Source organism: Stigmatopora nigra, chromosome 1, assembly GCF_051989575.1.
Source record: "Stigmatopora nigra isolate UIUO_SnigA chromosome 1, RoL_Snig_1.1, whole genome shotgun sequence".
Classification (NCBI taxonomy): Eukaryota; Metazoa; Chordata; class Actinopteri; order Syngnathiformes; family Syngnathidae; genus Stigmatopora; species Stigmatopora nigra.
In genome coordinates, this window is record NC_135508.1 from 22129640 (window position 1) to 22267995 (window position 138356).

At 39.1% G+C, this 138356-nt stretch overlaps 17 protein-coding genes and 1 long non-coding RNA gene across 26 annotated transcripts in view; 10 read left to right on the forward strand and 8 right to left on the reverse strand.

The window, feature by feature from the left end:
* The first annotated feature begins 8719 nt into the window (after positions 1-8719).
* Positions 8720-14494, forward strand: spsb1 (splA/ryanodine receptor domain and SOCS box containing 1). 2 transcript variants are annotated; one of them, XM_077727337.1, is made up of 3 exons: positions 8720-8933; positions 11898-12727; positions 13756-14494. In XM_077727337.1, the coding sequence occupies exons 2-3, from the start codon at positions 12034-12036 to the stop codon at positions 13881-13883; spliced, it is 822 nt and encodes a 273-aa protein (XP_077583463.1). In that variant the 5' UTR covers positions 8720-8933; positions 11898-12033; the 3' UTR covers positions 13884-14494. The 2 variants fall into 2 exon arrangements, with proteins under 2 accessions (XP_077583463.1, XP_077583472.1); XM_077727346.1 differs by having other exon boundaries at positions 11902-12727.
* Positions 14495-15902: 1408 nt separating this feature from the next.
* Positions 15903-24775, forward strand: slc25a33 (solute carrier family 25 member 33). Its single transcript, XM_077710247.1, has 7 exons — positions 15903-16155; positions 17843-18016; positions 20531-20608; positions 21417-21517; positions 22136-22202; positions 23053-23333; positions 24027-24775. Exons 1-7 carry the CDS (start codon positions 16115-16117, stop codon positions 24230-24232), a joined length of 948 nt encoding a protein of 315 aa, XP_077566373.1. The 5' UTR covers positions 15903-16114; the 3' UTR covers positions 24233-24775.
* An 832-nt stretch (positions 24776-25607) lies between these two features.
* On the forward strand, positions 25608-31105 carry LOC144182117 (antigen WC1.1). Its single transcript, XM_077710238.1, has 9 exons — positions 25608-25663; positions 25761-25848; positions 26499-26537; positions 26621-26929; positions 27310-27618; positions 28155-28469; positions 28943-29092; positions 29276-29347; positions 30012-31105. Exons 2-8 carry the CDS (start codon positions 25818-25820, stop codon positions 29317-29319), a joined length of 1197 nt encoding a protein of 398 aa, XP_077566364.1. The 5' UTR covers positions 25608-25663; positions 25761-25817; the 3' UTR covers positions 29320-29347; positions 30012-31105.
* Positions 31106-31410: 305 nt separating this feature from the next.
* Positions 31411-33992, reverse strand: LOC144182435 (uncharacterized). Of its 2 annotated transcripts, none has more exons than XM_077710267.1 (6): positions 33558-33992; positions 33363-33461; positions 32958-32989; positions 32822-32847; positions 32290-32346; positions 31411-32189 (listed from the first exon to the last, which is right to left on the reverse strand). In XM_077710267.1, the coding sequence occupies exons 1-6, from the start codon at positions 33637-33639 to the stop codon at positions 31976-31978; spliced, it is 510 nt and encodes a 169-aa protein (XP_077566393.1). In that variant the 5' UTR covers positions 33640-33992; the 3' UTR covers positions 31411-31975. The 2 variants fall into 2 exon arrangements, with proteins under 2 accessions (XP_077566393.1, XP_077566386.1); XM_077710260.1 differs by having other exon boundaries at positions 32290-32349; positions 33558-33989.
* A 630-nt stretch (positions 33993-34622) lies between these two features.
* On the reverse strand, positions 34623-37774 carry dnase1l1l (deoxyribonuclease I-like 1-like). Its single transcript, XM_077712503.1, has 8 exons — positions 37482-37774; positions 37230-37318; positions 36549-36635; positions 35923-36038; positions 35744-35856; positions 35491-35648; positions 35185-35281; positions 34623-34745 (listed from the first exon to the last, which is right to left on the reverse strand). The coding sequence occupies exons 1-8, from the start codon at positions 37620-37622 to the stop codon at positions 34665-34667; spliced, it is 882 nt and encodes a 293-aa protein (XP_077568629.1). The 5' UTR covers positions 37623-37774; the 3' UTR covers positions 34623-34664.
* LOC144193882 (uncharacterized) lies at positions 36696-41452 on the forward strand. The gene is made up of 3 exons (XR_013325784.1): positions 36696-37046; positions 40131-40321; positions 40948-41452. It is a non-coding gene; the product is annotated as an uncharacterized LOC144193882 (long non-coding RNA).
* traf3ip3 (TRAF3 interacting protein 3) lies at positions 38305-43007 on the reverse strand. Of its 2 annotated transcripts, XM_077712476.1 has the most exons (14): positions 42837-43007; positions 42266-42645; positions 41894-41972; positions 41757-41805; positions 41470-41497; positions 41369-41398; positions 41061-41156; positions 40125-40196; positions 39905-40033; positions 39368-39505; positions 39156-39303; positions 38965-39098; positions 38698-38814; positions 38305-38619 (listed from the first exon to the last, which is right to left on the reverse strand). In XM_077712476.1, the coding sequence occupies exons 2-14, from the start codon at positions 42605-42607 to the stop codon at positions 38407-38409; spliced, it is 1575 nt and encodes a 524-aa protein (XP_077568602.1). In that variant the 5' UTR covers positions 42608-42645; positions 42837-43007; the 3' UTR covers positions 38305-38406. The 2 variants fall into 2 exon arrangements, with proteins under 2 accessions (XP_077568602.1, XP_077568592.1); XM_077712466.1 differs by having other exon boundaries at positions 42266-43007.
* Positions 43008-43617: 610 nt separating this feature from the next.
* Positions 43618-46897, forward strand: atp5pb (ATP synthase peripheral stalk-membrane subunit b). Its single transcript, XM_077712491.1, has 7 exons — positions 43618-43772; positions 44475-44511; positions 44600-44745; positions 45433-45596; positions 45836-45961; positions 46418-46597; positions 46668-46897. Exons 1-7 carry the CDS (start codon positions 43745-43747, stop codon positions 46743-46745), a joined length of 759 nt encoding a protein of 252 aa, XP_077568617.1. The 5' UTR covers positions 43618-43744; the 3' UTR covers positions 46746-46897.
* Positions 46898-47335: 438 nt separating this feature from the next.
* Positions 47336-52506, forward strand: eps8l3b (EPS8 signaling adaptor L3b). The gene is made up of 17 exons (XM_077712453.1): positions 47336-47434; positions 47571-47651; positions 47778-47899; positions 48075-48139; positions 48217-48375; positions 48547-48696; positions 48928-49013; positions 49089-49269; positions 49477-49600; positions 49676-49746; positions 49811-49885; positions 50586-50731; positions 50920-51160; positions 51341-51442; positions 51514-51602; positions 51685-51817; positions 52270-52506. The coding sequence occupies exons 1-17, from the start codon at positions 47415-47417 to the stop codon at positions 52303-52305; spliced, it is 1881 nt and encodes a 626-aa protein (XP_077568579.1). The 5' UTR covers positions 47336-47414; the 3' UTR covers positions 52306-52506.
* Positions 52507-52528: 22 nt separating this feature from the next.
* LOC144193889 (glutathione S-transferase Mu 3-like) lies at positions 52529-55680 on the reverse strand. The gene is given in 10 exon segments (XM_077712522.1): positions 52529-52660; positions 53130-53223; positions 53225-53238; positions 53320-53415; positions 53496-53542; positions 53545-53592; positions 54116-54197; positions 54275-54339; positions 54406-54481; positions 55590-55680. Coding segments are annotated over 10 exon segments (651 nt in total). The 5' UTR covers positions 55623-55680; the 3' UTR covers positions 52529-52564.
* Positions 55681-56060: 380 nt separating this feature from the next.
* On the reverse strand, positions 56061-60571 carry kiaa2013 (KIAA2013 ortholog). Its single transcript, XM_077726479.1, has 2 exons — positions 59252-60571; positions 56061-57494 (listed from the first exon to the last, which is right to left on the reverse strand). The coding sequence occupies exons 1-2, from the start codon at positions 60210-60212 to the stop codon at positions 56635-56637; spliced, it is 1821 nt and encodes a 606-aa protein (XP_077582605.1). The 5' UTR covers positions 60213-60571; the 3' UTR covers positions 56061-56634.
* A 578-nt stretch (positions 60572-61149) lies between these two features.
* On the forward strand, positions 61150-79764 carry plod1a (procollagen-lysine, 2-oxoglutarate 5-dioxygenase 1a). Of its 2 annotated transcripts, none has more exons than XM_077720069.1 (19): positions 61150-61531; positions 64362-64453; positions 66051-66181; positions 66434-66597; positions 67842-67954; positions 68045-68108; positions 68492-68589; positions 68815-68916; positions 68980-69111; positions 69252-69373; positions 70340-70444; positions 72155-72280; positions 72360-72501; positions 72624-72737; positions 73852-73917; positions 74085-74189; positions 74307-74453; positions 76317-76442; positions 79175-79764. In XM_077720069.1, exons 1-19 carry the CDS (start codon positions 61444-61446, stop codon positions 79328-79330), a joined length of 2193 nt encoding a protein of 730 aa, XP_077576195.1. In that variant the 5' UTR covers positions 61150-61443; the 3' UTR covers positions 79331-79764. The 2 variants fall into 2 exon arrangements, with proteins under 2 accessions (XP_077576195.1, XP_077576184.1); XM_077720058.1 differs by lacking the exon at positions 76317-76442 and adding an exon at positions 76694-76819 and having other exon boundaries at positions 61230-61531.
* A 481-nt stretch (positions 79765-80245) lies between these two features.
* tpx2 (TPX2 microtubule nucleation factor) lies at positions 80246-89239 on the reverse strand. Of its 2 annotated transcripts, XM_077720081.1 has the most exons (16): positions 89140-89239; positions 88767-88921; positions 87753-87842; positions 87419-87502; positions 87258-87336; positions 85507-85566; positions 85318-85423; positions 85069-85237; positions 84859-84997; positions 82972-83185; positions 82813-82908; positions 82573-82744; positions 82347-82492; positions 81367-81478; positions 81125-81291; positions 80246-80423 (listed from the first exon to the last, which is right to left on the reverse strand). In XM_077720081.1, the coding sequence occupies exons 2-16, from the start codon at positions 88873-88875 to the stop codon at positions 80319-80321; spliced, it is 1848 nt and encodes a 615-aa protein (XP_077576207.1). In that variant the 5' UTR covers positions 88876-88921; positions 89140-89239; the 3' UTR covers positions 80246-80318. The 2 variants fall into 2 exon arrangements, with proteins under 2 accessions (XP_077576207.1, XP_077576215.1); XM_077720089.1 differs by lacking the exon at positions 87753-87842.
* Positions 89240-92145: 2906 nt separating this feature from the next.
* Positions 92146-97045, forward strand: LOC144194287 (rho-related GTP-binding protein RhoA-C-like). Its single transcript, XM_077713280.1, has 5 exons — positions 92146-92260; positions 93627-93782; positions 95835-95955; positions 96037-96167; positions 96300-97045. The coding sequence occupies exons 2-5, from the start codon at positions 93627-93629 to the stop codon at positions 96471-96473; spliced, it is 582 nt and encodes a 193-aa protein (XP_077569406.1). The 5' UTR covers positions 92146-92260; the 3' UTR covers positions 96474-97045.
* Positions 97046-99725: 2680 nt separating this feature from the next.
* Positions 99726-103411, reverse strand: tpk2 (thiamin pyrophosphokinase 2). Its single transcript, XM_077713151.1, has 8 exons — positions 103215-103411; positions 102908-103149; positions 101423-101486; positions 101220-101350; positions 100493-100611; positions 100189-100321; positions 100008-100104; positions 99726-99932 (listed from the first exon to the last, which is right to left on the reverse strand). Exons 1-8 carry the CDS (start codon positions 103282-103284, stop codon positions 99886-99888), a joined length of 903 nt encoding a protein of 300 aa, XP_077569277.1. The 5' UTR covers positions 103285-103411; the 3' UTR covers positions 99726-99885.
* A 247-nt stretch (positions 103412-103658) lies between these two features.
* gmeb2 (glucocorticoid modulatory element binding protein 2) lies at positions 103659-115100 on the forward strand. 3 transcript variants are annotated; one of them, XM_077729411.1, is made up of 11 exons: positions 103659-103912; positions 104685-104836; positions 106860-106942; positions 108217-108341; positions 108496-108599; positions 110164-110312; positions 111430-111492; positions 111583-111720; positions 111790-111912; positions 113047-113405; positions 113463-115100. In XM_077729411.1, the coding sequence occupies exons 2-11, from the start codon at positions 104694-104696 to the stop codon at positions 113661-113663; spliced, it is 1488 nt and encodes a 495-aa protein (XP_077585537.1). In that variant the 5' UTR covers positions 103659-103912; positions 104685-104693; the 3' UTR covers positions 113664-115100. The 3 variants fall into 3 exon arrangements, with proteins under 3 accessions (XP_077585537.1, XP_077585520.1, XP_077585529.1); XM_077729394.1 differs by having other exon boundaries at positions 113047-115100; XM_077729403.1 differs by having other exon boundaries at positions 111586-111720; positions 113047-115100.
* A 2780-nt stretch (positions 115101-117880) lies between these two features.
* On the reverse strand, positions 117881-119885 carry pdyn (prodynorphin). The gene is made up of 3 exons (XM_077724635.1): positions 119810-119885; positions 119587-119723; positions 117881-118553 (listed from the first exon to the last, which is right to left on the reverse strand). The coding sequence occupies exons 2-3, from the start codon at positions 119707-119709 to the stop codon at positions 118050-118052; spliced, it is 627 nt and encodes a 208-aa protein (XP_077580761.1). The 5' UTR covers positions 119710-119723; positions 119810-119885; the 3' UTR covers positions 117881-118049.
* Positions 119886-137349: 17464 nt separating this feature from the next.
* Positions 137350-138356, forward strand: part of stk35 (serine/threonine kinase 35) — a 13949-nt gene continuing 12942 nt past the window's right edge. Inside the window, exon 1 of one of the 2 annotated variants that reach the window (XM_077721913.1) lies at positions 137350-138273. In XM_077721913.1, the coding sequence (XP_077578039.1) occupies positions 137745-138273 (529 nt within the window). In that variant the 5' untranslated portion in view covers positions 137350-137744. The remainder of the gene's footprint in view (positions 138274-138356) is intronic. The other variant, XR_013327023.1, reaches the window with a different exon arrangement.

Below are 138356 nucleotides of genomic sequence, written 5' to 3' on the forward strand. Positions count from 1 at the left end.
TTTACTTCTTGTCATGATGTCAATGAATTGAGGCCAGCAAATGTTTTGTGTTGGGTTCAATTCCCATTTTGTTTTGCTAAAACCTTTTGACGGTGTGTTTTCAGCCAGTTGCAGCTGTACTTTATAATTATATATAGTATTTTTTTTTCCTTCCATTTTCTGTCTCGCTTTTGCTCCACCAGGGTGGCGGTTAAATAAGAAGTAAATAGTAAAAACTAAAATAACATTTGAGGTGAAGTCATAATTACAATATAACAATGCTGTTTTCGTGTCATAGTTTAACAATAAATTGTTGTTCTTAGCAACTAATACTTCCAGTTCAAATTAATTACCTTAATAACCTATTAAATCTAGACTAAGTCCGCACCCAAATGTATCACAAACAAAACACTAATTTTCAGACAAGAGCCCACAAGGATCATTACAGATATGGACAACACGCGTCTAAACGCGCTTTGTATGAGAGCTAACGATACCGTGGTGCTTTGCTCCTTTATAAAGCGAGAAAGGGTGAAGCCCGCTGATTGCTAGCAAAGTGTAGTGCAGGTAGAAGTGTATCACTAGGCAGAATCCAGCTCAGCAAAAACTCACCAGCTGCAATTGTGCTCCCCGTCCGATGGCCAAGTGCCGCTTCTTTATGCTTCTCCGCCACATCAGGCAGCAGACGGATGATCTTGCGCACTTTTCGCTCCTCGTGGTGCTTTGTCTTTTCCACGCTGACAAGAAAATGGAATAGATGCTGAGAAAAAGAAGGGAAAAAAAGGGTCCACAGATCACAGCTTTCCTTTATTAAACTCTGTCGGCCACTGCATTGCACTGAAATCATGACAGAATAGTGACTTGTTTTCACCTAGTTGCTTCTCAACTCGGGACAGTGTAAAATATTGACGAGCAAAGGGGCGGGGGTCTTTTTTGTTGGTATTATTTATTTAACTTAGTTGATGGGACCGCGTGGAGGAGGGGTGGGGGGCATGCAGACGGCTCGCAAGTTCAAAGCTTGCTGCATTGATTACATCATCGCAACTGGAGTGCTGGAATGGGACAATGCACCATCCCAAGGTGTGTGTGTGGGAGGGGGTGGGGGGTATCTAAATGAGCTCTTTTCTCCAAACTCAGGCAAGGTCCCACTTAGAGCGAGGAAACCCACCCAGGGATGTCCTGATGCTGATTTTATTATTAATATTTTTTCTTTCGATGTTTTTCCAAAGGTATTTTTTTCATCCAGTGAAATGCATGTTAGCATTAAATGGGCCAAAATATTTTTAGTTTTAAAGACAGCCCGGGTGGTAGTGCCGCAAGAAATGCTCTGAAAATACCTTTCTATCAAACACACGGCCAGTGGGCCGGAAGTGGCCCGCTACAGAGTCCACTCCGGCCCGTGGGGTTGTTCTGCCTGATCGTTCCTTTAATTGCAGCTAGTTAATAAAGAACCATAAACCAGCAGGAAGAAACCTGAAAATGCCCCTAAATCAGCAGGAATCAACTAGCGGACAAAAACTATCTCGGAAAGTCCCTCTTAATCAAGAGGAAATTATTCCAAATTTACCCGAAATGATCCGCAAGTACCCTAAAATGGAAGTGGGGGTGAAAAAGAAGTAATGCAAAATAAATTCAATGGCAATAATAGATTTCCAATTGACTTCAACTGGCTGTGGATGTTCATCTTTCCGTGCAATTGACACTGCTAGACGTCCAATCCATTGTGATTTGGAGTGGCGAATCAACATTTGTTGGAAAAGCTTGATAGAACTAAAAACACCATGCCACTTATTCCATATAGTGACTAAATGCGATACTAAGCCATATAGGGCGAGGGATACTGAGTCTCGGATCGGGACGTCACTAAAGCTACCTGCATTTTGTGACCTATCAAGTGTGTGTGTGTGTATGCGTGTCAGTACTGCAGGAAGTCAGCTGACGCTGTAGGGCATTGCAGGATTTGCTGCACTGCTGCTCTCCCTCCGCTCTTCGTCACTCAGGCAAATTGTTCGAGGAGGAGGGTGGTGACGATGAGTGCATGTGCTGCATACTTTTTGGGCAGGGGAGGGGCCAACCGGGGCTTGCAAAGCATGCTGGTAAGGCGCTATGTCGGGCTACTGTACCTCTGAGAGACACTAGAAAGTAAAGATGGATGGAAAGGAAAAGGGGGCGGGGGAGTGGTTTGCCAGAAGCATCAGGTGAGTGCGGCAGATTTGCTCGGCCGCCGTGCCTTCTGGGAGAACTGCAGATGTCCTGGACGTAGCGTTAAGACAATTGCTTGGGAAAGTTGGCTTTTCCTTCCTGGCACATGTCATCCTACTGCACCAAGCCGGAAGTGCAAAGAGCCGCCCGCTGACGCTTTCAAGGTCTTAGCACAGTTACCTGACGTGAACCCGGGGCCGAGTATACCGGCATGCGCAGCTGTCAGAGCATCCCCTTTTTTGAGTGGAATTGGCCATCTCCTGAAAAAATACCTTTTATATACCCGGACAGGGAAAAGTACCTCGAAATATTGCTGAACTTTAGCACCGCTGGAGCCTCACTCTCTTACCAGACTTTTGAAGCACACTTCTTCTAACATTTTTTAACCCACACGTCGAAATCTAAACCACCGAAAAGTACGCCATAAGTAAGTCGCGCTCCTAAAACGATTAACGACCACTTTTATGCAGAATACGCCGGTAGCCATGTGCTGAAACGTGAGTTCAGTCGGACGGGCGACTGCAGAGGAGGTGACGACGTGCAAGGCCGGAAAGTGACGGCATGCACGGAAGACCTACCTGCAGATGCGTATCGGTGGTCTGCATGGCCGGAGATGGAAAACTTGAGCGGGCGATCTTGTGCCTCGACGGCGCTGCAAAGTTGACTGCAGCATTACCTCCAGGATGAAATGACATTGTTTGCACTCTCTCTCTCCTCCTTCAGTGAGCACTCCCTCCCTTTCAGCCTCCTCTTTACCTCCCCCTCTTCCTCTCTCTCTCTCCTTTGCACGCTTGCTGGCAGTCTAAAGTGCACCGCTCAGCAGTGTTCCCCTACTGCCGCAGCAGATCCTGCATGAGCTCTGCGTATCGGAGCGGGATGGGACTTTTAAAGGGGACCGCAACCTCCAGGGTCAACCTTCTCCCTCTCTCTCTTTCTCTCTCACTCGCTCTCTGCAAGCCCCATTTTTTTGCACTCGTGGTCACTTGCAAAAAAACTGAATGATGCTCACCCAGAGCAGGCAACGCAGAATCTCACTATCCGCGATGTGTTCGGGAACCTTCGGTATCCTTGAAAGTCATGCTTGAAGAGATGTATTTTAACCACTAAGGCACGGTGAGACAAATATTCACGCAAAAAGAACGAGTAACGATGAGTTTAGTTTCAAATCGGAATTAAAATGAATAATTTGACTCTAGTGGACTTTAAAAAAAAAAATCCTGAAATAAGAATCAATTAGTTTGTATTGGGATTAAATGCCATTTTCAATACGTACTGCGTACCCTGTTCAGGTTCTGAGGTTAGCTTAAAGTCATGCTATTTTAAGTTAAAACTTAATTATAAATTTGAATGTAGTATTCATATTTTTAGAATGTTGTCTCAGGGAAAACTCACACAAGCGCGGAGAGAAGCTAGCTTTATTTTTTGAGGTTATGTGACTAGGAGTGAAAGGAATACTATGCTAATGCTATTGTTAATGTAACCCTTTTTCCTGCTATGATAGTATGAACACAATTTCTATTCCATTGTAATTTTACACCTTGTGAATGAAATAGAAAGATCTTTTTTTTAAATGTCTTTTTATTTTTGACAAATAACTACAGGCTGAGAGGAAATGTCCTTCTTTGTCATTGATTGGCGTGAGCCTGTCTCGTTCTGACTGATGTGTTCAATGTAGCTCGGTTTTCTCAGGTTTCTGCAGTACTACTATTTTTAAAGTGGGGAACGAACTGCAGCAAAGTGATGCGATCTTGCCTCCGTGCTGGGGAAAAAAAATCAAAAGATCATGGGAATTAGAAAAGAAAAGAGTTCATCTTCATTTCAACCCCTTTGAATGCCATCTTTTTTTTAACCTTTAGAATACGGTGCACCTATTTCGCATTGGTTATCTCAACTCTAATCTCCTTTAGTGGAATTTGTTTTCCTTGCGTAATTAAGGTTTTTCCACATTCCAAATTGTGCATGGTGTTAAACTCAGTTTGGTTGACGGGCCACATTAATGCCCACTTAAACTTATTGGCCTAAAAAGTTACCATTCTTGCTGCCATTGACGGCACTTGATATCCAATTCATTTTGAGTGGGAGGGGCCTATGAACGATCATTCGCACATTCCCAAATTAAGTGTGTTGGGTTCATTGAAAACTCTAAATCATGGGTGTCAAACTCTGTTTGCTATGTGAGCCACATTAATGTAGGTTAGACCAGATTATTTTTGCGAAAAAAGTTAACTTACTGGCCGCCATTGACCAGTCTGTACGTCCAATCCATTTTGACCATATGGATTGGACGTCTCACGTCGTCAATGGCACTGTATCCACAGCCAGTTGAAGTGAATTGGACGTCTATCTTTGTCAATAGCAGGCAATGAGTAAATTTGGTGCCCTTTTTTTTTACTTTTGGAAAATTTTGGATGATTTCCTATTGACTTCGAGGGACATTTGGGATGCGTCTTGTACGTTTGTCGGTTCGTGTTAATTCTTGGTTTCTTTGTGATTTGCCGATTACTTCCTGTTGGTTTTGGGGCTTTTCAAGGTTCTCTGTTAACTCATTGGCTGCCATTGAAGGCAGTGTTTTTACAGCAGGGGCTCATGAACGAATGCGATCGGGCATAGGCAATTGAGCAAAGTGCAGTAGCGCACACACTTGATCGCACAACTTGCAAACATCTGGTTTTGCGGCAAAAAAAGAAGAAAGGATTTAATTCTGAACGTACAGTACGAATGATCTCTCTTTGCGTTCTTCCGGCACGCTTCTTCCAGCAATGGGAAAATCCGTACGTATGAGCCATCGCTTTTTGCTGCAGCAGTGCAGCACTTTGTTCTTCTCACTGCAGGAGGACATGACTTTGAACAGCCCCAGGCCCGACTTGAGCTCGTTGAATATATGGAGCAAAAGAAAAAGAAGAAAAAAAAACAGAGAGGGGAAAAAAAACAATTTTCTTTGTTGTGACGTGCACTTGCATGCACTGTTACCAGCACCACAATTGCTGACTCATCACGATGAATCAAGCTCATTATTATTTTGGATCCATCTTATGCAACTTGACAGTTTTTAACACTTTCTAACCTTTGGTTAGCAAGAAAAAAAACTGCAGTACAGCAAATAACTAGTATGCATGTCAGGCTGTAGTGCTGCTGTAATGCATGAGCCTGCAGAGGTTTTTTTTTGTACACCTGCAGGAAAAATGCCTCCAACAGCAACCCTAACCGCCTCGCCTGCAGCATTTTTAGCAGTGACAGGAAAGAACCACAAGGAGAGGCTCGTCTGATTTTTCCAAATTTACATTTGAGTTTGTTGCATTGAAGGAAATTTCATTTGATTTGTTCTGGATTGATACCTTGGAAAAGAACTATTTTCGATCATCAATTTCCATCCGCTATGCATCTTGACATAATAGAAGCAGGAGAATATGCACATCCTTAACTCTTTGGCATCACGTTTCTGGGAGGAGTTATGCTTTTGAAAAATGACATTTTACTTGAAAGCAATATCCTGAGGATGTTAGTTAGCCTATTGGCCGAGACTGCAGCAAATGAGTAAAGGCAGCATTGCTTAAAAGCGAGCCAAGTGACTGACACGCCATGCAATCATTTACAGTAGCTGCATGCACTTTTCTAGCCGGGATGGGGTGCTTACAATCAATGTCGAGAGTGGATGCAGTGAGCATGTCTGCTCTACCCTCCTCCACTGCAGGAGGGCGCTGACTGAGATATTGCCCAGCTCAGCATATTGCTGCAGTCAAGCATTGGCTTTTTATTTTTTTTGGGTGGGAGGAAATCGGGTTTGAGGGTCATTCATTCGGGAGGCCCATTTGATCATTTGAAATGAGCTAATAGGTGCATTTTTCACATCCTGAAATCCATTCGAAAGGTTGGAGGTGTCTCATCTCATTTTCTGAACTGCTTTATCCTCGTGGGGGGTGCTGGAGCTTAACCCAGCTGAATCAGTGGCCAGCCAGTCACAGGACACATGGAGACAAACAACCATTTACGCTCACACTCATACCTAGGGGCAATTTAGAGTGTCCAATCAGCTTACCATGCACCTTTTGGGAATGTGGGAGGAAACTGGAGTACCCGGAGGGAACCCACGCAGGCCCGGGGAGAACATGCAAACTCCACATGGGTGAACCGACCTGGATTTGAACTCAGGTCCCCCACTGTGAGGCCGACACACTAACCACTCAGCCGACTCATATTGTTTTTATACACTGCCCACGAGGAATTGTGGCATTATCGCTACCTAGGGTTTCGGAGTGCGGAAGCAACACGTCACACATCAAGATTTCCATTCTTCCGCTTTCATTTTTTGGTGTTTTCAACCCAACAAACAAAAAACATTGACACCGTATAAACAATTTGGCTTGCTAGAAAAGATTTAGCATTTTGACCCCGTTACTGTTTTCACGCAAACGACTCCCTATTGTCGTCATTGTCCCAATGAGAGCTACCAACTCCTTCTGGAGATATAATTCACCTAACTACCATCATTAATTCTTAATGCTATAGCTTGAACCTTATTCAAATTTCCTAATTTGGCTTGGTTGTTGTTGTGTTTTTTTAATTTGGTCAAGTTTTGACCTTGGTAAATTGACCCAGTTATTTTAAAGTGCTTCATAAGAAGGTCATGTACAGTGTTTGTCATTCACCTGGGAAGCTCTATACTTCTCATTCACTGTTGATCCGTTTATCTATTCAGCACTTTAGCCGAGGCGCTCTTTTTTTCTTCTTCTTGCGGCCCTTCTCTGGTTGCCAAATTGCATTGCATAAAATGGCCCGTGGCTGACAGCCATCGCCAGCAGCAATGTGAGTGCGGACAAAATTCGGCCCCATTGATGCAGCACTTCTGCATTTGCGGTCGAGGTAGGGGGCTGACAACTCACTGCCCGGGACCACCCAGGAAACAATGGCAGAGTTAGTATTCAAATTGCCTGAACAAAGCACTTGAAAAATGAAAATGGCAGAAACTTCTGTCATTTTTTTATCTACAAAACACCAACACTCATAAACAATTCATAGTTCTTCAATTCAAAATCATTCATCTGGGAACACCCCCACCTCTTTTTTCAACCCCAAAGTCAGCAGATCTTTCAAATGACGTCAATACTAGGGATGTGCCGATTCTGACATTTTGAATTCCGATTCAATCAGATTTTTCGCAAGATGTTTCCCTAATGCCCTTATTTTAAAAATAAAATGAATATTGCAAGAATTAATGTTACCAGTAAATGATGAATAACAAGAAATGCTTTGTTTTCGATATTAAACGATGATCTATAACTGTTGTTAGTTTCCCTAGCCTAATTTTTGTCTAGTTAGTTTGCCCATTTACAGCAGCCGAAAATCACAATACATACTAGTATAAAAAACACACATTTACTATTGGGCCAGATTTGATCTTCTGAACAAATCCGATACTCCAAAAATAATCGTATTGATCGCCGATACCCATACCGAATACGAGATCGGGACATTACCAGTCAGAACTAGAATAATGTGCTTAGCTTGGTTGGATTTCTATAACCCAGATCACATTACAGTTTTCGCCACAAATTGTGTCTTCTATTTCAGATTCGTCAACAAAAATGTTTTGTGCCGTTATGAAGCGTTTTGTCACGTTTCCGTCCTTCGACACTGCGCTATACCTTACTAAAAGACACACTGGTGTGAAAGTAGGGATTTTATGTGAACAAATTTTATGTAGCTACAATTTAGGCCACTCCTAAAATGTAGAATTGACAGTGGAAGATAGCCTTGATCTTGGAGATTGAGACCACAATGACTTCAAATCATGATTGTACTCTGTCGCAATATGAGAGGGCAAGACACACTGGACTTCACTCCTACAGAATACACTAGATCAATTTGACACACGGGTGTTCACATAATAGGGACATAATTCCGGGTTATCGCTCACATAGCAGTCAAGACAAGTCAGCACATTTGTAGAATGACTATATATACCTTTTTCCTCCCCAGGATTCTCACTCACCTACCTTAATTATGTCACTGGTCTGACGGGAGCCAACACCATACACACACTCTCAGGCTTCCTCGCGATACCCCAACTCAGATTTTAGTTATGTTTATATGACCATCAACACTTTTGTCTGAACTTCCTCGCTGTTCTTTCTTGAATATCAAATGTTGATAAAGTTTGGTCCATTATACAAACAATCTTCGGTTTGGCGACCAACCGTTTTATTAAGATATTTGGATTTTTTTTCCTGTATTTGGCCATTATTATTCACAAATAAGAAATGACATGCAGTTCACAACTCCCTGCGTTAGTGGACGCTAAAATGCCAGTTCTGTAGTCTGAATTCTAATAACATGTTTCTGTAAGCAAGCACGGTTCGACATAAAATTTTTGTTACAACTAATCCAAACATTTCCTTCCAAAAACCAACCACCTTTTTGTCAAACGTTTCCCATATTTCACCACCCCCTCCACCGGAAATTAAACTAACTAATATTTAAAAATGAAATTAAAATGTTTTAAATGAAAGCAATTTTTAATTATATATATTTTAATGGTTTTCTTCTCCGCCCGACGCCATTTTGGCTCCTTTCACGTAGCGCCCTCTTGTGTCGCTGCCCCTGCATTGTCAGTGACGAGACCGGGCCGGGAGACGGGGAGGTCCTAATGAACACACAGCAGCTGGGAGCATTTCACCACGTGACCTGAGAAATGTTAGCTAGCAGCCGTCGTCACTTCACCTAATTTCAAGTCGCCCTGACTCGGATGGTCGAAGGTAAGCCGACACGGAAATCCATCTCCATAAACACCCGCTAGCTAACCGGGCACAGGGCAACTCGTCCGTTTTATCACTTATTTACTCAAGCCTTGTGTTAAAAAAAGGGTTTAAAAAGAAAGAAAACGCCTTTCAACAAAACAAGCCCTTTTGGCTGGTCGTCCGGTAGCTACTCAGACGTCTCGTTCTGTCACGTTCATGACCCATTATTTCGAAAACATCAATCCAGGGTCGACGATTTTGGTGTGTTTTCACGAGTTTTCTTTTAAATAGGGCTTTTGCTAATATGTTTTGCGGTGTGCGTGTGGCGAGAAGGCTTCACGAAGGTGTCTTGTCATTCGCCCACCATCATTGACTTAAGGCAGACAACCCATTTGAACATAAGCTCGTGTGTAGAAGAGTTTCAATAATACATTCATTTAGAGCTTTCATTCAAAGTGCTCTACCATGAACTAAAAACAACCACCACACAAAGGGTTTTAGAAATGTTAAAAGAAACCCTAAAGTGATGTAGGATTCAGGCAACATTGATTTAAAACATTGACATTTTTGGGGGGTGAATAAAAACACCAAATGAACAAAGCCAATGAAAACAAGACATGGATAAACAATGGCGGTTGCATCCTTCTTTCAAGCTAATCAACTGATTGAATCATGGGAAAATTCAGCAAACAAGTTAACACTTTAAAAATATGTGTGGTGATTTGCCTCGATACAGTTGACACAGCCTGAATAATTAACTATTTCAGTGTGATTGACAGTCCTAGACGCCCAGTCATGTGGCTATATCCATCCCATTTTTGTGAATTGAAATTGGTTTGTCAATCATCACGAATAAATGAATGCCTTCCCAGCCAACCCATTCAGGGCAAATGGATTGGACGCCCATGACTAACAATGCTAGCCGTGATGTCATATTGCTGATGTCATGTTAACAATGCTGCTGTGTTAACTACATCCTTGATAACATAAACGAGTGGTATGGAAGCCAGTGAGTTTTTGGGTGAAAACAACACTGGGGGAATCAATAATTTGATCACCTTTAGACTAAGTATATCTCGGCCTGGGATGTCATCGGTTGACATTTAAATTGGGACTCATGCTAAGGTGGGGCTTTTTGGTTTATTTTGCACTCACAAGGGCTGGGGAATGTGGTTTTACAAAGTCCAATCTATATGATTTTGTAATGGTTCCTCATCTTTATGGTATTATTTGAGATAGACATGGACTGAACATATTTAGACTCTTAGTCCAGCAGCTAATCACACTATTGGTTATGTAGGTGTTGAGAATAAAATAAGTCAGAATTTTGTTCCCTTGTAGCTCCTAAGGCTGTATATTTCGATTTAATGATTCACAAATGTAAATATTAGGGCCTTAATAAGAAAATCTGAGCAAATATTGTTTTGTGCATGGCATTTTTTTATTGTTTTATTTTTTAATACGATTTGTCGTTTCATTATTAGATTTGAATCATCAAATTTGCTGTCGGTGTAATTCAATATAGTATAGAGTGACATTTAAGCAAAACTAGCATTTTGTGTTGTTTTCTGTAAAAAAGTACATCATGGAAGCACAAAATAATTATGAATTACATTAAATTTCAATTTTTTTTTTGACTCGACGTCCCTTTTTTTCACCTATGTATCATGTCACTTGTTCAGGGCAAAAAAAGGAATTTCAGTCCGGAAAACCAGCCATTCTCCCATATGCGTATTTAGCAGTTTGCTAAAGACTGGCGTAGTAAAACTACAGAAGATTGGTAGTATTTGGCAGCTCTGCATTTGCCAATTCTGGACTAAGATGGCGGCAGTCAGCCATTGTCGTTATCTGTTCTTCTTCTGATCACAACAATCGATTCAACAACTATGAGCATCCTTCCAAGCAACCAACAGAAAGCACTAGAGCTCAAGTAGTAGAGCGCCTAGTTTGACAACCCAATTTCGCATGACTATAATAGACAAAAGGCCTACATTGTCATTGGTCTGTGGAAAATTCTCGCTTAACCATCCAGAAAAGTGTTTCTTTGGCCCAGCGATTCAATTCAGGTCTTTCCCTTGCATCTTAATCAGTCCCAAAGCGGCGCAGCAGCCCTGGAATGCAACCAGCGGAGGGCCGGCCGGGATGGCACCCCAAGACGACAAAACCTTTGGGCAGGCGTGCCGACGCGCTCGCGAACAGAGGGAGGATGAGTCGTAAGGAGAATGAAAAAGTTGTTTTTTGTTTTCTCGGGGGGCATATTCTCGTCTGTGTTCTCGCGGCGCCTTCCGAGCAGAGTTCAAATTTATTGCGAGTCCGGAGGGGGTGCAAATGAACATGTTTTAGGTGGTCTAAATGCTGGACAGGCATTCAAGAAGAGATTGTTTACGTTCTGATTCTGGCCACCCGCCGCTTGCTTTTTCATCCCCCCGTTTTCCGATCATTGAGGAGACATGACCCACTTAAATGGTTGTTTACTTGGATTAGAAGACGAGTTAAGGCTCTTCTCAATGAACTCTTGTCTACAATTCAATTAGAGGCCTTCCTCTTGGTACATTTGCCCCTTATGCCATCCTGCTGCCTAACACATCCAAAAATCATAAATGATCCATGTGTGTAAGTCTAAATGTGAGTCCGTTCCTGCTACCACAATCTTCATTTTTAAAGTCTTGTCAAAGTACTAATGCAAAATCATTTTTGACGTTGGCCAGGTCGCAATTATGGTTTCATTTGGGCTGCCAAAATGAATACACTAATCAATTGATGGCTTACATAATAATACGTGGTCAGCAGAGGACATGGGAGTGGCTTTCACATTTTTCTGAACTTACAAATTTTTTTTAAGTATAAATAAATTCCCGTGAAAAAAAATCTGCGAGGTAGTGAGGCCGTGATATTCGAGGGATTACTGTAGTCAATCTTGGAGCTAACTAAAGAGCCACCATTGTAGGCTAATGTTTTGACATCACTGTGCATTCTTCTCAGGTAGGCCGCACGTAAAAAGCTGCCTTTCGGATTGCATGAGCAGAGGACAAGACTTGCGCTCGACCACTCCCCCGCTGGACTTTGAGGAGGGCGGGAGGAGCTTAAAGACGAGGTCGCTGCCAGCATCGCACGTAGCATGGGGCAAAAAGTCCCAGGCGGCATCAAAACTATTGATATGCGGGATACGGCCTTCAGCCCCCTGAAGCTGGAGCTGCAGGCCTTGAACCACAGCAAGCCTTCTCGACTGGACCTGCTGCTGGACATGCCGCCCACCGGCGCCGACGTCCAGATCCAGCACTCGTGGAACAACGACGACCGCTCGCTCAACATCTTCGTCAAGGACGACAACAAGCTGGTCTTCCACAGGCACCCGGTGGCGCAGAGTACGGACGCCATCCGGGGCCGCGTGGGCTACACCAGGGGACTGCACGTGTGGGAAATCAGCTGGGCCATGCGGCAGAGGGGCACGCACGCCGTAGTCGGGGTGGCGACCGGTGACGCGCCGCTCCACTCGGTGGGCTACACGGCGCTGGTGGGCAGCAACAGCGAGTCCTGGGGTTGGGACCTGTGCCGGAGTAAACTCTACCACGACAGCAAGAACCATTCGGGGAAAACCTACCCGCCCTTCCTGGAGCCCGACGAGCCCTTCATCATACCGGACTCCCTCTTGGTGGTTCTGGACATGGACGAAGGAACTCTGGGCTACGTTGTGGACGGCCATTATCTGGGGGTGGCCTTCAGGGGACTCAAAGGCAGGAAGCTCTACCCGGTGGTCAGCGCCGTGTGGGGACACTGTGAAATACGAATCCGGTACATAAATGGACTCGACCGTAAGTATTGATTCGATTCGCCTCGTTGTGTTTGTGCAAACGATGGATTTCCAAAACATTTCTCTCTTAGCGAAGGTCACACGGACGATCTCGATGTTAAGGAGAGCAACAGCTGACACGCCACTCGTTTAAAAACAGACACATGACCGTGAATTGTGAGCAATATTTGAGGGGGAGTTTGCTGTTTAGCCACAAATTCTTGGAGCTTTGGAGGTCATCCCAGGAAAAACGAGAAAACAAAAAAAAAAAAATTTTAATTGGAGCAATAATAAAGTTGAGATAAAAATGTTCAAGAGCTCTTTATTGGAGCACTAATACGGTTGAGTTCAACTATGTACACACAATCCTTTAACTAAAATGTAGGAATAAGTTAGGTTTACTGTATTTTTCAGTCTACAAGCCACAATGATCTATTTATACACATTTGGTGGGGGGCTTTGAATTTAAGTCGCATTTTTTAGGGCATTTTTTTATTTGACCAGAAACCAAGAGAGGACCTCCATTTAAGTAACCTTAGTAAAATGGGCCTAGTAAATCAGGCCTAGCCAAACTATGAAAACAACTACGACTTATAGTCCAGCAAATACGCCAAGAATTTAGTAGCAGCGCCAATTCCCACTAAATTGGGATTTTGTACAGAAGCAAAAAGAATAGATTGATTTGCTGAAGATACGTCAGTCAAAAGAGACTTCTTGTGAAGCTCCTATGGGAAGGCAGCAGAGAGTCAAGCAGGGTCCACGACAACTTGATAATAGAATAACATACTTGAACTGTGTTGCCATTTTCCGGGCATTTCGTCACTAGGATCTCGTTCTCGTTTATTGGAACAGTACGTCATTTGCCCACCAAAGTGTTTTGTTTCGTAACCTGAAACGATTGCATTTGGAGGCATTTGTAAGTAGAGGCACTGCTGCAAATGTATTTAACATGTAATTGCTTCTAGTCGAAAAGGTACTCTTCAAAGCCCGATGCTTGTAATGTATGACGATCTATTTCTGTTTTTTCTGAAACGTCTCTTTCCTTCCCAGCCGAACCTCTGTCTCTGATGGACCTGTGTCGGCGCTCGGTTCGGGTGGCCTTGGGGAGAGAGCGTTTGGGTGAAATCCACAGACTACCCTTGCCGGCCTTCCTCAAGAACTACCTGCTCTACCAATGACGGCACCTTTTTAAAATTTGACAGCGGCACAAAGCCCCCTTCTCTCCTCCCTCACTTGTGCTTCTCTGGGATCTCTCTGTGGTTCAACTTGCTTGACGACATTTCTGAAGCCTGTAGGACTGACCTGGCCTCATTAATGTTTCAACAAGTACGTATGCATTTACCATAGCGGTTGGACTCATTTTCAAAGTTCTTATCTGATTTTAATGACTTGACGCTATTGTTCTCTTAGAAATAAAATCAGGAATCATTGAGCTCTATGCACACGCAGGCAAGTCGGTAGTAGTAGTCAGAAATCTCCACGTACAACTCAAGACTTGGTTTCGGTAAAATTTTAATCTCGTATCGACTTGAATTTAAAAAAAATAAACGGTCGACGTCCACAGGCAAATTGGACTTGTGCAATGGCCACGGGGTGGCAGTATTTACCCGTTAATGCAAGGAGAAGTGTTCATTCCAGTAAAAGTTGTCTTTTTAAACTAAAGTTGGTTTTAAATTGGCTCAGACAAACAAGATGTGGAGACTGCACTGTAGCGCAACGTCGACATCTAATAGGAGCTATTATGTCTGCGAAAGTCTTCTGAGGCGTCACTGGTCTGGCGTTGCATGTCTTTGCATTGTTTTTTTTTTTTTTTTTTTTTACCTTTTTATTTCTTAGTGAGTGCCATTTCTACTTGTTCCCACATCCACCGGTACAGGTCGGCACACAAACTTAAATAGTAGCTCGTTTACGTCTGGACGGAACTGGGACATCTTTTGCTCGGGCGGGGAAGGCAGACTTTGTTTTGCGCATCGACAAAACCTTGTATTTATAACACTGCGATGGACAAAGCAGGACGACAATCCACAACGATGTCACGCCAGTCCCGTGTGGCCGACATTGTCAAAGGCCACGTGGCGTACGATCGTATCGTTCTGGTATTTCTAGACATGAAGCTGGTTGATCACGACTCTACTTGCTACAAGCGGTCTGTTCCTTAATGCTTGCATTTCATTTGTATTTCTTGGTGTAGATTTATTTGTATGCATCGATTAAAGATTATTTCTTCTTGACCTGAGCACTTTTTTGAGAGTAAACCTGGCCTGTATCACATTTCCACTTTTACTCTAAATGTGGGAAAGAATGTTTTTCATGCCTTATCTCTTGTTATTTCCATTTCTTATCACAGCTGAACTGGGCTATAGCACCCTAATAGTAAACAGTTGGATGTGCTATTGCTGCCAAACCTTATGTAACTCAATAGGCATCATAATATGGGCTTGTTTTTGTCTCAAGTTTTGAACTTGACGTGTCCTCCAAATGTACTACTATACATGCAGGTTGTACAGAGTTGAATGGAGTCTGGGTGTCTGCCCGAGTATAAATGCTCTTAGATGGATAGGTGTTTGGACCCATTTTACAAGGCAGGGTGAATGGGAAAAAAGGTCTTTTACGTAGATCTAAATGGGAAAATTCAAAGTTTTTGGCTTCACAAATAGAGGCAAATTCAAACTAAGAAAGGGGAATCAGAGCTTTTTCTAATGGTCATTAAAACTAACCAGTCTAGCATGCAATTTGTCATGAGTGAGTTTCATGTATTAATTTTAGCAACTTTGTTTATGAATTTATTGACTTAAAAAAACAGGCAACTTTTGAGTGATTCAGGGCCATAACTATGGTTTTGATTATTCTAGATTGTTTTGTGGATTTTTTTCAACTTTTAATTTTAACATTTTATGCATATAACTGACAATATACGTCTATTTTTCTAAGCTAAAATAGCCACAAAGGCCCAGTTCAACTCGAGTTTAAAATAAATGTATTGAAAGGGAAAAATATTTCCTAGAAGATAGAACACAATTTGACCTGATGAACCTTTTGTCTTGCGAAACAACAAAGCAATTTAATGTAAACTTGCAAAGGCTTTGACCACTGACGGAAAAACAGAACATGACGTAGGTTGGGAGCACGTGTGCTCACGTCGTTGACGACGCCCTCCTCCATCCCACTGACGTCATCCTAGGCGACGCCTCCACGGCAGAAACTAGCGTCGGTCCGCCTCTGCCTGCCAACTCCGCCCAGCCGGCACGCTGAGACTCAGCAGTAGAACCTCCAAACACGTGAAAAAGCCCAGCGTTGGCCTCGGAGCGTCTAGCCACCGCCAGACAATTTACCAAAACCCGTTTTATCGGACAAATTACATAACTATGTTGGTTCATTGAAAATACGCGAGGCACAAAGGAGTAGGAAGATGGCCCAGAAAGACACGTTTCTGCATCTCTTCGCCGGAGGGTAAGTTGACGGGAAGCCGCTGCCTTCAACACAAAATGTCCAAGATAAACCTTTTATTCTTTGAATGTTCCAATAAAAGCACAGTCCAATTATGTGGGGGGATTTTAAGGCCATTCGCCGGTGGCGTGCTAACCTTTAGCACCAGCTAGCTTCTGTTAGCATTTCATCGCCCTTTTAAAATAAGAGCACATTTTTGCTCGTATTTCCGCTACATGATTATCCTCTTTAAACTAAACTTAATATTAATTGTCCCATGGCGACCTCCCACTCTTTAAATCTAGATAAATATAGACCAAGCCTTACATTCTCTTGGCTATTAGCCGGGTCACAAGTTTCGGACCGTGATAATATCGCGTTTTGGTCGTTAAAATGCCGCATAAACGAGCGCTGTCACGTTGAAACGAAGCTGGCGGATTGTTTTTGGCACGATGGCCGACGAGCTGCTCGGCTCGCTGCTCTTATGTAACGAGAGAAGCTGTTTGCCAAGATCCCTAACGTTAGGTTGGCCGGGGCCCTAAACGGAAGTTCCGCGGGTTCGTGTGACTTGTAGCATTACGAAAACAAAAGACGAAACGTCGCTTCGTAACACCGAAGCAACTCACGGCGACAAGCTGATGTAAAGGTCACGTTTTCACAACAGATGGTCCATCCAAATGACGCCATTTTACCCTTGAAGTGTCCGAGCAATTTGCCAGTGACATTAGACCACGCATAAGGTAGCAGCTCTGCTATTCCCATTATACTAAATGAATCCAGAGGGGAAACATGTTTACCAGTTATTATCGAGGCAAGGCAGATAATTGGCTTTTGAAAAAATGGCAAGGCACAACATGAAACAAAGCCACAAAATTGTTGGGGAGAGCAGGGTTTGTCGTCCCCTGGGTTGGTTTCTGGCTATACAAAATCTACACAATTGGCTTTACTATAGAGTCACATGTCACTTTGCGTTATAAGGTAGTTGGAATTTGTTTGGATTTCACATTCTAAAGTACTCACTGTGCTTTTGATGGGGTTTACCATAATAGAAATGTTACTCGTGATTGAATTGTCACCGGATATTTGTATAAACACTAACTGACCCCCAAAAGTGGCTAGATTTTTTTTTATCATTTAGCCACTTTGTCTGTTTAGTTTCACGGCCAGTGCTAACCTCGTTATATAATAATGTTATGCTTTTGGGAGGTTAATGTTACTTGTTTATAAAAAAAAACGACAACCGGTCACAGATGGGAATCTCATAAAATTATGGCAAAGAAGGTAATAAAACCTACATGTATAACTAAATTGTAATTTTTACATAGCATAAATCCTTTCAGCGTTGGGTAGCCGCAGGGTTAATCACTGCTAAATTGATTTATTTATGAAAGAGTGAAAAATGTGAACACAGTAATTTCTCAACTTGCAGAAGTAGTTGTGAACCACTTCCCAGGAAAGTGAATGTATTTCCTCCATCCTAAAATAAATGTCTCCAAAAAAGTAGGAATAAATGCAAAATTATTTGTTAGAAATTCACTAGAAAACCCCACGTTCCCGTGAAGTACACGGATATCTTGCGTAACAAAATACATTTGGCCCAGCGGCCTTGCAGCTGTAGAGTTTCCAAATTAGGAATGAATCCGATGTGTGAAATATTTCAAACATACCAACTAAGTACTGCACTTTTTTTTCATCCCGTATCCTTTTACAGATGCAGCGGCACTGTTGGAGCCATCGTTACATGCCCTTTGGAGGTGTTAAAGACACGACTGCAGTCCTCCGGTCTGGCCCTCCGGCCTGTTTTTCAGGTCCAGCTGGGCACCCTCAGTGGAACCGGGGTCATTCGACCAGGGACTGTTACGCCTGGGCTGGTGCAAGTCTTACGGTAAAATGTCATGTCAAGTGTTCTACATGTGGTGGGAACATTTTGTTCCAGCTGTTTGGGGTGTCGAACAATTTTCACTTATAGCAACCTATGGACTTTTCGAAGTTTCGTTACAGAGTGGAATATCGCAATATGTTCCAACATGCTTCTCTATTTTATATATGCAGTCCAGATCAGTGTTTCCCAAACACTGGTGTGCAGTGGGAAATTGCATAAAGTCGTACAATGTAATATTCAAAGAGGAAAAATGAATATGAACATGACGAGATCAACATTCATTATACCATGAGAAGATTCCAATTGTATAACGGTCATATTGATTGCTTATTTTTCCTCTAACATGAACCGGAAGTTGTTTGGTTCCTAGGGCATCAACCTTTGGTGACAGTTATATACTTATACAATTAAAAAAACATGACATTACTTGTTTTTGCAACACTCAAAATGATAGTTTTTCAGGGTCCGCAGACATCAACCTTTGGTGACATTAGTGTGAAAATTTTTAATTTGGATTAATGTTGGACGTTTATTTGATTCCTGCTGATAAAACGTTGATCAGAATGACTATTGTTAATGTAGGCGACATAGTCTTAAATTAAAAGATTTTCAGGTTGTGTTATCCCCTGAGATCTTTTCAATGCAAAACGTGTGTTGAGGGGGTTGACAAATACTGTTCTAAAATACGACAAGAAAAAAATTATCAGCCGGCCTACCAATGCGTGTCACTAATCTTGTTCAAGATTAAGTACACTGTGTCCTGCTCTTTCTCACTGTTCCTAAACAGTTGCACGCTTCGACACATGCCCAGTTTCCGTCAACTTTTTAAAAAAATATGAATATTAAACATAATTAATTAAAATCCACATTAATATTGAACATGGAAAACTGAAAATATTTTTAGATTTTACAAAATGCTTTTTGAACTAAAAACACAAAGAAAAAATGGATTCAAATAAAATGCAATTATTGATTTAAAAATGGGAAAATCAGGAAATAACTTTAACTTTTATGGATAACTTTATAACTTTATTCATCCCGTATTCGGGAAATTACATATATCAAATATATACATCTATAGTCTGGATTTGAATTGGATCCTAAATTTGAAAGTCGCACTCATGATTTACTTTTTGGGTCGTTTAAAATGATGACACTTTACACCTGTGCCCTAGAGGAAGACAGTCTTAAACTAGTTTGGTATGCCGTGTATGTAGACCTGATATCCTTTGGCCTTGGACATACAAACATACATTACTTTAAAGGCTTGGCTAGCCCGCATTGACGCAACTTCCTTGTGAACTAAAGTGGCATCTCATTTCTAATCTGGAGAGTATGTTATGACGCCACCCCCGTCTGTCCCTTGTAGCCCAAACAACATCTGGGAAGGCTTTCTAAAAGGTTTAAGTCTGTTTCTATGTATTGTTTATTTCGGGGATTTTTCTTGTGAAGTCAGGATACTCCATTGCAGTTAAAATAATCAACTAAAATGGCCATCCACCGTTAAAATCCAGGACTATCATCCAACTCCTTGCGTGACCCCACTAATGTGCTTCTATAACTACTGTCCCAAGTGCCTATAAACACCCTCCAAATGTGTATGAAAAGGCTTCCCAGAAGAGAGGAAGCTGTCACAACAGCAGAAGACAATGGGATGTCAATTTAAACCTTATGGATTATAAACCAGAATGCCGCGGCAACAGTGTGAATGGAGCACATTTGAGTGCCAGTTCAGGTGTCACATAGCCTTAACTCACATGTTTTTTAACCATTGCGTGCATACTGCAATGACACCTTTTTTTACAGTCTGTGTCCCAGATAACATATACAGTAAAGTAGTCTACCCATATGGCCATAAATAACAATTACCCTGTGAATTTGACCTCAAAACAATTTCACTAACTGTCAGTTTGACTTTAACAAGGTTGTTCATTAGGATTAGAGCAATTCAAAAACCAGCAGGAACTGACTAATGAACAATGTTCAATCTCTCGGCCCAGTCAAAATCGATTGGATGGCCAGCACTGTCACTGGTTGCAAGTCAGTTAGCATTTTAGGCCCAAAATAAATTAGTTTGCATTAATAAGGCCTGCGAAACAAAATTAGTTGGACACCTGTGCGCTAAAATAAGATGGGCTTTAAAAAAATGGCGCTTTTGAGTGTGTGGGCAACAGAAGCCAACACAGACTGTTTTGTCTCTGTTCCACATCAGACTTGCAATTCTCAAAGTACAGAAGGTCACATAACGCTAAACACGTTTTATGGGTGTTGTAGTGAGCTAGCCAATTGCCTGTGTCTGTGTGGGAGGGCTTTTGGTGGGTTGGTCTCTAGCGTGCACTTCTTATGTAACTATTGGAATCGTTTTAGCCGGGTTTATTTATATACACTTTATTAATAAAGCAGAGTTTGATTCCATAAATGAACGTTTGGCTGTTTGACTTATTTCACCCTTGATGAGAAAAATCTTTATTTCTCTTATATATATATATATATATATTTTTTTTTTTTAACTTTCAGGTCAATTCTGGAGAAAGAGGGACCACGATCTCTTTTCCGTGGTCTGGGGCCAAATCTTGTTGGCGTGGCTCCGTCAAGGTAAAGCAAAGGCAGCAGGAATTGACTACTGTTTTTTGTAGTTCTTTCCAACTTTACACAACCCCCTTCAGTGTACTTTTGTAACAAAAGTTATGTTGCAGTGAGTCTGCAATAAGAGCCATCTACGCTTGTTCATAAAGTTACTTTTTGAACTGACTCTTCAGTCAAATGAAATAGTTTTTACTCCTGATTATGCTGTTGAATTTTAGGTTTTAGAACATTTGGGTTGCAGGACAAAATCCCAAACAAATAAGGTTTCTGTTTTTATCGTTAGAATGGAATCAATTCACTGAAATTGCAGTGTTGTCATAATTGATTGACAGATAGTCTTCAAACTAATTGATTCCAGTAGAATTGGTATTGTCATCACTAGTGTGTCAAGCAGGTAACTTTTTCATTCTAATCCTGCTTGAATGCATTACAAACCACTGATTGGACTTTAAAACTTCTGGCTGAAGGCCTTCATGGTCTTTTTTGGCCCATGTGGTTAATAAATAGTCACGTCACGAGCTTTATTCAGTTGCGCCACCACCAACCACTATGACCCGTGAGGCAAGTTGGATGTTCTCCCATTCAGGCCAGCTCTCGTAACCACTGGGGCCGTTAGTGCTTATTCAGCCCGTTCTGGCGCAGTGACCGTGTGTTCCTGAAGCGAGGTGCACCCACACAGGTCAACCATTGAGAACAGCATGGCAGTTAGAAAACCACAATTGCAAATTTTACAGCCTGAGGGTGGGGTCACCTTGTGTTTTTAGTGTTTTTTTTTTCACTGTAGAATTTCAATTCTTTGTTCTCCTGTGTTTTTCAGAGCCATTTACTTTGCTGCGTATTCCAAATCCAAAGAGGTCTTCAATGGGTTGCTTGTTCCAAATAGTGGCGCTGTACACATGTCCTCTGCCGGTATTGCAGGTGAGCTGCCCTCATTAAAAAAACTCCAACATCCAGTAACAAATAAAATTTAATTTCCATATGAATGATTTATTAGAGTCCGAAAGGTCCGAAACTATTTTTGAAATATAACTTGACACCCTGTGATGCTTGTCTCTGTTGCGTGATGTGTTACTCCAAAAATGACCTTCAGAACGACGGTCCAGCGAAGCATTCAAAACATTTTGGCCACGGGAAGAGAATTGCGGCACGTTTTGTCTTCAAATAGCCTTGACATTGCCTAAAATTGACATCTGCATACCCCAAACATCTTCCAGCCAACTTTTTTATTCTAGTATTACATAATTCTATTTGATCTCTTTCACATTATGCAAAAAGAGCTCATAGGCCACCAAAATAAAACAACTTCCAGTCTACAGAACATAAAAATAAGCAACAACATGACTTTACTCTCTTTTTAATTCTGTGATATTGTCAAGTATGACTTAATTCTAGAAATATTACGATTTAAGTCTTTTTGCTGAACAGCTTTAAAATGTTGGGGATCTCTGTATTAGACTCCAAGTGCTCCAGTGTTATTTCCTTCCTTTCTGTAAATGATTGAAATCTGAGAATAATCTTGAGTTTGTCCTCCGTCAGCTTTCGCAACAAATTCCCTGATGAACCCCGTCTGGATGGTGAAAACCAGGATGCAGCTCGAAAAAAAGTGAGTTTGGCCCTAATTTCAAATGTTCTGTGTATTCTTGCGTCAAGGGCTTTCTTTACCCACCGTACAGAGTAGATTGCCACAATACGTCATAGGGCCGGCTGTTGGAATGCAACCAATACAAAAGAACGTGTGTTACGGGGTTGGTAAAAGAAAGATCGATGCTCAATCCATTTTGTCGTGGGAGAAGGGGACATTTACTTGCGTGGGGATAGTCCTTCATTCCCTCGCTGTCCTTGGGCCAGTCACGTCGTGACACTGAGCTTGTGATCTGTGTCTGTAAATACACAGTGCTGACGCACTGGTCCGTGTACACAGGAAGAGTCTATATTTACATGCACATTGTGGGTGGTGTGGAAGGTGGAAGATAGCCTTAAATTGTTGTCCGCTAAATAACCTCGCTCATCCGTGTCGAGGAAAAATAATGGAATCATTTCCTGCAAACGGCTAGCAAAGTTTGTTACTCATTCAACTGCTAAGTTAGACATTGAAAGCTATTTCCTTGTGATACCATGCTTACCAGCAACCAACAGCTTAATATTTGAAGGACAGGTTGCAAAACACACACACGTGGTATTTTGCAGCTTCTGATAGCCGCTATTTTACCCCCCCCCCCCCCCCCCCCCCCAACTCTAATTTTACAAAATTAATTAAAAACACTGTAGAAAAGTTTTTGTGGTTTAGAAAGAACCTCCTTCTAGTGCTAGCTAAAAGCCGGGTATTTTACATGTACATGTCTTTTACTGAGTCTATTTAACTTTCCCAATGTTTGCACAAACACACATTAGACAGTAAAAAAAAAATAGAGGAATTACAGATCTTTTTAAGTGGATTGTTTTTGACTTTTCAGAGCCCGGGGGGAGAAAAAGATGAACGCCCTGCAGTGTGCCCGCCACGTGTACAAAACGGAGGGCATCCGGGGCTTTTACCGCGGCCTGACCGCATCCTACGCTGGCATCTCCGAGACCATGATCTGCTTCCTCATCTACGAGACGCTCAAAAAGAGGCTCGCCGAAAACCAGCTGTCGTTGGCCAACAGCGAAAACGAGAAACGGGCATCTGACTTTCTGCGCTTGATGATGGCGGCTGCGTTTTCAAAAGGCTGCGCGTCCTGCATAGCGTACCCACACGGTAAGAACGTAGTCTAGATGCCTTGTTATAAAACTTCCCTCCTTACGCAGTTGTTTATTGGTCATCAACATTAGGACCCGTGTTCCGAAATAAAACAAAAAACTAGTCTACATTTATATTCCATATCGCACAGCGTTAGCATTGCTTCACTGAGGCTAAAAGTGAAAGGCAATGTACGAGCACATGTGGACTGCTTTAAACGCAATATTTGTGATTAAAGGGTCAAACTTGCCAGTTTACAGTATTTGAATGCAATGTGAAACATAGTTAAAATGCACTTTTTGTATAGCTTACGGTTGGCATCGTAGCTTGCACGTTTACAGTAAACTTTTTTAAGTAACAGGATTGTTCGACACAATGTCAAATGTTTATTATGACAAAAAATTAGTATAATTTTTTTTCTCTTTAAAACCTATTTTAGATTCTACTCTAAGGTAGCTTAATGGTATGTTATGCCTGTGCTTAAAAAAAAGTTTGTTTTATGTGAGAATGACCTTATATTGCGTTTGAGTGGATGGCTTATTAGAAAATATTGTCTCTTAATAGTTTTTTTTAATCAACATTAATATTGCGTATCTGCAATTTATAAAGTAATATAGCGCCATTCAAAAACTGTTTTGGCGACATTTTTATAACGTTTTTTTAAATTTTCTTTTACCATAATGACTTAGTCATGTTTTTTTTCCCCTGCAGAGGTCATTCGGACAAGACTGCGGGAGGAAGGCAGCAAGTACAAGTATTTCTTTCAGACCGGGAGGTTAATAGCTTTGGAGGAAGGTTATGCAGCTTTTTATAGAGGACTCATTCCACAGCTAATTAAACAAATCCCCAACACGGCCATCGTCCTTTCCACGTATGAACTCATTGTCCACCTCCTGGGAGACTCCAAGTCAAAATAATAACAAGAAAAATAATAAGAATGAAGGAGCTATCAGGCGGCTTGGGCTTTTTCTCGCCAGCAAAGCGATGTCGCATCACGGCTGGACACTAAGAAATTCCCAGCCCTTCACGCTATTACGGTGCCTGAAAGACTTCTATTTTGGAAATGAAGCCACCTGTTCTGTTTTCTAAAGAGCACATTTTACTGAAAATTTGTTCAGAGCTTAGAATAGAACAAGTTGCAAATCCTGTGGAGTTGAAAGAAAAAGAAAAACAAAAGAAGCCCATCTTTTCAGAGGACTTGTTAAGTTAACTAAATTATTTTGTTTTATTTTTTGGACTATTTTCTTTGTATGATCATTGATAACCTGCTTGACAGTTGGAGTTTTTTCTTCTTTTTTTTGAATGGAACTATTCAATTTTTAAGTGCTAATATTAGTGCTGTTGGTCACCGTTAATTTAACACTTGAATTTTGGAACAAATATGGTGTCCTTATCATCAAGTTGAATTTCAATTGGAAAAACTTGAGTTTTTTCTTGAATACACGCATAAAAAAAATTAACATGATTACTTCTTTTGTTCTGAAAAAAATCACTTTATATCTAGATATAAGGTTGATGCTAATTTGACCAACGAGTCAATAAATTGACGGGAATGTTTTTGAAGTGACTCAAATATGCCTTAAGGTTTAGTGACGTGAAAAATTGTTAAAGTTCACCAGACTTTTTTCCCCCTTTCCAAAATGCTAACGGTCATTCACATATTCTAGTAGATTATTTATAAAAAGTGGAAAGACTACGGTGAGCTAAAGTAATTGACCTTCATGGACGAAAAACACACGTTTCTGTGAGGACAGCGACCCCTTGAGGACAACAATGACAAAATATGGAAACAAGAATAGGAATGTGGCGATAATCCTGTTAAAATTGTTTTTAACCTTTATAAATGGTGACTTTTTGGTCATTTTAACAAAGGTACACAAAGGTATGCCATCCACATAAGGTGGACATCACATTTGGTTTATTTCTTAAATTGTGACAATTATATTATTAGTAATGAATCGCTAATTCAATACTCAAACAGCTCCCAGTATTATTTTTCAGTATATGCAAAACAAAATACTGTAATTTGGCACGATTTCATCTATTTATTTCAACGTATAGTATGTATAATTGGAAAACAGCCAATAGGCACTATTTAAGCGACTAGTTCCATCTAGTGTTAAAACAGTGCAAGTCTTGTATGCGGGATATATACAATCATATTTTATTCATATTGCTGTAGATCAGTAAAAAATCAAATAATACGCAGTTTTGACACTGCTAATTAAAATGTCAATTTTAACGTTAGAAATTTGCCTCTAACGATTGAATTAGTCTTCCCTAATGGTAAGCCTTCGTCGTTCCTCATTGGTTCCTCGACGTTTCTGTTACCGGAAGTATTTGTCGTGGTACGAAATGACATCCGTTTTGCACGTTTAGTTCAAGCTAAATGTTTGCTCGTTTTACCTGTCGCTAATGCTACACGTTTGTTGCGTCCTTCCAAAGCACGCCGGCCGGGCATCATTCCGAGCCCGCTTTTTGATGGGAGGGTGAGGGGAAACGATGCTGACATTCCTCCACATTCTGTTAACCGGTAAGCTAACTATGCTAATCACGTTTGACTATCGGCCACTTCTGTTTTGGCATCTTATTTTATGCATTAAAATCTGAACTCAGGATTGTCACCAAATTAAATGACCACCAGTACGGAAGGAAAAACGTCGTTATTAGGCACTGGGGCATCAACAAAAATAGAACTTTTTTTCACATTTTCCTTCATGTTATTCTCTAAGGCCCATGGAATCATAGATGGGACTTTTTATTTCATACATAAATTCCAAATAGAACTGAAGCTATAGTTTGACCCATTAACCCAATCATACAACCCATTTCCCCCCAATTCAAATTAATTTAAGTGTAGTAATTATTTTCTCATAAAAATCTTTTGTACTTAACTTGTATTTCACATTTGACCCGACTACTTTCCCTTTGACATACTTTAGGCACATTGTGCAACTCAATGTGGCAAACCGTGGCATCATTAGAGCGACATAATATATTTGAAGTATTAATTCATTCATCCTCACTTAGTCCCTTTTATTGAAACAAAACAAAACTTTTGCCTGTAAACGACCAACTTTCTGTAAATATAGTTCCAAACATGCCACAAGAAAAAAAATAAAAAATAAATGGATGAGAAAAATATCAATTTGCCGAATAATCGAGCTTCTCATTATGTCTCAGGTTTGTTAAGCGTTCTGCGGGACCGAGTCGCTGCCTTCGGTAAGCGGAAATATTCAGCAAAAGCGTACTGTTCTCCCCTGGTGCTTAGCGGCCTCCTCCTAACCATCATTTATGCTCCTCAGAAAGTGTCAAACTTGTGGATGGGGAGAACGAGTGTTCCGGTCGTGTGGAGATCCTCCGACATGACCAGTGGGGGACGGTTTGTGACCATGGCTGGGACCTGCGCGAAGCCGACGTGGTCTGCTCCGAGCTGGCCTGTGGCGTGGCCGAGTCGGCCCTACGCGGGTCGGCCTACGGGAAGGGCACCGGGGAGATCTGGCTGCGGCATGTTCAGTGCTCGGGACACGAGTCCAGCTTGACCCGCTGTGCCCTCGTCCTCCATAGTTATCCCCTTTGCACCCATGAAAATGACGCCGGGGTAAAATGCTCAGGTGAGATCGTCTGTTTTTGAAGTGCAAATCATTGTGTGTGCAGATTCACTGTATTTACTCGCATATAAGCCGCATTTGTCAGACAAGAAAATGATGACTGAATCGAGGGTACGGCTTATATGCACATAAAAAGACGACCTGCACAAAACTGCAGGGTGACAAAGATGAAACGCCATGGTGCAAGACAATTTGTCCAATACGGTTATTTATTTCCAAATAGAGAAAAGATAAACAGGTAAAACTCCAAACAAAAAATATTATCTATGAACGAAAATTCAAGGAAAAAAACGTATCCTGCACAAAACGTTAAAAAAAACTCACCTGTGCCTGTCAGCAATTTCAGCCTCATGTCACTGAAATGTAAAGCTTTGTGCTCCCAGGTCCTCTTTCCATGCCCATCCTGTCCCTGTTGTCCCCCTACAACGTCTTCTCTTCGGGAGAGGCGGTGCGCTTCAGCTGCAGCGTCCTGTCCATTTACAACGCCAAGGACTTCCACCTGTACAAGCACGGCGTGTCCACGCCATTTGTGACCAAGCGGGCCGAGACGCGGCAGTCGCGGATGGAGATGAGTCTGTCCGACGTGGAGACGTTCCACCAGGGCAGCTACAGCTGTCGCTACAAGGTCGGCGGGAGCTTGCCCTCGCAGCTCCTCAGCTCGCCACCAAGCAACTCGGTCAACATCACTGTTGGTGAGTCACTTTTGCCTCGAAATACTTCAATTACTGTAATTGTTTGACTATACAGTAATCCCTCGATTATCGTGGTTTATGTAGACCTGACCGCGATAAACGAAAAATCGCAAAGCAGTGTAATCCCTATTATAACTTGTTTTTTTCTTCAGTGCAGAGTCCTAGTAGCAAAAGTGGCTTGGGTTTACGAGATTTAGGATGGATTTTCACATTTTTATGAACTTTAAATATATATATTTTTAATCATTAATAGCAGAAAAATGGAAGTAGTGAATTCGCAAAAAGTGAAAATGCAATAATCCAGGGATTACAGTACAACTCTTTAAATGAGTTTATCAGGAGCAGACATCCAATCTACTTCAATTGACCTGGAAATCCTGCACTTTCAATGCCCTCCACTGAGTTTAAAAAGGTGTCCCTTTTTCACCAAATCTTTTGATTTCTAAAGCATTGTCCTATAAAAACATATTTTTGAACTGAATTTTTGTGAGAAACCAGGCTCGATAGACAAATATCCTGCTTTTTTGTGATCGCAGTGGACCTCCTGACCCCCCGCCACTGGTACAATACATCATCCGAGGCCCCGGCCGGTTACGTCATCAAGGGCCACAGTTTTAACATCACCTGCTCCACCCCGAAGCCGTACCCGGGGGCCTCCTTTCAGCTGCGACTCATTCGCCCCAACGGCACGGTGCGCCATTCTCTGGCGGCCCCCAACCCCTCCGCTACGTTTACCTTCACCGGCGCCCAGACCTCCAACGAGGGTTACTACTACTGTCTTTATCACGTCCAACTTGGGGGACGGACGTTTGTTTCCAGAGAAAGCCAGGCCCTGCCCATATCTATAAGAGGTAAAACTTTTTCAGGTGCTGGTTTATTTCCAGGCAAAGATCTGTATACTCACAAGGCTGGTCAACAAGCAAAATGCTTCCTGGATAAAAGGAGTGAGACACGACTACATTTTGATCGGTGAAATCGAAAAATGGGGTCGAAAGTGTCAAGTGGCTGTAGTTTTTATTTAGATATAGTATCTGATCAAAACTGTTAAAACAATAAGTACCGTTTTCAGTAAAAGTTGTTTTCAGTTGCTGTTCCAAAGAATAAATGAGGTCACGTATCTAATTGTGGTTAGACATAATCATAAAAGTGGCGTATACCGTCAAGCAGGTTGCGCATATATTGAATATATTTTGTTTTCCAATCCACATTAGAAGTAAGTTAGTAATCATTTTTTATCTGTGAATCAAATATTGCCCTATATTTTGTAGACCAGTGGATCACCAAATTGTGTTTTAATCTTGTATATAAATTTTGCCTCTTTCAGACCCGGAACCTGCTCTGAGTCCAGTTGTGATCAGCTGGCTCGTGTCTGGCCTTACATTTGTGGTAGCTGTCGTTATCATTCTCACTGTGGCCAAAGTGCTGTGCAACAAGGATAGGAAACCATCTGAGCTGGAGCGGGAGAGCAGATCCTGTAAGTCGCCGGGCCCTTCTCGCAACCATGGTTTATGCTTAAAAATTGTATTTCGTATTAACGTCTGACGCCGAAACATCAACGCTGTTAGTTTGGATGTTGCCGTATAACAAAAAAAAGTACACGGGTTCTGTAAAACATGGAGATGACATTGATTTATTCCCCCATGCCTTTGTTTTACAGGTGTGGAAAACACCTATGTTGCCTTATCGATCAACAAACTATGATGGCGGATGCAGCCAAACACATGGCTTGGTATGTATCTTCATCTATCTACAGTAATACCTTGACATACAAGCGCGCCAATATACAAGGAATTTGAGATAGGAGTAAAATTCTGAGCAAATGTTTGCCTTGAGACACATTTTGAGATACGAGCATTCAAGGCAGCCAGGTGGCTAGGACGCGAGAGCCTGCTTAGGATTTATTTCTCCTCTTTGCCTTGGTTATTGCACAAGAAGTTTTAAATTTAGTGTAGCGTAAGATTAAAACTTTTGTGTATAGAAATCTAAGTTCATTAAGTTAAATTTAAAGTTTGTTATGTTACTAGCGCATCTGTCAAGTCTCTTTCTCCCATCTGCGTTGTACTGAATTATGTCTCATTTTACATCATAACCACTAGTTATTTGTTACTCTGTTAGTAGATGGTGAAGTACAACCAATGGATATGTTTTTTCATTGTAATATAATGTTTTTCGGTGGATATTTTTCAGAGGGTAGGAACGAATTAATTTGCTTTTAGTTAATTTCTATGGGAAACATTGATTTGAGATACGGTTAAATCCTCTTACGAGCTCGGTCCCGGAACGCATTTAGCTTGCATCTCAAGGTATGACTGTACTTAATAATAGCATTTTTCTAATGTCAAACAAACGTTACGGAATATAATGGAGGATGCATTTTTGCTTTTTGTTCCTAGGAAGTGGACCGGGGACTGCAATTGTTGACGTTTAGATGGAAAGGCGTGGACTGGCAAAACCTGTCGGCCTGGTCGGCATTGCACCAAGACAACCACTTCTTCACAACTATGGATGGCACTTGGTTTCTCTACTGTGTTCTCATTTGAATATTTCTGTCAATCGCTTTATTGCCACTAAATATGCGAGCCATCATGTCTTTAAGGCCTCGAGGTTACGAATAGAAATGAACAAACGAAAGATGTTTGCCATTTTAACGCACCCAGGTGCACTTTTAGTGACACACTGGAGCAAGTGATTGCCACAAACTTTGAAACCGGGCATTTTTCAGGTTTCTTTACTTGATTGTATTGTGACATTATGTAGGTTTATTCTGTTCCGTAACAGTTTTAACTGTTTGGTATCGTCCTTTAACCACTTGGGTATCGTTTGGTTTGGATTCAAATTGGACAAAGGTAGTTTAATGTAAACTACCGCATGGGCTCTAATATAAGACGGTGTTTTATTTGCATTGAAATCAGGTTGAAAAGGTGTAGGTCGGCTTACATTTGGGGTCGAGAGATGATACCCATTCATAAACCTAGATGGCGCCATACATTTTTAAAGTGAAAGCTGAACACTGATGGTAAATGCAGTAATGTTGTTTTAACACAGTAAATTGGTTCATTTACATTTCAAAAAACAGAAGCCATTTATATATAAATGTGATTGCACTTTAGTTTATATATTTAAATGTTGATATTAAGATTTGCATGTTGAGAATGCGGAAAAATAACATGCTTATTCTCAAATTTGTTTAATGATCCCTTGTTTCATATGTATTGTCGTTATTTTCTATGTAAAAATTGGTCAAAGTTTTCAAAGTCTTTTTTCAAAATTGAGCCTCGAAAAAAAGGGGGGTCGTCTTATATTCAGGCCAATACTTTAGGTAGTATATGCTCATCCATTATACTGAATCCGATCACATAGTGCAAGAAGTCCTATTGTGACGAATGCTCGGTGTTCCAAAATTTTCATGTCACATAAAATGATGTTGATTATTAAGTTTGTCCACTAAGCAGAAAATAGTTGAGTTGCACAGGTGTTTAAAAAGGATGGGGGGCTTTCAGTAAAACGGCAAACAGGGTTTGGAATATTTTGTTTTTAAGCCTCGGCAGAATTGATGCTAGCTGAACGGATATAACTTTAGTAATTATGTATTGCACTAAGATTTGGAGCTGATACTTAAGAGGCATTCGAGAATTTTGACAAGCCCACCTGTACTAATGACAAACACTTAACTAGCGCACCTGCTTGCGACGGAAAAATTTGAGACGTTTTAACTTCTAGTCGTCGCTGACGCCGCGTGTGACGTTGAATGAAAATGCGAATGTTGATTTAAATATGTTCCTCATTCCAAACCAGTGTTTTTAACTTTTTTATTCATTCTGCCCAGAGCAAAACCTTGCGAATACAAAAATAACCGAGCCCAAAACAATCGTATGGTGAGCGGAGCTCTAGGAATAGAACTGTATGGAAGAGTGTTTGGGTAATTGAAGACAAAAAAGGGGGCCAGAATTTTGACTTTACTCTCAGAATTTTGATTTTATTCTAAATTTTGACTATTTCAGAATTTGGTCTTTATTCTCCTAATTTGGACTTCAAATTCATAATTTTGACTATTATAAGAATTTTGACTTTAATCTCAGAATTTTGATTTTATTTTCAGAATTTTGACTTTATCCTAAAAATATTTACTTTATTCTCAAAATTTTCACTTAAAGAAAAGAATCTGGCCACCATTTTGCCCCCCTTCAGTGGCCCGAGTCCTCTGTAAACTTAAATGACACTCTTTTTAGGGACAAATAGGGGGTGTTGCCTAAAACAATGTCATCTTATTAAACCACAGCCGATAAAATAAAACCTCTGATTAAAAATATTGAAGTAACACTATAAACTGGGTGATCTTCCTTCCACCCCGTTCAAATCATTCAATGCTCTTGGTGAAATCGTTTGTCTCCATGTTGGCAAAGACAAAGTAAAGGAAGACCAATGCCACTGCAAAGAACACCAACTGCATCCAGACTGGGATGAAGCGTGAGGACTGAGGTTGTTCTTTGGGAACATTTTGATATGACTTTGTGGACATTGCCCTCAAGCTGGCGCTCGTCTCCGGGGACGATGTGTTGTAGCTGTAGTGTCTGAGGACAAAGACAATTTTTAAAAAATGTTGTAGTAAATCACGCAAGATTAGCAGTATTTGACAGCTCTACTCGGCTACTTTTCATACAAAATACTCACACAGGTTGAAATTCCCTCTCATCAGTCCAACCTGGTCTTGCTCTCATGTAAGGCCTACTGCTGCACAAAGATAAAAGTGCACAAATGTGTAAATCCCAATAACAAAACGGCTCAAATGTGGAGTTAGTTATGTATCGGCATTAAATAAAAGCAAGATGAAATATTTATAGTTAAGAGAGATACCGGTAATATTTGATCGAGTGTGATGCGAATAGATTTTTTTTCCTCATGAAACAAGTTCCGGTATTGGTGACATTGCTGTTAAGGGTTTTTCCAATTTCGGTAAATTGTGATTTGTGTGAATTCATGTTTGAGGCTCAGAGTTTAAACAAAGTAAATTAAAAAAACTACCTTCAAAACATTTTTTATGCTCTAAATTAGTAAATTATTGGAGTAGAATCATATAAATTTCCCCCCAAAAAACTAACAGCAGCATAAATAAAATGTGGCCCAAAGTCTTGAAATATATGACATCAAATAAATATTTCAAATAAAAAGATTTAACAGGACAAAAATTTGCAATGTAACTTACTTGACTTCTTGCATTTCACTCCTAGCCTACAAAAAGACCAATTACGACAATGATCAAAAATGGACAAACAATGAAAATATCATAAAGCCAAGTGGGAAAATATTTTAAGGATAGGAAATGATCATGCCTTACTTACAGGTGTACTGTAGATATATGTAACTTCCTCCTCTGGAAAAAAAATACCCCATAGAACATTGTCATCCATGTAGTTTAATGGACAGTGAGTAGTTTTTGAGGTATTGTGTTCAAAAATTACCTGGGTAAATATCAAAAGTATTTCTCTTTGCAACTATTTAGCTTTTAATGCTGCATTCATTTTGTATATAAATGGTATAATTCTATTTGATATTAATTCTAATGTCATTAATTCAGCATTTATTCAAATTCTACTAATTTTTAATTGTTTGACAAATCCTGTCGTTGCATGATGGGAAATGTAGTTTTTAGGGCGACTGTTGCAGACTTCGATTTCGACCTCTTATACAAACCAACACCATAACAGTTGTTAAAACTTTCTAAATAATGTGTTGAATCGAATTACCCTCTCTGTAGTGGGTTTTGTCCGATTTTGTCTGCGAAGCTTTTTTCTCTTTGGCCATCGCTTCTCTTATTTTCTTTTCGTACAAACTTCGGGTGGAGTCTTTAGTAGAGAAAGAAGAACATCCCATATTATTAGCGCAGATATTGTGTGCAGAAAAAAAACGTACATATTTGGCAAGCCATATTCGCTGCTTACCCAGGACGGGGCCATGTTTTATCCCGTATTGATCCAGCAAATCCCGGATTTCATCCGGAGACTTTTCGCTTAGTCTATACATATTGCGTTTACAGACGACTCCAATGCGTTGTTTTTTAATATCTTGGTTGAAGTGTGGGTTGGCTCGGTTGATATAAATAAATCCGCATGACGGTGCGCTCGGAGTTTGGGGCGTTTCTTTTCAATCGTTGTTTCGATTCAAAATGCTTTTCTGGTTTCCATCCACTTTTCTTACCACTGATTGTCAGAATATTCGAATGGAACACCGGAGCAATTATGTTTTGGTTTCTCGGTGATTTGCGGATCTTTTCTGCATTAAAATGTGTCGTCGGGTGTTCATGTTTCATGCGCAAAACTTGTCCTGATAAGCAAAACAAGCGCACCCATCCCGCCGCTCCCGATATCTTCTTCGTCTTCTTCACAAATGACTGTCATTGTACAAAGCGCCATCATGTGGCCGCTGGTGGTATTTATCATTGCAACGTGACAGTCATTACGCAGGAATTTTGCAGGCTTTCCTCTCCTCGGGTCAGTTATTTTGGCGTTTAAATGCTTATCTTTTGTTTTAAATCACTGGTAGTTTAGGGCAGAATTGTATTAATATGTTGCTTTAGATTTAACGCTATGTGAGGATTGATTTTATGTGTTTATCTCTTTATTAGTCATTCATCGGAACGCTTATCCTCAACTAACCATATACAGGAGACGATGCTTCGATTCTGCCAGAGTAAAGAATTTTGTTCAGGTAAATTGCTCGTAAAATGTTATAGATACAAAATGCACGGAATAGCATTCCTCTCAGACCTATATTCTATAAAAGACTAATGAATAGTTGAATTAATAAAAGAAATACGCATTTGTTTCCTTAGTAAATGACACTCCACCTTGTCGCTTCGAATGCGTAAAGAGCTCCAAATTCCTCAAATACAACAGCAAATTATTATTTTTTAATTAAAAAATAGTAATCTGGTTAAAATAGTGGAAATTGAGTCAACATTCTCTATTGTGATTTGAAAATTTTAAATGGCTAAACAAAATAAAAAATAAAAGAATCAAAGTAGTGTATAAGTATATACAGCTCGTCGATTACAGCTCATTGCGCAGGTGATAGTGATGGTTTGGCTTCAGGTCAACTTCGACCGGGAAATGATCACTCACAGCCAGGGCCTACAGTTTTAGAAAAAGACAAATTAAATCATGTAAATTAGCTTCCAGTTATATCTATTAGCAGTTTTAGTCGTGCCATTTTAAAAAGTGGAATTCACATTCATATTCATCACAAAACAAAATGCTGTGATACTGTCCACCCAGTCATCCTATCATTTTCCATATAACTCAAATTAAAAAAAAAAAAAAAACATTTCAATGTGTGTCATCACAGGTTTTTAAAATCTGTTGATGAATTTTTATTGAAGAAGCTCAGTTTCAGTGATAATCTCCATCTACTGTTGAATCTGAGAAGTGCAACGCCATGTCGATTGGACTCAAGCTTCATGTATGCTCCGTATTCAACAATATTGTCATAATTTACTGATAAATATTAGGCCATGAGCCTCTCTTCTCTGTATTTTGGTACGTAACTGTGCGTTGTAAAAAGTTGCTTTACCTCATCCTCAGACAGACGAAAAGTTTCTTTAAAGTTGAACGGTCCAGCAGAGCTGGGCACTATTCCGGAAATCATCTCACGTCCGCGGACGATAATCCTGAATGGGTGTTTAAAAATAACAAACATTACGATACGACATCGTTGGGAAGGGTGGGGAAAACCTTCTCGGATGGAATACCATGCTCAGAAAGAGACGTGGATGGTGTTTCTGTGCCACCGACGGCCATAAACGTCCCATCCAATTCGGATGGATTGGACGCCAAGTCTACGGCGTTAACTGAGACACTGCACGCCACTCATTCCGACCTGTCGTAGGCGCACCGCGTCTTCTCCCTAACGGTCGTGTCCCGCTCGTCTCCTATCAGCCAACGAAATTTGCCGTCGCTCCTTAGGCGGACGGCTCGCCAGCCCTTGACGGTCACGTAGCCGCAGGCGGCGTTCAGGTCGCCCAATATCATTGCGTTCTGGGACCATGGAAAAATTGCAAAAAAGGAACATTTCCTGTTCAAGCACGTGAAGAAGAGACGCCAGACGGAAGGTCCGCTTTGGGAAACCTAACCTCAGTCTTCCACTTTTTGGAGATCTCTTTGAACACGACGTACAATTGGTCCATTTCCACCATGGCTCTTTTGGGGCTAGTGTGCTGGCCGATGAGGACCAGATCCTTCACGACTTGAAGAAAAAGGCACGGTCATGCCGTTGTAGCGTTTGACAAGCTCGCTAGCATCTTTAGCTTACGTGTGCTGGGCGAGTAGAAGCGAACAATAAAGGGTTCTCTGGAAAAGACTTGGGTGAAATTGGTTCCCTCCTCTTCTAGTTTTGGAAACTGCTCCTTCAACGACAGCACGTTGGTTCTGCGAAAATGACCAGATACCGTCATTTTCTCGCATATAAGCCGTATTTGACGTAAAAAAAAGTATGGCTGAATCAAGGGAAAGGCTTATATGCGCACAAGACTTAAACTGTTGCTATACACTTTTTCACCAGTAGATGTCGGCAAATTAACATTTACTATTTGTTGGTTATTTTCTGTTTTGCAGTAAGAAAACAACCATTACTGGACGAATGACTAACTTCCTTATGATATTGACTCTAATAATGTACTTTTGGTTCGTACAGTTTCTCCAAAATACCACGTGCAATGATTTTTCTTAAGATTATCTCTTCAAAGGAACATTTGTACTCCCTGTTAACACCATGAATATGGAGGTGAAAATTGTGAATCGGGGGCTGCTCATACGAGGGAAATGGTCAAATTCAATGATTTTAAGACCATTTTAAGGGTGTGGCTGATACGCGAGAAAATACAGTATATCACACGAGGCTGAACTTCCCATGATTGTATCGCGTGGAAACTCTTTTACCTGTAAAGGTAGACGTACTGTTCCTTGTAGCTCTTCTTTCCCAGCCTCTCGCTTTCCACATGGGAATATGAATTGGATTTGTCAAACCTGGAGGGAGGGGGGGGGGGGGGGAGACACATTCTTGACATATGCTTTTAAGTCTCTGAAGGATTGGACTGAACCAAAACAAAAATAATTTACGTAAAAAAGCACAATATAGTTTGAATTCCTTTTTTAAATATCCCAGCAAACCAGATTCACTTGTGTCTCTGACTCTTAAGAATATGACAAAGGTATGTTTTTTTGTCTGTTGAGTTTCATTCCTTTCACCATTCAAAGGTATTTAATGGAAAAATAGTTAATGTGTTGTGTAATAATAATAAAAGCCTCTATTTATTTTTCTGTCAGACCAAGTGGGAAGCTGAGTGGTGTTCATGATGCCAGCTAGCGTCCTGTCTTGAAGGCACCGGGCGGCCATTATTGCATGGCATACAACGCATCTTTTGTGTGAAGTGGCTGGTAAGTATTGTTTTTTTTTTTTTGTACCTTTTGTTTACAGCAAACTGAAAGTAATTTTTGATAGTTTGGGATCTGTTGAAACCTTTATTTTTTTTCTTCATACTTTCCGACATGCTTCTATGATGAAATTAGTTTGTAAAAACTCAGCCCCCTTAAATAAAAGCCCTTTCAATTTGGACCAACCTGTTAAGCTCTTTCACCAAGGCTTGTATCGCATGTCCTTTTGAGTCTCGAACTTCTTGAATGAGACACAGATCGCAGCGGGAAAGAATCTTGGGAAGGAAAAGCGACAAAATTTCAAGTCTTAGGAAGGGAAAGGGGTCAAATTTTGAGTTTCAGGAAGAAAAAGGGACAAAATTATAAGTAATGGGACGGAAAAAAGGGACAACATTTCAGGTGAACTTTGAGTAGGTTTCGCCGATCACATACGTGTACCTTGACTAGAATCCCCATAACTTTCTTGTTGTTGGCCTTGGATTCTCCAAAGCTCTGAACATTAAAAGCGCAGATCTTCACGGAAAAAGCTGCATTTAACACGCACAGTCCAATCGCGCAAAGCAGACCCGCGGTCCTCATTTGATAGCTGATTATTCCCTTTGAAACAAATTGGCAGTAATTTAGCACAATCTCCCGAACTCCACTTTGAGTATTTTGCGAGCAACGTGATGGGAAAGGTGGAGGTAGTAGTAGAGCGCACACACGCCCGTACCTCTGTCTGCCGCATGTGCTGTGTCAGTCCCAGATAAGAATAGAGCTTTATCTGGAACGCTTAAAAGCCATCAACACAATCAACAAAAGTCACGTGACCCCCTTTGGAGTGTGTTGGCGCTCTTTCTTTGAGTGGGAAATCGACAATTCTGCTTTTTTTAACAGGAGTTGACGTCCCAACTTGTCACACCATACTTGTCAAATTGTGTTTTTTCCCAAATGTTATAGGGTTTTTGATCATTTCAAATTATGTACGCTGTAAAACATTTGTATGGGATTTTGTATTGTTGTTTTTAAGTGCATGATGCCATGCATAAGCTGACACAATACATAAGTAACATAATAAATAACACATTTATTATAAGAGTATATTAAATGTATGAATGAGTCAAACTAAATTAAGATAAAATAGAATAAGACATTATCATTGTTTGTAATATTCCTATGACATGAAGCCTATCTCGGATAGAATTTTGGGCCACTACCTTAATGGCCATTTACAATGGATATAAGTTCATCATAATTTAGTGCAAATGAATGAAGAATAAAAACAAATTGAATTGTTTCATTGAAAATATTTTTATAGAGGTAATTGAAAAAATTATATAGATAATGAACACTAAAAATACATTTTAAAACCAAAGGACGACTCTCAAATGGGCCTAAAACAGAGCGAGTGTTGGGAGGAGGCCATTTGCATCCAAAAGTTCTCTATGCGTCGTCCTATGTCCAAGTAGAATTCCTCCAATTTCTCCCCAAAAAGTAGAAGGTGAGGCGTCCTCCACGTGGCCATCACGCCGACGCCCACAAATGTCAGAAAAAGGAGGAAAACGCGGAAACTCCATCGGGTGACGACGTCCCGTGTCTGGAAAAAGAGGGGGTTGCGTTTTTTTTCCTCGTTTCTTGCAAAAACTGACATCAATGGACATCGTCAGAGGCTCACCGATTTACGGGTGTGACGGGCGAGGGGCCCGAGCTCATCGTTGTATTGTGACAGTCGAGTCTGGCTGGACTGCAAGGCTTGTTCCATCAAGTGCAATTCAGTTTTCAGCATCTCACACTGTGGAATCATTTTACATTTTTTTTAAAAATGGCCATTTTTGGTTGGGAGCCACATGCGGCTCGAGAGCCACACGTTGGTTACCACTGTCGAAAGCCTCTGGAAACGTAGAACTGCCATCAAAAGCGACTGCGCTCTCATCCCATTCACCTCTTTCTCCTTCAAGCGTAGCTCCTCCCCAATGTGACTAGTCTCCTCCCCCTCGTTGCAGTCGCCCTTCACCATTGCATTGTCCTCCTCAGGTGCACACTGGACGCTGGCGTCCCGCCTCGTCACGACCGTGCCTATTGGAAAGCCGAAGCGTTTTGCCGTGACAAAATACAAATAAGTCAGCGTGCTACCTTTCTCCACGTCGCCGTGTCCCAAGAGCATATTTATTTCCTTTTGTTGGTATTCGTCCATCAAGTTCATTTTGCAACGCAGCTTGTTGTTCTCCCGCCGCAGCGATGTCAGCTCCTGACTCAGCGCCGCTTCTCTGGCCTTGGACAGCTGCGCACCGTTTGACAGCCGCTCGGTATTGGCGCTGTGGTTTCCCAGGTGTCCACGAACTCACCTCCAACTGCGTGTCCCGCTCTCGCGCTCGTCCACGGCTGGCGTCCAGCTCCTGACCAAGATTTTGACTCGTCAGCTTGAGCTCTTCATAAAGGCTCTGCAACCTCAAGACGTCCGTTTTTGCAGTAATCAGCGCTTCCTAAAGATGTGGAAAAAGTTCTTAATCAGTGTTGTCAAACATACGGCCCGTGGGGGTTTTCTGCCTGACTTTGTATCTTATTCATAATGTACATCTTGAATTATATTCTTTTATTTTTTAATTTTTTGTTAACACGGGTACTCCAAACTAGAATTGTTGCAGCCCGGGAGTTAACCAGGAACCATAAAATCCCCCCAATAACTAGCTGGGAGCACCCTATTTTCTTGCATAAACATCATATTTGTCACTCATAATGGGTACGGCTTATATGAGCATAAAAAAGACAAATGCACAAAATTGCAAGGTGACAAAGACGAAACGCCATAATGCGGCTGATACGCTCATTTATACCAAAATAGAGAAAAGCCCCTAAATATTGTACAAAGTATTTTGTCTGACCTTCAATGCTACATTTTTGGTGAGTTCTTCAGTTTTGTGTTGCTTGATCGTCTCACTCTTATCTTGAAATGCCAATGTTTGCGTCTTCATTTGCATCCCAAGTTTGCCGGACGCCTCCTTGGGAATTTTCTGCAAAGAGACATACGCTCGTTTGGACTGTGACATTTTGTTTTCAAATTGGGGAAGATTGCTTTGACTTGCCACTTTTTCTTTTCTTTACCTGTAGGGAAACTTGTAGTTGTGTCTCCAGAACCTTGATCTGGCTTCTCAGCGTATCTTCACTGCAGCGACTCTGCGGGTTTAAAAAGGAAATGCATTTCCGCCATTTACCCACAAAGGAATTCAGATGTGAAGTGAAGACAAGTTCAGACGAGATTGCCGACCAATGAAATTGAGGGGATGTTTTTCTTGTATAAGGTTTGTATTTTTCAGCCACTTTTGATCAGTACTTGTCGTCCTAACTTTGTTCCAAAAATTCACCCCATGCAGCCTCCTATTGGATTTGTCCTCTAGCGCCAATAATCTACTTTTTTATTAAAGTCATTAAATTCCAATGGTGAAATCAAAATAATATAAATCAAAATAAAATCCTTAAAATTCTAAATACAATAAAATGGTTATGCAGCACATTAATGGCCTGTAATCCCCTTTGCTCGATCAATCAAACGAATCACTCTGTAGCTTAATCCATTGCGTATTTTTCGGACTATAAGTCACAACAGCCAAAAAATACACGAAGAGAAAAAATATCCAAAAATCACATTTGATTATCAGACGCATTTTCTGGATTGCAATTTTCTTTATCAGACAATAAGAGCAAAGACACATTAAAGTAAAAATAAAATGAAGAACAACCGGCTAAATCGGCATCTGTTAAGAGAACTATAGCCTAAAAAAAAAAAAAAAAAAACAGGACAAACTATTTTTTTTTTAAAGGGTGCACCTTATAGTCCATAAAATACAGTAAATACTCAATCACCGCTGCCCTAGTGGAAAGGAAAACCAACTGTTCATTGGTATTTAACTCTGTTGCATTCCTAAAGCCCGCCCCTTCCTGCGTGAGATTGACAAGCGGTGCTGATCGGCAGGAAACCGCAGAGCTCATTGGCTCTTTTCAACTGCCCGACATGAATGTGATGAAGAAGAACGCACTTACTTTCCAGAGAGTACTCAAGGCCTTGTGCAGCTGTAAAAAACAGTCTTGCAACGCAGCCACTTTCTTGGTGATGGCCTCCTCCCGCCACAGGCCCTCCTTGATAGAGGAAGAGTGTGTCGGATTAAGTTCAAGTTATCATTCTAGCCCCCAAAATATCAAAAAATGTTAAAAAGTCCACGTCCACTTCTTCATGTTTTGTCCAATTAATTTTTTTCTGCTATTCTTATATTGCTGAAGCATGAATATTGACCCGACCCTATTGTCTTTTAACAAATAAATATAATGGACCAGAAAAAAGCTAGTCTCACCTGCATGTAGTCTTGTAACTGCACAATGTCCTGGAAAATACAAAGTAAACTATGATGGTACTTTTCATGAAATAAAATTCATTATTCATGAATGAACTCACCGATTCATCGACTGTCAAAAGGCCTGACCTGCAAAGGTCGTGGAAGGAATTAGAGAATTTTCATATAAAGTACTGCTCTACTTACAAAAAAAAATCCAAGTAGCAAAACAACAATTTCGTAAGTAGGGGCGCCACTGTAGACATATGAGTCTGCTCACCAGTATATATTTTTTTCTGGCATTGAAAGGTGAGCAAATATTTAAAATGGAAAATTATTTAATTTTATGTATTTATTTATTTTTAACCACTGACCTCTACAAGTTCTATAAAGAAAGATTGGCACTCACTCTGTCTGGACACCAACTTCACTCATCTTTAGTGTGGGAGTGGGAGCATCTTTGTAAAAATAAAGCAAACAAATAGGATTTAGTAACACGGATAAATTTGACAAATACTTGCATTTGCATAGAATTCGGACTCCCACCGAAGTTGACAGTGTCTGTTTCGTGCGTGTCGTTTTCACTTTCAATCACTTCCTCCTCTGCCATCATTTTCATCTTTACCTATGAAAACAATAAACACGTGACCACCTTAGTCTCCTACCATTTTGACTGGAAGGGGTGAACGTTCATTATCCTCTGCCAGTCAGAATGAATTGGACGTCTAACGCCGTCAATGGAAGCCGGGAGTTGACTATTTGGTAGCTAAAAATAAACCGAGCCAGCCCACATGAGATCTAAAGTTTGCATTAATTCGCCCGGCGTAGCGAACTAAGTTGGACACCCCCGGCATTGGGCGCAGCAAGTAGTACGTTTCTCACGCACCTGCCAAGTGATGAAAGGAGCACGACACTCACGTTGTGGCGGCCGTCAGTGGAGCTCGACCACGGAGGAGGAAAGGAGGCCGAGGGGCAGGCGGAGACGCGGAGAAGCCGAAAGCTTCCGCCCTCCGGGGGCAGTCGAGGAAGCCGAGGAAGCGGAGGCAGCGACCTCTTTTTACGAAACTCTTCTTGTCTCTTGTCGGCGAGCGCGCGTTTGAGCTGGGCCGTGTCGCAATCTCGAGCGTGGCTCCGGCATGACGTCACATTCGTGCGTCGTCGTAGCTGCTCATGTTTCTCTGCTCTCAGCTCCACTTTGCGATCAAAGTCGTTCCTCGCCGTTGGGGACGCTTGAAGACCTCGCAGGCTACGAACCTCCATCGCCCGGGTTAACGAAGCCGCACACAAAATCCCATTGTATATAAAGTTTACATGTTATTCACCAAGGTTTTCTTTTCGGTTGCAATCCCGAGTACGATGAGATTGACATCTGTTTTTTTTCTTTCGAAAACATGATTTAATACTTTAAACACATTTAGTTTACGTGAATGAACTGTGGACGAGCAAGTATAAACTTTTTGGGAAAGAATGAATTAAAAGACTTACGTACCCCAAGAAGACTCAGTGCCCCCCTTAACCTCTTACCCTCGGTTTTGTTTCTATCTTTCTTATTTAACGCTTTCTGCGGAGCATTTTTTTCAGGAAGTTAAGAGGACTATAACGTCATTTGTTCCTCTATCTCAAGAGCCACTTGTGTCAAATGGGTGCCTTACCCGGCCGGGTGGGCCCCAAGATTACAGACTGGCCAACGCCCTTGCCTTTGCGCTTCAGTATTTTGATAAAAACGATCTTACTTTTGTTAAATCTGAGTTTACATTTATAACCTATATTTTTGTTGTTGTTGTATATGTACAGTTTTAAGTTGTGATCGTCCCAAAAAGTACAAGAAAACTACATATGATTCACTTCTTGTGTCTTTTGTTTTTAATGGCAGGTGAAGAGTTAAGCGACTTCAGGTCACAATAGGTTAACAAAACAAACATCAAGACGATTCCGTGAGAAAATCCTTTCCTTTTTTCTCACATTTTGTAAAATCATTTTGTTTTATTTTAAATTATATGTTTATTATTACTCGTGTTATTTTTAAATGTGTGTTTATTTTTGCATTCTTTGCTTATTACTCTATGAATATTTGAAGTATCTTCCCCAAATAATTTCTTCAATTAATTAATTATTATTATTTATTTATTTTAGTTTTAAAGTGTTATTTGCCCCTCGAAAAATACAAAAAAAAGAAGGAAGAAGTCAGATTTGGACCGTGTTGACAATTTGTGAAGTCTACCACGTGATCAGTAGCCTCTAGCGGTCATTTTTAGTAACATTTCGACGATCTCGCGAGATCTCCTCGGTGACACTTCTCGCTTTGTCCGCCATACTTGCTGCTCTCTGCAGAAGGGCACGAAGAGACTGAAACACGGTGCCCGGTGTTGCAAACAACTGACCCACTAGTTATCCACAATGCTGTCCAGGCTCGTCATCGTTTCAGGTACGAACCCCTTGAGTTTATTCAAGTGACTTATATTTGCCATTTAACCACATTTTGACGAGAAACACAGATTGTGGAGAAAGCTGAAGGGTAAAGTGAAGGCCGCACGATCAATGGGTGACTGGCTAGTTGCTAATCTTCCAAGCAACCGATGACTACTTTTAAATATGTAAAACGCAATTGTGTGTTTTTTTTAATCACCGAAGACATTTAATAAATGAATTACATTGTACGAGTCTCGCTGCCATGATAGTTGGTAGTTCCGTAATGTTATTGTAAAAGTCACCTTGTTGACAGGTTAGCATAGGGCAGGGGGAGAAAACCTATGGCTTGGGAGCCATATGTGGCTCTTCGCTAAACTGTGAGGTGAGGTAAAATATGGACTAGTATCTAGATATTTCAAGAAAAATTGCAATGACAAGAATGGAATAGAGTAAATGAAAATCAATATTTGGCAGGGAGTGCACATTCTGTCAATTTGAAATGGACACAAAATTGACGAGGTAATGCTTAATCTCAGAAGTCAATTGTAACATAGCAGTTTAGAACTTAAACATTTTAATATCAAGGTGCACGAAGCACAAAAACGACTGCAGTATAATTTAATATAATCGAACTAGGTTGACACATTCAAGATGGCGGACACCGACCTTGGCCTCTAATTTCTTAATTTTATCTAAATTCTTCTTTTTGTGTTTGCAGCAAATGCGCTGAAAAGCAGCGGCCCCCTTGGAGCTGGGTATGTGCTGGAAAATAACATGTCGTACACATTGTTTTCCCTTTGGTTCAATTCTACTTGTATTTCTTCATTTGCCTTCCCATTGCAGCTTGGTCCAAGCGCCACGTGCCCTGCACACGTCATCTCAGAGTCTGGCCCCGGTACCCACTCTGCCAGAAAAGGGGGGCAAAGTCCGTCATGGCATCATTCCAGAGGAGCTCTTTCAGCTCTTGTACCCCAAAACCGGAGTGACGGGTGGGTCAATTGTTTTCACCCAGAAGCTTTTGCAGACGTCCTCGTGAACACAATTATTTACAGAACACAATTTGTTTTTCTGTGCCGTCCATTTGCATATCAGTAAGTTTTAGACATTTTGCAAAGGCGTAAAAAAATCCAAATGGAATGTTTATAGTTACATTACATTACATTTCAAGCATGCATTGATGCGAGTTCAAAGCCCAAAATAGGCCTGAACAGTCTCGTTCTAAACATGACATTGCGATACCTGCACGCCGCAGGACGCATGATACTTTTATTATTATAAGAGGTCATTGTTTGGGGGACAAATAGGATCTTTTAATAGCACTTTAAGCCGTATCTCTCTGCTGACACCAACTTCCTTGAGGCTGCCTTAAGTGATTTGACAGTTGCTTGTCAAGTGATACATTGATCTTGGACACTTCAAACGTATGCCACAACCATATAATTCAATTCAGACGTGTTGATTGAACAGAGCTCCCACGATCCCCGCCCGCATCTTATTTTTCACACCGACCTTCGGTTGCCAAAAGAGAAGAATGCAGATCCGGAACATATTTTGGGTCCGGTAACATAAAAATAAACAATGCAACGACTCTGGTATCTTCTTTTTACAATTGCAATCAAGCGGAACATTATAATGGACGGCTGATGAAAGGAATGAAGCCTACTTTTTCCTTTCAGGACCCTACATGCTCGGCACCGGACTCCTGGTCTATCTCCTCTCCAAGGAAGTCTACGTCATCAACCACGAGACCATTGCTGCTTCCACCATCGGCGCAATCATCATCTATGGCATTAAGAAATTTGGGCCCAGCGTCGCCGCTTTTGCCGACAAACTCAATGAGGTCGGTGTGCCTCGAGTTCAATCCAAAGTTATGCCAGTGTTTCTATTTAAATTTTCACTCAACCGGGAGTTCTTCGTAAATCTGAATGTGAACGTTTGATGTGAATTTTATTCTCCAAGCTGTGCACAAAACACTAATTAATTAAGCAGTTGTGCGTTCAACAGATTAGAGCAGGTCGAATGAAGTTGACGTTAAATGGTTACGATGCTATCAAGTTTTATTCAAGGTTTGCCTTTCAGGACAAAGTGGCCAAAGCTCAGGAAGTCAAGGACTTGGCCATGTCCAGCCTGACTCAGGCCGTCGAGGACGAGAAGAAAGAACAGTGGCGAGTCGAGGGCCGATCTATGCTCTTTGACGCAAAGAGGGTAAGTTGAAGTATTAAGGTGGTCGTAAAATACAGTGGTACCTCGAGTTAAGAGCAATTTGAGATACGAGTAAAATTTCAGGGTTTTTTTTTCACGTTAGTCAGTGCGAATGGCATCTATACTTCTCGTTGGCAAGTGGTCCTGTGTTATCCTACTGTGAGGACATTTGTTTGCATCATTTTGGGAATATTTTTAATGAATACAAAATCAAACAACCCTCGAGAGGTTGCATCTAAAAGTCACGGTGGAGGCGGGGCAAATAGAGCCTACCTGGTCAGGAGAACAAAGGTATCGAAATTTAAAACAAAATTATAATTTGGTTTAGTGTAAGGTTAGATGAAACTTATTTTTGAGTGTCTGCATTGTAATTCAAGTTTATTGAAATCTCTTTGTTATGTTACGAGCGCGTTGCCGTGCTAAAAGTCCATCCGAGTTTTTGTCTGTCTGTCCACTCAGAACAACGTCGCCATGCTGTTGGAGACCAACTACCGAGAGAGGCTACACATGGTGACCAATGAGGTTAAGAGGCGCCTGGACTATCAGATAGGCCTGCAAGACCTACAACGCCGCATGGCCCAGGAGCACATGGTCAACTGGGTGGAGAAGAGCGTGGTGGGCAGCATCACCCCTCAGCAGGTAGCTCGGAACTTATCACCTGGATCGTTGGAGACCGCCGCCGCTGACGTGTTTGTTGCTTTCTTTGCAGGAGAAGGAGAGTATTGCCAAGTGCATCACAGACCTGAAAGCTCTGGCTCAAGCCACTCAGACTAAAGCGACCGCCTAAACGCTGGGTTTTAATCGCGAGACGGGCATTTTTTTTCTTTTTCAGAGTCAACAATTTGCCCCGTATAGTCGTCTCTGTCACTCTTATGGGTGTGTATAGTATTTCCACATCAGCCGATGGTCAAATAAATGCTTGTCTTTGATCAACTGCAACGGTCTGATTGCTTTTGTTTTTGTTCACCATTTTTACGACCTCGTTGGGTTTACACTTTCCACTTCACTGTATAGTCGCAGCATGATGAGTGTTTTCTCAAGGCTGGCCCAAAGGCCGTGAACCTTTTTTCAAGGAAATGACAGCCCTCGAAAACCTTTGGACTCGTCACAAACGCGTCTAATAGCCATCCACCCGGGACCAGGGCCCAGCCCGATGATCTTTGATCGCAACACCCCTGGAAGCAGGAAGTTACGGGAAAAGTCAATCTTCGCTAGGAGAGGACATTGTGTTCTTTACTATGGAATAATGTCCAGCGCAGAAAACCAGACAGGTAATTATAAACAGCTTTGGCCATGTAATTGACAGCCATGTTTGTAATTAGTCTAATTTACAACCCTCTGGTTCAATAAGTAGTGAACCCAGAGTAGAGATTTTATTGTGTACAATAGTACTTTGACACCCATTTTAATTTTGTAATCTATGTCGATTTAAGCATGTTACCGTACATATTTATGGATGACTAAGCATAAATCAATGTATGCTATCATGTGACTTTGTAAATTAGGTGGTTGTGTTATATATTTTCCTTTGTTCTATCATTTCCAAGAATGTGAATTGTCATAGCGAAAAGTTTGACGCACCTTAATCTTGACCAATTGTGCTCATTTCCAGGTTTACGGTGATTTTTACTCAAGACCTCATACAGAGATTGAAAATGTTGGGAAATTCTCGTCCCTTTTCTTACTCTCCACGGTGAGTTTTCTTTTTCCGCAAGATATATTTTTCTTTCAAAGATGAAATGACCCAAAGAAGCTAAACAGTACTCAACCATTAATACGGCTACACTTGTAGTGTATTAATCCGATTTTTGTGTTTCAGGGGTTTCCCACCAGAAGAATTTCCTCAGTCCAGGTGGACTTTCCAAAAAGATGATTCCAGGAGGTCCTCGCCTCAGAACTCTCAGAGAAGCGTGCCCAGACCGACTGCTAAATCCATATACAGTAAGACGACATGTGACGGAACCAACTTGTAATATATAGAAACAAAACTTGAAATCCAATGACACAAAGTGCCAAATTTTCAACATTTGATTCCGTATAGAACAGATGACATGTCACAAGAAATCAACCAGGATTTTGCTTTATCTTCTTTCATTTTTTTTGCGTCTGTGTCCAGTACAAAGAAAGGAGTACTCTGAGACGCTGAGCAGGCAGTCTGACAATATTAACGTCAGAGTGGAGGTACATTGAAAATGATATCGCATATGGAGTTAGTCAGTAGTCCTCCGCCTCACCTTCCTCCCACTTCCACTACTCAGCACGTACTTACCTGCGAGCTGGACGGCCAACAACTGACCGCAGCGGACGACTGCGTGACCAAGCTCAAGAAGTTGAACGGCCAAGGTCGGCTGTGGTGCCAGCTGATGATCATGGAGGTCCAAGGGGCCTACCTGCTGCTCCGTGACACCGAGAACAAAGTTAGTCACTCTCCCGTCCATTTTTGTGCCAGAAATGTTTCACAGTGGTGGAGCTCATTGGCCTTTTTCCTGACCATTTTTCAGAATATTATCTTGCTGATCTAAACTAACCTTAACTAGCGCTGATCGCCCATCTGGTGGCGCCATTGCCACGGTTCTCTTGTCTTACAGGCTGAACTGGAGGCACTCCAGCTGATTAACATCCAACAAACCAAAGCTGTGTTGGACAGTTGCGCTTACAACTCATTGTTGCTGGTCATCGTCAGGCAACGTGGCAAGCGCTTCCCCCAGGTTTTTATTTTCCAGTGTGAGGAGATGGGGGTAAGTTATGGTCCTACATAACCCACCAGCTCATGGCCACTCTTAGCAATTTCCCATTTAAAAATCATTGGGTGTGTGAATAAGCAACTTCATTTCGATGGATCATAAAAGGATGAACAGAGTCATCATTTCGAATTGAAACTGGTTTTATTGGCCTTACCAAAGAATCCAAATAAATCGATACAGAAAACAACCGGTATTTTTTTTAACATTTATTCTTGGTTTAAACAGGCAGACCTTCTCAAAAGCGACCTAGATAAATGTATCCAACGGGGAGGCGGTCTTGTGGAACCACGCAGGGAGCAGGTGATCAATAGGTACGTTTGCCTCCCCACCACACCAGAAAACAAGTGCAAATGAAATAACTTTTCCTCCTTTGTCTTTTTTTCAAGGGCTCGCCTTGATAACGTTATTGGCCTACAAACTGAAGTCGGTGGTCCGCAAGTGAGAAACATACCTCCTCCTCCTGGTTTTCACGCCCCGCGAGATGACGGAAGTCACGGCCAGCGTGATCCGAGCGGACCCCGCAGGAGCCACGAGCTCGCCGAACTGACTGATGTTGAGAGGAACACGGTGGGTGTCAAAATTTGCCTTGGACAACTAGATCTCCTTTTTATTTTTGACCCAAAAAAGTTCACTCACTTAATGCCAGTTTGTCTGGAAAGGGAAATGGTCCCAGTCAAAATGGATTGCGCTTTGACACCCCCGATTTCCATGAATGTCCAAATTTCCTCTGCATTTGGAAATAGTGTTTGAGCGCCTTGCCATTCCTTCCGACAGGAGATCTTAAACCACATTTTGAATGATCTGGAGGTGTTCCTGGGCAAAGTGTTGACTCCGCCCACGGAGACCACCCCACTGGTCAACGAAAGCAAAAAGAAAAAGAAAAAAAACAAGAGTGCAGGTGAAGTCCCTCAGTTGGATGTTGACGTTTTGGACTTTGCGTGCACGTGACTTGACTTGTTTTTTCGTCTTGCAGTTGTCAGTCTGCCACCTGCTCAGGAATGTATCTCTTGTATTCAAAAGATTAAATATGGATTCAATCTGCTGGTAAGTGAGCACATTTCCGTCACGGCACGCAAACGGCTCTGACCGTGACGCCCGGGGAAAACAGGGTCAGCTGGATGGCTTGCTGGTCAACACCAGTGCTTCGGACTATGTCCACTACCTCTTCAACAGTTTGGCCACCGTGAGTACGCTCTAATCTCCCAGATCTGAAAGCCACACTAATGTCAACAATGAACCCTTTGGCTGCCTGATGCTCTGAGAATTAATGGCATTTCACTTCTCGTATAGGAAGGTGCTGTTTTCATCATTTTGTGATGTTGTGGAAAGCATTTCCCATCCAAATATACCGACATTAGCTTTCTGAAACAGTTAAAATCATAAATTGGGGTTTTATTACTAGCTCTTGTAACTATGGAAACAGTTAGTTTACAAAGCATAATCTTTCAAATCTTCTTGTATGTTAAAACATGCACTTAAGTATTTCTACAATCCCCCCCCCCCCCAAAAAAAAATAAATAAATAACATAATAATACCATTAGACAGTTTCCCTCTGTCCTTGCTTCTGATTGGTTAATATTAAATAGCCTTAATTAAACGTTACTCAGACTCTGTGCTTATTTCAAAGTATATACAAGTAAGGAATGGTAATACTTTAATAGACTGAAATGTACTTTATTTCAATGTTGTTTTTTTAAATCATAAAATAGTACTGTTATGCTATCAAAACATGTTTGCTTAGCGTTGTTAATGCTGCAAACTGAGTAACAATAAAAAAAAATGACCCACTGAAGAGGTGCTCCTTACTTGTTTTTGTTATTTCATTTCATTGCACTGACCGTTGTTTAAAATTGTATATATTTTTTTCTGCCTTGTGGCGCAGATCTTGCCTCACTACCATGCCGACCTGCCCTCCAGCGTGCTCTCCCCTTTGCCCACGGAGGCGTCCTTACGGCTGCTCAAGCAAACGGTTAGCCCGGAGGAGGACCGCCTCTGGCGCTCTCTCGGAAACAGCTGGAACATTCCCAGGTAACGGCACAACAGATGCGCAAAGACCCTATTTTCCACACTCTAAGTCACAATTTGTGCAAAGAACACAATAGAATTATAGCACCCAATGAGAGCTGAATGCATTGACGATGACTTTTGAAATGAATTGGGAGTGAATTGGTAGATTAGCCAATGGAAAGTTTGAAGCGGTTTTCTATGGCTTTCAGATCTCGATGGCCCGATGATGACGTCCCGCCTTACGTGCCCGAATTCTACGACGGGTGGAGGCTGCCGCCGCCCAGCCCCGTCCGACTCCCTCCTCCGAACAACTCGGTGAGCAGGAGTGGCAGCCGGCGCTTCCCGAACGACGAGCGCTCCGAGGAAGGTGGCGACAACATGCGTGTCATGCACGACTTTGTGGCTCGCAACAACCGAGAACTCAGTATCATGAAGGGTGAAGTAGTTGAGGTGAGATGCAAATTTACTGCAACATTTTTGAATAAAAAAACTTATTTATTGGAGTATTGGAGTAAAGGGTTCGATCCCCAATGGGTTTCAACCTTCTGGTATGAAGTTAGATGCAGTAACCCGAAACAGTCCCTTGTATCTCCTTAAAAGCACACTTTGTGTCTTGCACTGGTTTTCTAGGTGGTTCAAAGGTCCAAACAATGGTGGCTTGTGCGCAACAACGTCGGGGTGGAAGGGAATGTTCCTCAGTATGTTCTGGAGCCCCTGAGGAGCGAACGTAGGGTACGTTGATAACGAATTGATTTCTAATTTATGTATACGTCATTCATTGCCTTATATTCCCGTGGCCGTAGAGTCTGCCTCGGATCCCTCCGACGCTTGACACGGCGTCTTCGCCCCCGGACGTCAGAGTGTGGTTGCACTACAAAGGCTTCTCCAAAATGTCAGTTGAGGTTTTCGGAAGGGGCTTCTAGTTTCCTACATTTTCTTCACGACGATGATGCGACATTTCCCATTTTGAGCAGAACCGTGGCCAGTCTCGGGGTGCTGAATGGGGACATGCTGCTTCAGATGAGCAAGGAGGACATGAGGAGCGTGTGCCCAGAAGAAGGAGCCAAGGTCTTCTTCCATCTTCAGGCCGTTAAATCGGCAATTGCGGTAAGTGGCGTGCGGACATCCAGGTGAGTCCACTATTGGACGACTTGCTTCAAATATTTTCAATATTTATTTTATATTATTTTTACTTTACTCTTAATATTTCATTTATGCATGATTTATTTTTCTTCAGTGGCCCTAATAATACTTAACATGCATGTATATATAATCAAAAAGGGCCTTTATGTACATAAATGTGTCCCATTAATTAGCAGTAATTGCTTTCTACTAGTACAAATTTGCAACCCAGTTACTGTGATTTTACCCTCAAAAATCTCCTTTATGGACGCTGGGTTAACCATTGATAGTCATTATAAAGATAGGACATCCACTAAATATAGTGGTCAATAGTGTATGGCATATTGTTGATAAAAATGGAGAAACTTACTTTTCAAGAATTTTGAAGCCCAACTGTCTTCCATTATGAAAGTGACCCATAATTTTTTTCCACATAGCTTGCCAGCGAACCATCCTACGACATCCGCTACTAATGACCTCCACCGATCGACGTGGGAATTGGGGGCCTTTGGTGTCCTTGCGTCCCTTTGTGGAACGCCATTTCTTCACAAGTAGGCCAAAAGCCAACCACCCACCCATATTTATTAAGCCTAAAAACGGAAATCTTTTGTCCAATGACCCAAATCGATAGCTGAAACAATGTACGTGAAATTAATAAAGTTGAAAAAACTTTATTTGAACTGTGCAAGTGCTCGTTTTTAAAGGTTTTTAGAGACATAGTCGAGAAGAACCTTACTCCTTCTTGTTGCCCCATTTGGCCATCTTGTTGTTGACAGGTGACTTCATGAATCGGTTCGATTTCATGTAGGCCACAATCTTCTCCAGCGCCTGCAGTGCAGATAAATGATCATTTGCTAGATTCGAGAAAAGATTGCTGGAAAAATACCACATTTTCTCGCATATAAGCCATATTTGTAAAATGATGAATCAACGGTAAGGCTTATATGTACACAAGATTTACAGCGTTGCTACTTTTTCACCAGTAAATGTCAGCAAATTACCATTAAATATTTGTTGGTTATTTTCTGTTTTGCAGTAAGAAAACATCCATAAATGGATGAATTACTAACTTATGGTATGTATAGACCCTAATAATGTGCTTTTGATTCATACAGTATCGCAGAAATACCACCTGCACAGATTCTTCTTAAGATTGTCTATTTCAAAGTAACACATTTGTACTCCCTATTAAATCCACATGGAAGTGAAAGATGTGTATCAGAGAGGCTTATACGTGCGAAATTGTAAAATGCAACGATTTTAAAGCAATTTTAAGGCAAAAACGGCAAATACCTACCTCAAATCTAGCCAAAAGGTCTTGGAGATTCTTAAAAGCATCCAGGCATCTGGGATCAAACATCCGGTGTTGGTCCAACAACTCGTACATGATGGTCCACAAAAGTAATCTGTCATAACGCAAAGAGCCGGTTTTAGCGTGGTCACCTTCGACTTTAGCCCGCCTGTTGAGCAGTAGATAAAACGGTCACCTTGTCGCCAGCGAACCACTTGTGGCCACCCAAGAACTTGGAGAACTGTGTGAGGACACCCGGCAGTGCTTGCAGGTAACCCGGCTTCATGGCTTTCTGGAACGTCAGAAAGAAGGGTTTGGAGGGGGTGGGATTTGGCCCATGGCAGAGGGGGGGATTGTCTCGGGGATACTCACCAAATCGGTGTAACACATTCTCACAAAGCCGTTGCGAAAGTCCATGTCTGGTTCTCCATGATGTCCACACGAATCTTCTCATCCTCGCTCTCACCACCTGGCCATGGAATTTAAAAGCGCACATTTAACAAAAGTTGGTAAAATATCGATCGGATTGTGTTTGTGGACGATAAGCGGTCAGCAAGAATCTGAGAATTTAGTTCTCGTCTAAAATGTACTATAAAGTGGATGGCTTTCAGCCTTGGTAGAAAGGGTCCCTTCTGCCGTCTGGCGGACAAACACTGGTATTACATCTATAACGACCCACAGAGGGAACTATTCCAGTGGCGTAGGGCATTTTCGCACGCTTTATTAAAATACATTTATTGATAACTTCCTTAATTCCTCTCATTTTCGTGTCTCATACAAAATGAACTTGGAGGTGAAAATTGTGAATGAGGGGGGGCTTATATGCGAGAAATTGTAAAATTTAACAATTAAGGCAATTTCAAGGCTGCGGCTTATATGTGAGAAAATATGGTGCATAGATTTCACTCCCAAAGTAGACGCTGCCCTCTAGTGGCCAATTAAACAACCTCCAATTGTGACTTGATTGACATTCGAGAACACGGCAAACTTACATAAATTGTGCCTTCGGGCGATGTATCTCATGATGGCGTTGCTCTGCACGATCTTCCTGTTTCCGTCCTCCAAGTATGGTAACTGCAATCAAACATCCACCATACATTGTAGACGTTCAGGAACGCTTTGAATCAACGGACCGGCCATTTGGCACTCACGTTGGGAAAGTCCATTCCCAGTTTCTGCTTCTCATTAAACCAGCAGCTTTTGTCGTAGTCGGGAGCTGCGTGTGTGGAAAGAGGGCGGATGGTTGGATAAACCTGGATTTCTTGGGGGTGGGGGACTTTACCTTCACCGCAGGAATAGAATTTGTCCTCATATTCTGTCCCGGTGTACTCCAGCAAGAGACGGATAGGCTGGGCCAGCTGGAAAGCAACCACAAGGAAAGAGATTGTTTTATTTGCTGGCGGACAAGGCTCACTGGCTTTTTTTTTGTCTGAGATATCTCAGAATCTTGTCACGGGGGCAGATCTTGTGACGGAGGATGCTGGGAAATATTCAGGGGGATTTCTAACATTTAAAAAATAGTCCTTTGTTTCCATTCACAATTGGACTTAAAACAGTACTAATCCTCATTTGTAAATCTCAAAATTGTCCATTGCAAATATTTACTGTTTTATTTAATTTTAGTAAATATTGTCAAACTTTCACAGTGATTTTGAACGACAAATATGTATTTTGGACGTATAGTAATGAATATTTGCTTAATTATTGTTGGTTACAATAAAAGTCATTAGTTTTCACCTTTTTTTCAGGAGGAACTACATCTCCCATGATCCATAATGGCAAAACAGCAATAATTCCACAACACGGTATGGACGTATTTCTTTTTCTGGCTATCAGGTTGAAAATCTGATTTTAAATATTCTGGATTTGCATGTTTAAAGAGGTTGTCATTTGGGCTGGACTGCCATTTTGATCTGGCAACCCGGATCTCATTGTTCCTAATGAATGGCACATGTGACCTAGAAAGTTGATTTAAAAAATCAAAGTGGTGTTAAATTAAAATAACCATTTAAACACGCGCATTCTCTAAATGTAAAAAGATTCGGAGAATACTGCTACTCTTTAATTTAATAATCCGAGAATTGTGTTGAATGTATTGCAATCACACGGGTCGTGTTTTCATAACACCTGTTCTTGCTCTAAAACGAATGCCTAGCCATGAATCACTATTTTTGACCACGTGTGAACCAAATTGTCATTCTTCACTAACAAAAGCTCAACGCTTGAAATATTATACGCATTCCGACCCAGCTTTGTTGTGTGCAGACTTTCCTAATAGATAACGCGAGTTAGCTAACGCATTAGCCTGAATTCTGCACACTTTATTCCAATTCTTCCCATTTTCAGATTAAAATGAGCGTTACATAAGAACGATAAGGGAAAATAGCCAAAAAGAAAACAAGTCATTCTTAGATGGGGAAACAGACAAATGTGTGTGTGTGCGTGTGTTTATATTGCACAACTCACCCCACGAATGTCCCAGTAAGCTAGTTTCATCATCTTTAAGTTTTTTAAGGAAGTTTTGTCGCGTCCACACTGTAGTCGTTTTCAAACACTTGGTGTGCGACAGCCAGTAAGGGGATGTCTTGGTGGGCGGGGTTAAAGCTAAGGGGGCGGTCCCGATGGACAAAAACTGCAATGACAGTCGATGGCCACAACGAGGCGCGTTTTATCATCCTGCAATTGTGCAAGCATTTGCCCTCTTACTGAGCTTTTTATATACGCGTATATTGTATAACATGTAGTAATATTGAGATTCGATTTGGATTAAGTTCATTTCTATGGGAAAATTTGATTTAATATACCAGTAAATTGATATAAAAGCCATGTACCGGAACGCATTAAGTATCTCAAAGTATTATTGTTCTTTGAGATGAAATGGAAAACTGCTGATTTGTGAAGCTTCCCAGGTATAACACCAGAATAAGAGACAAGCAGGCAATTTCTTGTTAATTTAATCGAATGATTCATTAGAAAACATCAACACACAGCAAAGAAAGAAATGTCAAACGTGGCAAGGTGTCAGCGGGTGGGCATCGATTTTAAGAGGGTATATCCATTTGGATCCATTTTACATCGACAAACATGAACGTATATGGTTCTGGCATCATGAAGGGCAGTTTGGGATCATTTTGGATTTTTTTGTTAACATATCCAGGATTGTTGTCCATGGCAACCACATTTTCACATTCCTGAATTGAAACAAAGTGCATTTTAAGTTGATTTAAGTAACAATTTCAATCAAATTTTACAGTGCACTCCTTTAACTCATCGGCTGCCTCTGACAATGCCGCCCGTCCAATTTATCAATTGGCCCCCATTGAAACCTAATCCTTTTCGACTTGACCCCCAATCAAATTGGATTGGACACGCAGCATTGTCGGTGGCGCTCGACGGGTTTCGACGTATGAAATCGAGCCCCGTGAGAAGCAGACCGCTAAAAACGCGGTCCACCGACACACAAAATTAAAATAATCATTTTGCAATCATTTCAAGTGGAAGAGGTACAATGTTACACCTTGCTCCGGAAGAGGGGCTTGGCGGTGGGGCCACAGTACTCATTATAAATGAGCTTGAAGAGGAAAAGGTGAAAGAGGGTGATGAGCGAAGCCACGCTGAACCAAAAGAGGAAGGGCAGGCCCGGGTACCTGTTGGCCATATGTTCCTGATGGTCCAGGATAGCCTTGAGATGCAGCGTGTGGCGCAAGTCCTGCAGGTGGCGCAAGTCGGTGGAGAAGTAGAGCAGTGGGGTGATGGGCTGGGTCACCATAACGGGGAAAGTGTGACCTTTGACCTCCGACGTCAGCTCCACGGGTTCGTTGAGGCAACCGGCCTCGCAGGCGTAAAGCTTGACGGGCTTCTCTTGGGGTTTGACCAAGACGTGGAGGAAAGGTTTCCCCTCAGGGTCGGGCAACACGGCCAAGTTGATGAGGTCTCGGTTGTAGCGGATACCCCTCAGGGCGTAGCTGTTGTGTAGCACATCCGGGTCAGCCTGGAACTGAAGGTGGTTCTCGGTGAACTGGAGCCCGCCGAAGCTAAGCACCATGCCCTGCATGGCTCCATGGGCGCCGGCTGCCACCAGGGCTTTGCAACCTCGTTTCTGCAGGGTCAGAGTCCAGAGCGTGACCAGCTGCAGGATCTGCGCAGTGCTGATCAGCTGCTCAGGCCAGAGGTTCTCGGCGTGCATGGTGGCGTGGCCGCTGAAGCAGTGGTCGGCGTAGTTGAGGCTGGATTCCAGGCGGGCGCGCTCCTCGTTGCTCAGCCGACGCTCCAGTTGGGGGGCCCTCGAGCAGGACAGGATGTAGTAGAGGGTGGCGTTGACCGTTCGGCTCGACGGCGTGTTGGTGTCGGTGATCTTTTTCATCTCCACGCCTGCACGGAGAAAGCAAGAGGGGAGTTTTCAAGAGACTGACTTGATTTATGGACCGGGGGTCTTCAACTTAATTTCACAAGCACTATTGAACAAGCTAGCTTAGGCTAATGTCCCTTTTTTAGCATTATTTCTTTTTTATTATCTACAGTAATACCTCGCCATTTCGCGCTTCAACTTTCAAGGCTTCATTACATCCCAGATATTTTTCCTGGGGATTTTTTTGTACAGAAAAACGTGAAAATCCACGCTGAAACTCATAACTAGAACCCACTCTTGGTACTAGGACTCAGCACTGAAGAAAAAAACGTTTTCTTTTCTTTCTTTTATTTATTCATTTATTTTAAATAGCTAAGACCCTACTTCACTGCTTTTCGTTTATCGTGGCCATGTCTGGTCCACATTAACCGTGATAATCGAGGTATTACTGCATTACATTATTGCATAGTGTATTCATCCACTGAAGTTGAATTTTTCAGAGACCTAAAACTATTTCATGAAGTATTTTCTTTTTTTTATTAATGTTTTAAATAGAAAAAAACATTCATTTAAAAAAAGTTTCCGTAATTAATTTTTTGATATAAAAAATAATATTACATTTTTGCAGGATTAAAAAAAAATCATTCATCTAATTTTTCATTGAAATTTTAGGGAGGATCATGAAGTCGAAGCAAATGATTAACTTTCACGGGCCAGGAAAAAATATGTGGTAGGCCAGATTTGGCCCATGGGCCTCGAGTTTGACACTTTCGAAGACAAAAACTATGGAAGTTGAGGTTATGTACTCAGGTCCCCATGTCTTGGGGTTTCGGTCTTTTGGAACAAGTTTGTATTATGAAACTGAAGAGGTGATGACCTTTTGGGGTAGGAAGGTCAAAAAGGTTAGAAAACAAAAAAACTCAACTTGTTCATCAATTTGGATGACTTTTTTCTATATTTTCTTTAATATTTGAAACTTTTCTTGCGGAATAGTTGCCACCCACACTCATTCAGTCTTTCTCACGCGACGCCAGATAAACGGAAGCTCGGATTACCTGATTTAGACAACCCGCTATTGTTCCACCAGAAAACTGGTCAACTGGAAAAAGTGTTTTAAAAAAGCATGCGAGTCATAATGCTTCTTTCCCTTTATAAACAGCGAAGGAAAAAAGTGCTCACAAAAGAAGTAACAGACAGTAATACCTGGATTTTGATTTGTGTGCCTAGGTGGTGAATTAGAATATATAAAAACATGTCGTACCATTGTTATATCCTATTTTTAGGTGTTTTTTGTGGGTGGGAACGAATTCATTTGTATTTAGTTATATAAATTGATTTGAGATACGAGTAAATTGACATGAGCTCGGTCCCGGAACCCATTACGCTCGTATCTCAAGGTATTACGTATGAAAATGCATACAATGCGTAAAAAATTGCTTGCTTTTTGGCAAAGAAATATCATTTAACTTAATTAGTGCCATCAGCACTATAATATTATCCTAACATAGTTTAAAAATACATTATTGAACACTACTGTTGATATTTCACTAATGAGTATAGTGGAACAGCCTTATAGGCCTCTGTAACCAGATAACTGGGGTGAGATTAATCACCATACAACACAAACCTATGGTGCCTGGTAAATACAAAGCCACAAGATGTTTGTTTTTTTTGTATTTTTTTTCTGTAAAAAAAAGTGTAGGTTTCCAAAGAATCAGTATTTTATCGTTGGTGAATTGCAATAGCAAAGAGTTAACATCACGTGCTTGAAGAAGGTTACCTGAAGTGAAAAGATCCATCCAGGCCTTCTGGTGGTCAACGATCAGATCATCCATATTTGTCTTCAGGAGCTCCCCGAGCTCTTTTCTAGCTGATTCCCGGAGTCGGGCAAACGTCTCATCCAGCTTGGACGGTTCAATGGGCTCTGAAGTCCTCACTACAGATAGTATATTGTCCGTGTACTCTGTTTTTGGAAAAACCTGGATCCTATTGTTGAGCTTTTTGGTGACTACCACCAACAGCACCATGAGGTTCTTCTCTAATTGGACTGTCCCTGAGGAGAGCATGATTTCCCTCTCCTCCAATTTGTCCAAACTGGTGGAGAATTTGCGGAAGTTTAGAGGATTGTAGGAAATCTCGATGCTGGCCGACTTGTCGGAAGGGTTTTTTACGTGGATCCTCTGAAGGTAAACGTTGTGTCGACTCCGGTGGGCGACAAACTCCTCTCTGATGGTGACGCATTCCCGGGCTGACTGCACGGACACAGGGGAGGCGCATCGGACCGACAACACGGATCCTTTTCGGAACCACATCATGGACGCCCGCGCTTCTGTCTTCTCCCCTTCCAAATGGACACCCACAATAGGGGCGTATTCAGTCTGATGGACCGGAGCCGAACCTGGCTGTGAAGATGATGCCACCCAGAGTTTGTTAGAATTAGTGTCAATTAAAATATGGCCATTACCAGATACGAAGGGCGTGTCTCGCATTTCCAGAGCTGTATGAACCCTGTATAAACCCTCCCCACGGTCCATAATCGACTTCCATCTGTGAATTTCCGCCTGTAGGCAAAGTCCAGCCAAACCGCCCGGCACGGACGAGCCCCCAAAGATCCTCCAGCTCCGCTCTGGTCCAAGATACCAGTAAAAAATAAGGAATATGAGTAGTCCGATGAGAAGTCTTCTCGCCCAGCTGCTTGATAACAAGCCGGGCAGCCCCTTCAGTCGTTGTTGTAGCCACATTATTTGCTTTTAAGGTACCGAAAGCTCGAATCCTTGGGCGTCACGAGTTTATCCAGTTAAAAAGTCAATAAGCAACTGCATGTTACCGAGTGCCTTCGCTGATCTCAGGCTGGCTATATTAGCTCGACTACGTACCAAGGAGTAGAAAGGAAAGGCGACGACACTCCGTCGTTTTTCTTGCTTTCATATTCTTTCACAAAACGATACATGACACTCACAAAGTATCAGGGAGATCCAAGACAATACGTTCGATTTGACGTGTCAAATGGAGCAAATGTTGATAAATGCCACCAGCAAACCCCAACGTTTCCGGTTTTTGAAACTGTCGCAAAACCAAGAGCCGTAAAGGGGACCGGAAAGTCGTAATTTAAATTGAATTGAATGCTTGATTGTCATGATACAATTACGTACTACTATATCATGAGATTTAAAGCCCCACCACAACAACAAACAAACAGACAAATAAACAATAACCATTAAATAAATAATACATAAATAATAAATAAATAATAAATAAATGAGAGAGTAGTCAACAATTTAAATAAGTGGGGAAGTGTACAAATAACAACAATAAACAAACGAACAGATAAATAATCAATAAATAATAATACATAATGAATAAATAAGTAGTAAATAAATAAGCAGTCAACATAATAAATGGGTGACCCGGCGGATGAGTGGTTAGCGCGTTGGCCTCACAGTGGGAGACCGGAGTTCAAATCCAAGTTGGTCCACCTGTGTGGAGTTTGCATGATCTCTTGTGTGAGTTTTCTCCGGGTACTCTAGTTTGTTCCCACATTCCAAAAACATGCATACTAGGTACGAAATTGGTTGTCCGTCTCCTCGTGCCCTGCGATTGGCTGGCCACCGATTCAGGGCATCCTTCGCCTCTCGCCAGTCAGCTTGGATAGGCTCCAGCACCCTCCAGTGACCCTAATGAGGATAAAGCGGTTCGGAAAATGAGATAAGACAAGATCTATGGATAATCGTGGTACCGCCATATTGCGAGCTAATCGTTATCGTCTTCCTTTTATCGCAAATCGTATCATATCGGGAGGTACGCTTAGTAGGTTCCCACCCCTATTACGAGAGGGAGGAGGGAGAGAGCGAGCAAGGAAGAAAAGAAGGGGGCTTCTTCTTTTACGTTGCCGGGTCAGCAAGGAAAGTTATTCCGCACTCCCTTCCAGTCCTTTCCTTTTCCCACTCCAGCCTTCATTAAAAGATTGTCGCCATGGAACTTTGGACGGCAATGTTCCCCGTCCTTTTCTTGTGCACACTCCTTCCTTGGAGCAACTGTGAAGAGCAGCAACCCCCCGAAGGTAAGGCGACTGGCTTCCCCGTCTTAATTATATACTTCTAAATGTGTAGTAATGTTTACGGCGTCGCACGTTCTACCAAATGTCAGTGAACGCACCACGTGAAACTTTATTATCCCCATCAAAGCATTGCTGGCTTCGCCGTGTTTTCCTACTGGTTTGACTGATCCAAGGACAAGTAAATGCAGGATTTCGTAGCAGAAGGAAAGGAGGGCGTATTCTGTTTGTGGGGGACCCTCGCGAACCCTAAATTTAGAAGAAAATCACTGAGTTCAGACTCTGCAGCTGACGTGGACACGGCTCGTCTTGTTGGTCTCCGCCTCCGTTGCATAGAATAGAATAATGTCACTAACACTGGGAAGGAAGAATGTTCTAGTGATGTAAAAACAAGAACCGTCTTGCATTACAATTGAAGTCATGGTTAACCCTTGAAGGGCAAGGCAATATTTTGAGTCATTTTTGTAAAAGTCCAATCCCAAAGACCTGTTGTCCACAGACAAGTTTGGCGTTTAGTTTGGCCCAGATGACCCAAAATGTAACACGCAGCTCTCGAGCCGCATACGGCGCCTGGCCAAAAATGAAAGCGGCTTTTTGCTTCATATAATATTTGTTTGGTATATACTGTGGCTCTTTGCCTCGTTTCATGTTTCTCTTATTTAAATTCTCTCTTAAAGCACTCTCAATTTCATCAGGGCCCATTAAAAACAAGTGAAAAGCAATGGGAAGAAAGTGTTATGGTGAATAATGTTTGTATTTGTGTTTGTATTTGTGTGTGTACGTGTGTGTGTGTGTGTGTGTGTGTGTGTGTGTGTGTGTGTGTGTGTGTGTGTGTGTGTGTGTGTGTGTGTATGTGTGTGTGTATGTGTGTCTGTCTGTCTGTCTGTTTTGGCGGGTCACTACGTGGTGTGTCTCTTTGATTCACAGTTTAAAATTGTTGCTATTTGTGTGTAACTTACTCGCCACTCCTGTTTAATGATGTTATCATAGTTTATGGTTAATCATTATTTTCAAATATATTTGAAATAAATATAGAATTATAAATGAATAATGTTTGAAAAACACTGTTAAAATGAATCAAAACATAAATATGGATATGGAGACCAGTCAAGGGTGTAGTCCACCTTTTACCCATCATCAGATTGGGCTAGGTTCCAGCACCTTGCAACTATGACAAGTGGTATTGAAAATAAATGTAATAGCATTTTTGCACTTTTGTCTTTATATGTGAGATATTTCAAAATAAAATACATTTAAAAAGAATATCTATTTTGACTGTGAATGCTGGCATTGATCATACACAAGCACGTCTAGCCCCGTCAATGGCAGCCAATGATTTAAATGAGTGCCCGATCATGATCTGATTACACAGCCTACATAGTAGTTGAAATCACAAGTATTCAATCCTCATTGAAAAGTGCATTGGCATCTAAAAAAATGGGTCCAAACCTCACTTTTACCACAGCACGTTCTATTTGGAGATCAGTAAAGGAGGATTGTCCTATTTTTGGGGTAAAGTTTTTGCCTAAATCTCAACCGATCTAGAAGGACAAGAAAAGTAACATGGACTATCCAAAAGCTTCCGAGGCCACAAAAGTATGGGGTTTGTTTACTGTGGCATTCTAAAAAATGAAACTAATGGATTATGGTCAAGAAGTAAGGCGAGGCTCAGTGAAGCAATGCACCAGATAACTGTATTACACTCAGAATCTTGTGCAAGAGTGTTGTCACTATTAAATAGTTTTTAAATTGATTACTTTGTTCATTGTCTCACTGAGTGACTAATTGGCTGCCAGTAGCGGCACTAGATGTCTAAACTATTGGATTGGTCGTCTAGTACTGGCAATGACATTGAAAGATGAGCATTCACAGGCAGTCCTCTCAGTGTAAATGAATTAGAAATGAATCGGCGTCCATGAGGTGACATGTCAATGAGTGCTCTTAACGTATTCATTACCAAGTCTCATGTTCGTTGATCACCACATTTACTCGAATATAAGCCACCCCCACGTATGAGCTGCACCATTAAGTGGTAAGGTACCAATGAGATTTTCCCATCTCTCATCACATCTCATTTTCTGAACCGCTTTATCCTCATGAGGGAAGCGGGGGGTGCTGGAGCCTATTTCAGATGACTCCGGGCCAGAGGCGGGGGACAACACCCTGAATCAATGGATAACCATGCACATTCACAGCCTTACCTAGGTGCAATTTAGAGTTTCCAATCAGCCTACAATGCATGTTTTTTTTGGAATGTGAGAGGAAACCGGAGTGCTTGGAGGAAACCCACGCAGGCCCAGGGAGAACATGTAAACTCCACTCACATGGACATGACCGTATTTGGGAGGCCGGCGCACTAACCACTCGTGCCACCAGACCACCCAATTTATACATATAAAATAAATATTTCATAATTTTTGGCAGTACAGTGGATGAGTGTTGATGCGTTGGCCTCACAGTTCTGAGATCGATGGTTCAATCCCGGGTTCTGACTTGTGGGAATTTCGCATCTTCTCCACGGGCTTGTGCCAGTTTTCCGTGTGCTTCGGTTTCCTCCCACATTCCACTGCCTCACAGCTCTGGGGTCCTAGATTTGAACCCAGGATCCCAGAGCTGTGAGGCCGACACGCTAACCGCTCGCTCCAGCGGGCTGCTCGACATGATATTTTCTGCACACAAAAATGAAAGCTGTCAAACTGTAAACTATAAGACTTTATTTTCAAATTGTTGCTCTCCCATTCAATTCATTGTCTACTGTAACTATATGTTGAAAGTGTGCAGAAACTTTCTAAGTGCCAAGACTTTAAACAAATTCCTCTTCAATGTTCTTTTCCAGATAAACTCTTAGTGGTGACCGTGGCAACTAAAGAGACTGATGGCTTCAAACGTTTTATGAGATCAGCAAAACATTTCAATTACACTGTAAAGGTAAGAAACACCAAATATTCTACTACTGTCCTATATTTTGTTCAGAAGTGTGGTGGCCTTGTGATGCTGAAAATTGAGAGTACTAATTTTTGTAGACCACTTTCCTCTTTGGTATTCGCATGCTCTCCCCTTTTTTACTGGTTATGTTCTGTAATTACAGTAAATAAATGAAATACTGATGCTACAGTATGCGACTTTCATGTCTTTATCTGTTTTGTTGAGACTGATATTCCCAATCGTCTTGAATGCATCATTCACTAGGTGGTTTGTTTACTCATAAAAGTTGCAATTGGTGCTGAATTAATGGCCACAGAACAACAAAGCAAAAGCACGAAGTACAAAGCAAAGCAAAGTAAATGGGATCATTAAGAATCACCAAATCAAATCATTAAAAGCAGAAAAGCAGCAGAAACACAAAACGAGCAAGAGTGGACGGAGCTACCGCTACCGGCTGCCACTTGAGCGGGGCTATCTTTGTTGCGGTAGCAAAAACGGATACAGACTCAATAAAAAGACATTTTAAAGTTGGATAAAACTGGAACCACACACAGGAAGTCTTCCACAAGATGGGAAACTTCTGCAGACTAGGACCGAGGTAGAGAATATGCAAAGTCACTCTTCCAAGCTTATCCGCACAATAGTCCGGAGCTGAAGAATCAACCGTAGCAGAGTAGAACCCCCTCGACTCTGTGTCTGGCCTGGTAAGCACCAACAACTCTTCCATCTTATCCCATGATGGAATGGTTGGTCTGAAGCGTCACTTCTTCTACCGGCACTTTTATCCCACTCCCAATTTCCAGCGGTATTGAGGTGTTGCTCCTTCTGCTGTGTATTGTAACGGCTAGTCCCATGGTTATGACAGCGTAGGCATGGCTGAATGGTTCCAAAAAAGACGTAGCAGAAAGAAGCCAGGCTAACAGAACAAAGAAAGTTGTAAAAACATTAAAGTAAAAAGTATAAAGTACAAAATAAAATAAAAAGCAATGTATTAAGAAATATAAAAAATAAATTTAAAATGAATTAAATAAAAATAAATACAATTAAAAATATAAACATTGGTGTATCGTTGCAGATTGAAGTATGGTATCGTTAAAACCCTAGTAATTAAAAAAAATGCTACACTTGCACAAATCACCTACTATATAATGTAGATTTGAGATGAAAATATTCATATCTAAGGAATCAAATTCAGCATTTATTTCTATTTTACATTAGAATATATTCAACTTCGTTGTCCTCAGCCATAGATAAATACAGAAACACATCTAATCAGAAGGGCAAAAATTACCAAAATGTATACAAATAGATGCTGTAGAGTGAGTTTATGTAACAGTAATATTCAGAAATATGCAAATGTACTACTATCAGCCTAAAGGTATGTATGAAAAAAATACTACATACATGCTATGAACAATATTGCAGGTGACTTAACAGTAGTGTAGAGAAAGGGTAGAACTATGCTATGAACAATATACTAAACGGATTAACAGAAATGAAAGAAAATCTGTTGAACTCCTATATTAATCATGATTTCAACATTCATAGACAAAAACAATCTCCTCGTTGCAGGAGTTGAACATTATCTTGGTGTTTTCAGGTTCTCGGTCGTGGTGAAAAATGGAAAGGAGGTGACTACTTGTCGCCTGGGGGAGGTCAGAAAGTACGAATCCTGAAGGAAGCGCTGGAGAAAATGAAGGATGAAGATAAAATCATTCTTTTTATTGACAGGTACCATGTCTTTGTATCCATAATTCATGTTTTTTCCATGGATCATATTAACAGCTTCTTTTGCAATTCAATTGAGATTTAGTTGAATTACAGTTTTGTGCTCTATTCCATTCTGTTTGTGTTGTTGTCAGGGTAGCCTCAGTGGAGGAGAAATTTTTTATCCAAAAACATATTTTTGGGGTGTGTTGAATGCTGGCTTGCACCGCTGATGTGTCAGTATTATTTTATATCTTTCCTTCATGTGTTCCACAGCTATGATGTTATCTTCGCATCAAGCCCTAAAGAGCTACTTAAGAAGTTTATGCAAGCCAAACACAAGGTGGTCTTCTCCTCTGAGACATTGATATGGCCCGACAGACATTTGGAAGACAAACATCCACATGTACGAGAGGGCAACAGGTTCCTTGGATCAGGGGGTAAGTTGTGTATTTCTACATTAGACAGTTGAAATTGTTATAAAATTGTAATACAGAATTTATAGATTTCCACTCATGGGAAAATATTTTCAGATTATTATTCATGACATAGGTAAAAGATAAGGAGATTGTTATTTATCCTTTATCAAGCACTTGTTTAAGATTTCAGTAGAAACGTTACAACAAGCACCATATTTACTCTCATATAAGCCGCCCCATGTATAAGCCGCACCCTGAAAATTGGCGCATAAGCAATTTTCATCTCCATGTTCATGGTTTTAATAGGGTGTACAAATGTGTTACTTTGAAGGGAAAATCTTAACGAAAATCATCATAATTGGTATTTCTGAGATACTGTATGAATCAAAAGCACATTATTAGGTTCAATATCATAAGGAAGTTAATATGCCTGTCTATGTAAATGCAAAATATCACATTTTTCAATTTGAAAAAGAAATAAGTCTATTTTGATGAGAAGGTGATGCTTTCTAGTTTAAAAAAATAACAATTTTCTCACCAGAACTTTTAAGATGTTGGTGTAGCCATATTGCTTCTAATGTCAAAATATCTGAATTCCTTCGATGGTTCATATTACTCCAAAAGTTTTCATTTTCGGTCAAGAAATACAACGAAAAAAAAATCTAAGTGCAATTTTGTTTTATTTCAAAATCATGGCTACTCACGTCTGGCCAGTCAGAGCGCGTTTAATTAGGTTCAGATGGCAGTGCCCAAGGTATGATGACTGCCCGGGACCTAGGCAGTGTGGTTTCTCACGTTTAATGCAAGATACGTACCTTTTTTCTTGAATTTCATTCATAGACGGCAAAATTATTTTGTTCAATTAATACATTTGTTTATCTTTTCTCTATATAGAAACAAATTTGCTTGCATCATGAGGCAACTGCGCCATTTTGTTGTGACGTCATCGTGTCACGGCGCTGTCAACTTGCAGTTTTTTGCATGTCGTGTTTTTATGCGCATATAAGCCGTACCCTCAATTCAGTAATCATTTTTTTTGTCCGATAAAACCGGCTTATATGCGTGTAAATATGGTAGTTGTCATGTGGTGCTTTCACAGATGGAAATAGGTTGCTCTTTGTAGAATAAAGACCGTTTTTTAAAGTCAGCAGAAAACCCCCCAAACCTGGCTTGGGTAATGATCCTCGGAAATTTCCAAGCTTGTTTGTATATTAGCGCACAGCATGCATGAGCGCCTGTTTTTCTACTTTTACTGCTTTCCTCAGGTTTTATTGGCCACCTTCCCAACATAAAGGAAATGGTTGCTGAGTGGGCAGGAAAAGACGGGGACAGTGATCAGCTGTTTTTCACCAAGATTTATATAAACCCTGAGAAAAGAGTAAGACCTGTTCTTCTATGGTACTTGTTTTTGGGTTGTTAATTTTGCCATTACATACATTTTCTGGGGGAATGAATGACTGTATTTCAGAAATCCGTAAACATCACCTTGGACAGCAAATGCAGATTGTTTCAGAACCTTCATGGAGCTCTTGGTGAGTAAAACGATAGTCCCTGCCATTGACTGCAAATGACGTCAAATCAGTTTTTTCCCACCAATTTAATTCTGACATTGGTTCAGATTCTGTATTTTTGCACATTATACTTTGGATCTCTTTTGTGTAGAATAGTTTGAAAAAAATGATGCAGCTGACTAAACAGGAACTGAGTGTTTAAACATGAGATGAACCCTGGAGCTTGTGCTCCAGTAAGGAATTTGTTAGTTCTACGTGAGACATGGGTGATAAAGCTCCCATAGTCTGCATCCAACTGAATCAAACTGAACTGCCACATCATAAACCCCTCCCCCCCAAAAACTAATTCAACTACAAATGCTCATTAATTAATGTTCTGACATTGTACTGTGTATGTCTTCCAGATGAAGTGGTGCTAAAATTTGAGGAGCGACATGTGAGAGCCAGAAATTTGCTGTATGATACTTTACCAGTTATCATTCACGGGAATGGTCCAAACAAGGTACTGTTGACATTCATGCAGTTTGGTTCTTTTATGACTTTATTTTAGGTCAACAGAAAAAAAGTGATCAAATCTGCCGGGTCAAAAATGTGCTAATATTTGGCCAGTTTCATTTCAATGATCATTTCAAAGATCGTATTTTGTCCTGACCCTGCCCATCTGTCAATTTTTTTAAAGTCAATGTAGCCCCCGGGCCGAAAAGTTTAAACTAACTTTGCTCAACAGCTTCAACTTAACTACCTTGGGAACTATATTCCAAACGCATGGACATTTGAGACGGGCTGCACAGTGTGTCAAGAGGACCTACGGCCACTCAAGAACCTTACGGTTGGTGATGTTTTTTCCCGACCACTATTCCCTCAAACTAATGCTTTCTATCCTCTCCATCAGGAAAGTGAATATCCTATGGTGGTGATTGGCATTTTCATTCAGCAGCCCACCCCATTCGTCACTGTATTTTTTGAACGCCTACTGAAGCTTCAGTACCCCAAAAATAGGCTCAAGCTCTTTATTTTCAACAAGGTAATAAGAACTGACGGCACTGTACAATCGGAAACATATTATCGTTTGATTCAAGGAAAAATAATAACTATTTGCACCCAACATGTACTCCTCCCACTCAATACTTCTACAGACATTTGTATTTTGTTTTTCTACCATAGGAACTTCATCATGAACGTGAGGTTAGTTCTTTCCTGCATGATCATGGAAGTCTTTATCTCGATGTCAAATTAGTTGGTCCTGAAGAGGAAATGGATGAAGCATCTGCACACAATATGGGCTTGTGAGTTGCCAAATTCTAATAAATTAATACCTTAATATACAAGTCTCTCAACATACGAGAAATTTGAGACACGAGGAAAATTCCGAGCCAATGTTTGCCTTGAGATACGAGACAAATACGAGCATAGCGGCACCTAAGTAGTCTTTTTCAAGCTGCACAGTGACATTCATGACAAGAGGGAGGGCTTTCTTTTAACCTAAGACCCAGACTCTTGCAAGGCATTTTTATTTTATATTTGATATTTAGGCTAATTGGGACCTGATGGGTGTAAAAACAAAGAATTATCTTTTTATTCATGATGTAGATTATGAGAGAAATGATGTCCACATCATAAGTGGACACCAGGCGCTTGTTGTGCAAAATTTAACGTTGTAGTCTTGTGAAGTCGTGGCTGGTTGGATAACTTTAAAAAACGAACTAGGGATACACTTGTTTGTGAGGCACGGGGAAGCAGCTAGTTTTGAGTGGAAAGCCGCGGCGGATACATTAACACCTCTACCTCGGTTATAGCACAACATTGTTACACCCAAGTTTGTGTACAGTAAGCAAAGTTAATTTAAGTTAAAGCTTATGTTATGTAGTGTCACAAAAGTGTAGCGAACCGAACGTGTCAAGTCTCTCACCCCCACCGTTATCTGCTACCGTCTGTCTCAAAGGTAAGAACTCTGTAACAATAATGTCGCATTTATTGCTGATCATAAACACTTGATAGGTATTCGATACTCTGTGAGCGTAGGTGGTGTATTAGAACTCGTAAAAACATGTATTTGCATTTCAGAAGGTGAGAACGAATTCATTTATATTTAATTATTTTGAATGGGAAAATTTGATTTGAGATAAGAGTAAATTGACATTCGGGTTCAGCCCCGGAACGCATTAAGCTCGTATTTCAACATATTACTGTACTTGTTAGATAATGCAAATTGAAACATTTCCCAACTTGTCTTTCTGCACTTTCTTTTTCAGTGATATGTGTAGGAAGCAGACGGACTGTGACTATTTCTTTAACTTGGATATTGAAGTTGTTTTGAAGAATGAAAACACACTCAAAATTCTCATTGAACAAAACCTGTAAGTATATTTATCAAGTTTCAGTAATGTTCATCTGTTCATGTGACGCAATACTGTTTTTATTAGCTTTGTTTGAAGATAGGCTTCAGAACACTATAGTGGGGCACAATTGGAAAATAATTTATAGTGTTTCAAAAACACGGATACTAGTGTCGGAAGGGATTATAGGCATTCAAATGTGGGGACCAGTATCACCTAGTATTGAAAAATGGACCGATACTGTGCCGTATATGTATACCTGTTAGGGTTGCATAGTTTTATGCTTTTTTCCCTCTGGTGTCCTGTCTGAGTGATTGCCCATTGTGTTCAGCTGTCGTTTCTCCGCCCCTGGTGTATTCCCTGCTTGCTCCCTCGTGTGTTTCCGGGGTGTTCCTAATTGTCTCGTCAACCCATGTCAGTCTATTTAAACCCCGCCGATTGTTGTCATTGGTTTGATTTTGTCATTTATTGCTAAGTCCTTGGGGTTTTTTTTGTTAAAAAAGTATTTAGAAGAGTTCATTTATTCATTGTCCCACAACCTAGGGAGGCACAAAGGTTCTTAGCACTGTCTGTAAAGCAATCACAGCATTTATTTTTAGCTCTGTGCATTCATTCATTACTAAAAGGAAATAATGTTTATGGTTTCAAAAACCTGGTATCAGTACTATACAGTACAGAACAACTCAGCCAGGTAGCGGACTCAATATTGGATGGCTATGATGGTATTGGTGCAAGACCGATGGTTTTTAGTCTGAGGGCTTTCTACTATTTAGTTGTGCTTAATCCAATAAGGTTTTCACCTTTACTCTCTGACATAATGTTATTCTTTCTTTACTTTCCTTAATTACGATCTCGTAACATTTGTACAAACATAGTACTAATGCCAAATAAACATTACTTTAATGCCTTTTCTGGCATATTTCATTGCACGACAATTCAGTCATACGTTTACTTACAAAATTATTGTTTTTTTTGTAACTTGTAGAGGTGTTCTTTATATGTAAATTCTCTAATTCGTTCCACGGTCTTCACACGACTACCAACTAAACCCTTTAAAATTGGTCAAAGTGTCCTAATTTTGTGTCAAAGATGTGAGGAAACACAAAAATGAGAGAACATTCAATGGAATTGATTTATTAATATCTTAAAATAAATAAAAACATGAAAATGTGCCCTGTGCTGCTGAAATATCCCTCTCTGTGGCCGTTATAGATGTAATACCCATATCTTCCCGCCTGATGGCAGTAAGAGCCTGTTCTATCAGGGCCGAAAGTCGTCCACTTTCTAGTACATTTTAGACTTTTACGTGTGCGTGTGCGTAAAAATATGTGCCACGTTGCTTTTGTAGTTATTAATTGCTTAATAAGGGGAATTAAAAATAAAATAACATAAAAGGAAATTCATTTACTTTTTGGGTGATTTTGTAACTTGGATCTTTTTCGTATCTCGAGTCACTCATTTGAATATCAAAAATTCATAACCTGAAACTTCCGTACCTAAAGGCATAGGTATAAGCATAAGTAGAGAAATGACTGTATTTTTTTTTAAGTACAGCGTTTTTCAATATCTTTAAGCAATAGGTGGAAACATTATATTGGGGAAAAAAAGATCACTTATGAATTCCACAATCACAATATAGTTACAAACAGCTGTCAGGCATGAAAAAAGGATGAATGTGTTTACCAGTGCTTCAGAATTGTTTGTAATAATACAACTTCAAATGCTGTTCAGGCCTATCGTAGCACCACTGTTGACACGGACTGGCCGACTGTGGAGTAATTTCTGGGGAGCCCTGAGTGCAGATGGCTACTACGCCAGGTCGGAGGATTACGTGGACCTCGTTCAAGGTCACAGAGTGTAAGATACTAAAATGTTGATGACAATTTTCAGATAACAGTGTTGATATATACAATTAATGGTCTCATGGTCTTCGCAGGGGAATATGGAATGTTCCTTATGTAACCAGCGTATACCTGATGAAGGCCAGCCTCCTTCGCTCGGAGCTTTCGGATGATGATCTGTTTCATTCAGAATCCTTGGACCCTGACATGACCTTTTGCAAACATGTTCGAAGCAAGGTATTTTTTTTTTATTTGGAATTTGTTTTTATGTCCTATTATTAACTCAAATTCAATATTTTAGGCCAGTTTTAGCATATCAACCGCATAAGACATAAAACATTGTAAAACTTGGTTCTCAGGGAGTCTTCATGTATGTAACCAACATGGAGACTTTTGGCCGCATCCTGTCAACAGAAAACTGTCAGACCAGTCATCTACATAATGATCTGTGGCAAATCTTTGAGAATCCTGAGGTGAGAATTAGGCATGTCTACAGTCCGATCACATGATTTGGATTTGGGCCCGGTTACGAGTTCAGGGTATTTGTAAAAGATTGCTTTTTAAAATACAGTGGTACCCTGACATACGAGCAATCCAATACGAGTAAAATTTTGAGTAAATATTTATCTTGACATATGAGACAAATTTTGATGTTCGAGGATAAAGCGGACACGAGAGGCTGCTCATAAGAACATCAAGAGCACTGTCTTTCCAGTCGCAACTCCCTTGTGTAATGTCTCTACGAGCACTGGGCGGAGCGTTTCATTTTTTTCAGTGTTTTTTCCATTAGTCAGTGCGAATGGCGTGTATACTACTTCTGGTTGGCAAGTGGTCGTGCGTTATCTTATATTGAGGACATTTGTGTGCATCATTTTCGGAATATTTTGAAGTGAATATAAAAGCGAACAACCCTCCGATAGGTTGCATCTGAAAGTCAGGGTGGAGGCGGGGCAAATAAAGCCAATCTGGGAGAAGAAAGGTATCAACATTTAAAAATAAAATAGAATGAGGTTTAGTGTAAGATTATATTAAACTTATTTTTGAGTGTGTCTGCATCGTAATCAAAGTTAATTTAAATTAGTTTATGTTATGTTACGACCACGTTGCCGTGCAAAAAGTATCTCCCCTCTTCTCTGTCCCTGTCTCTTCCCACCGCGAAATCTGTCTAATTTTAGTACTATTAAACACATTTTAGTACTCTTAAACCAATAGTTTTTTGTTACTTTGTGAATAGATGACAAATTAGAACAAATACAAATTTATTTCCAATCCAATATCTTGTTTTGGGTGTTTTTTCAGAGGGTTGGAACTAATTAATTTGTTTTTAGTTCATTTTCACGGGAAACGTTCATTTGAGTTACGAGTAAATGGATGAAACAAGCTCAGTCCCGGAATGCATGAAGCTTGTATCTCGAGGTACCACTGTATATTTATTTAATTTTATTTGTAAGTATGAACTGAATGACAGCACATTAGTTAACGCAAAGTGGTTGTGAAAATGTACCTCAAATGAAGAGATCCAACCAGGCCTTCCCACTTGAAATGCTTTGTGTAATAGAAATGGATTAAATAATGTTTTTATTTCAGGACTGGCAAGAGCGCTACATTCATGAGAACTACACGTACATTATGAAAGATAAACTCATTGAAACTGTGAGTTGTCAACAAACCCTCTCGTCTTCAGTTTACTGTGGATTATTACCTGTGAACTCAATTGGTGTCTTGACTTTAAACAATGTCCTATACAAGTCCTATATATTTGTGTTTGTCACATGCTAGCTCCAAAAAATAACTTTGCTTTGACCTTTTTTCGTCCTTAGCCTTGCCCTGATGTATACTGGTTTCCAATATTCAGCGATGTAGCTTGCAACCACTTGGTTGAAGAAATGGAAAACTTTGGAAAGTGGTCAGGAGGCGGTAATAAGGTATTATCACCATCTTGTATCTGATGCTAACATTTATTGTCATGGGTGATGATAATGAGTCAATCATCATTAATAACAGACTTGTTTTCTCTCTTTGATTATTTTGTGGACTGCCAGGACACCCGAATCCAGGGTGGCTATGAGAACGTCCCCACCATTGACATCCACATGAATCAAGTCAACTATGATAAGGAATGGCAACAGTTTTTACTGGAGTACATTGCGCCAATAACAGAGAAAATGTATCCTGGTTACTACACTAAGGTAAGACTTAGAATAGCTTCCTATGTACCGTATTCAGAAAGCTGTGACTGAAGCTCAAGATCAGATTCGAGGGTGGTGGTCAATAACTCAACTCAGTGTTGGTATTTATCTACACCACGAAGAAGAGGCAGATGAGAAAGACTGCTAAAGTATCAACCAATGTTTTAGTTCTGACAAAAACGTTTCTTTCTAACTCCTGAACTAAGATTTCAGGATTTAAAATATTAGGAGTGTTATGATGCAGTCAATGATGGTGAAGCGGTACAGTCGCTTGACTTTGGCACAGGCAACGTGGGATTGATTCCCATTCAGTGACGGTGAGATAATGAGTGAATGGTTGTCTGTCTCTGTGGTAGCCCTATCATTGACTGGTCATCAGTTTAGGGTCCTATGATTGACTGGTTTAGGGTCTAGTCTCTATTTCAATCAAAGGTTCTCTGGAATGGATTTGGCATCATTATGATATTCACCCATATTTTAGATTTAGTCTCAAAGATCTTAACAACACTGAAACACATTTGACATGTATGTGTGTGCCAACAGCCCTAAAACTTACTTGTACCTCAAATTTAGAAGGTGCTTTGAAATACGTACTACCGCATCTGACTTTTAAATCATAGCACACCATAATTTGGACACAATTTTTTTTTAAGTGACAGAATAGTCTTAATAATGAAACTAGATTCTAATTGTGTGGGGTATAACAAAGAGCCAAACTTGTTTTTATATATAAATTCCATAAGGGCAGTTACATTTGTGGTTAAAAGTTTACATACACTTGTGAAGGACATAATGTCATGGCTCTCTTGAGTTTCCAGTTATTTCTACAACTCTGATTTTTCTCTGATAGAGTGATTGGAACAGATACGTCTTTGTCACACAAAAAACATTCATGAAGTTTGGTTCTTTTATGACTTTATTATGGGTTAACAGAAAAAGTGATCCAATTTGCTTGGTCAAAAATATACATACACCAACACGAATTAGCAATTTTGGTGACTTAGAAAGTAGTGTCAGTGAAATCTTCATAGCATGGTCTGTTAACGTCTTGAGTGATTATGAGTGACTACAGCTGTTGACTTCTCTGCAGCCACGCTGCACACAACTACAGACAAAAGCCTTTAAAACTGGTCAAAGTGTCCCAATTTTATTTGAAAGATGTGATGAAACACAAAATGAGAGAAAATTATAAGGAAATGATTTATTAATGTCTTAAAAGACCTAAAGCAGAAGAAAATGGGCCTGTGCCGCTAAAATAGTTACCGTTATAATGGGAAATGTGATATCCGCGTTTGCCCGCCTGATGGGGGCAAGAGCTCTTTCTACCATGGCCGAAAGCTGCCCACTTTATAGTACTACATTTTAGACTTTTACATGTGTTAAAATGTGCTGTGTTGGATTTGTACAGTTTTATTAGCTTATTAAAGGGATTTGCAATCATTATTAAGGGGATAATTTAGCTGAGGTGGACAGGTATGTTAGAGAGAATCTTGAAACATGGATAGTGGTTGTTGTGAGACAGTCAATTGAATTGAATTGAATGCTTTTATTGTCATTATATGAGAGAACGAGAGCGATGAAATGAGCGCTTAGTAGAGGGCAGCAATGTTCTAAACTCCACAACAATATTTTCAAAATATAATTACGGATAAGGAAATTACTTTTTGTGGAATTTCATAACTTGGATCTTTTTCCTATATCAAGTCACTCATTTGTATAGTATAAAGAATTTCGTGACCTGAAAATTCGTAAGTAGAAGTATGACTGTAATCCCATGGGCCGTTTGGACCGTTTGTGTAAATTTCCAACTCGATTTACTACATATTGGCTGCCGTTGTGCTGACAAACCATGTCTTCTTCCAGTGTGCTACTCCTTTGAACTTCGTGGTGAGGTACAAACCCGACGAGCAGCCCCTGCTCGAGCCTCACCATGACGCCTCCACATTCACTATAAACATTGCGCTCAACAGTAAAGATGTTGACTACCAGGTAAATGCAGGTGGAGCCAGCAGATAATAGAGACTTCAGGAACTGACAATGCGGGTGACGTGCTCCGCTCTCTGCTTGTCCTTGTCCATCTGTGGGCTTGAATGCTGGATGCAGAAGCAGCCTTGAAGCTTGCCTTTCTCCAGCAAGTGTTTTGCACCAGCGTCCACACGACATCCCTTCACGCGGCCCCTTGAGCAATTTCTATGCGAATGCTTGCATGACCTTCCTCCTTTTCCTATGTGTGTTTGCAGGCTCATTTTGACTTGGCCTTTATAGTTAGATATAAGCCCGATGAGCAGCCCTATTTGAGGCCACATCACGACGCCTCCACATTCACTATAAACATAGCACTCAATCAGAGGGGGCCTGATTACCAGGTGAGTGGCATCAGTGCTTGGCACAAAGAGGACAGTAAATGAAAGTTAAAATGCCAAGATTAAAATAACATTTAGCCTGGGTGGCGAATAAATGGGAGCAAAAGATGTTTTTTAAGCTAACAATAAGGGTTTAAAATGGCTAGCCCAAGAATATATGACTTTACAGGAAAAATATGTGGGGGTTTTTTCTGGACACAATTATGAGGAATTGAATACAGACATGGTGGAACAGCACCACCTGGTGGTTGAGTTGTGGCGAATGTGACAGCCTACCCATGGGACAAGAAACCCTGTTTTCCCCTACTGTTTTCTAGCCATACATGCAGCAGCCACTTCTCGGCAGAACAAAACATAATTTCACAGTTAATAAAAGCATTGTGTGTAGCCAGTGTGATATTGGAAAAATGCACAACTGCTTTCAACATTTAATTTCAAACACCAAATGTCACCAAACTTTAGAATTGTGAGGCAAATGGCAACTGCAGAATATCTAAATGTTTTATTTGACATTTTATTGGTGCTGAGCAGTATGTAAAAAAACAATATGTTCTGATTTATATCATGATAATGCCACACTTTAGTATATTTTTCATTATGATTTTCATACTGCCTTCTTTGTTGTTGTGGCTAATTGTTGCCCAATAACACATTTTTGTTTGATGGTAATTTATCACTCTCCAGGTTTGACACTTTATTGATTTAAGTATAAACACTAAAGTTCAGTAGTGTGCTTTTATAGTATATTATCATTTGAGAAGGGTGATAAAAGAGGGAAGGTATGACAATACTTGATTTGTTTTTGCAATTTAAATGGTCTAATCATACAACATTGAACAAAAGGTTAATATTCTAATTTGAGTTCAACAAAACACACGTAAATATATATTGCAATTTTATTGTACCATGTTGTCAACCTCGGACAACAAAAACACTTTCGACAAACCTGCTATAGATTTGTATCCAATGAACAGACAACCAAGACAGTTTCCATTACACGAGGATTCTTTGGCTGGCATGTCAATCTACGTTCCTGGTATTTCATTTTTTTCCATTCCATTTTTTTTCCTCAAAAGTGCATTTGCAAGTTCTCGCATGAATGGTGTCATCATTGCATCCACCTCATTTCCCTGCATCTTCAATACACTGGGCTAAGGGGAAAATCACTATACAATTGTGGTGTACATATAATATATAAGCAGTGCATACTTTCTAATTTACACGTGCTATAATGGTTATTAATATGCATATATTTTTTCTTATTTATATATTTATATATATATATCTTTATATATATATATATGTATATATATATATATATATATATATATATATATATATATATATATATATATATATATATATATATATATATATATATATATATATATATATATATATATATATATATATATATATATATATATATATATATATATATATATATATATATGAATATGTATATATATATATATTTATATATATATATATATATATATATATATATATATATATATATATATATATATATATATATATATATATATATGAATATGTATATATATATATATATATATATATATATATATATATATATATATATATATATATATATATATATATATATATATATATATATATATATATATATATATATATATATATATATATGAATATGTATATATATATATTTATATATATATATATATATATATATATATATATATATATATATATATATATATATATGAATATGTATATATGTATATATATATATATATATATATATATATATATATATATATATATATATATATATATATATATATATATATATATATATATATATATATATATATATATATATATATATATATATATATATATATATATATATATATAGATATATATAGATATATAGATATATAGATATATAGATATATAGATATATAGATATATAGATATATAGATATATAGATATATAGATATATAGATATATAGATATATAGATATATAGATATATAGATATATATATATATATATATATATATATATATATATATATATATATATATATATATATATATATATATATATATATATATATATATATATATATATATATATATATATATATATATATATATATATATATATATATATATATATATATATATATATATATATATATATATATATATATATATATATATATATATATATATATATATATATATATATATATATATATATATATATATATATATAATTTTTTTTTAATTTTTTTATTTTTCTTATTGACAGAGTAACAAATTCCAAATCCTGGTAAATATTTAAATTTTTTTATTGTAATCTCAGGGTGGAGGATGCAGGTTCCTCCGCTATGATTGCTCTGTGGAGGCTCCCCGTAAAGGATGGGCCATCATGCACCCAGGCCGCCTCACCCACTACCACGAAGGACTGCCCACCACAGCTGGCGTTCGCTACATCGCAGTGTCCTTCGTGGACCCCTGATAATCAGCGTTGGTTAGACATTTATAAGAAAAATATTTTAGATGCATTTGCTTAAATTTTGTGCTCTTGACAGCAGAGGACATCCATTCTGTTTGATTTTGAAGACCTGGAAGCAAATGAGCGCATGTTTTGCTTCTGATTTCAAACGGATTGGACATCTATCTGCGTCAATGGAAGTCAAATGTTTAAGTGTGACAATAGGTGTTGACTAAACAAAAAGGGAACTGTCTGAATCTTAGATTGTACATATTCGAGCTTATGACCCACAGCTGAACTGTCAAACCAGTTACGTAAATATTTATTTTTTCTCCATATCCAGTGTGAATGTTTGCTCGGGAGTTTTCACAGTGGCAGCATAGAGGAACATGTCTTGACAACAATTGGCACAATGACTGTATAACAGATTGTATCAATAAAGCATCTGTCAACACTGATCGTTGTCATTTAAAAATCTACAAATGCAATACTGATTTAATGTCAGGGGGAACTTTCAGGGGCAACTAAATCTTCAGACAAGGACTCAACTTATCCTGGTGCTGTAATTTCTTTTAATATAGTAAGAGCATCAATATATGTTCCCTTATTTGTAAGTCATGTCTATTGAAAAGTTCACAACAACAATGTAATGACCAGTGAACAGGCATATTTGAAACCTCACAAACTTAAGGGAAGGCCAAGCTTTGTGTATTGGTTTGTAGAGTGACAGGGCAATCAATCAATCACATTAGTTTCAAACTTGGCAGGGTTAGAGATCATAAAGAAAAAGAAGGAAAATCATGACATGCTCTGGCTCAAGGAATCCACCACAAACACTAATGTTCAAGAGCACTTATTAGTGCTTTGATGAGAAAAGCATCAAACAGTATTTTCTGTAAATTTCACTTACAAAAACAAATAAAAGAAGTTAAACAGGCATGACTGAGAATCATAAGTTTATTTGAATAAGAAGCATTTAAACAGGCTAAAATGTGTGACATAAAAAGAACGCTTACAAGCGGACCGAAAAGTTTGGAGACTTAGGGACTGTAAGCACAGCGTCACTTTTCTTCACCTCAACAATCTTGTAATGGCGAATCGGTTGTGCTTTGTGGACCTGTAAAGGCAAAAAGGAAAGCGCTGATAAGCAATGCAAATAGTCTAATTCACACAACTTCAATGATCAAAAAAAAAGAACAAGCTCTACAACTACAAACTAAAAAGGTAATTAAAGCAGGGAGTTGGCGAAAGTTCAATAAATTTTGCATGATGTAAAATGTCGCTTTTGTCTATCACCATTAACAGCATGCAACAAGTTAAATACTATAAAAAAAACAAATCAAAAAAATTCAAGTGTAAGCAGTATTTCTTGGGGCCAATTCCTGCATTAATTTAGTTTTTAATTAATATTACATTGATTTATAATTTTTAATAACAAATACAATACACCCATACCATCTATCCATGCACACACACAAAATTACTTTTTCTATTAAAAAATATAGTCACTCGCCCTATAAGGGATTAAATATCTGAAGTTCTATATATGTTTAGCATTATTTGGTGTATTTTATCTATAAAGAGTGATTTAATTGGTATATATATATACATACACATACATATATATGTATATATATATACACACACACACATACATATATGTATATATATACACACACACACACAGACGTACATTCACACCCACCCACATACACTTTTTCATTGGAATCGTCCATTGAAAATACATTAAGCACTACTTTCCAGTGGCCTCAAACAGTAAATGGCTAAAGGCCAGCGGGTAAGTATTTCTGCACCCACTTGTTGCTGTCGCAGTTTGGCGATATCCAATTTCTGTTTTTCTTCCTCCTCCCGCCGACGTTGCTCCACCATGAGGGCTGCGATGGCCTCCTGCTCACTAAGATGCTGATAATACTCCTCACGGTCTCGCGCACGCTGCTCGGTGGCCAGCTCAAATGACTCCACAACTGTTGAAGAATTAAGTTCTTTGAATCATATGCTAATGAGGGCTCAGGGATAGCAAACAAGCAAAGACATCTTACCCACTGCTGCCCGATTCTCCTTTTTCGGCTGGAAAGGTTCTTTTTGTGTGACTTTATTTGGTCGGGCTTTGAATGTGGCAATATCCTTCATTTTTTTATCGTCCTCTTTAATCTGCAGCAAAATGGGGAGGAGGTATCACAAAAAGAATAAATAAATAAAAATCATTAATAGCATCAGTAATCAGTAATATTTACTGACATCTTCCAACTGTTGTTAAATAAATAAATAATGTATATAAACACCTCCCCCCCCTCTCTATCTCTCTCTCTATATATATATATATCTATCTCTCTCTCTCTATATATATATATCTATCTATTTATCTATCTCTCTCTCTCTCTATATATATCTGTCTGTCTGTCTGTCTGTCTGTCTGTCTGTCTGTCTGTCTGTCTGTCTGTCTGTCTGTCTGTCTGTCTGTCTGTCTGTCTGTCTGTCTGTCTGTCTGTCTATCTATCTATCTATCTGTCTATCTATCTATCTATCTATCTATCTATCTATCTATCTATCTATCTATCTATCTATCTATCTATCTATCTATCTATCTATCTATCTATCTATCTATCTATCTATCTATCTATCTATCTATCTATCTATCTATCTACCTATCTATCTATCTATCTATCTATCTATCTATCTATCTATCTATCTATCTATCTATCTATCTATCTATCTATCTATCTATCTATCTACCTATCTACCTATCTATCTATCTATCTATCTATCTATCTATCTATCTATCTATCTATCTATCTATCTATCTATCTATCTATCTATCTATCTATCTAGCACACATTGGTGCATGTATTGAGTTTATTAAGCAATCATTCTAAATGAGCTAAACTGGATTGATGGGCAAACGAGGTTTCACGTCATTAATCTCTTCAGCGCCATTGCATGTGTATCATCATCTACGGCAGCCAAAGAATGAGAAAATAAATCATTTCAGTATTAAATGGCTGTTTCTTGTGTACATTACCATTTGCTCCCAACGTTCGTTCTTGGCTGCGCCCCGTTCGTCTACAATAAGCTTGAAGGGCTCAGGCTTTGTGGGCTCCAGTTTCTTCTTTTCAGGAAGGTTGATGGTCTCAAAGTGTGGGAGTGGCTTAGCCTTGAACATTGGGACCTGGAAGGATTTGTTTTAAACAAACATATCCAAAGAATGAATTGTGTGTGTAATTGAAGAGCCAAGTATATTCCTACCTCCTCCTCCTCCTCGTTGCGCTCCCTAATGTCCTTAAGTTTCCTCTTCTCTTGTTCTCTTTGCTCAAACGAAAAAGGACACACTTCAGTTTGTCGCTTCTCTTGGAGCATGGGCTGGAATGGCGTGCCAAACTGAGGAACTGGTGTATGCTTAATTAATGAAGGAACTTTCACCTGAAAAAGAGCATTTTGCGTTACTTCCCCCATTTACCATTAGCTACTTCTGTCCACATTGCTCTTACTTCTCCAGATTTCACTTCCACACGTGCTTTCTTGGAGAGGATGAAGGCTGGCGAGTGTGCCACAGTTGGGTCCTTCATTTTCCTCTCCGGCACTCCCTGTTGATAAAGTCCAGTTTTAACCACTTGAGATAATAGCTTTCTCGGCTAATTTCAACTCACCACAATACTTTCCAGGATCTTTGTCGGTAGTTCGTTGGCTTTGAATGTGAAATCTGGCTCCTCTTTGGGTTTGACCGTGGCCCTCTGCCGGAGCCTTTTCTCAATGTGCATGTTAAAAGCTTGTTGTACGGTGGGCTCCTTTGCCAAAGGCTTCTTCACAGATGCTCCTCTCTCCAAAATGTTTTTGTTGAGCTCCTGGGCCCTGAAATTTGACCTATTTAAAAGCAGTAAATGGTTGGTTTTTTTTCCATCAAATTAGGCTGGTCCACGTTAGCGAAATTAACAACAGCTAGCTTAATAAGCAACACTGTTGCCAACATTGCACTTGCTACAGCTTATGTGCTTCATGTCATGGTACTACTGCGATCATATTGAAATAGAATGAGGACAAAAATATATGTGACAATGAGAAAAAGGTACAGTAGTACTTTGACATTCGAGCATTTCGAGATACGGCTAAAATTTCGAGCAAATAATTACAGTGTTCCCTCGCTACTTCGCGCTTCAGTTAACGCGGACGCAGACCTTCACAGATTTTTTTTTGGGAAAAAAAAGTATATATAAAGATATTAAGTTAAAATTATAAATTACATCATTTTAAAAGAGGTGGAAACAAAATATTCAATCAGAATTAGTAATTGCATCCAAAAAGGCCAGATAAATGGTCAATAACATGGTGAGAGTTCAGGAATCGCATTGATGACGTCATGGCTGTTTACAGGCGCATCTTCACCGCCCAAAAAACAATGTTCACAACTCCCAATAACGATGTTTCTTCCGTGCAAAAAAACTGCAGAAGATCCTCCATACGGACTACTATGATGTGTTTGCTTGGTGGTGCTTTTGTGCACGTGGTACAGCACTGGAAGGAGCATTGCACCCCCCCCCCCCCCCCCCCCCGTCACCCAGTGAGAATGGTGGAGCAATCGTTATGAGTAGTATACTATATTACTTGTCGTTGGCATTGGGTTGTGTGTTATCCTATTGTGAGGACATTTGTGTGCATCATTTTGGGATTATTTTAAAGGGAATACAAAACCAAATTACCATCGATAGGTTGCATATGAAACTCAGGGAGGACGCGGGGCGAACAGCCAACAAGAGAAAGAATAAAAATGTAAAATAAAATTAGAATAATGTTAAGTGTAAGGTTAGATTAAATTTACTTTTGACTGTGTCTGCATCGTAATCCAAGTTCATTTAAATGTGTATATGTTATGAAACAAGCGTGTTGCTGTGCAAAAAGCGCCCCCCCCTCTCCTCTCTCTTTCGAAATCTGTATAATTGTATTACAATTAAACACATTTTAGTAATAATAAACCACTAATTAGGTGTTACTTTGGTAATATATGGCAAATTAGAAGAAATAAAACATTTTTTCCTATCCTGTTTTTGGTGGGGTTTTTTTCACAGGGGCGGAACGAATTAATTTGTTTTTAGTTCATTTAAATAGGAAACGTTCGTTCGAGTTACGAGTCAGTCCCGGAAAGAATCAAGATCGCATATCGAGGTGCCATTGTACTATTAAACATCATAACACCTAGTTATTTGTTACTCTTTTAATAGATGGCGAATTAGAACCAATAAAAAAATTCCATTCCAATATCCCTTTTCTGATCGTCATTTTCAGAGGGTTGGAACAAATTAATGTTTTTAGTTAATTTCAATGGGAAACGTTAATTTGAGATACGAGTATTTCGACATACGAGCTCACTCTAAGCACATATTTCAATGTACCACTGTATTTAAGCTAAAGTTAGTGTGTGGGTATAAGTGTCCTCATAAAATGGCTACACCTGAAAGCGTGTTTAAACATTATTTTCCTCATCAACATTGGTCAAAAATATCGTGCAGTAGACAACATTAAAAAATGTATTTTGATCTTACTTATGGCGTGCTTCTTCTGCTTCACATTCCAGTTGAGCACTGCTCTTGACCACGGCGGCCCTGCTCCTCAATCTTGTTGCGAACTTTGGCGATTGAGGCCGAGTGAGCCGCAGTCGTTGGGCTTTTCCTTTGGGCGGTCCTGTTAATAAGCATTTTTAAAAAGGTGAGGTTCTTATGCCTCATGAATCTTTTCTACAAATACAACCAAACCTTTGGCTGCTTCCTGTCGACTCAGCTTATGGAAGCGTTGTGGAGTTCGCTTCTGTAACTGCATTATATGCTGTGCCACTGGTAGATATGGGTCGTTGATTGCCTCCTTCTTTTTGCTGGGTGGGCGTATTGCTGATTTGACAACACTGCCACCCTGTGCCGCACTTGTCTAAGAAGTATGTATACATTTAAAGAAGAATCGTAGCAAAGATGTCTACTGATTACTTCTACACCAACTATAGTACTTACTGCTTTAGAAGATTTTTCATGGATGCTCTCTGATGAAGACAATAGGGATTCTCCAGTACAATTCTGGTCTTCTTCATTTTTGACATTTCCACTGGTCCTCTTAGCACTATTATAAAATTATGACAATCTTACACACAATAGAAAGAATTGAACAAAACAAAAACAAATAATATAGTAAGAACTATTTACTTTTTGGATTTTTTAGATGACTGAGAAGGTGAACAAGCTTGGATTTTGCGCTTTGAAACTCTAAAAGGAGAAGAAAATGGAACCGTTAACATACACACATGTTAAACCAATGACTTTCATTGAAAAAAATGGACATCCAATCCATTTGAAATGGGAAGGATGGCAGTGAACGACCGAATGTTCATTCCAACCTTCCAAGATCATATGGTTTTGGACATCTATTACAAACTAGGCGAGTTTTTTTTAACCCGAAAACAAAACCCAACAAGACCCGACCCGAAATTCCAGTCAGGTTGGGCCTAAAATGTCAATCGGGGCTGGGCTTCTCTCTCACTGAAAAAAAAAAGGATACTAAAATGATGTGTGGTCTCTCTCGCTGACTTTTTAAAATAAATAAATGTTTATAAAAATGTCAGAAGAAGTTAAGGATATACTAAAGACAAGAGAACCGAAAAGAGAAACACACACCGACCGGCAAGAGTGAATTTTGAAAAACCTTCAAATTGATTGTTGAATATGCGTCAAAAACTTCGCTGAATTTAGTAATTGTGTCGCTTTGCTCGATGCTGAGCAGGTATTTAAACAGTTGAAATGGTCAAACATCTATATTATCAAATAAAAGATGTAAATTTATGTGATGTTTATACAGTCATGTTTAACTTAGATTTCGTTGCAAAAGAAAGGGTTTAATTTGTTATCATAAATCACGCCTCCTACACCCGACACAAGAATCCTGAGTCCTCACAAATAAAAAATGAAATTTCGGGTTTCCTTCGGGCTCGGTCCTGCAAATCAAGTCACATCTTACTGACAAACTAATTTAAATTTACAGCAGTAGGATGAACAGAGCCACTTAATTTGCATATCTATCACCATCTAAGGCACTGACAGAGTTAGATATCTCCACCAGCAAGTGAAAACTGTTCAGTTCTCCATGTCTGTTTTCAAGATTCACAAAAGAAATTATCAAATTTGAAGGGTTTTTTTGTATTATAAAATAGAAGAGATGATACAATTGAGGGGTAAGGAGTTCAAAGGTTAAATTTTTGTTTAGCGATAACTCCTTGACAACAGGTTAGCCTATTTAACTCCAATTTACAGTTTAAGTCAAAGGCTGAAAGATGAGAAATATGGCAATACAGTGTTCCCTCACTTATCGCGGTTAATGCGGACCGGGACCCCCCGCAATAGCTGCATTTCCGCGAAGTAGGCGTGCCCCTTCAAAAATGCTTAATAAAACGTATAACACGTGCACAAAAGCACCACCAAGCAAAAACATCATAGTAGTCCGTCCGGATGGAGGATCTTCTGCAGTTTTTTTGCACGTAAGAAACATCGTTATTGGGAGTTGTGAACATTGTTTTTTTGGGCGGTGAAGATGCGCCTGTAAACAGCCATGACGTCATCAATGCGATTCCTGAACTCTCACCATGTTATTGACCATTTATTTGGCCTTTTTTTGATGCAATTACTAATTCTTATTGAATAGTTTGTTTCCACCTGTTGTAAAATGATGTAATTTATAATTTTAACTTAATATCTTTAAATTTTTTTATTAATTTTTTTTCCTGAAAAAAATCCGCGAAGCTCTGAGTCCGCGATAGCTGAAGCGCGAAGTAGCGAGGGAACACTGTAATTTCAATTTGGTTACTTGGAATTAGTTTCTGCTTTCTCATGTGCTTCTTTAGTTCAAGCTTATTTCCCACAAAACACAAATACGTCATTATCAACATGACTAGTCACACGGGCACCTGCGTGGTTGATTACTGGTGTCCATTTTTGGTCTGGCACCACTGTTACAAGTTGATTTGGAGTCTGCAGCAGTATAACCTGAAGATCATACAGTTTGTCACATTCACAGGAATACAGCATTTCTATAATATCAGCACACAACAACAAGAAATAAACAAACCTGCATCTTTTACAAATCTTATTGGGCCCACAGTGGCTGGATGCTCAGGCGTTGCCTGTTGTGGTTGTTCAGTGGCCTGCTGAGCTGCAAAACCAGTTCAACATTAACCAACAAAATATTACAGTCCCTCTAAGAGAAAATAAAATGTCACGAATTATTTGGCATGAATTTAAATAAAGCAACAGTCGCAGTAATGTGCTAAGGATTTTGCATGTACTTTTTAGAACATACTCATACTGTTTGTTTTTGACAAGAGTGGAAACTGAAAATAAAATAGCAAGCAAGAAGACCAATTGTGTTTATCCCCAACATGCAACAAAAGCACAAAACTAACCCGCTTTTTTTATAATCCTCTTTGGACCCACTGCGGCGAGCTGTTTTGGCGTTGCGTATTGAGATTGATCATCAAAAATAGCTCGTCGATCTGCAAAAACATGTCAGTATTGAAATGAGAGGTTTCAAACTGGTGACACAATCATTATGACTGTGAACGTATGTAAATCGTCAATCAGTTTAAACTACAAAAATAACACTTTAAATGTGCGGCCCAGTGAAACGGGTGGTTAGCGCATTGGCCTCACAGCTCTGGGTTCAAATCCAGGTCGGTCCACCTGTGTGGAGTTTGCATGTTTTTCCCGGGCCTGCGTGAGTTATCTTCGGGTACTCCGATTTCCTCCCACATTCCAAAAACGTGCATGGTTGGCTGATTGGACACTCTAAATTGCCCCTATGTATGGGTGTGAGTGTGCATAGTTCTCCTATGTCTCCATGTGCCCTGCGATTGGCTGACACAGGGTGTCCCCCACCTCTGGCCTTGCTGGGATTGGCTCCATCAACCCCACCGACCCAAATGAGGATAAAGCATTTATCACAACGTCTACATTTATATTTTTTGAGAGAAACATGAAGTCAATGGATTTGTCAAACAAAATGATGTGGCCTTGAGTATGACACCAGCGCTTCAAATGAACATATTTCTAAGATTTTTTTTTTTTTTTTACCTAAGAATTGTTGTAAAATAACGTGCCACGCTGAGTGGTTAGCGCGTCGGCCTCACAGTTCTGGGTTCAAATCCAGGATTGTCCACCTGTGTGGAGTTTACATGGCTTGTGTGGGTTTTCTCCTACATTCCCAAAGCATGCATGGTAGGTTGCTTTGAGAATCTAAATTGCAACAAGGTATGAGTGTGAGCGTAAATAGTTGTTTGTCCCTGCAGGAAGTTGCTGGCATAGGCTCCAGCACCCCCTCCACTCTCCTAGTGAGAATAATAAAGCATTTCAGAAAATGAATGATGATCTGTAATCTATAATCATTATTTCACGTATAAGTAAACCCAGCATATACTTACCGAACCACGCATTGTCGAAAGTATCGTCCTCCAACTGATTAAAGTCGACATGTAAAGGCGCGTCGAAGTCATATTTTTTTTCGGCGTCAGCAAGGGATACTTCTGCCATTTCAACAACGGTGCGTAAATGGGCAATGATCCCCGAAAAAAACGACCTGTATGGGAAACAAAATGACAGTTTTGTCTGTCTTCAGTACACGATTTCTCCTCCAATGAGCACGAGCATGTTTAACAGGGGTGTACTCGAAGACTTTCTTCAAGATTAAGCCCTTAATAAATAAACTATCGCCGGTTATCAATGTATAAACTTTTAGGGAGGTTATTGGTACCTGAAGACTAAGAATTATTAAAAAGTTTAAATGTAAAAACCTACCGTTTTCGCAAAAGATAAGGAGCACAGATGAGACTGAGTTCGTTGTTTATCGGTGTTGGCGGTGATTTTAAACTGGCCAATGACTGACTTGCGTCGTCACCACGACGCTGATTGGTTCTAATCGTCTCAACAGAACAGGCGAAAAAAATAAAAATCGAAATATGAACAAGAAGTGATGCCGTTATGATAGTCGAGTTATTTATTTATTTTAGTAGTTAGTAGAGTACGCAAGTGTTTTGCGTTCACTTTAAAAAAAAATGGAAAAAAGCCCTGACCGTTTTTCTAAAAAAATATATATTTTGGGGTTGTTGTGTTTTTTTTAAAACTTTATTTAAAAAACACAACACTCAAATTACTTATTTTAAACAGAACAACAGACTTGAAAAAGTAAGAAAAGCTACCTCTAAAAGGAATTAATTTGAAAAACTGAGTTTGAAAAAATATTTTTTAAAAAGCACCCCAAAAATCCAACAGACCAATGTGAGGATAAGCTGATCGGGAAATAAATTAATGAATGAATGAACCCCAAAGATAAATAACTCAGAAAATGGTGAGGGCTTGTTTTATACATCCGTTCATGCATTCATTCATTCATTCATTTTCTGAACTGCTTATCTTTGCAATGATAGCTGGGGTACTGGAGCCTATCCCAGCTACCTAGGAGCACCAGGCGGAGCACACCCTGGCCAATCAATTGCAGAGCACAAGGAGATAACCATGCCCACACTTATATCTAGGGACAATTTAGAATGTTCAACCAGCCTAATCTGCATGCATTGGGGTGTTAGAGGAAAGAGGGGAGAACATGCAAACTCCACAAAATACAGACCAACCTGGGATCTAACATGCGACCCCACAAGCCGACACGATAACCGATAACTCATCCGCCAGGCAGACGCTTTTTTCATTTTTTAGGTGAATTCAATTTACTCCCGTAGTAGGGCATGATTTCAACACCAATCTTTTTTTTAAATGCGAGATATAGATTTCTTGATGTGTGTGAAATTTGAAAAACTGGGGAAAAATATGACATTTTATTCATTCCACCTGATTAATATATTAATTATTACTGTCATCCTTTTGCCCATTATCATCTGGAATGAGGTCCAGTACCCCTGCAACCTTTGTGAAGATGAATGCTACTGAGTATTCACATATGTTATACGTTATTATGTAAAAAAAAAAAATATGTATATTGTTCTGACTATTATGCTTGAGTTTGAAATTGAAACAATGTGTCCTCCATTTTATTTTGCAAAGATTTGAGGATACAAATGCATTGTCGGGGCAACATGTTCTGACATACGTGTCAGAAGGCTTAGTGTACTGCAGGAGTAACAACTAACATTCTCTATGACAGATACCACAAGAAGGCACATACTGTTTGTGTTTTCTACCCATGTTACATCTAGCTTTACCAAAAGGCAATTTGTGACCACATGTATTATAATTTAGGCCGCAAAATTACTCAACCCATGTCTAGAGCTCAATAAGCATCGTCTCTTCGGCATCTGGTAAACAGACACTGCAGAAACACCTTAATGCAGGGATGGCACTCATGTTAGACACTAAGAGCAAAATAATTCAACTGTGAGAGTCAAAGAGCCACAAAAAAACACACAATTACCACCATTTTATTTACGATAACACTTTCTTCCCCTAACTTTTTCCCCCACTGGCCCCTGATAAATTTGAGTGTATTTTAAGAGAGTATAAAAAGTAAGGGGCAAAGAGCCACAGCATTTACAAAATATGATAAGAAACAAGGAGCCGCATTCATTTTGGCTGGGAGCCACGTGTTCGCCACCCCTGCCCAAATGCATCTATGTGTTAAAAAACTAGCAAAGTAAATATTGCAAGTTTTTGATGTGAATGTTTTGTGTCAGCCATTTCAAACTCTTGTGCTAGGTTTCCTCCTTTTAAATGTTTTACGACCATGCCTGTGAATATTTGTTGCTAGGTTTCCCTAGCCAGCGGGCCTATCACATTCTACTTAAATATCTCATCTCATTTTCTGAACCGCTTTATCCTCATTAGGGTCGCATGGTGTGCTGGAGCCTATCCCAACTGACATCAGAGGCGGGTGACATCCTGAATTGGTTGCCAGCTGATCGCAGGGCACAAGGAGATAAAGGACACCATGCACACTCACACCTATACCTAAGGGCAATTTAGAGTGTCCAATCAGCCTACCATGGATGTGTTTGGAATGCGGGAGGAAATCTGAGTAGCCGGAGATAACCCACACAGGCCCGGGGAGAACATGCAAACTCCATACAGGTGGACTGACATGGATTTGAACACAGGACCCGAGAGCTTTGAGGCTGATGTGCTAACCACCCGCTCCACCGGGCCGCCTGCTATCTAAATATACATTTAATGATCAGTTCTAGGATCTCTCATTCTCATGCTTTTTACACAAGATTAACAAAACATGGCTTTTGTGAACCAAACTGGAAATAGTGGAAATAGTGTCAGGCGGTGGATTGATGCAACAGTGCTATGTACAAACAGCCCGTCGGTGATGAAAGGGTGACTGTCGGATGACTGTTTGTATTCATGGACGGCGCTTGTTTGTTTTGTGAAGTTGATGATTTGGGTGGACGGTGCCTTTTGCGTCGAGCCACAAAAATGGTTTGATTCCCACACTTTGAGCTTATCTTCCATCTGCTGAGTATGTAAAGGAGGATATGAACCAGATAAAACAGAGCCATTCATACCAATCAGCAATGCATGATATGTTACAAAATTCATTATGATTCTGAAGGGAGATAGTAGTATATAAATAATGCTGCCATTGACGGCGCTAGGCGACTAATCTATTATGACCGCCTCAAATTGAATCAGTCTCCTATTGCTGTTAATTGAAGTGAAAGATCACTCAATGTCAGCCGTCCAAGTTTAAATGGTTTTGCAGGGAATTATTAAAACATCAAATAAGTACAGTTCATCCATTCTCAACATAAAGCTAACATGAATTGAAGGCGGGGCCAAAACAGTAGTCGTTTCCCATTGGCTGAAAGTATGCATGACGATGACGCAATCTTCCAACCCTTGAGGAACCGATACCACGACAGGAAAACCGAAAAAAGGCTAGTATATACGGACCGAAATTATAAAGGTATTTCACGGCAAGTTTGCCTTTTTCCTTGTTTAACATGTTTTGCGTTATTACTTTAGATGTAAACAAGGCGGCGAAAAAAGTACAGAACCGCAATTGTTGTTTGATTATGGACCTCCTGTCAAAATAAGCTAGTTATTAGCCGCAAGCTAGCAGCTTTTTTTCTTGTTAGCGACAATTTAGCTCTTCGATAGAAAACGCCCAGACAAACTCAAGTAAATGCGATCTAAAAAAGTAATTAAGATTAAGATAAAATTAACCGAGAATCTGTCTGCTTGGTTGGGTTATAGATAAAAAAGGAGCCAATGTCATGTTGGCAATTTTCGCCCATTTTTCACCGGTTCGCCGCTATCACGGGTTAAAATTTAAATACAAAAGAAATTGCTTTAGATATATCATATTAAAATTAATGAGAAATCTTCACGCGAGGCGTTTTATGAGGAAAATTCATGCAAAGGTCAGCACTTTCCAAATGTTGGCCCGCCGACGTAAATAAATAACAACGAGCATCCTCCTCGCAAAGCAGCATTGCTACAAAATACCAATTGTGGTCGTAGCGGAAAATGTAAACTGATTAGGACGCAGTGAGATCTTAGAAAATATAATAGGTTCCGGAGAAATGTAATATTAAATTTTTAAGTGTCTTTTCATCGTGTAAATAGATGACACGTTCCAATTGAAAATGACTGCTCCAATAACATACTTGCCTACCTCGGTCAATTGCTCCCCTTATTAATGATTGCAATTCTTGTTATAAAGCGATTTTAAAAAAACGTACAAATGCAACGGTACAAATATTCATTCAAATTGGGTGCACTTAAAAGTCAAACATTTTAATGGACGGGATGCCCAATCAGTATGCATGCACTAAAATCAAGATTCTCTAAATATTGCTGTATGATGCTGACAACCTGACCAATGACCGATTAGAGGCGAATGGGTAAAACAATCAGTTTTATAAAAAAAAAATGTACTAAACAAATCCTGTATAAAAGTTGTTATACGGCGTACAAAATTTTAAATGATAAAAAAAAAACGTATAAAATATATTCAATCATATGCTAAGGTAATATAGCTTCAAAATGATCTCACTACATCGCCAAAAAATTGCGATGACAATATTTTTAATACTCCGGGATCAGATATTCTGAAATGTATTTACATTTTGCCTCTGATTAAGATCATAATTTTTGCACACAATATTAACTGACACAACTTAAAATGGTAACAACGCCCAGTCGTGTTTAACTCAGAAATCAATTGTAATACAACATAACTGACCTTTAATTTTTATCGATTATAACAGAAAGAAAAATAAGCTATGTGAAACAAAGCTGCATGACGTTTATCTTTTTATATCATTCAGATGGCTGCGATCCGAAAGAAACTAGTGATAGTTGGAGATGGAGCATGCGGCAAGACGTGTCTTCTCATTGTGTTTAGCAAGGATCAGTTCCCTGAGGTGTATGTGCCAACTGTGTTCGAAAACTACGTGGCAGATATTGAAGTGGATGGCAAACAGGTAATTCTCAATGTTCTTCATGACAGTATCTCTGATTGGAGAAAAAGGGGGAAAATAAACTTTTCTTTTACTACTAGAAAATTGCTGCTTTTGTCATGTAGATACAATTTCAACTCTCACATTGACAACCTTTGACCAGAAAGATATATTTCTTTAAACTGAGATTATGTAATTGAATAACACAAAGAAGAATCCAGTTTTTGTGTAATTTGAATGCTACATAGTTTCCAAAATGTTTAGCCTATAAAAATCTGAAAAATGTGTGTCACTTGACCAAACTTGCAAAACAGGTTATGATACTTACTTTGTATACTCCCCTACCAAATATAACTACAGGCGAATGACATCATGAGTTGAACTTGCTAAAATTTAATTTCTTTGTGGCTTTAAATATTAAGCATTTAGTTAAACAGGCCTACCTGTATATTACTCTTATATAAAAACATGAAATATATAAACACAGACAAAATCATAAATATGGTATATTGTCCTATTTGGTGGGCCTGTGGGAAAATCTCGTTAACGTTAAACAACCGATAATGGAGCCGTTTAAAGTCACCCGATGTCTTCTGTTATACAGTTACCCCATGTACCCGTGGCAGGAAGATGTTCTTTCAGCTCTTTTCTTAACACGGAAGTTTATTGCGCATTCACCGCAGCCAAAAATTATTTTAGGCTATGTTACTATCATTTTAAAACACATTAGGACATGGACAAGATTGACCGAGGTCAATTAGAAAGAATTAAAAAATAAAATTATAATTTCTCTTTATTAGTTTACCAACTAAGTGCTCAACGGAATTTGGATCTAGACGTTGATCTGGTAATTATAACACATTAATGTTCTTTGATATTAATCATTCCATTGCAGAGCAATACATAGCTGTATGTATGTGTAGGGTAAATTCTTGGTGAAATACAAGGCTCCATCCCGGTTTCATTCCTTTTTAACCTATATATTTCAGTCAAAAAGAAGAAAAACATTGCAAGAAATTATTACAACCAAAAATTAACCAATATGACTGTATTATAACGAGTAGGAGTGTTTTTTCCACACAGTCCATTTTTATTCAGGCTAAAAGTTTGAGAATTCTTCCAATCACCCTTTGTAACCATACAAGTCTAAATTACTCACACAATTTAAAAGATGAGATGTGACCAGCTGTGTGAAGTTTGCATGTGAGAAGTGAGAAGTGACTTGTCTGTCAAACTAACTTACAAAATTATAATTCTTAGTTGGCAAATTCTATGACAAGATCATACAGAAACAAGTTGGTTCTTCTACAACTACAAGTTAATTTAGCTACAACTCAACTTACTCTACAAATGTCCCGAATGGATGTGATAAATAAAGTTTTCCAATCTAACTACTAGTTATCTTCATTCCAACTATAATTTACTACTCACACTGCGACTGTAAAGTTCTTGAGTTATTTTGCCAGCAAGTGGCACGATGAGTGTGGGGGGAAGAGTTTACATTTTCAACAGCTAAAAGTTACTCTTGCATCCAAATCTACCTCCATAAATTACAATATCTTCTAGTTTTTGATTCTGAGGCCACAAAATGTGAAAAACTTTTGAGGTGTATGAAAACTTTTTCAAGACCCTATGCTATGAAGCAGAGCATTACATTCTGAAGTATCACGTAATTAGAGTTACGTTTAGAGGATTAATTTAGACTCACTACCAAAAATATACAAAATATATTTTAAAATGATCTCTTTTAATAGTTGTATTATATTTTGTGTCTAAAAAATAGTCAGATTTTTTTGTGTAATTAAAAAAAAAAGTTTTGGGAAGCCAGGCCATTGAAGCCATTGAGCACAACATTTTGCCTACACTTGCACTATTACGGTTCTCACCCTGCTTCGTTGGCATATGTGATGTTAATGGCCTACTGAAGCAGTTTAGCGGTCAGAAAAATCTGAAATCTGAACCCACTGACCATTTTAAAAGAAGGCATTTCACTATTTGGACAGAGTAAACCTGAAATAGATATCTGATTGTTCACTGTTCAGATGGTAAACAGAGACTTTTTGGAATAATTTGCAGGTAGAACTGGCTCTTTGGGACACGGCAGGTCAGGAGGACTATGATCGCCTGCGACCTCTCTCTTATCCAGACACCGATGTCATCCTCATGTGCTTCTCTGTTGATAGTCCTGATAGTTTAGGTATGAGTTTCCCCATTGATCTCTGTACCTGTTGTTCTTCTCGTGATTTTGCACTTATTTGTTTCTCTTTGTAAAATGCAGAGAACATTCCTGAGAAGTGGACACCTGAGGTTAAGCACTTCTGTCCCAATGTTCCCATTATTTTGGTGGGGAACAAAAAAGACCTGCGCAATGATGAGCTCACACGTCGAGAGTTGGCAAAGATGAAACAGGTGACTCGGAAGGATATTGATACCATAGGGTTTCCCCCAGTGCTTTATAAACCTGGCAGGCTGGCTTTTGTTCAATATAAAAAAATATACATGTTTTTAAGGTTTTAATCAATGTTGTTATCTGGTTAACAGGAACCCGTGAAGTCTGAGGAAGGCAGGGAAATGGCAAACCGAATCTGTGCCTTTGGCTACCTAGAGTGCTCAGCGAAGACCAAGGACGGCGTGAGGGAGGTGTTTGAAATGGCCACCAGGGCAGCACTACAGGCCAAGAGACGAGGGAAAAGACGTATGTGCCGTCTCCTTTAAAATAACCTGTCACACAGGAAAGTATTTGGGGAACCAAACAAACCAAGCCGAGTGAAACCCATTGTTCCAATATGACTGTTCAGTTACGTAAAAGGGGCCAATTTAACTAATCTGAGTGTCAATTGCTGAACACACAAAAAATTATCAAAGTATATACATTCAAATACATTATTATAATAAGTGAATTTGTTCTACTATAATGTATTAGTTTTAATTCCTTCCCAGAGACAGATTCAGACTAGGGTTCCCCCCATTCTTTTTCCACCTTTCTACTAAAATCTACATTACATTTACCCCAAAATAAATGCTTCAATGTAGTAAATAAGATGGGACGGCTTGTAAATTCAAGTGTTGACATGGTGACACCTGCGGTGGTGTTATTGCTAGCGTTTTTACGTGTGACAAGTCATAATTTAAGCACATCATTTAAGGTCAGCACGCCTTTTCATTATTTTTCCAACATGTCCATTGATCAGCCCCGCGGCTTCTTTAGCTTTTGAAAAAGATGGCTAACAAATACATGTTTACTGTTGATGACTTGTGTTAACTGTGCTATTAAATAGCTTAAGCTAGCTTGTGCTTTTTAAGTGCTTGGGAGCAAAAAGAGTTGTAAACCAGGTGCTTGAAATGATATTAAAAAGCAGAGCATCTGGATTGAAATTGTGTGATTAAGAGCTCCTAGCCAATTTTGGATTCATAATTTCAAGTCAGCTGTTTTTCAGAAGTAACTAAGAAAAAAAAAACACAAATACGCAATAATTGAATGCTAATCAAAAATTATGTCAAGCAGCTCTGACATCAGATAATATTGATGATTAAAATCCTATCTTTGCTTTTTGTATGAAATCATTCGCAGCATCAGCAGGTACTAGTGTTGTGCTCAAGACCAGACTACCTATGACCAATAATTTTCTGAGACAACGACCAAGACTTTTGACTGGGGTGAGCGGAATATCAATTTTAAAAACAATGACCAGGTTCAACAATTCAAGTGCATTTTCTCTTAATGTCTTTAAAGGCCAATAGTGTCTTCATTTCCTTTACACCACAACAAGCAAAAGTAAAAAAATGAATTAACATTCTTTTAAATTCCAAGTAGTATTGAATATATACGTGCAGTTGTGATCATAAGTTTACATACACTCATGAAGAACATAATATCATGGCTTTCTTGAGTTTCCAGTTATTTCTACAACTCTGATTTTTTCTCTAGAGTGATTGGAACAGATACTTCTTTGTCACAAAACACATTCATGAAGTTTGGTTCTTTTATGACTTTATTATGGGTGAACAGAAAAAAAGTGATCAAATCTGCTTGGTCAAAAATATACATACAGCAGCGATAATATTTGGCAACATGTTCCTTGGCCATTTTCACTTCAATTAGGCGCTTTTGGGAGCCATCCACGAGCTTCTGGCAAGCTTCTGGTTGAATCTTTGACCACTCCTCTTGACAGAATTGGTGCAGTTCAGTTAAATTTGATGGCTTTCTGACATGGACTTGTTTCTTCAGCATTGTCCACAAGGTCTCAATGTGGTTTAAGTCAGGACATTGGGAAGGCCATTTGAAAACCTTAATTGTAGCCTTGATTTGGCGATTCCATTACCACTTTTGATGTGTGTTTGGGGTCATTGTCTTTTTGGAACACCCAACTGCGGCCAAGATCCAATCTTTTTGCTGATGACTTTAGGTTATCTTGAATAATTTGAAGGTAATCCCCCTTCTTCATGGATGTTTTTTTTGTGACAAAGAAGTAATTGTTCCAATCACTCTATCAGAGAAAAAACTGTGTTGTAGAATTAACTGGAAACTCAAGAGAGCCATGACATTGTTCTTCACAAGTGTATGTAAACCTTTGACCACAACTGTATAGATAAACAACTTACTTATGGGACCATTTTTCTTCGTGTTTTTGGAATCTAAAAGGTTCCCCTCAATCAGCAATACTATGTTTGGTTTAATATGGTGACAAAGTCTTATAGTTGGGCTTTAAATTACATTCTTTGTGGGGCATTTACAAATGATTAAAGATTTAAAGAGTATAATTGAATTTCCAGTAATCATTGATCACATTAATATTCTGTATTAATACAATAGTGTTTGGAAAAAAGTTATTTTCTCGTTAGTATGTTAAATTGAGGGCTATTTCTACGCTCTCTTGTTCTTACATTTACCTCTTAACTTCTGCTTGTGTGCCTCTGTCACAACACTGCAAAGATTACTGCAACCGTTACAGGGAAGTGGGGACTGAATAACACATGAATCAAAGGTTTTTGTCATTTAATTAAGTGCTTATTACTTATTATCACGTTAAAGAAGCTGAGAAATAGTAGGTTAATTCTGTTCTGGACCAAAATTCCTGTGTCCGGACAGTCCGAGACAAGACCAAGACTTTTAGGGAGTCGCGATCGAGACGAGACCAGGACCTTCAAATTGTGGTCTCGAGTGTTACAACACTAGCAGATACCATTGTATTTGTTCAAGTGCCTTGACAGGTTTGGGTCATCTTTTGTCATAAATTGCTTTTGAACTCATCTTTTTATCAAAATCCTGGCATTTTTTAAAACTAGGATGAAAATCCTGGCATTTTTTAAAACTAGGATGTGTAACTAATATATGTCCACCCACTGTGGCGGTTCAATATTTAAACAATTTTATGAAAAATACTGTTTGTTAAAATTGTTTTATCCAACACAAGTGTGGACACCCTTTTCTTCAAGTGCTTCAATACAGTTATCAAACTGAACACTCCATTCTGTGTTTCTTTTTGTCAGTCTGCCTTAAATGCAGTCAGTAATGTGGCAATATTTGAGTAGAATTAAAAAGCAAATGTTTCTTTCTTTGGCACCTTATTTTCTCTCACAATTCACAAACGTTTTTTTTTAAATATTATAGGATAAAATAAACAAATGTTCCTCTTTTTAGCAAAAAATAAATATGTATGCTTAGTACACTGATTAAGGATGGAATACTCTTAAGTCTAAGAGGTCAATATTGTGTAGTAACAAATTAGTATGTAGCTTAGTTTTCATATCAATCACCATCAGAAATTGTGCTTAACTATACCATATGTTGTACAATTTTAAATGGAACTATACCATATGCTGTACAATTTTAAATGGAGCTTTTTTATGTTAGCTTGACTAAAGCAAAATATGGTCATCCCCCTCCACTGTTCTGGAACAAAAAGATAATTTTCTCTTAAACCACTTCCAACATAACAGCAACTCTAAAAGAAAATTAAACCACCATCAATGAAACCACTTATTTTATTCCAAAAGAGATAACAATAGACAACTAATCCCATTTTTTTTTTGCTTTTCAGTGTCTTGGTATACATACTACAGGGAGTTTAAAGAAAAATCTAAAATATGTTTTCTATCTATCTCAAATTATGGAATAACAATAATTCTATAGTGTTTGATGAAGTCCAGACACAAACTCCTGGTAAAAAGGCTCTGCAAAGACAAAAGTAGTAGTAATTAAACTGGTCAACAGCTTCAATAAAGTTGATAAAGTAGAGTGTAACTAACCTATGTCAGGCTCAATAAAAGAATGTCTAATAAGAAAGTCCAAGACAACCATTGCACAGTTGGGTTTGAAATCTTCAGTGGCAATTAGTTCCTTTACCTGTGAAAAAATATATCTTTATATGCAGGATCTTTTAAAGATGCTCTCTAAAATCTGGAGCAAAAGTGACGACCTCACTCTTACCCTTTTTATGGGTAGGTGGTAAAATTCCTCTACTTCTCCATCCCCTACTTTGGGCTTGAAGGCAAGAGGGAGTTCCAAATCAAATACGAACTGACTTTCAGAAAACACACCTTCCCCATCTTCATAAGTATAGCTAGCAAATAATTTTTCAAGGAGTCAGTGTCATTGATATCATATACTTCAGGCTTAATACAATTTACAAACCTTTTCATCATGATTATAAACACTCATTTTGTTTGTTAATTCATAAAAAAATGTACGCATCAATTAGGTCCTTGTAATATGCAGAAGGGTCTATGCATACCTCACTGTGGATACAGGTTTAGCTTTTTCTGCAAGCGATTCTGGGATACATGCCTCTTCCTGACATTCTTTGACAAGTGTGTCTTTGATGTTCATGCCAGCAGCCAGACCACCTGCTGCCTACAAAGACACAAGATCAAGGCCAGTAAAGTGAAGCCATCAACCAGGAAATTTTAAAACGTGTTTCAAAAGTATTGCTTGAGTACATCACTGGCTAATTCACACACACCATTATCTGGTCTAAAAAACAGTTGTGTTTGCCATAATTAGATATTTTGACACTGCAGCAAGTGTTTATTTGACCTTTTGATGTGCAGCCAACTTTCCTTGATCAATCTTGCTAAATCAGTTTTACAAGTTGCAGTCTTCATTGAGATCTGAACTAGTTGCACAGGTATGTACGTACCAGTGAATATCTTTTTTTTCCATAAGAAGATTGACAACTCTTATATGGAGCCCTGTTTCAGGTCAATGAACTTGTTGCAGAACCTCTCCAAAACGTGATCACCTTTTTAATTTAAGACAAATTGAATCTGATATAGATGCTAGTTTGGGGAGTAAAATTTTACAGGCTGGTATAGGGAAAGGTAAAATAAATGAAAAAAAATCGGTCAACGGTGGTGTGGGTAAAGACCGCCAATTTGACCCCTGGAGCTTACACTTTATTATATAGTCTATTATTTATAGTCTATTCTTTAAAATGCACTGTCTCTCAAATAAATAAATACCATGTTGTCCAGTAGTCCAGGATAGGTCTGCTTGGTGGGGGACCGACGCGCTAGCCACATGCAGACTTCGCCACTATCACTTACAGTGTAACCATTAATATGAACTCCATAGCGCTTCACTCCAAAAAGACCTGTTGAAAAATGTCAAAGAACGAGCATTAGAGGAAACAAACTCAGTGACGCAATTGAACTGGGGAACTTACTCGTTGCTGCTCTTTCCATCCACATTATCGGAGGGTCTGAGAATTTGTCCATTACGCTGTATCTCTGTAGGTGGACATTGACCAATTAATGGCAACTGAAGTAGGACAGCCAAGAGAAATGCTACAAAAAGTACTGTTAGGCCAAATGGCCTATCCTCTTGAAATAAATACGAAACATTGAACATTTTCCTCTTTCATGAAAACTTTCCCTCAATTTAGTATTCATTTATTAGAGGTAAGCTTAATCTTGGTGTTGGTTTGAGATCCTTTTCTGACCTGTAAAATAGTTACTGTTTCCTAACCCGCTGTGTCAGTGTGGCACTCAAGCTGCACTGAAGCCGACAGGAAAAGACTGCAGTGATCAAAACAGCCCAAAAGATCAACTACCTACCTACCCTGTCCAGCATCTAAAAAAAATCGCAGTGTCTTAGAGGGTAGAGAGCATCAGAGAAGACAATAGCCATCCCGGCTTCCACCACTGCTGCCATCTTCAAGGCACTACAGGAACATTACAGCCAAGACAAAAAGACTCAAGGAGAGTTTCTTCTCCAGAGCTGTCACCATACTCAACTTGAGTTCTTCACGGCCTAATGAAGACTTACTGCTAACCACTTTAGACATTTTGTACATACGTACTTATTTATGTGACCAGATATTCATGTTGACTACTAATTAATGTGACCACTCCTTTATGTTGACTACTACTTATTTTGTATGTTGATTACTAATTTATCATATTGACTACTTATTTATTTATTATTCATTGATTATTAATGTTTGTTTGTTTATTGTCATTTGTCCACTTCCCTACTTATTGTGTTAACTAGTTATTCATTCATTTTCTGTTCCACTTCATCCTCATTAGGGTCGTGGGGGGTGCTGGAGCCTATCCAAATCGGTCCACCTGTGTGGAGTTTGCATGTTCTCCCTGGGCCTGTGTGGTTTTCCCCCCATGTTTCAAAGACAGCATGGTAGGTTGATTGGACACTCTAAATTGCCCTTAGGTATGAGTGTGAATGCTTTTATTGTCTTATTTTACCCGGCAATTGGCTGGCCACCAGTTAAGGGTGTCCCCCACCTCTGGCCTGAAGTCAGCTGGGATAGGCTCCAGCATTACTAAAAAAACATTAGTTATGTGTTACTTTGTTAATAGATAGCGAATTAGAAGAAATAAAACCCTTTTTTCGATCCAATATCCTGTTTTGGTGTTTTCTAAGAGGGTTGGAACAAAATAATTTGTTTTTTAGTTCATTTCAATGGGAAACGTTCGCTCGAGTTACGAGAAGATACATACGAGCTCAGTCCTGGAACAAATCAAGCTCATATGTAGAGGTACCACTGTATATACAAATTATGATAAGAAGCAAGAGCCACATTAATTTTGCCCCGCAGCCGCATGTGGCTCGAGAGCCGTATTTGCCACCCCTGTATAAAACCAATGTTTATAATTTGAGTGATGTCAGATAACTGCTAAGGATTTCTCACCTCATCTCTCCAGCCTTTTAGGCATCGCAACGAGGGTTCACAGCGAAGTTTGGACAAAATCGCGTCCAGAGCCTCGGACCTTTTGTCGTGCGTGTCCATATCATCGCGCAACGACAGCGCGCCATCGTGTGGTTGTTTGAACACATCTGTGTAGCGAGCCAACAACGAGGCGACGTGCGGCACAATCCAACCCACTTTGATTCCGTCAACCTCAAAACGAAGACACTTTGTTCGGCAGGAGCCTGCAGGCGACCTTTTGTCAGTGAATCACATCATCTTGGAATGAACAAAACGGGACGTCAATTACCTGGCGAATAAAAGTTGTTCATTCGCTGGAGAAGCTGGAGAATTTTATCTGACCATAAGGCGTTAGCCATGGAATGTTCCAAAAATGTCACTCCAAAAAACACATGCGCTCGTTAAAGAAACTAATTTAAAGAAGACGAGTTTCCAAATATTTGTTGATTTTTGCTTCCCTGTTTTTTCTTCGTGGTGCATAGGGGTTTAAAATAGTGCATACTTGCGCCACCCAGGGGTTCTGGAATATCATAAAAATAATGATAAGAAAAAGGACAAGAATAAGCTTTATTTTCCATTTAGTCAAATAAAAAATATTGATCGTATAAAATTCAATACAGTCATGTGTTTACATTTTTTTAAACTGCAGATCAAATACCAAATACTACTCCTTTAATAATTGGACATAGGTGGCGATAGTGAGCTAAATGTTAAGTTTTCAATTGTCTTTTTATACCAAGAAGAAGTGTTAGCTGCGCACTGGAAATGTACACTTAGGAAGTCACGGAGAAGATGGAAATTTGGTTTTCAACTACCGTCAAAGTGTTTCGCAACTTTATAATGTTGGATGAAAACCAACTCACGGCATTAACGTGTTGTTTTTCCGCTATAACTAAATAAGCGGTCAAGTTTATAACGAACAGGAGCTTGCTTTGTGCTAGCGTTAGCAACCTCTGCTAGGCGTCTGCTTACTGTCTAACACTTAAGGTACGTATTACTTAAAGCTAACACAATTTAATAATAAGAATAATGAATGACGTCATTCCAGCGACGGCGCGCTGCCAGTTTATTATATCTTTGATGAAGGAACATGTAAGATCAAGATGCCTGCACTGTATTGTTTAGCTTTACTTTTCACGTGTAAATCCATCTCCACTCATTTTCTGAAGGGCTTTATCCTCACGAGAGTCGCGGGAGATGCTGGAGCCTATCCCAGCTAACTTCGGGCCAGAAGCGGGGGACACCCTGAATTGGTGGCCAGCCAATCGCAGGGCATAAGGAGAGAAACAACACACTCAGACCTAGGGGACATTTAGTGTCCAATCAGCCTACCATTGAATGTGTGAGGAAACCGGAGTACCCGGAGAAAACCCACGCAGGCCCATGAAGAACATGGAAACTTCACACAGCTGGACCGGCCTGGATTTGAACCCAGGTCCCCCACTGTGAGGCTGACGTGCTAACCACTCATCCACCTAGTCACCCAAATTAATTTTGCTTGATTATAATACCAACTATCTATGTAATTTACTTATCTTTTTGTTGAAGGAATAGCTACACTAGTGGCAGAAATACGCTAAATTAAATTATATGGAATTTAAAGGGAGTTGTTTTAGAAAAAATACATAATTTCAAACTGCCATGTCTTTTGTATTTTGATTTAATTTTAGTTTAACTCATCGTTCTACCACTGTTATAACTCAATATTTCTCATATCTGTATATTCATCCTTTTTTATCTGTCATTTTCCTCCTTTTAGTTGTGCAGTATGGCCTCAGCTGAGGTGAAAATGGAGGAAATGAGTGAGATTGTGATTGTCACAATGTCCGAGGAGGCTGATGGGGGCCTCACCTCTGTGGTGGAACAAGATAAAGCAGTACTGGTGGCAACTGAGCTCAGCCATCAGCCAGGGTTTGTACCAATGCCTATATGTAGGCCTCTCAAGATAATTCTTTATTTCCACAGTATTTTTACAACAATAGTTTTTCCTCAGAAACTCACAATAAACAATAGCATTGTTTTTTTTTTTGCTGTCGTAATATTACAATACATTAATTAATGTAACAATCACATAGACACTTGAAGGTAAGGAAAAAAATACATTGAGTGATTCAAAGAGTTTACCTGAAATCTTACACATTAGAGCCCCCTTTAATTTTGGTAAACAAAGATAATGACATTAGAATACATGCACAGCTTTTCCTATGAAAGCATGACAGTCCACTTGTGTAAGTGTTCAGATTTGCCACTGCCAAAAGTAAAAAAAAATTGTGGGAATTAGGGTACTGCAGTGTTCCCTCAGTTATCGCGGTTAATGGGGACCGGGACCACCCGCGATAAATGAATTTCCGCGAAGTAGAGATTCCCCTTCAAAAATGCTTAATTTGAATTTAATTCAAAAAAAAAAAAAAAATATATATATATATATATATATATATATATATATATATATATATATATATATATATATATATATATATATATATATATATATATATATATATATATATATATATATATATATATATATATATATATATATATATATATATATATATATATATATATATATATATATATATATATATATATATATATATATATATATATATATATATATATATATATATATATATATATATATATATATATATATATATATATATATATATATATATATATATATATATATATATATATATATATATATATATATATATATATATATATATATATATATATATATATATATATATATATATATATATATATATATATATATATATATATATATATATATATATATATATATATATATATATATATATATATATATATATATATATATATATATATATATATATATATATATATATATATATATATATATATATATATATATATATATATATATATATATATATATATATATATATATATATATATATATATATATATATATATATATATATATATATATATATATATATATATATATATATATATATATATATATATATATATATATATATATATATTTAAAACATTTTTACCCCCTGTATACAGTACACCATATAGAATACGGGTACAGAGAGTAGAATTCATGTTATAACAAAAAAACTGTAAAATATGTTGTTTTAATGTAATATTAGTATTATTATAATTTTTTTTTCCAAAAAAAATCCGCGAAGCTCTGAGCCGCGGTGGCTGAGCTGCAAAGTAGCGAGGGAACACTGTATAGTAAAGTAACATTTTCCAATATAAGCATTTCTGTCTATTCTTCTTTCCTCTTGAGCTAGAGACAAAATTATAATCCTTTCCAGTGTGACTTGTACACTCGAAGACACAACAGCGGGACATGTTGACATTCTTCAAAAACGTTATGTGAACCAACATACCTTCTAACTACTCATGTTATCGCCGATTTTTTTTAGTTGAAGGGGGTTCCAAATGCTGCATGCATAGGTCTCTGCATGAGAAATCCTAGTCTTGTAGTCACTTACACCAGATGGATGCCATAATGTGTACACCATTATTCTCCATGTCATTGGTGCGTGTGAGCTTACAGAAGGAGAGGGAGCTAGAACAATGCAGGCCCTATGAATGTTGATGACGGGTAATTTATCATGGCTTGAAAACATACATAATCGTTAGCCATTTCATGCAGTATATCGGGCAATAAGTCCTTACATTTAATGGCCTACAGTAGTTCTTATTATCAGACAACAAGCCAATATTGTAATTATCGCGATAGGCCTATTTATTTATGCAGTCAATATTTATGACTATGCAACTGGGTTATTGCCAATATCCCCATTATAAAATGGTTACTAACAGACGGGTAATGTAATTTAATGAAGAGTAATCATCATAAATGTTCACTGCTTTGTCTTAGCCCCCTCTTTTTAATGTTTCATTTTGTACATTGTTCTAGGGAGCAGGTACTCACAGTCACTCAAGTGGAAACCGATGATTCCTGTAAACCAGATTCCTTGTCAAATGAAGAAGCAGTTATCGGTAAAGTGACCTACAATTCCCATTGCATTGTTACCTATATTATATTATACCATATCAAAATGCCAAGATTCAAACGCACATTATCTAAAAAACTTTAGCTAAATGATTTTTTATGTCATTTTTCTTGATTAGTGAAGCAAAGCGTAGCGGACCATCAAGTTGATAAAAGACTTGGGTAACACTATTATTTCTTAACATATCTCTGAACATTTAGTTTAGATTAATGCTCGGGGAAGCCATTGGGCCGACAGGTTTACATGAAAAGTATTCGTCACTAAGCTCAAAGAGGCCAAAGGAGTGATCTTTTCAATCACTTTGGATTTGATTTAGATGAGATTAGATAACTTTATTCATCCCGTATTCGAGAAACTTCACTGTCACAGGAGCAAAAGAGGGTGAGAATACAGACACAGGAAAAGACATTTTAGACATAAATAAATTGGTAATAAATAAGTTGGTAAATAAATTTTATATATATATATACATATACATATATATATATATATATATATATATATATATATATATATATATATATATATATATATATATATATATATATATATATATATATATATATATATATATATATATATATATATATATATATATATATATATATATATATATATATATATATATATATATATATATATATATATATATACATATACATATACATATACATATACATATATATATATATATATATATATATATATATATATATATATATATATATATATATATATATATATATATATATATATGTGTGTGTGTGTGTGTGTGTGTGTGTATGTATTTATGTGTGTGTGTGTGTGTGTATGTATTTATGTGTGTGTGTGTGTGTGTATGTATTTATGTGTGTGTGTGTGTGTGTGTATGTATTTATGTGTGTGTGTGTGTGTGTGTATGTATTAATGTGTGTGTGTGTGTGTGTGTGTATGTATGTATGTGTGTGTGTGTGTGTGTGTATGTATTTATGTGTGTGTGTGTTTGTGTGTATGTATTTATGTATGTGTGTGTGTATATGTATTTATGTATGTATGTGTGTGTGTATGTATATATGCACGTATACATACATACACATATATACACATGCACATATATAATATTACGTACATACACATAGATGCACAATTGGTCTTAACATTCAGCCATTTCTTTTGTTAAAGAGCCTGACAGCTGATTGTTGGTACTACCAGCAAGAATAACCAATCAGGATTTAGCATCTGAGCTCTAATAGACAAATCTCTTTGTCTCTATGTTTGCAGTGAAGTTAACCGAGGAGGTGGATGTGGAGGCTGACATTTTCTATCCTATCACGTGTGGGCATGCCACTGCCACATTGGTGTGGAAGAAGTTTGTTTGCCCTGGCATTAATGTCAAATGTGTCCAGGTACGGGCTGGCCATATAGTTATAAGTTTATTGGAACCCAAATTTTCTTGCTAAGTTCTGATAGCAAGACTACTCCAGACTGAACAATTCTTGTTATCCATTTTTTTTTTGTCTAAAGAAAATTTTACCTTATACATGTGTGTTGTTTTTCCAGTTTAATAATCAGCTCATCAGCCCGAAGGAATTTGTCTGCCTCGCAGGCAAGTCGACATTGAAGGACTGGAAAAGAGCCATCAGACTCAATGGGACCATGCTCAGGTTTTTGTCGTTTTCACCGATGTTCAATAGGAAGATGTATTTTGACGAATGCATTTAGTATACGTGGACTGTTGGTTGAGTGGCAATAACACACACTATGGTAGCCAGTGGATTTGTGACGAACATGTGGCATGTGAAATCTTCATATATATACAGTCAGTTCAATAAGTATCTTAACACTTTGATATAATCCAAGTTCTCCCACATAAACATCATGGAGGGTTCTGAAATTTTCATAATTGGTGCAGGTTCCCTAAAAATCTGTAATCACAATTTTTTCTTTTTTATCAATTAATTTGTGCGATACAGCTGCAAATAATTATTTGAACATCTAAGAAAATCAATTTTAACATTTGGTACAGTAGCCTTTGTTTACAATTACAGAGGTCAAATGTTTCCTGTAGTTTTTCACCAGGTTTGTACACACTGCAGGAGGGATTTAGACCTTTACACGGATCTTTTCTAGATCGGTTAGGTTTCTGGGCTGTTGCTGAGAAACAGAGTTTGAGCTCCTGTCAAAGATTTTCTATTGGGTTTAGGCCTAGAGATTAGCTACACCACACCAGAACTGCTTTCTGATCTTTTTTTTGTCTTTTTTTCCCCTCTTCCTTCCTGCCTTATTGATATTATCTTGCGTTTTTAACATAGAACAGTGTTTAAATAACACTAACCCTTGAACTCACTTTATAAACACTACTGTTTGAAGATTTGTTTATCGGTATAGAGAGAAGCTTACATAATTTATTGGTGATCTAGTCAAAGTAATTCAATTGTATGTAATCCGGGATGATGACAAAATTTTGGTCGGATTCTGCTTTGGTGTGGACGAAAATCTGATGAGAGACGAATTCCTCTTTAAAAGACAATCCTAAACCCTTCTCTCATTAAAAGACAAAAGCCTACAATTATTTGCCACAAATCACAGTAGAAATTTGAATAATGATAACACCAAAGATTCCCTTCCCTATAGGACAAAGATCAAGGCATTAGATTATAACAGTGTTTCCTCAGCTTTTTAGAACTGTGGTACACTTTACATTGTAAAAATCTCAAAGTACACGAGCATCTGAAAATCTTCTTGTTTAAAATTAAATTGCCGGTTAAAAAAAAATGTTGTTCCCGTCAAAAGTTTTGTCCACAGTAGTCAAATAAACTCCCAAAAGTTTATTTCAAAATAAAAAAAAATTACACTCATACTAATACTACTTTTTTTCCCAATATTACTTCAATCTTCTAGCCCCAAGTGATAAGCACTTTTGTGCCCACACAGAGTTTCCGTTGCCAAAAGTTGAAACCACGCTATTCCTGTTCACGTTACATCAAAATAAGATGCAAAATGACTTTAATCTCATAATGTGACGAGTAGAAACTTGTAATATTGCAAAATAGGACTTAATGTTTGTCATATTTCGATTTTAATCTCATCATGTGACACATCTGACCATCCCTCATGGCACCACAGTGTGCTACGTGTGGATGTGAAACACTGGATCAGAAGAATCGTCCAATCTTTTGCCTTTCAATATTTTTAGCTGCTTTTATTCACCATATTTTTATTCCTCAGGAAAATCATGGACTCTGGCGAGCTGGAATTTTACCATCATGCGAAAATTTGCTCGAATACTTGCCGTAGCACCAAGATCGACCTTTTGGGAAACAAAGTATCTTCCAGTTCGGATCGCGCATCTGCAAGCACTTCGTCCATCGCTTACAGTAAGTCCTTGAAAGTTTATGTAATGGGTGTCCACCCCTTAATAGTTTTTCCTCCCACTCCAATGCTTTGAAAACACACCTGAAACACTGCATTGCACTGTATAGATATATGTGCTCGAACTTTAACCTCAGAGATGCATGTTCAGATATACGTGCTCGAACTTTAACCTCGGAGATTCATGTTCAAATACATGGTATAGAAGTTTGTTTGGCCTCAGCGGGTATCTCTCCATAAATCCGAGCTGAAAGCAACAGAGGAGTTTTCTTACCTTCTTAAGTTATCACCATTGTCGAATGAAATCATGAAATGAGAAATAAAACTGAAAAAAATGTTTTCATTAAATGAAATAAATAAAAAGAGCAAAAAATACAATAACTAATTGAAACTTACGCATTCACAAAGCTAGATAAATTTGATTAAAATTGAAGAGACTAAGTAATCCCTTTGATTTACCATTTTCAATTTTGGAATAATATGGAGTACCATATTTTCACGACTATATGGCGCACCGCATTTAAAGGCGCAGTGTATGTTATGAGTGCTATTTCTGTATTGGACACACACACAAGACACACCGCACCAAAACACGCATGGCAAAACATACGCCATCTTAAACATACACAAGCTTCAACATACAGACACATGCTAAAAACACGTTTTTAAAAAGGCAACAGAAGCAAAACGCAGCGGAAGTGGAGGCGGGCCAAATAGAACCAACCCAGCCGGGGGAATGAATGTATCAAAATTTAAAACTAAATTAGAATTAAGTTTAGTGTAAGGTTAGATTGAACACATTTTTGAGTATGTCTGCATCGTAAACCAAGCTCATTTAAATTTGTTTGTTATGTAATGAGCGCATTGCCGTGCAAAAAGTCCCCCTCCCTCTCTGTCCCTCTCTTTCATTTTAAAAGTTTTAGTTGACTGTTGTGTGAGAACCGTGGAACAAATTTGAGAATTTACATATAAAGTACTGCTCTATTTACAAAATTTTAAAGTTACGGAAAATGTTCTGGAACCAATTCATGTTTTAACTCGATGTACGGCTGTATTGATATATTATGAACTTTGAATGAATATTAAAAAGTGGGGTTTGTTGTGTTGTTTTTCCTATTATAGTGAATGGAGACTCCTGCCCAGAAACTTCAGGGGGAACATCAACAGGAGTCGCAGATGTTGGAGGTCTTTGTAAATTTTGACTCACCGATTTGCGGTTACGAATGGCTCATTCCAAATCTGCTCTGTTGACATTCGGTGTGTATGTGCGCGCAGAAGATGCGGTGTGTTTCTGGCGCACACTGAAGGAAGCAGGGCTACTAGAGGAGGTGATTGAGGACTTCCAGAAGGAGCTTCAAGAAGTACTTAAGGGGCTGCATGAAAGAGTGTGCGAGCCATCGTTGCAGGCCAAAGGTTAGAATCAAGTTGGGTACAAATCAACAGCTACCAACAATTTGATATAAAATGTTTTTGTTTTGACAGATGCTGCCTTGCTTGACAGCATTGTGCACAACTTTGGAATGCTAGATCTGGTGAAAAAGGTTCTGAGCAGTCACAGGGGCCAGATGGACCATAACAGAGAGCAGTACACCAACAGCCTCGCTGGTAGGTCGAAGTTCATAATAGACATGCATTGCAAGGAGCAAGGGCTCGCATTTGTACTAATACATTGTACAGTGGTACCTCGAGATACAAGTTTAATGCGTTCCGGGACTGAGCTCGTATGTCAATTTACACGTAACTTGCACAGAAATATAGCTTGAATCGTTCGGCCGTCAGTACCATTTATTAACAAAGATCGGGCAGGAGGACCCAAATATTGAACGTTGCACAAAGGTTGAAAATCAACTGAATGATGCCATACAGAGCTACCGCATCATTTATGATGAAAAAAAGAAGGAAACTGTGCAATCGTCATTAAATAGCTTATTTCGGCCAGTTTCTAGTAAATCTCTCTCCATCTCCCTAATGTATGTATACAGTACTATATGTATTCTCTCCATTTTATTTAATATTTTTTTTCTCAGTACAAACCAATGCTGGGGACTTATACAAGCCCTAAACATACAAATGCACTTATATAAACCTTCAATATACTTATATAAACCTTAAACTTAAATTATAACACAAAATATAGCACTGAATCAACTTCAATTTGCACAATTTCAACTTATGAACAAGTGCTCAGAACGTAACTCCTTTGTAAGTAGGGGATCGTCTGTAGTTACAAGTTAGACAATACAGTCGTCCCCGGCCCCTGCAGGAGCGTGGCTGGGAATAGTGTCTCGTAATTACCGTGCTGTTAAAAAATGTGGAAACTGTAAAGTGTTTACTGTCAAATTGACAACAAAATACTCTTTAAAAAAAAAAAAAAAAAAGAGTCCATAATTTTAATTTTACAGACGACTGTAAAACGTAGGCATGGGTGACCCTTTTCAAACTGCAATGCCACCATGGCAATGGACCGTGTTACAATGCCACATAACAGTGCAATCTTGATTTAGCTACTGTTCTAATGATAGGATTTCAGGATGTAAGGTTTTTCTAACCGTCGCACCTTCTCCAATCTTTAGCCAAAAATGCGTACTCAATCATTTGCCGTAGTTCTTTGCCGACCTCTCCCAGTCAAAATGGACTGGATGCTCAGCGCCATAAATCGCATCCAAGTACTTCACGCTGGCTCTTAGGGCGGTCCTTAAACATTCAATGTTTTTTCCTCTATATTTTGTTTACCCACAGCTCTGGAGCATCAATGTGACGAGCACAGGAAGCGAGCCAATAAGCTGAAGACCAAATCTCAAAACCTCAACAATGTCCTGATGAACCTTTCGCCCTCACGCTCAGGCCCGGCCCCCAAACGCTCTCGCATGAGCCGCGCCTTTTCCACCCCGGCGTCCATCAGCCCGGCGCCCACGCAGCTGACGCTTCCCCTCAACCAGCTGAGCGCCGTACCGCTCGGAAAGTTACTGACCGTGACGGGAGGCGCGGCAGCCCCCAACCTGGGCGGCTTTACTCTCCTGACCTCACCGTTCAACGGGCCAGAGCTGGCGGACGACGCGTCCAACTTGACCGTTTTGTCCACCGTAGCGGGTCAAGAGGTGACATCCTCCGAGAACGTGGTCTCCTCGACCTTTGTTAAAATGGTCGGTCCTCAGTTCCAGCTGGTGACGCTGCAGGGCCTGCCCACCGCGCAAAACACGACGATAGCGCAGCCGGTTGGCACCTACGCCGTGGTGGACACTGCGCCAACAACCGCGGACGTTTTCCTACAGGGAGTCCAAGCTGGTGAAATGGAAGAAGGTCAGCACAATGAGGTTAGAGGTGATGACATGCTACAGCTGGTGGAGCAGCAGTGATGGCAAATTAGCATTTCATTTCTTCAGGGATTCATCATTTTTTTGGCGCTTTGGTTTGAAATGACATTTAGCAGTATTTAGCTTGTTTTCATTCATTTCGAGCGGTTAAGAGGACGGCCAGAGAAAAGCAATTCAGTGAAACTCAGCTTGTCATTCGTAAACTTTTGGATGTTTTTTTTAATAAACTGGCCCACGTTATTTAATCCCCCAAAAACTATTTGCTTTCATTTTTTTTTTCAAAGTTCCCCCTGTAACAGGGCAATATTGTGAAAGATTGTGTTTATCCGTTCTTAGTTTGAGCATCCTCATTTGGGTACCATCCTTTTTTGGCAACATTAAAGGAACCCAATTGCCTCAAACAAAGATGGATTCCCCTCCTAGAAAATGACATGCCTTCTCTTGGTTGAATTCTTTATCCGCCGATATGTTGACAGACAAGCAAAATGTTTCAAATATTTTGATTATTTTTTCTAGGTCGCTTTAATAGTTCAAAACATGTAAATATTCACTTAAGTTTAATTTGAAATACTAATTTGGCATTTTAATTTAATGAATTATTTTATGTTGTATGACTTATCCAAATGACAGTTGATTGTTTTTGGACTACTGAACGTCATATATGGTCACTTTTTTTCCTTAGTTAACTAATTTTGCATATCATTGACTGGGGTGATAATCCAATCCATTTAGACTGGGAGAGACTGGCAAAGACCAGTCAAAATTGCTGCAAATAATAGCCTCTGAGGTATTAAAATGGAGTACGCTTTACTTCTCATAATTAGTACAAATAAACGCAACAAATTACAGAGTTTCCCCCCCAGAAACCTGCCAAATTTAATTATGAAGAAGCCCACCAGCTGTTTCAAATAAATGTTAAATTGATAGGCACTTAAACACATGGACCATTATGTGTTATTATACAACATAGTGACGATAAGATGCTACCATCACGGTGCTATCAAATGTATCACCAAACTCGGTTCAAATACTGTATGCTTACTTTTTACACTTTATTTTGGGGCACTGTTTCAGCCTGTCTATGAAGGGGGCAAGCAAAGCTTGGTGGTCCGCCACGTTTATAAAGCACTGGGAGAAACCCTGAAATAGAATCTACTTTGAGTGTCATCAGTTGAAGATGAAAAATTGTTGGTGTATAATCTCATGTTGATTTGATTGATTTAAAGAGAAATCTTAAAAGGAACAAAAAAAAAATCACCGGTAGAGAAGCCGGTGCTGTCTAGTTGGACGGTATTGTTATTTGTAATATTTTTTGTAACATACACAGTTTTGTTGCACCCTATGTCATTTAGTGAAAATGAAATGTTCTGCCTGTAATGTTACTTGCTTGTATATATTGAGGGGCAAATATACATTACTAAGAGTGGGGAAAAAACAAATATCTTAAAAAAAACTCATAATAAAAGTAACGATAAGTCATTTCTGGAGAAATTTGAATGTTTTCCAACATAACTCAAAAAATTTGTTTCCCAGTGGTTGAGAATTACCTCTGTACTGACATGTAATGTTTTGTCTTTTTTAAGAATACATTTTTATATACATTGATCTTTGCCACAAGATGGCTTACATACATTACTTGCATCCAATTCAATGTATACTTATTGGAAAGTGGCTCATGCTAAAAAATATTGTCACGCAGCTGCAAACAATGGATAAAAATCGGATGTGAATAATCCACTCCCCACATTTTACAACAATATTTTTCATCTTGAATCATTAATTCCAGATATTACTCTACACACTAAAACCCATTTATAGATGATTAGAAATAACTCATCTAAAACAAAACAAAAATGCAATTTTTAGGTTTTATGCCAACTTCGAAGGTCGATGACTTGAAGTTCCAAAACATGAGTGAGGAATTACATTGTCAAATGAATGAATAGGAATAACATTGATTTTTTACTCTACGGTTATTGTAATAATAACAATAACTATATAAAAACTCCCTTTGGAGAAACTCTGTTTAAAGAGTGCTTTGTGTTTTACGTACGGGATAAACGTGACCATAGGACAGTTATAGGGCCAAATAATTTTACAATTAGACTGTGTCATGGGACCCCAATATATGCAGATTACACCTGATCCCCGTTTGGACTTGTTTAAGTTGTAACACGCTAAACGTACAAATAATTGCTTTTTAAAGAGATTTTTTTTTCCAAAGGGATTTCTCTAAATACTTGTTGGTGTTACTCCGGTAATTCAGTCCCTTTTCGCGGTTAAAATGTACTGTTCTATTATTGTAACTCTTGGGTGTCCAAACTATGGCCCCTTGCCCAGTTTTTATTGGCTTGCAGAAAATTGTTAAAAATATAATAAAGTAAGGGCGGCCTGGAGACTCAGTGGTTACCACACCGGCCTCACAGTTCTGGGGTACTGGGTTCAAATCCAAGTCGGTTCACCAGTGTAGAGTTTGAATGTTCTTGCCGGCCCTAAATGAGTTTTCTTTGGGTACTCCGGTTTCCTCCCACACTCCAAAAAAAAAAAAAACAGGCTGAATGAACACTCTAAATTGCCCATTTGTGTGAGGATTGTGAATGGTAGTCCTTTGTCTTCTTGTACCCTGCTATCGGCTGGCAACCGATTCAGTGAGTCCCCCGCCTCTGGTCCAAAATCACCTGGGATATGCTCCAGCACCCCCCGCGACCCTAGGGGGGATAAGGTTGTCCAAAAAAATCAATGAATGACTGAATAAAGTAGGCCAGGGCATGCACAATAAGCTTTAAAATCAGGCTGTATTCTGTTGCACTTTTCAACTTAAACACTAGATAGAGCTATGTACCTTAACAGTGCATCTATTGGCTTAGAGCTCAAATCCTAAAGTCTAGGAAACTCCAATTTCAGTAATTTGTTTTACAAAAAAAAATCTATTGTGATGAATGCAACAATATAGGGTATGATCGTCTTGATGCCAATGTCAATGTATATTTTCTGTTTGATTTGAAGTTTGTTTCGGGAATGTAAATGTGTGTGTGTGTGTGTGTGTGTGTGTGTGTGTGTGTGTGTGTGTGTGTGTGTGTGTGTGTGTGTGTGTGTGTGTGTGTGTGTGTGTGTGTGTGTGTGTATGCATTGGAGTTGATTATTATTTAGATCAAATCCATTTCAAGTGTGAAAGCTGACATTGAGTGATCGTGTTTCCAATGTATAATTTAAAAGAATTTTGGATTTAACTATTAAGTTGAGAAATATTGTTGTTTATGGACACAAAATGATCAAAGTGAAATCCCACACCACGTTTGTAGACATCATTTGAAGCTAAATGTGACATGTGCTGTTATTTTCAGTATAGGGCCACTGATAAACCCCATCCAGTGTGTCAAAGTGACTTACTCTAAGCTTAAAAGTCCGTTTTTACCATCACCCCTGACGAAAAATACATTACTTTCTCACATACGAGCCTCATTTGTAACTAAAAAAATTACTGAATCAAGCTTGTATGCGCACAAGACTTGCAATACTCTTTTTCATCTGTAGATGTCGGCAAAGTCCCATTTACTATTTGTTGGTTATTTTCAGTTTTGCAGTAAGAAAACAACCATTACTGGATGAATTAATTCCTTATTCTACTCTCATCTAATTTTCTCAACCGCTTTATCCTCATTAGGGGCACGAGGGAAGCTGGAGCCTATCCCAGCTGATGGGCCAGAGGTGGAAGACTCCCTGAATCATTGGCCAGCCAATCACACGGCACAAAGAGACAAACGACACACTCTACACACAATTTAGAGTGTCCAATCAGCCTACCATGCTTGTTTTCTGAATGTGGGAGGAAACCAAAGTACTTGGAGGAAACCTTCATAGGTTCGGGGCAATCATGTAAGCTCCACACAGATGGACATGACCTGGATTCGAACCCAGGACCCCAGAGCTACAAGGCCGACGCGCTAACCACTCACTCCACTGGGCCACCCCTAACCATTACTGGATGAATTAATTCCTTATGATATTAACCCTAATGATGTGCTTTTGATTCATCCAGTATCTCAGAAATACCATGTGCGATAAGATTTTCCCTTCAAAGTAACACATTTGTACACCCTCTTAAAACATATGGAGGTGAAAATTTTGAACCAGGGGGTGGCTTATATGCAAAAAAAGTCAAATTCAACGATTGTAATGCCATTTTAAGGGTGCGGCTTATATGCGAGTAATTACGGTAGAAAAAATGTATTCATTTATTTATTTACCCGGTGGCGAAAAGTTGCAGTCGTGGTATTCATGGTTTTATTAAACAAGCAACAAGTTGGTATTCAACGACACACGGGACAAAAGGCAGCGAATACAGGCAGGCATCAATCGATGTGGTGTGGGGTTCAAATTGAAGGTTGCAGCAAACGTTCATTTTTTTTCTCTTTCACTATGCTTAGTTCATCTTGTTTCTTGGCTCAGGTCATCGTAGTAAGAAGAGAAAGGCTCCTCTGCGGAACGCACTGAGATCTTGAAGTGACGGCGTAGGAACCCCCCGTAGCGTTTGTCCCACTTTATGTTATTCAATTTGGGTCTGATCCGCCTCATGAAGCCGCCATAGCGCTTCTGGAGCTCCTCTGGCTCTCCCAACTCGCTTCGTCTCGACTTGGGGCCGAACTTGCGTAAAAAGCCGCCGTAGCGTTTCACATGCTCGTAGCCGCGAGGTGCGTTCTCCCCCGGGCCGTCGTCCGCTTCTTCCCCCACGACGTGCGTGTCCCGTCCGGGGGAGGACAACAGCTCCCTGGTGGTCTGGTCCAGCCTCTTGGCGAGACGCGCATCCAATTGTTCGCCGCCTTCTTCCTCTTCTTCATCCTCCTGCGCCTTTTCGCTGACGGGTGTCACGTCCTCGAGCCCCCCGGCGTGCGCACACAAGCCCGGTTCATCCTGACACATCACCCCGCACCACTGCAACACACCCACGGACAAGAGCAAATAGAATGACACGCGGGGGAAGGTACAGAGTCTCCAAAAACTATTTTTTTTTCAACTCATTGTCAGCCATTGACAACGATACACGCCCAATTCATTTTAACTGGTAGAATATTAAGTCTAGAACTAACATCTTTTTCTGTTCAAACTTTGGTTTTAGCCCCAAAATTGACCTTAAACTACCTTTTTTTTCTGGATTTGGGGGTTGGAAATATCAATTAGATATGAAATTAAAGCAACACAATTTCTATGTTAAATAGGTAATGTTATATTATATGTCATATGTAATATTATTGCTATCTATTGCTATTTTTATATTAGTTTATTTACTATTATCATAAAATTTGATATATGGTACATATTTATTTTATATGACCCTTAATTTTTTGTAATTTTAAAAATATCGGGTTCAACATGATTATGATTACATTATTTTTCATTGGATTTTTATTATTTTTCTTATACATTTATGTTTATAACGTAACATAATCATAAATAAAAAAAATAAAAATAAAATAAATAATCTCTGGTTGAGGTCCCGATAGAACTTTAAAGTATTTTTATTTTATTTCCTACATTTTATCAGTGCTATAAAAAAAAGTTTAAAAATCAATTTTAGTGCTTTATTCTATACTGCTATAACAAAAAAAAAAAAATCATTGTTCAACAACTGGGATTTTTTTTCAAAGGACTTTCCATCAAAGTTAATAAGAAAACTAAGTCAAAAAATCAAGAAATAAATCATTCTTCATATCGATCTTCATAATTCAAATATTTCAAAAGTATTTATAAACAAAATCTGTTGTCAATAAAGATTTAAATGTATTACATTTTTGTTTTATATAGGATTACAGGCTATTTATCCTCTCCCACTTAAAATTGATTGGATGACCATCATTCACACCCAAATAATCACATGCACATATTTGGCATTTTAAGTAAAAACACAGTTTAAAAGATGAGAAAAAAATATCGAACAGGTAACTTTCAACATAAAGGCTCATCTTACCAGGCTACTGTAGGCGCCGTTTGGCTTAAAAATGTGCTGTAAGCATTTGTAACACTGCGAAGAACAATGTGTATGGACGGAGTGGGTCAAGCTCAGCATCAGTACCAGGACATACCACTCCATCCTTCAGCAAATTTCTGGAAAAAAAACAACAACAAAAACAAATTTTAAATGCATCACTTTGTCAACTCCTATAAAAAAAATCCATACATTGGCAAGTTACCTTAAGAGTTGTTCAAATATTCAGAGTTGCTTTTAAAAATCAAATGTCTGCTTGCGGTCCTGGTCCTCCCTCTGGCTCTGGTGCTTGTTTTCTCCCTGTTGCTTCTCTTTTTATTACACTGATTGCGAAGGTGTCACTGCAAGCGCATCAACGCAATTTCCCAGTGCGCCAATGAGAGTGAAGTATTATCCATGCTAAATATGTTATGGGAGTTTCTCACAACACCCACACGGATAAAAGATGACATGAAGGATAGGCAAGAGAGCGTACATGCGGTTAGTCTTGCTTTTTTTCCCCTACAAAAAAAAAAATATTTGAATCTGTTTGAGTAAGAATTGACCTCGACATACTCTATTGGCAACATCAAACATTGCTTCTTGTACATAGTTTTCTTTTAAATTCATTTTTGAAAGAATTTAGTACAAGTTTGTGTTCTGCTTCTACCAAATGGACAGAAATAAAGTCAATTAAGATTAGGAATGAACCTTTTTCCACTTTGCTAAGTAAAAATGGTCCTAATTTCATTTTTGGAACGAGGCATATTGAAGTTGTGGTTTTCTTCATAGGGATTTTATCTCTGCAAATTACGATGTATTGATCAATTGATTCAATTACATGTCTGCTAATCGTTTCTGAAGTAAGATGCTGAATTTTTTTCTTCCGGTCAGATCTTTTCCAAGATATCTTTTGCTGATCCAAAGTCCAGTAAGATTCATACATTATCCTTACCCATAATACTCACAAAGGTTATGGAAGAATGGAGACTATTCCAGCTAACTACAGTAATACTTTGACATACAAGTGTCCCAGCATACGAGAAATTTGAGATACAAGAAAAATTCCAATAAATTTCTGCCCTGAGACACAAGACAAGTTACGCCTGGATATTCATGACGAGAGTGGGAGGGTCTTCTTTCAATATGGATAAAGGAGAAACATTTAGCGGAATCTACGAGAATTTGAAAGTGAAGCAAGCAGCTAAAAAGGGGCAGACTATGGCGCTAGCGGAAACCTTAAGAAATTAAATCTCTACATTGCACGGTTTTTCAAACGTAGCGAGAGAATCTTAACATACAAACCCCACCCCCATACACACACACACACACACACTCACACACCCATTTATCATGCTCTATAAGGATTATACAGTGGTAATTTCTTACTTGGTGAGCATAGGTGGTGAATTAGAACAATTAAAAACATGTTTTTCCTCTGTAGTATCCTATTTTTAGGTGTTTTTTCCGGACGCAGGGAACAAATTAATTTGCATTTAGTTTGTTTCTATGGGAAAAATGTATTTGAGATACAAGTAAATGGACATATGAGCTCGGTCTTGGTACGCATTCAGCTCATACCTCAAGTTATTGCTACTATACAGGCATCAGGCGGGGGATACCCTGAATTAGTGGCCAGCTAATTGCGGGCCACAAGAAGTTGGACATGCATTCGTTCAAGTTCACACTCATATCTACAGTCCAAGTTGAACTACTAACTTTCCAACCTGCTTTGCAGTCCCCAGTTTTTGAGTTGAGCACATATATGCTGTCGAACATTATGCTCTATGAGGAAGTAACATCCCCTAACGCTCAACTGTATGGACACAAATAACCAATAAAAAATGACAATAATATGATTGTGACTCTTCGAGGAGATACTTTGGAGATCGGGAACAAGTCTTGATGTATCTTCCCTTATAAGGTTGTTTACCAGAAATGCCTATTTAATTAAATGTCAATAATTGAATCAGATGTCTGCCTGCAGTGTTTAATAATTATATCAAAAGTGTAATTATTAATGAACCTATCAGGTACATAAAAAGAAAATAGCCAAGGTGGAGAAGTGCAAAATATGTTGCGATGATTAAAACTGGTGTATTTATATGGAGGATACAATGGCGTACTATATACTGCGAGGTCCTGCCGAGCAGCTTTTCATTCACCGAAGCAGTTCCATTGAGCAAAAGCTGGATGTTGTATTTAATACAATAGTGCCTGTTATCATGTATAAACAGTTAAGAAATGTGACATGAGGACATTTGCTCTGTTACCAGTGGGGACACATGACATCATTCAATGATGTTGGAATGAGAGGTTTTCAATCAGGCAAAATCCATCTCTTGCGTGTTTACTGGCGGCAAAAATAATGGAATCAATTCATCGTATCTATGAAAAGATACCCGGAAAGATGAGCTGAGGATGCTTTCCGTGGTTTTAATATAATACAGTACAAAGGCAGACACTGGTGCAACCTTCCCTCCTGTTATTCTAATCAGTCATCATTGTGAAGAGAGATTATCACAATGCTGTACACAAATAGAAAAAAAAAATGTATTTGGCTGAGTTATGTTCAGGTAACAGTTCATTTCGAGTATGTATTTTATTTCTTTAGTTAAAGGGAAATTAGGTCAAAGCACAGTTACTCCCAAATACCTAATTATTTGTATAAAAACCCTTCAAAAGTACACTGCAAGCCTTTTAATATCTCTTGATGCATACCAGGTCATTTACACCTACTAGGATGAATGAAACATACAACATTTGAGCTTTCTACTGATTCTCTGGTTTCCTCAAAAAACCTGCATTTGGGTTACAAAATTCAAAGCCTTGTGACAAAAAAGCTAGGTGGGATAAATTTAGCTCATTCACCATCCTATCGAGGATAAGCAATGTACCAAATCAACTAGACAAGATGAGATGAGTGTAAAGCAAATTTGACATTTTGGAGAATTTTGTTCCTAAAATGTTGGACACATTAGAATGCAAATGTTTTGAACGAAATGGAATATGTAAAAGATGACTATGTAAATTGATATCTTTTTTTTCCATCAATTTGATTGGACTGTTGCTTGAAAAATCGATGTACAGTGTTCCCTCGGTTATCGCGGTTAATGGGACCGGGACCACCCGCGATAAGTTAATTTCCGCGAAGTAAAAAATGCTTAATTTGAATTTAATTCCCCCCAAAAAATTGTTTTATTTTTTTTTTATTTTTTAATGTTTTATTTTCTTTTTTTTTACCCCCTGTATACAGTAAACCATATAGAATATGGGTAGAGAGAGAGTGAAATTCATGTTATAACAAAAAACTGTAAAATATGTTGTCTCAATGTAATATTTGTATTTTTTATTTTTTTCCAAAAAAAATCCGTGAAGCTCTGAGTCCGCAATAGCTGAACCGCGAAGTAGGGAGGGAACACTGTATATAATGTTCCATAATATAATAATGCATAGCTACAAAACATGAAACAGTAGATTTTTTTGTAATAATTTAAACAAGCATTTTGAACATGGCATATTGTCACTGATGCAAGTAAAGACAAATAAAAAAAAATAAGATAGATTTTTCAATAGGCTGACCATAACAAGGCAGCTTTTCACTAAATAAAGGTAACCGATAAAGACAAGGTAGTTTGGGTAGAATATTAAACACGATCATTTATATGTTCTTGAATCTCATTCGTCCCGCTTTGTAATGAGATAATATAATGTGTCTTTTAGTCACGAATTAATTTGCTGTCTATGCTAATAATTTAATTTCCTAATTATCCTAAACGCACAGCCATTTGGGTTTTTGGAAATTTGGCAGTAATGTCTGAATCATTTCCACAACAACCTTTTCCAAATGACTAATTTTCAGTCATAGTTTAACTGTAGTAGAATGATGATGTATGGAATTGGAAATTGTTGAATGAGGAGCTAAAATATTTGATCCCAGATGTCTTTTTCATGCACTCCTTCGGGAGCCCAGAGAACTCAGAGTTTGAGTTGTGTACTTTTTGTAGCCGCGCAAAGGAGCTTTTGTTTCTGGAGTACTTTGTTGTTTTCCATTAGTAAAGCAAGCCCGCCCCCACACCTTGTGGACTTCCTGTGTGGAGTAGCTCCAGTTTGTTTTCTTTACCTAGGTCTACAATGTCTTGTGCCGGTCTTGCTACTGCAACCAAGAAATTTCCCAAGTACGGGATGAAATAAAGTTCTAACCTAACTAACCTAACCTAAATCACATCCACAAATACTACTACATTACGTCTCAAAATATTTACCATTTACACTTGTAGGTCACTCTAAAGCAATATTTTAAGTCATCATTGTAACACTCATAGAAATAACACCAGAGCTGCCAACTGCTTCAGAATTTCAGAAGTTTACCCGGAAATACAAGGCAAACATTTATGGCTTTTGGACAACCTCCCTAAACTTTAGAAATCCCCAAAAACTATTTTTTTTTAAACAACCACTTCAGAAAAGTACCAAATTTCCAATTTAAATGCCTCGAAATTCACACCCTCTCTACGGCTTCCGCTATTTTGATTCAACAGCACTGTAAACCGGAAGAATTCGGTAACAAGAGTACATTGCGAATCATCCGAGTTACAAGTTCTGACGAATGAGTCGTCATGTGCGACTTCAGCGCATATCGATTTTGTATGAAATCTGGAAATGGGACAAAGGTACTCCTGAAATGGGGTCAACGGAGGTCGGCAGTAGCAACTACCTGAACATCTAATTTAATAAATTGCAGTAAAAACAGGAGTTGAGCTAATCGTGTCTTTGGTAGTTCATTACCGATTATTGAAGAATATCAAGCTAAAAAAGCAACCAGGTTTCTTTTTTAAGTATTTTGAGCCTGAAATGTAAAATTTGTGTTCACCATATAAGAAACTGCTTCCATCACAAAGTAATGTGTGATTGTTGTACTACATGATCTCTTTAGCATTCACCCTTTACCCATGTTTGCATTTCCATTCCTAAGTAACCCGGAGACATGTGAATTTCACATTCAACAACAACCCAGTACTCTCACATTCTTAAATAAACACATGCATCTCTTAGGTTACATTACTTGTTCTTCGTGATATTTTGTCTAAATTAAAAAAAAGGAGCTTACATTTGTATGACAGCTTTTTAAGAGACAAAAGTGATGGTGCACACTGTCTAAGCCTTGAATCTGGATTTTATGTAACCATAGCAGCAGTAAAGAAAAAAGCTTCCATCAGCACCATAAATAATCTTTTTTTTGTTGATAGAAATAAGTGAATCATAAACTAGGGCAGGGGTAGGGAACCTATGGCCCGGGAGCCATATGTAGCTCTTTCCATGGGTGCATATGGCTCTCCACTAATCTATTAGGCAAAATATGTAATTCACTGGTGAGAGAGCTGAGTCCCGAATACAGTAATAAAAGTGTCACTGTAGCGTTTGATACTACCTCTACCACATCTTTAATCATAATTTAGTTTTTTTTACAACTCTTCTGCATGCATGACATCATTGATACTGATTTATTAGCAAAAGCATAACAATGTTGTCAAAAGACAATACCTCTAGCATTGCTAATTATCTATATTTTTTATTAGTCTCATCTGCATGCATACTCTCATTGATACTCATTGATGGCCATTGATACTCGTTGTTACTCGTTGATTGGCAACAGTGTAACCAAGTTGTCAAAAGATTTCAGAGACTTTTTGTACTTTAAAGATAGTGAAATGACAACATTTTTACTATACAATTCTGAGAAGGGCTCTCAAGAAATAAAATATGAATTGTTTATGGCTCTCTCCGTTTCCCAACTCCTGAACTATTGGAACCTCAAAATGTGTTTCTAAAGTTTGTCATTGACGTAATTTCCCCCATACTGTGTAACCCAGCTAAGAACATGGTACTTAAAAGAACATGGATCAAAGAACTTGCTGCACAATGAATTTCACCAGTCTCGAGCATGTGACTCAAAAATATGTTTCCAGACCAAGGGAGCACATTAAACCTTCTATTAAAGTTACTAAAAAACAGAGTTGGATAATACTCGAGTGCAGTGCTACCTCTACTTATGAACATCTCTACTTACAAAAGATTCAGGTTACAAAATGTCTATGAGAAATTGTTTTTCCCAGGATACGAAAGATATTCAATTTACAGAATATCCCAAATTGTTTCGTCTTTGGCAAGACTTCGAGGTGAGGAAGCGGGGAATTAGGACCCAATCGCAAGGAAACATGCGAGGACAAGGGAAGTAGTGCTCATACCAAAACTTTAATAACTTAGGCAGGATCTTAGAAAATAACAGACTTAGAAATCAAATCACATCACCAAACCTGACAAGAGGCTGAAAACAATGGGCAATCACTCAGACAGGACACCAGGGGGAAAAAAGCATAAAACTAAGTAGTCCTAACACAAATTTGTGCAGCATCCAATAATCCTTGACTATAAATTTGAATGAGTTTATCAATAATAGACACCGGGTCACAGTGAAGGAACATTTGTTCAGGTGCTACTGTGATTTCGGCTTGTCCCATGAGGGCTCATTAGAGCAAATCTACTTTGTTTGTTCATCGATGATTTATAAAATATAATTTCATCCTCTGGCCAAGATGTATCTTCCCACCAATTTGTCTTTCACACTAGTAGTCGTCCAATCTGGCAACAAATGCTCATTCGCTGTCAGATTGGACTTCTCACGCGAGCCCTCCCACTTTAAATGGATTGGACATCTACTGCCGTTATTGTCAGTCAGAGTTAGGCAGTGTCCAACCTAGCTATGGTAGCCATTATTTTACTTTCAAATGAGTATTGAAGACTATGACATATTTAAATCAACTTAACTTAAATCAGTGCAACACTACTTATTAACTGATACTCTGTTTCTTATAATTATACTGTACTAAGTTTTATATATACATATATATATATATATATATATATATATATATATATATATATATATATATATATATATATATATATATATATATATATATATATATATATATATATATATATATATATATATATATATATATATATATATATATATATATATATATATATATATATATATATATATATATATATATATATATATATATATATATATATATATATATATATATATATATATATATATATATATATATATATATATATATATATATATATATATATATATATATGCTCATTTATGTATGTATTTATTACCTATTCATTTATGTCCAAAAAAAAATCCTGTGTCTGTTTTCTGACCCTTAGGCTACTGTGATAATGAAATTTCGAAAATATGGAATGAATAAAGTTATCTAATCTAATCTAATAACTATATAAACTGATCAAGCCTTTCACTGCTTTCACACTCTTTAAGCCGGTTTATATTTCTCAATACGTTGAACTTGGTTTGCATTATTATTTTTACCGTTGACTCACTGAACCCGTTTATTGATATTCTTCTATTTTAGATTGATGTTGTAATTTGATTCGTGATGCTGTGTACGATGCGCAGTTTTGTTCCAGTGACAAAAATAAAAGTCACTGCATGACTGAAAGTGCTGACTTGCAGTTCTGTATGAACTACTGGTAAACTATTATTGATTTTCTTCTCTAATGGGAAATTGTGAACTTTTTGAAATATTGCAGTATTTGATTCAATCTTTCTCTACTTTTGTCTATTTCGTTTAACCCTAAAATGCATGGCTGACCAGTGGCTACATTCATAAAAACTGGCTTTTTTGAGCCCACATATGCATTTGAGGGTTAATCAAATCAATATTTTTAGTTACGGTGGAAAATAAACATAAATTTTGCAAGTATAGTACAATTGTTTTCTATAGGAGCTGTGGGTAGTTAATTATACTATCATTTTGAACTTGTCAGCCCTTTATTGGCCTCTTATTGACCTGTTGTCACATTAATCCTAAACGGATGACTAGAGAACATAATACGTTTTAGCCTTCGATGCAAGTATGCATTATAACTTATGTTTTTGGGTTGTTTCTGAAAGGTTAGAAATCCAACCACTACTAAATGTAAACTAAAATGAAAATAGATCAAACTGTGTATCGTACCTTTTCCATTGATGAATTAAAAAAAGTTAAATGTGACATTTCCAACACGTTTATGCTAATATATTGTTGCCAACAACAAATAAGAAGAAATAACATTTTTCAATTCTGGTAATAATAGAATTGCTTTGTCATTCCTTCATATTTACCTATTGGTTATTCTCAAAAGCGAAAGGATAGGCAGGGACATCCAAAATTGTTTGGCAGCCATTCGCAAGGAACCTTGAGATGAACAACTGTTGAGGCTCATTCATTCATTCATTTTCTGAACCACTTTATCCTCACTAGGGTGGCGGGGGTGCCGGAGCCTATCTCCGCTGACTTCGGGCCAGAGGCAGTGGACACCCTGAACCGGTGGCCAGCCAATCACAAGGCACGAAGAGTCAGACAACCATTTACTCTCATATTCATTCCTAGGGGCAATTTAGAGTATCCAATCAGTCTACCATGCATATGTTTTTTTGTAATTACGGAGGAAACCAGAGTACCCAAAGAAAACCCACGCAGCCCCGGGGAGAACATGCAAACCCCACACAGATGGTCCGGCCTGGATTTGAACCCAGGAACCCAGAGCTGTGAAGCCGAAGAGCTAATCAGTCAAGGTGCTGGGCTGCCTCCCGTTCACGCTCATAATCATATAATTGATTTTTTTTACATTTAAAATGATCATTACTCATTTGCTGTCATTGATTTATTGAATATTTTAATGTGAACTCTTTGTCTGTGAATCTTTGGGTGATTTAGATGTATACGGATAAATAAACTTGATTTCAATCTACTGGCTCATCTGGTACTCTTTCTATAAAAACGTCATTTGTTTTGGTGTGCTATATTGCAAGCACAGCATTAATGATGTTGACATAAATTCTCATTGTCATAAATTTTTGTTTTTTTATCACAATTGCAACCTTAAGAAAAGCTCATTCAACTCTGATAAGAAAAATACTGCGTGAAAATAACCCATTTTGATCCCGGGGCTCAATTTAATACATTGCTGGGAATTATGGTCAAATATCTTATGTAAAGATAAAAAAATTTAAAGATCTGGCTATGACAAAAATGAAATATTGTAGTTTTAATTCTACCATTAGAATTTCTTTTACTTTTTTCCCATTTGTAATGCCAAATATAATTTCATTTCTATAGAAAACTCATGCATGTTAGGAATGAAGATGTGTTCCACATAAATATAACAAAAGATAGTTGTCATTCTAAGAAAAAAATGATGAATGAAGTGATGACTCAAGGTTTTTTTTTCGCCTTGAACTCAAATATGAGTGCTCTACAAAGAAGCGGGCACTAACAATAATATCTCCATCTATTCACCATCAACAGTATTGGCCTTCAGGTTGCTGTGGTAACGCCAGCCATGAAGCTGTGGTTGAGTCAGAAACCCGAAGTGAGTGTCCCTGAAACTTGTCAAAGATATTTATCCGGAAGCAAAATAATGTCAGAGCTTAGCCGCGACGACGCAGAACCTCTGCAGGCGGAAAAACAGAACGCATCGTGCAAGGTCACACTAACACATGTACGTTAATCCCAAGTGTCAACAGAGTATGAATATCCTACAAATGATCATGTCTCACACACCCACAACTTGAAGCTGTTTTTATTAACCATCCTTTAGAAAAAGATTAGACATCTAAGAATTTAAAAATCAACGTTTATTGTTTTTTCTTGAGTTATCTTGAGTACAGATCTATACAATACAACAAATGGATACAGTGTGGACACCCAATTTTGGCTCATCTCGGCCACACGTGTACTAAATGTTAATTTGATGTTAAATAATGTGGTCGCCAGTTTTTTGGTGTCAAGTTCATACCTGTCAACCTCTGCCGATAACTGCCCTCATAAATGATCATGATTCCCCGTACAAACCCCCCAAAAAACGTACAAAAATCGTACGACGCATGTTTACTCGCGGTAACTGGTTTCTTACTATGTGGCTCCTCCATCCATGCTTGCTTCCACGATATTTACTCTATGTATATCTACGCATGCGCATGTCATCCTTTATCGATATTGTCGTACGCACCGCTAAAAAAATACATACGATTGAGGATAATTTTTGCTGGTATACCGTGACAACAGTAACGATCGATATCAGTAGCGTCGTTGGCTACCAGCCTACGAGACTATCTGGATTTTAGCCAAAAACGGTCTTGTTGAGATCGGTTTTCATAAATATTGGCGATTTAAAAAAAAAAATATCCCGTACAAAAGTCAGTGTACGGCGTACATGATTTGAAATGGTAAAAAAACGTATAAAATACGTATAAAACGTACAAGTTGACAGGTATGCAAGTTTATCCTTTCATTCATTCATTTTCTTAATCGCTTATCCTCACAAAGGTCACGGGGGTGCTGTAACCTGACATTCAGGCACGACCAGCCGATTGCAGGGCACAAAGAGATGGACAACCATTAATGCTCACATGGAACAAAACAGGAAAAGGCAAAACGTCGTTCTTTTCTGACTTTTATATGAGTCGGCGTGTCGTTCTTCTTTTATGGGTGTCATGAATGCGCCTCAGGTGTGCGCCGGAGATGAAGGAAGTAGACGAAAACAGGAGTGCCGGTACACAAATCTGAAGGTTTTAATAAGAACTAACAGAAAAGCCATACAAATCTAGGACTTGGTAAATATAAAAAGATAGAAACAAACCTCACGCGTATCGAATGTACACACTCTGCCATTTGTCATCTCCTGTCTTCCACAATTTTTATGAAGATTTTTAATTTGGGTACTAAATAAGAAAGAATTTTGAAGCCATGAAGTGGTGAAGGATGACAGTATTATTTATTTTCGCAGCAGTTAGAGAAAATAATGAGTAGTATGTATATGAATCTTATGAGCACGGACAATTTTTGAAGTCAATTTTGCCCACACTATTAATCTTGAAATCCTGTGTATATGATAAGTAATGAGGTGTGTAGATCTTCACTCGCCTGACTTCAGTGCGGGCAGATGTGGGCTCGATTCCCGTGGGTGGCTGTATGATTGTAGTTATGGTTGTTTGTCTCTCTGTGTGCCCTACAACTGATTGGCGAGGAGAGACATGGGCAAACTACGGCCCGCGGGCCATATCCGGCCCGTTAGGCCTTTTAATCCGGTCCGCCGACGTTGTCCAAATAGTGTTTTTTTTTTCCAAGATGGCATCGTCACACGGAACCCATTGGCAGTAGCCCTGTCCACTCTTATTTGTTTTTTTTGTGTGTTTTACAGCCCTTCTATCTTTTTTTTAAACTACATTTTAATATTTCTTAAAACATTTCTTTTTACTTTACTTTGTACTTTATACATTTTACTTGAATGATGAGTATGTTCATACTTTAGTCCTTTTTTATGTTTATGTTTCATATGTACTGTTAACAGATGCACTTTTTTATATGTATCGTGTCTTGTGCTGACCCATCTGTCAAATTGTTAAAGTCAATGTGGCCCCCGGGCCCAAAAGTTTGCCCACCCCTGGTCTAGGGTGTAGTCTTCCTTTTGCCCGATGTCAGCTGGGTTATGCTCCAACAACCCCCGCAACCCTTTCGAGGCTACGCGGTATGGAATATGAATGAATGATTGCATGTTAAACAAGGGATACGCACTTTTAATTGGCGAAAATAGCGTTGTCAATGAAAAATTGTCTGCCGTGGTGGCCACTTCCTGGAATTTTTTTTATTTACGTTTTTTCTGCACTATTACACATTTTAAAAATGAAACACTGTGCTTCAATTAATAGGTTAGTCATTTTTTTCATTGGGGGGGGGGTGGGGTGGGGGGGGGCATGATAAAGATGTCTTTCTCTTCAATGGGGTAAAAATACTATTTAAAAGAGGACAGGACATCAGCAATACATCAAATGCTTACTCTGATTAGTCGTCAATACTGCCCGTGAGTAAGAATTGAATAAAAAGTCTTCCACCTTCATCCTCAGCCACAACAGGATTTGCCCCTCCGGACCACTCAGACCCCTTCACCCACTCGTCATTCAACAAATAACAAGCTCCACGCCATGGATGATCAAGTTATTCATTCTTAAGTGCCTAGTTGTCTGTCTTGGACTGTAATTTTCTCTAAAATTTAACCCGACCTGTTTTCTTATGAAGGAAAAAAAAGACTTTTTTTCTGGAATGTTTCTATTAACTGGATCTTAAGGACCACCAAAGCAGCAATGAGAAAAGAATACAGTCAATCAAATCTCTCCAAACCCACCAGCTCTGTATATTTTAACTTTTTTTCACCATCTCTTTGATTTTATTCAACACTTCTATAATCTCATCCTATTGGTAGATGTTCATAGGGAATAATTGCATTTTGTCAATGAAACACTATGAAAATGAAACTCTCTTTTTATAATGCTTAAATGGTTAACGGAAACGATCTTATGTTTACAAAGGCATCAATTGTAATATCCAGGTCGGTCCATGAGTTTGCATGTTCTTCCCGGGCCTGTGTGGGTTTTCTCCGGGTACTCCTACATTCCACGGACATGCATGGTAGGCCGATTGGACACTCTAAATTGCCCCTAGGTATGAGTGTGAGCGTCAATGGTTGTTTGTCTCCTTGTGCCCTGCGATTGGCTGGCCAACGATTCAGGGTGTCCCCTGTCTCTGGCCCAAAGTCACCTGGAATAGGCTCCAGCACCCCACGCGACCCAGTTGAGGATAAAGCGATTCAGAAAATGAGTTGGGATGAGACAAACCTACTGTACGGACATGTAATGTAAATCTTGAAATGTCTGTCGACAGTTGTTATTCATGTTGTAACCACAAGAGGTCTCAAGTGAGGCATTGTTAAAAAATGGTGTAGAATTCTTGTCACTTCACGGTGATGTTGTACTATTAATGCCAGAGAAATAAGCACATCATTCAATATTTGATTTCTCTAATCTAATAAAAATATAAAGTGTACCGTTTTTTAACAAGAAATTATTCATGCAGCTTCCATTTGGTGGTGTAGCAACAATTTAATTGTTGTCTATTACTTGCATAGATTAATGACACACACTCAAAGACTTAAGAAATAAATGCGTAATCAGTCCTACTTTGTGTCAATGTCATTTAGACTGCTGAAACTTCAAAAACATTTTAATATGGAGGCAAGGCAAACTCTACAGAAAATTACAAGTGAGAACCTACAACAGTCAATCTTACTAATATTTGTGTTGCAATATAAATATGACAAAATAAGACTCTGCCCTAGGTATAAATTATATATTTAGTCGTAATTACATATTTCCTTTGGGATTTTGAAGCTGTGCAGCCACTGCCTATGCCTGCTTTTATAACATTTCATCTTAAATGAATATTGATGAAACATCTTTAGCGCATGTGGCAAACACATTTGAGTCACAAAGATAATTCATTTGGATGTATTCCTGAAATCAATGCGCATAATGTGTTTTTAGCAAAATGCAGGAAAGTCAGAATTTTTGGCCCCAAAAAAGTATGGTCAAAGGCAGTGGCGGGAAGTGAATTTCATACCGACGCCTTCAATTTTATATCTGAATCAATCAACCCTTAAAAAACAATTTTATGGCTATAAAAAAATCATCAATAATAACATCATAAAATTTAAATATTATTTCGGGTTACAGCCATATTTTACTCACCAAAAATCATTTTCATCTATACACAAAATCCATCCTCCTTTCTTTCCTTCCTCTTTTCTATCGCCATCGAAGCTAATGCTGAAAGTCGAGCCTGTCCTGTCGTATTTCTGGCAAACGATTTTATTCGATTTAGTACTGAAAATGTCCGTTCCCGGTTGTGACAGGCTTGCTTGCTTTGGAGTTGTCCGACCTTCCTTAATGCTGTCCAGCTTTTTTTTCTTGAAAAGTCCGTCTTGAAAATGGCTTTGACAATAAATGTGCAAAAAATCAATTTCTTCTCCTCCTTCAGCCACTGTGGGTTGACAAAATTGCTATTAAATCAACACAACAATATATTTGCTTGTGCAGCTCGAACCAGATACAGTTTGGTACCTCTGGCTAGTCCACTCTATCCAATCATAGTTGGTGAAAGCATTGACGTATCCCTATGCCTATGAGAAGGCCTTGGTGTCGCCAACTCCAAATCTGATTGGCTAAAGCAACAGTTTTATCGACGCTTGTTTTATGCAGCAAATCCTGCAGAAGTGATTGTGAAGGCCTTGAGGCAGATTTCTGACCCTGGCAGCAAATAATGGCTGAAATGTGATTGGTTAGATCAGTGATTTTCAAACTTTTTTGGCCACCGCCCCCTTCACCGCCGGGCCAAAATGCCAACGCCCCCCTCTTTACCCCTTTCCAACGAACGCTAGAACGACTATATTGCTAAATGTCACAAGAATTGGTTGATTCTTCAATCACAAACAGTTTGAAGACTAAAAAAAACAATTTTAATAAACAAAAATGGTTATCGTTTATTCTTCACCTCGAATCATAAAAATTGATAGCTGATGCATTAAGCCGGTCGCTGTGCGCGCTATTGTGTGCTCCTCTGCGGCTGACTGGATGGTGGTGGTTTCCCCAGTCGCCTGCATCGACGATATACTCGCGACAATTAGTGATATACGGTATATGCGCGCTGCTCGTGAGCGCTCGAGCAGACAACGTTTCTTGTTTCAATAAAGCTTGTTTTTTTGTCGACTTTTTATTACAGAATCAATTTTTCCGGTCTTTCTACAAACACCAACGTCACATTTTACTGTAATTGCTCCATCGCCCCCCTTCACTATTTCAACGCCCCCCATTCGCCTGTTTATTCGTCAGCGCCCCCCTGAAAGTTCACACCACCCCCCGGGGGGCGGTACCGCCCACTTTGAAAACCACTGGGTTAGATGCTTCAATATAAAAACACACATCTGGAAGCAGAGCAACCAGGGGAAAGCAATGAAAGGAAGCTAATAGACCATTTGGAATTATTTACTAAGTATTCATGGACAAAACATAATTAACATCTGGGGGCCAGCAGAAAAGGCCTCACAGGCCCTGACGGTCCACCACTGGTCAAAGGTCACTACTGATTTCATCTTAATTTCATTAACAGTTACAAATTAAGGGAGTACATATCTTGGTGTAAGTATTGACTCAGGCCTGAACTTTGAAAGCCATCTAAACTTTTCCACTAAATATGTCCATTACTCCTAAAACATTGTTAGAATTAAGGGGCTTCTGGCTCTTATTTTCAGGAGTTTGGATTGCAGTGCGGTAGTCTGCGATTGGCTGGCCACTAATTAAGGTTGTCCCTCGCCTGGTCGTCTTGGGGCAGCTTATACACGATACATTGTAAAATTCAACGATTTTAAGGCAATTTTGAGAGTGCGCCGTATGAGTGGCGGCGTCTTATATACGAGTAAATACGTTCTGGCTAATATTTCAACCAAAAATTCCTCCAATATTGAAATAACTTGAGCTTTCAGTCTAAATTGCAATATGATATGATACACGACGCATGGGAAATAATGATTTAAGACTATTGACCTGATGTGTAGAATTAGTTTCCCTTAGATTTGTTTTGTTTTAACTAGCAGGGGGTATAGCTCCTACACTACACTGAGCATCGTTCATTGTCCTGCATACCAGACTGACTGGTCGGCCGAGAGCAGACTTTCTATTGTCATTGCCCAGTGGCCATGCAGGAATTATTCATTTGTTAGCACAAGTCACTGCATTACAATCAGCAAAAAACGTCAAAACCTCCTGTGACTTTTTCCCACGATGCACCTAGCTAACTTCTTTATCAGTGTTGAGTGGACTCAGGAAAGATACAATAGGATAGGATCTTACTTAAATATATTTTCTGATGCTATGTAACAAACCTTACACACTAAATGGTCCATGTGATTCGGTTGAACAATCAGCCAAATCAACACTGAGGAACAAATTGAAAGCACAATGAGAAATAGTCTTGATGACACTATAGTTGCCTTGGCAAACGATGCTCCCATGCCTCACACCGTCCGAAAAATGAAACAAAACCACCCAAAAAATGAAAAACCCCAAGTTCCATTTTTGAAAAAATAATTACAAACAAACAAAAAATCTGAAAATGAGTAGTTGAGGAATACTGAAAGCAGAATGGAACCATAGCTAATGAAAATGTAAATGTACTGCATTTTCACGATTAGATGGTGCATCCTATTTAAAGGCACAGTGTCATTAACGAGTGCTATTTCTGTATTTGACACACATAAAGGACGCACCGCTTTGTTAAGGCGCACCACTCCGCATTACCACTAGATCATCTGTCAAAGTGGCGGCCCGCATCATTTTGTGTGGCCCGAGAAAGTAAATCATGAGTGTCAACTTTCTGTTTTAGGATCAAATTAAAATGCAGAGTAAAGATGTATATTACATTTCCTGAATTTCCACCTTTTAAATCAATAATTGTAATTTTTTAATCATTTTTTCTGTCTTTTTGTGTTGTGATAACAATTTTAGTATAGGTCCATATATTAAGCACACTGGATTATGAGGCGCCCTGTCTATTTTGGAGAAAATTTAAGACTTTTAAGCGTGCCTTATAGTCGTGAAAATACAGCAAATAAAGTTTGGTGAACTTGCACATATGAAGAAAACCCAGAACCCAGGTAGAACATACAAACGCCACATAGGAAGGTCCGGATTTGCGATTAAATCCTTGATCTCCAAACTGTCAGGCTGACACTTGGTCGCCATAAATGCTAGGATTTAATTTACTTGCTCTCTAAAGCGGTGATCCCCAACCACCGGTCCACGGGCCACCTGGTGTCGGTCTGTCAGAAAAAAATATATTAGCATTTTCCATTTCGCCTTTCAAGTTGAAATGAGAAAAGTTGTTATAATATTAATAAATTATTGCTATTATGTTTGGGAGGGCGGCCCGGCGACTAAGTAGTTCAGGCATCGGCCTCACAGTGAGGGACCTGGCTTCAAATCCAGTTCGGTCCACCTGTGTGGAATTTGCATGTTCTCCCCAGGCCTGGGATAGGCTCCAGAACCCCTTGCAACCTTAGTGAGGATAAAGCGTTTCAAAAAATGAGATGAAAGGCGATTATGTTTGGGACTTTTTCTTGCCGCCGTGGAGGACGTCCAAGCAGCCCCCCACCCTGACATAAACACACACTTTTGTCTTAAATTGTGTGAGAAAAAGTTTGGGGAGCGCCGCTCTAAAGGGTTAAAGGCCTCAAATGTCAAAATCAGGGGTAGCAAACTCTAGTCCTCGAGGGCCCCTATCCAGTCTGTTTTCCATGTCTCCCTTCACCAACTCACTTGAATCAAATAATCAGTATCATTATCAAGCTTCTGAGCAGCTTTCTGACGAGTTGATCATTTGATTTAGGTGTGTTATACATCTATTTATGTCTAAAATGTATTTTCCAGGAAAATACATTTTAGACATAAATAGATAGAGGAAAAGTATTCCTATATCTTCATTCTCACCCTCTTGCTACTGTGACAATGAAATTTCACGAATATAGGATGAATAAAGTTACCCCACCCAGTTGTCTGTTTTTTTTTTTTATTAAAGATCATGGATGCCAGGTTTTTTAACTGCTCTTTAAACGTTTTTTTACATCCCATCCTGCGAGAACGTCTGTGTTCAGGGATGCAGCATGGAGGGAGGGGCGGGGCACTCATGCCGCTGCACACGTGCTGGCGAGCTCTCGTGTTTCCCCATGCGCTCGAGTTTTAAATAAAGGGATCGAGGACTGCTGTGTTCAACGGTCATATTATTTCAATACTAAACCAGCTACATTTATTTCTTTAAGACGAATTCATAACGCTTGAATTGTCTTCTAGGACTCCGTTTGTTAAAACGAAACATTTCTCTTTCGTCTTTGTTCTTCGGTCTTCCGACCAATCAGCGTCGATCCTATTTGTTACGTCATAAAAGCCCGCCCCGTGTTCCGTGCTTGCTGGAACATTTTGTTTTGTTGGAGCCAAACTAATTCTCACTCTTGCCTTATTAAAGGCACCATTTTATGAGATCAACCGCTGCATATTGTTGACAAAGTGAAGTCCAAATACCCGTGGAACGCTCAACGACGCGTGGCAGGACGTCCACTTTGATGAGTTTGGAGTTAAAGTATAGACATGTGAAGCCGCGGATTACCCACGCTCTTTTTCTACCCAAAATTAAATCATGGACGGGAAAAAGAGAAAGGCAAACGGCGATGTAGGTAGGCGGAATGTGGCCGGAACGCCGACAAGAGAGGCAGCCAAAGTCCTCCGAGCTCTCATGGTGGAGGACAATAACAACCGCCAGGAGCCCATGGAGGTGGAAGAAGAGGAGGAGGAGGACATCGACTGCTTCTCTAGTAGCTTCCTCCGGACAGGTAGCGTAGAGTCTTCCATGCTGGTCCCCCTGTCTGTGCCGCCTAGATACACCTTGATCCGGGAGGTGGGTCGTGGAAGCTACGGCGTCGTGTACGAAGCTATAGCCCGGAATACCGGAGCCAGGCTAGCCGTGAAAAGGCTGCCGTGTGACGCCCCTGAGAACGCCGAGCTGGCTCTGGCCGAATTTTGGGCCCTGACCAGCCTGGAGAACCGACACCAAAATGTGGTACACCTGGAGGAGTGCGTTCTACAAAGGAACGGCATGGCCCAGAAGATGAGTCATGGCAACAAGAGGTCCAAACAATACCTGAGACTGGTCGAAACATCATTAAAAGGTACTCAGAATGTTGATGCTAGAAATCCCATTAAAAAATGTGGCAAACAAACTGTTAACTAGGGATGATTTTAAGGTTAAAGA

Bases quoted from the DNA above. Each gene is read 5' to 3' on its own strand.
- spsb1 (XM_077727337.1), top strand. From the start codon at position 12,034: ATGGGGCAAAAAGTCCCAGGCGGCATCAAAACTATTGATATGCGGGAT. The intron at 12,728-13,755 runs GTAAGTATTGAT...TTTCCTTCCCAG, and splicing joins GTACATAAATGGACTCGACC to CCGAACCTCTGTCTCTGATG.
- slc25a33 (XM_077710247.1), top strand. From the start codon at position 16,115: ATGGCCCAGAAAGACACGTTTCTGCATCTCTTCGCCGGAGG. The intron at 21,518-22,135 runs GTGAGCTGCCCT...GTCCTCCGTCAG, and splicing joins GTCCTCTGCCGGTATTGCAG to CTTTCGCAACAAATTCCCTG. The intron at 23,334-24,026 runs GTAAGAACGTAG...TTTCCCCTGCAG, and splicing joins CTGCATAGCGTACCCACACG to AGGTCATTCGGACAAGACTG.
- LOC144182117 (XM_077710238.1), top strand. From the start codon at position 25,818: ATGCTGACATTCCTCCACATTCTGTTAACCG. The intron at 26,538-26,620 runs GTAAGCGGAAAT...TATGCTCCTCAG, and splicing joins GGACCGAGTCGCTGCCTTCG to AAAGTGTCAAACTTGTGGAT. The intron at 28,470-28,942 runs GTAAAACTTTTT...TGCCTCTTTCAG, and splicing joins CCTGCCCATATCTATAAGAG to ACCCGGAACCTGCTCTGAGT.
- LOC144182435 (XM_077710260.1), bottom strand. From the start codon at position 33,639: ATGTATAGACTAAGCGAAAAGTCTCCGGATGAAATCCGGGATTTGCTG. The intron at 32,350-32,821 runs GTAAGTTACATT...ATCTTTGTGCAG, and splicing joins AGTGAAATGCAAGAAGTCAA to CAGTAGGCCTTACATGAGAG. The intron at 32,190-32,289 runs GTGAGTATTTTG...CTTTGTCCTCAG, and splicing joins GAGAGGGAATTTCAACCTGT to ACACTACAGCTACAACACAT.
- dnase1l1l (XM_077712503.1), bottom strand. From the start codon at position 37,622: ATGAGGACCGCGGGTCTGCTTTGCGCGATTGGACTGTGCGTGTTAAAT. The intron at 36,636-37,229 runs GTTGGTCCAAAT...CCCTCCCTCCAG, and splicing joins TTGGTGAAAGAGCTTAACAG to GTTTGACAAATCCAATTCAT. The intron at 36,039-36,548 runs GTAAAAGAGTTT...TCATTTTCGCAG, and splicing joins CAGTACGTCTACCTTTACAG to AACCAACGTGCTGTCGTTGA.
- traf3ip3 (XM_077712476.1), bottom strand. From the start codon at position 42,607: ATGGAGGTTCGTAGCCTGCGAGGTCTTCAAGCGTCCCCAACGGCGAGG. The intron at 39,304-39,367 runs GTGAGTTCGTGG...AACGGTGCGCAG, and splicing joins AGCGGGACACGCAGTTGGAG to CTGTCCAAGGCCAGAGAAGC. The intron at 39,099-39,155 runs GTAGCACGCTGA...GCTTTCCAATAG, and splicing joins ACACGGCGACGTGGAGAAAG to GCACGGTCGTGACGAGGCGG.
- atp5pb (XM_077712491.1), top strand. From the start codon at position 43,745: ATGCTGTCCAGGCTCGTCATCGTTTCAG. The intron at 44,512-44,599 runs GTATGTGCTGGA...TTCCCATTGCAG, and splicing joins AGCGGCCCCCTTGGAGCTGG to CTTGGTCCAAGCGCCACGTG. The intron at 46,598-46,667 runs GTAGCTCGGAAC...CTTTCTTTGCAG, and splicing joins GCAGCATCACCCCTCAGCAG to GAGAAGGAGAGTATTGCCAA.
- eps8l3b (XM_077712453.1), top strand. From the start codon at position 47,415: ATGACTAAGCATAAATCAAT. The intron at 48,376-48,546 runs GTTAGTCACTCT...CTTGTCTTACAG, and splicing joins TCCGTGACACCGAGAACAAA to GCTGAACTGGAGGCACTCCA. The intron at 50,732-50,919 runs GTAACGGCACAA...TATGGCTTTCAG, and splicing joins AACAGCTGGAACATTCCCAG to ATCTCGATGGCCCGATGATG.
- kiaa2013 (XM_077726479.1), bottom strand. From the start codon at position 60,212: ATGTGGCTACAACAACGACTGAAGGGGCTGCCCGGCTTGTTATCAAGC. The intron at 57,495-59,251 runs GTAACCTTCTTC...TTCTCCGTGCAG, and splicing joins GATGGATCTTTTCACTTCAG to GCGTGGAGATGAAAAAGATC.
- plod1a (XM_077720069.1), top strand. From the start codon at position 61,444: ATGGAACTTTGGACGGCAATGTTCCCCGTCCTTTTCTTGTGCACACTC. The intron at 66,182-66,433 runs GTACCATGTCTT...TGTGTTCCACAG, and splicing joins ATCATTCTTTTTATTGACAG to CTATGATGTTATCTTCGCAT. The intron at 69,374-70,339 runs GTGAGTTGCCAA...TTTCTTTTTCAG, and splicing joins TCTGCACACAATATGGGCTT to TGATATGTGTAGGAAGCAGA.
- tpx2 (XM_077720081.1), bottom strand. From the start codon at position 88,875: ATGGCAGAAGTATCCCTTGCTGACGCCGAAAAAAAATATGACTTCGAC. The intron at 87,843-88,766 runs GTAAGTATATGC...ATGTTTTTGCAG, and splicing joins TTTCGACAATGCGTGGTTCG to ATCGACGAGCTATTTTTGAT. The intron at 80,424-81,124 runs GTGGGTGCAGAA...TTGCCTTTACAG, and splicing joins CCAAACTGCGACAGCAACAA to GTCCACAAAGCACAACCGAT.
- LOC144194287 (XM_077713280.1), top strand. From the start codon at position 93,627: ATGGCTGCGATCCGAAAGAAACTAGTGATAGTTGGAGATGGAGCATGC. The intron at 93,783-95,834 runs GTAATTCTCAAT...AATAATTTGCAG, and splicing joins TTGAAGTGGATGGCAAACAG to GTAGAACTGGCTCTTTGGGA. The intron at 95,956-96,036 runs GTATGAGTTTCC...TGTAAAATGCAG, and splicing joins TGATAGTCCTGATAGTTTAG to AGAACATTCCTGAGAAGTGG.
- tpk2 (XM_077713151.1), bottom strand. From the start codon at position 103,284: ATGGCTAACGCCTTATGGTCAGATAAAATTCTCCAGCTTCTCCAGCGA. The intron at 101,487-102,907 runs GTGAGAAATCCT...GTCCACCTACAG, and splicing joins TAAAAGGCTGGAGAGATGAG to AGATACAGCGTAATGGACAA. The intron at 101,351-101,422 runs GTAAGTTCCCCA...ATTTTTCAACAG, and splicing joins GATGGAAAGAGCAGCAACGA to GTCTTTTTGGAGTGAAGCGC.
- gmeb2 (XM_077729394.1), top strand. From the start codon at position 104,694: ATGGCCTCAGCTGAGGTGAAAATGGAGGAAATGAGTGAGATTGTGATT. The intron at 106,943-108,216 runs GTAAAGTGACCT...CTATGTTTGCAG, and splicing joins AAATGAAGAAGCAGTTATCG to TGAAGTTAACCGAGGAGGTG. The intron at 111,913-113,046 runs GTAGGTCGAAGT...GTTTACCCACAG, and splicing joins GTACACCAACAGCCTCGCTG to CTCTGGAGCATCAATGTGAC.
- pdyn (XM_077724635.1), bottom strand. From the start codon at position 119,709: ATGGAGTGGTATGTCCTGGTACTGATGCTGAGCTTGACCCACTCCGTC. The intron at 118,554-119,586 runs GTAAGATGAGCC...GGTGTGTTGCAG, and splicing joins ACGGCGCCTACAGTAGCCTG to TGGTGCGGGGTGATGTGTCA.